We start from the raw sequence: 144,179 nt of genomic DNA, 5'->3' as shown, positions 1-144,179 counted from the left end.
GACTGTACAGGGCTCACTCCTTCCTGCACCACTGCTTTCTGTGCCCCTTAGCCTGGGAAGCCTCCATTAGACATGCCATCATCTGGACTCTGACATGGAGGCTTGACCAGGTAGTATATAGGAGGCCCTGATTGTTCTCAGTCAAAGGAAGGCCTTGGCAGAGCCCAGTTGAAGGTGGATCTGGGCGAGATGGTTGAGCAACTTCATACTGTTTTGTGATTTGCCAAGAGCCATGGCTGGGAGGTGACTAGCAGTGCTCTTGAGGTCCAAGGGGTTGGAGGGGAACTCAGTAGGAGGTGGCTAAGAGCCCCAGATGTTGGCAGGATGAGGTCTGGGTGGGGGAAGGGGACTGAGGGAAAGAGACTTCAGGGTGGGGGCCTTGGGTGGGTTCCAGCGGGCTTGGGCACTCCATCCCACACCTGATGCTACTGTTTTCCCCCAGCCCACCGTTCCCCACCTGTGGATGCTCCTGTCACAGCTGGCCTCCCTTCAGTTAGCTCCCATGGACTCTTGGGAAGTGAGTAGGACTTGGGGCCAAGAACAGGGTGTCAAGTCCCATCAGCATAGGGGAGAGAGCCCCTCCCTGAGCCCTGTGCTCTCAGCCCAGGGCCCAGCTCATCCATAGGAGCCCTGGGAGCCGAAGCATCATGTCCCCCTTCCAGCCGCGGAAGCAAAAAGTAGGCAGAAGCCATAGGCCTTGTCCCTCTCCCACATCCCCTCCTGGCTGAGCTGGGCACAGACTGTCCCTCAGGTGTGGGCATGGGGGAGAGTGGAGTCGGCCCCTTCATGGTGAGACCACTGCTGAGTCCCTTCCTGCCTGACCCGCAGTCTCCCCATCTGCATTCGGAGAGGGTTATGCTGGAAGATCCCTATGCCTCTGCCCACGGACATCTGTTCTGGTGCCCAGATTCCTGAATAGGTCTGAGCCCTGCCAGGGCTGACCTTACATTGGGGGCCCTCCCAATAGTGCACAGGAGAGGGTGAGGGAGCTGGTCAGGGCCTTTTTGGGCCTCTGCTGATGGACCTGACTTTGTGTCTTACAGAGGAGATTGATAAATTACCAAATAGGACTGAAAGTGAGGAGCTGGGGGCATCACTGCAGGGTTGAGGTGCAGGAAGGAGGGTCTGAGACTCACAGGGCATGACGTCCTATTGCTCCAACCACCTTCAGTTTCTCACCAGGAGAGTTTGTTTCACAGAGACGAGGTAGAACTTCCCCACAGGGGTTGGGGAGGTGCTGGGATCCAGGACATTTCCCTGCAGGAGGGTCTGTGAGAATCTTGTGCTGAGACCAGGGGGGCCTTGGATGAGAGTCCAGGGAAGGAGGCGGCTCCTGTGACCAAATCCACAGACCCCAGCTGCAGTCCCTATCCCACCCAGCAAGGCTATCCTGGACTCTTCTCCATCTTCTTCTTCCCTCTGTCCCAGGGATGCAAGGTCATCTCCAGGATCGAGCGCCTCCAGGAGGGATGCACCTACATGGACTTTTGGCACATGGGGGAATTTAAGGCCTGGTTTGGGGCTGTGGATCAGCTCAGGGAGTCTGAGTGGCAAGACCAGGGCAGAAGGTAGCAGCAGCAGGGCCCCGCCATGAGCTGTGGCTTTCTGTAGTCTCACAGCAGCCCTCTGCCCTGTAGCTACCATCTGTCTCATGAGTGGGAACCCCTGGCCCTTTTGGCCAGCAACACACTCGATACCCCAAACCTCCCAGATGTTGTCAAGCCTCGGAGTGCAGGGTGAGTTCCCTTTCCAGGCCGGCAGTTGCAGCTGCCTCAGGGCTTAGTGTCTTTTCGGACTCTGCATTGCCTCAGGGTGTCTACACTTTAGTATTGGGGACACTTCTCCTCTCCTGACCAGTCCTAGTGACAGCATCATGCCCCCATCGTCCTGGACCTGGGTGTCCCACGATGGAAATAGGAGATGCTGAGTGATCTCTCTGGTGCCTGGGGTTCAGGTCTCCCGTGGCCTGCAGGAGCCCTTGGCAGGGTGGCCCAAGCGCTGAGGGCAGTACGCACAGGAGGGAATGGATGGGTCTCTGGCACTGGCCCCAGCTAAGGCGTCCTTCTCTCCAGCCCCCAGGAGCTCAGCGCTGATCCCAGCTGCAGCGGGGCCTCCCTGCCCAGTGTCTGGCTCCAACTTAGGCGTGACATCAGCAGTGGAGTGGCAGCTGTCTCACTCCCCAGACGTGAGGCCGATGCTTCCCAGGCTCACTTGGAAATGAGTGTAGGCCTCATCTCCACATGCCCTGATGGTCAGGAGAATCAGGTGTCTGCCGATTTTTTTCAAATTTATGTTTATTTGTTTTATTTTATTTTTGTTTTATTGTTTTTTTCAATTTGTTTGTTAATTAAAAACATTTTAACACATGAAATAAAATGTTAGCATGATCAGTAATTCACAAAATCGTCATTTAGTTGCATATTCATCATTTCTTAGAACATTTGCCTCCATCCAGAAAAAGAAATAAAAAGACAACAGAAAAAGGAATAAAATGAAAACAGAAAAAAAAAACCCACGATTATACCTACCATACCCCTTACCCCTGGCTTTCACTGATCACTAGCATTTCAAACTAAATTTATTTTAACATTTCTTCCCCCTATTATTTATTTTTATTCCATATGTTCTACTCTTCTGTTGATATAGTAGATAAAAGGAGCATCAGACACAAGGTTTTCACAATCACATAGTCACATTGTGAAAGCCATATCATTATTCAATCATCTTCAAGAAACATGGCTACTGGAACACAGCTCTACACTTTCAGGCAGTTCCCTCCAGCCTCTCCACTACATCTTGAGCAACAAGGTGATATCTACTTAATGCGTAAGAATAACCTCCAGGATAACCTCTCGACTCTGTTTGGAATCACTCAGCCATTGACACTTTGTCTCATTTCACTCTTCCCCCTTTTGGCCAAGAAGGTTTTCTCAGTCCCTTGATGCTGAGTCTCAGCTCATTCAAGGATTTCTGTCCCATGTTGCCAGGAAGGTCCACACCCCTGGGAGTCATGTCCCACGTAGACAGGGGGAGGGTGGTGAGATGGCTTGCTGTGTTGGCTGGAGAGAGACCTGCCCATGTTTAGGGGAAGAAAATGAAGAAGAGAGCCCACCCCACCCTTTTCACAGGAAGAAGAACAGGTTCAAATGGTCAAGGGGCTGCTTCTATATGGCCCTGATGCCTGTCAGCCTTAGGGTCACCCTGCCTGTCTCCAGCTGGTCAGGTGGCCTAGCCATCCCCAGGGAGACTAGGCCAGTCCTGGCAGCCACTTCTCTCCCACCAGTGACCCAGAGCATCCCAGCCCCAGGCAAGTTCCAGCCCTGAGCCTTTCCTTCTGCCTGGCATGTCCCTGCCCTTTGACAGGCTCACCTGCACTCCAGATCTTATGCTGCCCCCTTGTCCCCCGAAATAAAAGATGTAATTTGAGATGAATTTTGAAGTGCATGATGATATTTTGTTTTCACACTTTTGTCAAAACTTTCCTGGGCATGTTAGCCTGCCGTGTAGGGGCATCTTCCCACTAGTATAGGGCACTGAGCTAGAGTCAAGCCAGAACTAGCTCACAATTTTGCATCCTAGTTATCAAAGTAGAGAAGTTGATAGGGATTTCTAATGCCTTTGCCCTCCTTTATGCTCATTCTTTTAATGTAATCATAAGGGAATTTCCTTAGCAGGTGTGGAAACTTTAGGCACATACAGGCCAAAATGTCTAATTCTTGGCTATTAGAGGAAATTGTTCCCAATTGAATGAATTCCCCAGCAGAATATTCCTTTGCAATGATAGTTTCACTTGCTGCCTAAGTAGGGCTCTTAGAGAGGTTTTGCATGGGTTTGACTGTTTGATCTTTTGCTAATACTTTAATTGCATTGGTTATTTCTCAATGATCTTCCAGGGATTTCAGGATTTTGGATCCTAATCTTTTATTTATTTATTCATTTTTTAGCAAACATAGCTGTCACATTTGGTTTGGCCTCTGTCTCGCCCCACCTCTCATATTTCCTTGGTTCATAACTTTCAGAACTGACAGCCTACCACCTCTATTTTATTATCTGTCTTATTTAGTGTTCCTACAAGTTTGTTATTTAATGGGAGGTGGAAATCTGCACACTCCTATTTCACCGTACCTTCAATTCTTATGTTTTTGTAACATGTGCTCCATTTCCACCACCATTTCCAGTAGTTCCATTACATACACACTTAAAGGGAGGTTTGCACAGTTAATCAATCCAGTGTCCTCTCCTTACAGCAAAGAAGCAGGCTTCCCCAGGATTACTCCTGCTGGACCCTTCTCTCTCTAATGCTGTGGACCCAAGAAAGAAAGGAGTAGTGAGCATCTGTGATTCTGTGCTGTTCTTAGTTTCTCTTCCCTTAGATTTGATTTTGAGGTCAGGGAGGATATTGGGGCAGGGTCTGATGGGCTAATATTTAAAGGATAGAGGGGCGGGGCTGGAGGTTGAGCTTGAGGAGGGGAGGAGTGAAGGCAGAAAGGGTTTTTAGCAGCACTGCCAGAAACAGAGAAAAGCAGCCAGCAAGGTCGAGGGGAGAAAACTAAAGCAGCCAGTGAAAACACAAGCTTTTTTTTTTTCATTTTGCTGAACTAGGAACTATTTGTCAAAATATCTCATTTAGCAAATAATTTTAATTTGGGGGCTGTTAATGTTTCTCCTAGAGATAATTCAATTTAACTTGACCAAAACATCCCCACAGGGGCTAAGTAATTTTGGGTTATTAGAGTGCACCCCTTTCTTTTAGAAAGAAAGGAGAACTAGGACCCAAATCAGAAAACGTCAAGTGAGAAACCATCCTTCACACATGTGTTTCCCCAGACTTAACTGCCTGATTATTTTTCATAATAGCACCAGAAGAACCGGAGAGAAATAGTAGTGAATTCTATTACCTGGTGGCCAGAAAACTCCATGCCAGTGGGCCCGGAAAGATTTTAGCTTCACAAACAGATTTGACATGACCCACAACTCGGCAGGAGTTCAAAGATCCTAGTGGGGCTTGCCAAGGCGGTCAGACATTAAACAGGAGAAGATGGAACACAAAGAATCCCTGCTGGCTCCAAGCCCTTCCGCGAGCTGCCATCCTGGCATCATCCCGGTGTTCAACTTTGAGACCCACTCTTCACATGCCCACTGAGTCCTTAGTGTTGGAGTTAGTTTTTGATCGCTGTGTAGGAAATTACCACCACATTTCAAACAGCACAAACTGATTACCTCAGGTTTCCTGCAGGTCAGAAGTCTGAACAGAGTGGTCACGTACTGTCATGAAACAGATCAAAGTGTTGGCTGGCTGAGAGCTAACTGGAGTTTTTAGGAGGGAAGCTCCCACACCTTCTCAGACTGTTGGTAAACTTATTTCTTGTTGGTTAGACAACTGCCATCTTCCTTGTGTTGTTACTTGTTGACCAAATTCTGCTCTCAGCCCCTAGAGGTCATTCTCAGAGCCTTGCCATATGGTCCTCTCTATATGACCTCTCATATCTCCAAGCTGTGACTTCACGAGGGATCCAGTCCCCTTTCCAGGCTCACCTGATCAGGTCAAGCCTACCCCAGACATTCTCCATATTGATGAACTCCATGTCAACTGAGTAGACACCTACTCATGGTAGTGACATCCCATCCAGTCATAAGTGTCTCATGCAGTAAAGGATATGAGACCATACAAGGATCAATCACCAAACAATGGAAATAATGATGCCATATTAGATTTCTGTCTCTGGTAGTATTTATAAGGAGTACGTTCTGGTGTGCCAAAAAGTGGATGTCAGGAGACTGGGGCAAAGCATTGCTGGGATTATTTAAGGAAAATGGGACAAATGTATTTTGCTGAACACAAAAGTTGTTAGAAGAACAACAAAAAAGCAGTAATAAGATCGTTAAGCTAGACTTAATCTGATGAGAGGCACTCTGAGGACTGTTTCATAAGAGCTCAGTGAAGAAGCCTTGAGGATTGGCTTCAGACACAAAGTGAAAGGGCAGGTGAAACCTCCAATTACCAACCCCCCTTAGCACTGAGGTGACCCTCCCTTACAGGTTGGAAAAGTTTTCATTTCTTTTGTGTGAACTCTCTCCTCCTCATGTTTATTCAGAAAAAGGTAGCTTCATGGCAAGAAAAGTGGATTTCCTATGACTCTGCAGTTCCTGCCTTGGCCAGTCCTGGTGGGTTCTAGCCACACTGAGCATTCTAGGACTCTATTTAAGACCAAGCATTTTTGGCCAAACAGATGCTCTGCTTAACCCTCCCCCTTAGGCCTGCCTTCCCCCAGACTGATTAGGCCACAGCCCCTCCCCCAAGCTGTCACCACCTTTTTTGCCGGCCTTCTCTAGGCAGTAGAAAAGCCCAGACTCTATTTTGTTTATGGAGTTGATCTAAGGTTTCCTCCAGTCTCCTTATTAGTCAACGAAGCAATAAACCCTTTCTCTTCTCAAAATACATAGTGACTAAAAGTGGCTTCAGTGCACATCAGGCTGATGAGCTCACTTTTGGCAACAGCACAGGTCCAGAAAGTGCAACCATGGCTGGCTGAGACCATTAGGGAGTATTTACCTACGTGAAAGGTGCAAAGGGTCAAGAGGAGCCATATATTTGGGATAACTTCACCACCCCTTCTGCCCCAAGGTAAATTACTCAAGGGAAAATCAGTGTTCCCACTCTCTCCCTAGGACCCACCACAGCACAGTTCCTACTCTGCACAAAGTCAAGTCTCAACAGATGACTGTTTAATGAATAATAATGTGTGCACCTGAAATAGCACCTTGAGACATTATTTCAGCTTCAATTGCATTATGATTTGGACAAAACACCAAACCTAGGTGCTTTCTGAGGAGTGGCGTGTTCAGGAACCTGTTCCTTCAATTTTCTCATTGTGCTTATATTGCCAAAGAAAAGATTTGTCATGCATTTCAAAGGTTAAAGGCCTCCCATTTCAAAGGATGGTTTCTACCTGATCATGCTCTCCTCCTTTCTCTCTCCGATTTCTCTTATTGTCCTAGCCCTCTAAGACTGTCTATGCATGAGAATTCCCAAGTGCAGAGCACCTGGAGGCCTGAGTTAGAGATTCTGGGTCAGCAGTGTTCATGGTCCAACTACCAGGACCAGGGACAGGGCTGCAGGCACGGGGCCCTCCTGTAGTGCCTGACTGAGCCGCATCTGATAACTGCCACCTCACCAGCCCCGGACACTCTCAGGCCCACGAACGCAGCCCGCTCCCCCTCACGCCCGCCCCCTCCCCAGCGGCCCCAGAGTCCCCCGCGTCTCCCCTGCCCGCAGGCGCCATTGTCAAGATGGCCACAGCCCGGAGGCTCCGCAGAGGCGCCGCCGTGGCAGCCGGGGGGACCGCTGAGGCTGCACCCCTGGCGGTTGTCCAGGGGGCCTCTCACTGGGGCCTGACGAAGCCCAGACCAGGCACCTGAGCAGGAGGAGGGAAGCGCCAGAGAGGCCGGGGACCCCGCGCCATGGCTGGAGCCTGAGGACAGCACCTGGTGAGACCACAGCGGGCCAGGGGCGGTTTGGGGGTCAGAGCTGGTCTCCCAGGGCTCAGGGGCTGGGGGTGGCTGTGGTCGGCTTGGGGCAGCTCTTTGGAAGTCGGTGGGGTCCCTGCTGTGGGCTCTTTTGGGTTTAGAAAGTGTTTTCTAATTGGGGTGTTTTTGTGGGCCCCATTGTTTTAAAAAATGAAGGTTACACATTCTTCATTTCAACAGTCTCTTACAAATTCATCAGAAAAGGATGAACATATCAATGAAAAAAAGAAACTTGGCAGAAGGAAACCTATCAGTAAAGAGGAATTTTCCTTAACCAGTAAATCCTAAAGTATGCATGAATGATCCAAGGACAAGTGAAAGCCAAAATGGGGTAACATGATTTTACTTACTGATTGAAGTAAAGAAAAATCAATGATCATTGGAGCTGTTGTGAATATGGTGAAAAAGATGCTCCCAGGTACATAGGTCTGTGATATATGCTTTTGGTAACCCCTTGAGGGAAAGCAGCTGAGTGCATGAATCAAGTAGGTTTACTAGCTCTTCTAATGAAAAATGTCCTCCCAAATACATCCCTAAATATTCCATGTTGCCGTTCATTTCAGTATTGCTTTAGATTAACACAAAAGGATTGGAAACCTAAATACAGACTAGGGAGGAAATTTATATATAAGTTTTCTTAAGATGGAATATTATGGAAGTATATTCAAAAGAGATGTCTTTCTCAAACTATTTTTACGTGTAAGAACATACACATAGTTTTAATATTCAGGTAAATTTCATGCCATATAGAGACTGATCCAAATTATAAATCTTTAATGTTTTCAATGTCGTATATAGGAAATACTATGTCTACATACAAATATATCTTATTTATTAATCAAAATTTGTTGAAAATAGGAAACTAAATATTCATAGTAGACGTATTCAATGATGGGATTGTGGGTTGCTTTCAGTTTCTGCTTTTTGTTTCATAGATATCTTAAAGTATCTGTAGTGCTCATAGGATGCATTTGCAGAGTGAAAAAGATCTATCCTTAGAAACATAATTCTGTAAAATTGGCATTAGTTTTAACCCCAAAGTACCACATTACCCTGGCTTGAATTTATTTTTCTTTGCATATGAAATGTCCAAAACCCATTGTACTTTTATTCTTGTACCAAATAAACATTTTGTTTAGTCTCACACATAAGGTAAAATTTTAAAATATGAATTACCATTTATTTTCAGCACCCTGCAGTAATAACATTCCTTTGTTCTTCCTCATAAAAAAAATCTTTTAAAGTTGTACATGTAGTCACTATCATTATACACTCTCGGCATTCCTAGATTATGCCATCTCAGTCTTTATCGTCTATCTTTCTTTCTGATTTCATTTGTGCCCCCAGCCCTCCTCCCTCTATCATCCTCACATTCAGCTTTATTCAGTGTTCAACATAATCGTATTACACTTAGGTAGTGTTGTGCTCTCCATTTCTGAGTTTTTACATTCAGTCCTGTTGCACAATCTGTATCCCTTCAGCTCCAATTACCCAATATCTTACCCTATTTCTACCTCTTGATGGTCTCTGTTACCAGTGAAATTCTCCAAGTTTATTCACTAATGTCAGTTCATTTCAGTGAGACCATACAGTATTTGCCCTTTTGTTTCTGGCTAATCTCACTCAGCATAATGTCCTCGATGTATTATGTTTTAAAGCTGTATAATATTCCATCATATGTATATACCACAGTTTGTTTAGCCACTCATCTGTTGATTGACATTTTGGCTTTTTCCATCTCTTTGCAATTGCAAATAATGCTGCTGTAAACGTCGGTGTCCAAATGTCTGTTTGTGCCCTTGCTCTCATGTCCTCTCAGTAGATACTTAGCACTGGTATTGCCAGGTCATATGGCAATTCTCTATTTAGCTTTTGAGGAAACGCCAAACTGCCTTCCACAGCACTTGTACCATTGGACATTCCCACCAACAGTTGATAAGTATGCCTCTTTCTCCACATCCTCTCCAGCATTTGTCATTTTCTGTTTTATTGATAATGACCATTCTGGTGGGCGTGAGATGATATCTCATTTTGATTTTGATTTGCATTTCCCTAATAGCCGGGGAAGTTGAGCATCTCTTCATGTGCCTTTTGGCCATTTGTATTTCCTCCTCAGAGAAGTATCTGTTCAAGTCTTTTGCCCATTTTGTAGTTGGGTTGGCTGTCTTTGTGTTGTTGAGTTGAACAATCTCTTTATAAATTCTGGATACTAGACCTTTATCTGATATGTCATTTCCAAATATTGTTTCCCCTTGTGCAGGCTGTCTTTTTACTTTCTTGACACAATTCTTTGATTTGCAAAAGTGTTTAATTTTGAAGAGTTCCCATTTATTCATTTCTTTCTTCAATGCTGTTGCTTTGGGTGTAAGTCTAGGAAACCGCCTCCTAGTATAAGATTTATAAGATATTACCTCATATTTACTTCTAACAGTTTTATCATCTTAGATCTAATGTTTAGGTCTTTGATGTATTTTGAGTTAATTTTCGTATACGGTGTGAGATATGGGTCCTCTTTCTTGTGCATATGGATATCCAGTTCTCTAGGCACCATTTATTTATTTATTTTCTAAAAATGTTTTTTATTGTAAAATGTTACATATATACAAAGCAAAGGAAAAAGAAAAGAAAGAATTTTTAAAGCACACTTCAACAAGCAGTTATAGAACAGATCTCAGAGTAGGCACCATTTATTGAAGAGACTGTTCTGTCCCAGCTGAGTTGTCTTGACTGCCGTATCAAAGATCAATTGGCCGTAGATGAGAGGGTCTATATCTGAACACTCTATTCTATTCCATTGGTCGGTATATCTCTCTTTATGCCAGTACCATGCTGTTTTGACCACTGTAGCTTCATAATATACCTTGAAGTCAGGTAGCGTGAAACCTCCGAGTACTTTTTTTTTTTTCAGGATACTTTTAGCTATTTGGGGCACCCACCCAGCCCTTCCAGATCAATTTGGTTGTTGGTTTTTCTATTTCTGAAAAGTAAGTTGTTGGGATTTTAATTGGTATTGCATTGAATCTGTAAATCAATTTCAGTAGCATTGACATCTTAACTATATTTAGTCTACCAATCCATGAACACGGTATGCCCTTCCATCTCTTGAGTTCTTCTGTGATTTCTTTTAACCATTTCTTGTAATTTTCTTCGTATAGGTCTTTTGTCCCTTAAGTTCAATTTATTCCTAAATATTTTCTTCTTTTGGTTGCAGTTGTAAATAGAATTATTTTCTTGATTTCCCCCTCAGATTGTTCATTACTAATGTGTAGAAACACTGCAGATTTTTGAGTGTTGATCTTGGAACCTGCCACTTTGCTGTATTCATGTATTTGCTCTAGTAGTTTTGCTGTGGATTTTTCAGGGTTTTCGACATATGGTATCATACCATCTGCAAACAATGAGAGTTTTACTTCTTCCTTTCCAATTTTGATGCCTTGTATTTCATTTTCTGCTCTAATTGCTCTGGCTGGGACTTCCAATGCAGTGTTGAATAGCAGCGGTGATAGTGGTCATCCTTGTCTTGTTCCTGATCTTAGGGGGAAAGTTTTCAGTTTTTCCCCATTGAGGATGATGTTAGCTGTGGGCTTTTCATCTATTCCCTTTATCATTTTGAGGACGTTCCCTTCTATTCCTATCCTTTGAAGTTTTTTCAACAGGAGATGATGTTGAATTTTGTCAAATGCCTTTTCTGCATCAATCAAGATGATCATGTGGTTTTTTTGCTTTGATTTATTGATATATGGTGTATTACATGAATTGATTTTCTTTTGTTGAACCATCCTTGCATACCTGGAATGAGTCCCACTTGACTCATGATGTATAATTCTTTGAACGTGTTGGTGGATTCGATTTGCTGGAATTTTGCTGAGGATTTTTGCATCTGTATTCATAGAGAGATTGGTCTGTAGTTTTCTTTTTTTGTAATATCTTTACCTGGCTTTGGTATGAGGGTGATGTTGGCTTCGTAGAATGAGTTAGGTAGCTTTCCCCCCACTTCATTTTTTTGAAGCATTTGAGCAGGATTGGTACTAATTCTTTCTGGAATGTGTGGTAGAATTCACCTGTGAAGCCATCTGGTCATGGACTTCTCTTTTGGGGGAGCTTCTTAATGACTGATTTAATTTCTTTACTTGTGATTGGTTTGTTGAGGTCATCTATTTCTTCTCGAGTCAAAGTTGGTTGTTCATGCCTTTCTAGAAAGTTGTCCATTTCCTCTACATTGTCGGGTTTATTAGCATGAAGTTGTTCATAGTATCCTGTCATGACTTCCTTTATTTATGTGGGGTCAGTGGTGATGTCTCCTCTTCCATTTCTGACCTTCTTTATTTGCAGCCTCTCCCTTCTTCTTTTTGTCAATCTTGCTAAGGGTCCATCATTCTTACTGATTTTCTCATAGAACCCGCATCTGATTTTACTGATTTTCTCAACTGTTTTCATAGTCTAAATTTCATTTATTTCTGCTCTAATCTTCATTAGTTCTTTCCTTTTGCTTGCTTTGAGGTTAGTTTGCTGTTCTTTCTCTACGTCTTCCAAGTGGACAGGTAATTCCTCGATTTTTGCCCTTTCTTGTTATTTGATATAGGCATTTAGGGCAATAAATTTCCCTCTTAGCATGGCCTTTGCTGCATCCCATAAGTTTTGATATGTTGTGTTTTCACTTTCATTTGCCTCACAATATGTACCGATTTCTCTTGTAATTTCTTCCTTGACCCACTGGTTGTTTAAGAGTGTGTTGTTGAGCCTCCACATATTTGTGAATTTTCTGGCACTCTAACTATTATTGATTTTCAGCTTCATTTCTTTCTGATCTGAGAATGTGTTTTGTATGATTTCAATCTTTTTAAATTCATGGAGACTTGCTTTGTGACCCAGCATATGGTCTATCCTTGTGAGTGATCCATGAGCACTAGTGAAAAAGGTGTATCCTGCTATTGTGGGGTGTAATGTTCCACAAATGTCTGTTAAGTCTAGCCCATTTATTGTATTATTCAAATTCTCTGCTTCTCTCTAGATCCTCTGTCTAGATGTTCTGTCCATTGATGAGAATGTGGAATTGAAGTCTCCAACTATTATGGTAGATGTGTGTATTTCTCTTTTCAGTGTTTCCAGTGTTTGCCTCATGTATTTTGGAGCATTCTGGCTTGGTACACAAATATTTATGATTGTTATGTCTTCTTGTTGAATTGTTCCTTTTACTAACTCATAGTGTCTGAAACCCATTGTACCTTGAAGACAAAAACAGACGTACCACCTGAATATTTTTGCCCAAACTCTATATTTTAGTCCAATATTGCATTATGAGCCAGGCTATGTAAGTGAATTAAGTCAATATGTCTGTAGAAGCTGAGAGAAAGGAACAAATGATGCAATCTGACAGAGTCAGAATAAACACTGTTTCTTAATTCAACATACCTTGCATTGAAAAAAATGAAATCACTTCAGGAGCATAGTCTCAGGAAGTTCGAACAGAGAAGCTGCATTCTCTGATGCACTTGCTTTCTCCAGTCACACCAACAAGTTATCACTGACACACACTTCCTATAAGAGATGTTTTGTTCTTCCTCTTCATTAGAAATGAAATGATTCTCCTCTGGTTCTTGCATCCTGTATTGTGTTCTATTATAATAACCTGTGATTTTTTTCCTTTGTAAAGCTTTTCATTGGAAATTGTTGAATTCTTATCATTTTTATTTGCTCATTTATTTATTGCTATTTCTGTCTTCTAGGACCCATGAGACCTATAATAGCAGAAATTTGATTTTTCTTGTTGACCATCAATGCCAAGATCACAGCATAATGCTTGGCCTATAGAAGACATTGAATAAATAAGAAGAAACTTGCTATTGAATGGAGATACTACCAAGTAATGTTCTTCCTATTTTTCCTAGTTTTAGTGCTTTCAAATTTAATTTTCACAATCTATGAATCCAATTTCTTTTACCTACAGCATAATTTGTGCCTATCCTTTTGTTTATTTTCTCTAAACTTTTTGGCAATCCCTGAAGATAGAAAATTACTACTGTATGAAAATCTGCTCCTGTTCTCAAGGAGGTTCTGCTCCTGGTCTCAGGGAGCCAATGGAGGGGCACCTAGAAGTGGGTAGGGATCAGGAGCCAATGCTTCAGCTTCAGGGTAAGGCTCAGATGTCTGAGCCTGGGCTGGTGTCTGCATCTGTCCTCTTGACCTTGGGCAAGGAGCTTCAAACATTTGCCTGCTCAAACATTTTGTGACTATTGAGTGCTTACTATAGACAGGCTTGGTGCTGAGCGGTGAATAGTCTATGGGGCAGATAGCCAGACAGACAATGATTGAATGGAAAATGGAAGAATTAATGATTAAATGACTGTCAGGTGGTGCTGGATGCTAACAGAAAGAGAATCGGTTGTGGAGACAGTGCGTGCTTAGGGTGCGGGTTGCTGGGGGTTGATCTGGGAAGTCCTGATTGACAAGTTCACTCTTCGTGGGGTGCCTGAATGAGGTGAGGAAACGAGCCCTATGGCTGCTGGGGAACGAGCCGAACAGGCTGAAAGAACAGCAGGCACAAAGGTCCTGGGACAGGAACATGCTTGGAAACCCTCTGGGGATAATAGTTTTCAGCTCAAAGGGTCAATGTGCTTGCCACTTAGTAAGTACTCAATAAATTGCAGGAGTCATTGTTCCTCTTTGCAGTTCCTGGCTGGGTGAGGCTCTCTGTACTCTGTGACTTTGGGCCAATGGCTTTATCTCTCTGGGCCTGGTTTCCCAAAGTTTAAGTTGCAGAGTGGGTGGTGGCTAACTGAAATTATCTCTGAGGGCCCACTATTTAGAACTGAATGATCTGATGGTTATGAATCACTAACCACACTGGAAAATGCAGCCACTGCAGTAGAGGTCCTGGGAGTTCAGTTCTGGGTTCTCCCCTCCTCTTTCTCCCTATGCACTTCCTTCAGGATCTCATCCAATCCCATGGATTTAAATACAACTCCAGATTTATATATTCAATTGCCTATTTGGCACCTCACCTGGATGTCTAATAAGCATCGCAAGCTGAACAGGTTTAAACTGACCTCTTCATTTCTTCTGAAGTGTCTCCCATCTCAGTTAATGGCAACTCCATCCTCCATTGCCCAGGCCAAAAACCTTGAAGTCATCCTTGATGCCTCTCTTTCTCTCCTACTCCACATTTCATCTGTCGGCTGCACCATCAAAAGATGTCTGCAATCCACCCACTTCTTACCACTTCCACCACTACCACATTGGTTATAACCACCATCTCTCACTGGGCCCTTTGCTTCAGTCTAGACCAGCCAGAAGGACTCGGTTTACATTTTAATTCCTTTATTCCATTCCCTAAAATAGTTTCCCATTTCACTCCGAATAAAAGCCAAAGTCTTTAAAAATGCACTGAGGGACGGAGGGGCCAAGATGGCAGCTTAGCCATGCGCGCATTTTAGTGCATCCTCCAAAACAACTACTAAATAACCAGAAACAGTACCGAACAGCTCCCAGAGCCACGTCAGTAACCAGACACACAGGTACCCCAGTAGGGACCAGCTGGACTGGCTGTAAGCCTCCCCAAAACCATGAGTTCCCCAAGCTGTGGCAGCTGGCAGCTGGCTCCCGGCACCCCTCCCCCACAGGCGGCTTCCCAGAGGGAAAGGAAAGAGACTCTAAACCTGGTCAAGGCAGAGGTCACTCATTGGGCTCACAGAAAAAGAGGAAAGGGGAGGAAACGGAGGCTTTAGTGGCTGTGTCTCTACGGAGACTTGGCAGCCTCTGGATTCAGTGGCGGGACTTCTCAGGCTGCAACTGCCTCAGGAAAGGACAGAAACGGGCTGCTTTCAGGGCTGTCTCCCACCTGTGCCTTCCCCAGGATAGGAGTGAAGCCCAACTCAGGTGGAATCCCTCCATCAAGGAACTCAGACCCCAGGGCTTGGCAATTTGAAGCCATTAAAACCAGCCTACAACCTCTCCTCTGTCTCCACCATGCCCCCAGCAGGGAGAGTCTTCCAAAGTTAAAAGTGCCACAGCATCTTTTGCTGGTGCAACCCGCAGGCAGACGCGCCACATACTGGGCAGGATAAGAAAAACAGAGCCCAGAGACTTCACAGGAAAGTCTTTTAACCTGCTGGGTCTCACCCTCAGAGAAAGCTGATGCAGGTGACTACTTGCCCCTGATAGGAGGCCAGTTTAGTCTGGGAAAACCTGGCTTAAGTCTATAATACCTACATAGACCCTCCTAAGAGTGGGGAGGGAAAAGGCACCATACAAGCAAGGCAAGAAACCAGAAAACAAGAACTGAAAAATTATCCTCTGTTAAACAAAACCTAAGCTAAAGGTCCAGAAAAAGCTGAACTGAAGGTCAAAGAACAGATAGACAACAAATTCATCTAGCAAGAAAACCCTAGGTAAGAGAAGTTTTACCAATCACCAGAATAAACAAATTAAGGTAATTAAATGTCTAGATGCCAGCTAAAAATAACAAATCACAACACGAAAATTAAAGATATGTCCCAGTCAAAGGAACAAACCAATAGTTCAAATGAGATACAAGAGCTGAAACAACTAATTCAGAATATATGAACAGACATGGAAAACCTCATCAAAAACCAAATCAATGAATTGAGGGAGGATATGAAGAAGGCAAGGAACAAACAAAAAGAAGAAATGGAAAGTTTGAAAAAATAAATCACTGAACTTATGGGGATGAAAGATACAGTAGAAGACATGAAAAAAACAATGGAAACCTACAATGGTAGATTTCAAGAGACAGAGGTTAGGATTAGTGATCTGTAGGATGGAACATCTGAAATCCAACAAGATACAGAAACTATAGGGAAAAAAATGGAAAAATATGAGCAGGGACTCAGGGAACTGAATGATAATATGAAGTGCACAAATATACATGTTGTGGGGGTCCCGGAAGCAGAAGAGAAGGGAAAAGGAGGAGAAAAACTAATGGAAGAAATTATCACTGAAAATTTCCCAACCCTTATGAAAGACCTAAAATTACAGATCCAAGGAGTACAGCATACCCCAAAGAGAACAGATCCAAATAGACGTTCTCCAAGGCAGTTACTAGTCAGAATGTCAAAGGTCAAAGAGAAAGAGAGGATCCTGAAAGCAGCAAGAGAAAAGCAATCCATCACATACAAGGGAAACCCAATAAGACTATGTGTAGATTTCTCAGCAGAAACCATGGAAGCGAGAAGACAGTGAGATGATATATTTAAATTACTAAAAGAGAAAAACTGCCAACCAAGAATCCTATACCCAGCAAAATTGTCTTTCAAAAATGAGGGAGAAATTAAAACATTTTCAGACAAAAAATCACTGAGAGTACTAATTGCATATGTAGAATGGAATGATTTCTAAATGTTGGGTTAATTTCTTTTTTTTCTTTAATTAATAAAAAAAAAATCACTGAGAGAATTTGTGACCAAGAGACCAGCTCTGCAAGAAATACTAAAGGAAGTACTAGAGACAGATATGAAAATACAGAAGACAGAGGTGTGGAGAAGAGTGTAGAAAGAAAGAAAATTAGATATGACATACAAAATACAAAAGGCAAAATGGTAGAGGAAAGTTCTACCCAAACAGTAATAACACTAAATGGTAATGGATTGAACACCCCAATCAAAAGACATAGACTGGCAGAATGGATTAAGAAACAGGATCCTTCTATATACTGTCCTCAGGAAACACATCTTAGACCCAAAGATAAACATAGGTTGAAAGTGAAAGGTTGGGAAAAGATATTTCATGCAAATAACAACCAGAAAAGAGCAGGAGTGGCTATACTAATATCCAACAAATTAGACTTCAAATGTAAAACAGTTAAAAGAGACAAAGAAGGACACTATATACTAATAAAAGGAACAATTAAACAAGAAGACATAACAATCATAAATATTTACGCACCGAATCAGAATGCCCCAAAATACGTGAGGAATATACTGCAAACACTGAAAAGGGAAATAGATTCATATACCATAATAGTTGGAGACTTCAACTCACCACTCTCATCAAGGGACAGAACATCTAGACACAGGATCAACAAAGAAATAGAGAATCTGAATATTACTATAAATGAAGTAGACTTAATAGACATTTATAGGACATTACATCCCACAACAGCAGGATACACCTTTTTCTCAAGTGCCCATGGATCATTCTCAAAGATAGACCATATGCTGGGTCACAAAGCAAGTCTTAACAAATTTAAAAAGATTGAAATCTTACACAACACTTTCTCGGACCATAAAGGAATGATGTTGGAAATCAATAATAGGCAGAGTGCCAGAAAATTCACAAATACGTGGAGGCTCAACAACACACTCCTAAAGAACGACTGGGTCAAAGAAGAAATTGCAAGAGAAATTAGCAAATACCTCGAGGCGAATGAAAATGAAAACACAACATATCAAAACTTATGGGACGCAGCAAAGGCAGTGCTAAGAGAGAAATTTATTGCTCTAAATGCCTATATCAGAAAAGAAGAAAAGGCAAAAATTCAGGAATTAACTATCCATTTGGAAGAACTGGAGAAAGAACAGCAAGCTAACCCCAAAGCAAGCAAAAGGAAAGAAATAACAAAGATTAGAGCACAAATAAATGAAATTGAAAACATGAAAACAATAGAGAAAATCAATAAGGCCAGAAGTTGGTTCTATGAGAAAATCAATAAGATTGATGGGCCCTTAGCAAGATTAACAAAAAGAAGAAGAGAGAGGATGCAAATAAATAAGATCAGAAATGGAAGAGGAGACATAACTACTGACCTCACAGAAATAAAGGAGGTAATAACAGGATACTATGAACAACTTTACGCTAATAAATACAACAATTTAGAGGAAATGGACGGGTTCCTGGAAAGACATGAACAACCAACTTTGACTCAAGAAGAAATAGATGACCTCAACAAACCAATCACAAGTAAAGAAATTGAAGCAGTCATTCAAAAGCTTCCTAAAAAGAAAAGTCCAGGACCAGATGGCTTCACATGTGAATTCTACCAAACGTTCCAGAAAGAATTAGTACCAATTCTCTTCAAACTCTTCAAAAAAATCGAAGTGGAGGGAAAACTACCTAATTCATTCTATGAAGCCAACATTACCCTCATACCAAAACCAGGCAAAGATATTACAAAAAAAGAAAACTACAGACCAATCTCTCTAATGAATACAGATGCAAAAATCCTCAATAAAATTCTAGCAAATCGTATCCAACAACACATTAAAAGAATTATACATCATGACCAAGTAGGATTCATCCCAGGTATGCAAGGATGGTTCAACATAAGAAAATCAATTAATGTAATACACCATATCAACAAATCAAAGCAGAAAAATCACATGATCATCTCAATTGATGCAGAGAAGGCATTCGACAAGATTCAACATCCTTTCCTGTTGAAAACACTTCAAAAGATAGGAATACAAGGGAACTTCCTTAAAATGATAGAGGGAATATATGAAAAACCCACAGCTAATATCATCCTCAATGGGGAAAAATTGAAAACTTTCCCCCTAAGATCAGGAACAAGACAAGGATGTCCACTATCACCACTATTATTCAACATTGTGTTGGAGGTTCTAGCCAGAGCAATTAGACAAGAAAAAGAAATACAAGGCATCAAAATTGGAAAGGAAGAAGTAAAACTATCACTGTTTGCAGACGATATGATACTATACGTCGAAAACCCGGAAAAATCCACAACAAAACTACTAGAGCTAATAAATGAGTACAGCAAAGTAGCAGGTTACAAGATCAACATTCAAAAATCTGTAGCATTTCTATACACTAGTAATGAACAAGCTGAGGGGGAAATCAAGAAACGAATCCCATTTACAATTGCAACTAAAAGAATAAAATACCTAGGAATAAATTTAACTAAAGAGACAAAAAACCTATATAAAGAAAACTACAAAAAACTGCTAAAAGAAATCACAGAAGACCTAAATAGATGGAAGACATACCGTGTTCATGGATTGGAAGACTAAATATAGTTAAGATGTCAATCCTACCTAAATTGATTTACAGATTCAATGCAATACCAATCAAAATCCCAACAACTTATTTTTCAGAAATAGAAAAACCAATAAGCAAATTTATCTGGAAGGGCAGGGTGCCCCGAATTGCTAAAAACATCTTGAGGAAAAAAAACGAAGCTGGAGGTCTCGCGCTGCCTGACTTTAAGGCATATTATGAAGCCACAGTGGTCAAAACAGCATGGTATTGGCATAAAGATAGATATATCGACCAATGGAATCGAATAGAGTGCTCAGATATAGACCCTCTCATCTATGGACATTTGATCTTTGATAAGGCAGTCAAGCCAACTCACCTGGGACAGAGCAGTCTCTTCAATAAATGGTGCCTAGAGAACTGGATATCCATATGCAAAAGAATGAAAGAAGACCCATCTCTCACACCCTATACAAAAGTTAACTCAAAATGGATCAAAGATCTAAACATTAGGTCTAAGACCATAAAACAGTTAGAGGAAAATGTTGGGAGATATCTTATGGATCTTACAACTGGAGGCGGTTTTATGGACCTTAAACCTAAAGCAAGAGCACTGAAGAAGGAAATAAATAAATGGGAACTCCTCAAAATTAAACACTTTTGTGCATCAAAGAACTTCATCAAGAAAGTAGAAAGACAGCCTTCACAATGGGAGACAATATTTGGAAATGATATATCAGATAAAGATCTAGTATCCAGAATTTATAAAGAGATTGTTCATCTCAACAACAAAAAGACAGCCAACCCAATTACAAAATGGGAAAAAGACTTGAACAGACACCTCTCAGAAGAGGAAATACGGATGGCCAAGAGGCACATGAAGAGATGCTCAATGTCCCTGGCCATTAGAGAAATGCAAATCAAAACCACAATGAGATATCATCTCACACCCACCAGAATGGCCATTATCAACAAAACAGAAAATGACAAGTGCTGGAGAGGATGCGGAGAAAGAGGCACACTTATCCACTGTTGGTGGGAATGTCAAAGGGTGCAAGCACTGTGGAAGGCAGTTTGGCGGTTCCTCAAAAAGCTGAATATAGAATTGCCATACGACCCAGCAATACCATTGCTAGGTATCTACTCAAAGGACTTAAGGGCAAAGACACAAACGGACATTTGCACACCAATGTTTATAGCAGCGTTATTTACAATTGCAAAGAGATGGAAACAGCCAAAATCTCCATCAACAGAAGAGTGGCTAAACAAACTGTGGTATATACATACGATGGAATATTATGCAGCTTTAAGACAAGATAAACTTATGAACCATGTAATAACATGGATGGACCTAGAGAATATTATGCTGAGTGAATCCAGCCGAAAACTAAAGGACAAATACTGTATGGTCCCACTGATGTGAACGGTCATTCGAGAATAAACTTGAAATATGTCATTGGTAACAGAGTTCAGCAGGAGTTAGAAACAGGGTAAGACAATGGGTAATTGAAGCTGAAGGGATACAGACTGTGCAACAGGACTAGATACAAAAACTCAAAAATGGACAGCACAATAATACCTAATTGTAAAGTAATCATGTTAAAACACTGAATGAAGCTGCATCTGAGCTATAGGTTTTTGTTTTGTTTTGTTTTCTTTTCTTTTGATTTTTCTATTATTACTTTTATTTTTTTCTCTATATTAACATTCTATATCTTTTTCGGTTATGTTGCTAGTTCTTCTAAACCAATGCAAATGTACTAAGAAATGATGATCATGCATCTATGTGATGATGTTAAGAATTAATGATTGCATGTGTAGAATGGTATGATCTCTAAATGTTGGGTTAATTTCTTTTTTTCCGTTAATTAAAAAAAAAAAAAAAAAGAGAAGGGATAATTGGAGATGAAGGGATACAGACTGTACAACGGGACTGGATATAAAAACTCAGAAATGGACAGCACAATACTACCCAATTGTAATGCAATTATGTTAAAACACTGAATGAAGCTGCATGTGAGGTATAGGTTTTTTGTTTTTGTTTTTTTTTCTTTCTATTATTGTTTTAATTCTTATTCTGTTGTCTTTTTATTTCTTTTTCTAAATCGATGCAAATGTACTAAGAAATGATGAATATGCAACTATGTGATGTTATTAAGAATTACTGATTGTACATGTAGATTGGAATGATTTCTAATTGTTTTGTTAATTCTTTTTTTAATTAATAAAAAAAAAAGAAGATTAGACAATAAAAACATTTTAAAAAGTCAAAAAAAAAAAAAAAGAGCAGGAGTAGCTATGCTAATATCCAACAAATTAGACTTCAAATGTAAAACAGTTAAAAGAGACAATGAAGGATACTATGTAGTAATAAAAGGAACGATTCAACATGAAGACATAACAATCATAAATATTTATGCACCAAACGAGAATGCCCCAAAATACATGAGGCAAACACTGAAAAGGGAAATAGACACATCTACCATAATAGTTGGAGACTTCAATTCCCCACTCTCATCAATGGACAGAATATCTAGACAGAGGATCAATAAAGAAACAGAGATTTGAATATTACAATAAATGAGCTAGACTTGACAGACATTTATAGGACATTACATCCCACAACAGCAGGATACACCTTTTTCTCAAATGCTCATGGATCATTCTCAAAGATAGACCATATACTGGGTCACAAAGCAAGTCTCAACAAATTTAAAAAGATTGAAATCATACAAAACACTTTCTCAGATCATAAGGGAATGAAGTTGGAAATCAATAATAGGCAAAGCACCAGAAAATTCACAAATATGTGCAGGCTCAACAACGCACTCTTAAACAACCAGTGGGTCAAGGAAGAAATTACAAGAGAAATCAGTAAATATCTCTATGCAAATGAAAATGAAAACACAACATACCAAAACTTATTGGATGCAGCAAAGGTAATCCTAAGAGGGAAATTTATTGCCCTAAATGCCTATATCAAAAAAGAAGTAAGGGCAAAAATTCAGGAATTAACTGTCCACTTGGAAGAACTGGAGAAAGAACAGCAAACTAACCCCAAAGCAAGCAAAAGGAAAGAAATAACAAAGATTAGAGCAGAAATAAATGAAATTGAGAACATGAAAACAATTGAGAAAATCAATAAAACCAGGAGTTGGTTCTATGAGAAAGTCAATAAGATTGATGGGCCCTTAGCAAGATTGACAAAAAGAAGAAGAGAGAGGATGCAAATAAATAAGATCAGAAATGGAAGAGAAGACATAACTACTGACCCCACAGAAATAAAGGAGGTAATAACAGGATACTATGAACAACTTTATGCAAATAAATACAACAATGTAAATGAAATGGACAACTTCCAAGAAAGGCATGAAACCAACTTTGACTCAAGAAGAAATAGATGACCTCAACAAACCAATCACAAGTAAAGAAATTGAATCAGTCATTAAAAAGCTTCCCAAAAAGAAAAGTCCAGGACCAGAGGACTTCACATGTGAATTCTGCCAAACATTCCAGAAAGAATTAGTACCAATCCTGCTCAAACTCTTCAAAAAAATTAAAGTGGAGGGAAAACTACCTAATTCGTACTATGAAGCCAACATCACCTCATACCAAAACCAGGCAAAGATATTACAAAAAAAAGAAAACTATAGACCAATCTCTCTAATGAATTTAGATGCAAAAATCCTCAACAAAATTCCAGCAAATTGAATCCAGCAACACATTAAAAGAATTATACATCATGACCAAGTAGGATTCATCCCAGGTATGCAAGAATGGTTCAACATAAGAAAATCAATTAAGGTAATACACCGTATCAACAAATCAAAGCAGAAAAATCACGTGATCATCTCAATTGATGCAGAGAAGGCATTTGACAAAATTCAACATCCTTTCCTGTTGAAAACACTTCAAAGGATAGGAATACAGGGGAATTTCCTTAAAATGATAAAGGGAATATATGAAAAACCCACAGCTATATTGTTCTCAATGGGGAAAAACTGAAAAATTTCTCCCTAAGATCAGGAACAAGACAAGGATGTCCACTATCACCACTGTTATTCAGCATTGTGTTGGAAGTTCTAGCCAGAGCAATTAGATAAGAAAGAGAAATACAAGGCATCAAAATTGGAAAGGAAGAATTAAAACTATCACTGTTTGCAGATGATATGATACTATATGTCAAAAACCCTGAAAAATCCACAACAAAACTACTAGAGCTAATAAACGAGTACAGCAAAGTGGCAGGGTACAAGATCAACATTCAAAAATCTGTAGTGTGTCTATACACTAGTAATGAACAATCTGAGGGGGAAATCAAGGAACGAATTCCATTTACAATTGCAACTAAAAGAATAAAACACTTAGGAACAAATTTAACTAAAGAGACAAAAGACCTATACAAAGAAAACTACAAGAAACTGTTAAAAGAAATCACAGAAGACCTAAATAGATGGAAGGGCATACCATGTTCATGGATTGGAAGACTAAATATAGTTAAGATGTCAATCCTACCCAAATTGATTTACAGATTCAATGCAATATCAATCAAAACCCCAATAACTTACTTTTCAGAAATAGAAAAACCAATAAGCAAATTTATCTGGAAGGGCAAGGTGCCCCGAATTGCTAAAAGTATCTTGAGGGGGAAAAAATGAAGCTGGAGGTCTCACGCTGCCTGACTTTAAGGCATATTATGAAGCCACAGTGGTCAAAACAGCATGATACTTGCATAAAGATAGATATATTGACCAATGGAATCAAATAGAGTGTTCAGATATAGACCCTCTCATCTATGGACATTTGATCTTTGATAAGGCAGTCAAGCCAACTCACCTGGGACAGAACAGTCTCTTCAATAAATGGTGCCTAGAGAACTGGATATCCATATGCAAAAGAATGAAAGAGGACCCGTATCTCACACCCTATACAAAAGTTAACTCAAAATGGATCAAAGATCTAAACATCAGGTCTAAGACCATAAAACAGTTAGAGGAAAATGTAGGGAAATATCTTATAAATCTTATAATTGGAGGTGGTTTTACAGACCTTACACCTAAAGCAAGGGCACTGAAGAAAGAAAGAAATAAATGGGAACTCCTCAAAATTAAACACTTTTGTGCATCAAAGAACTTCATCAAGAAAGTAGAAAGACAGCCTTCACAATGGGAGACAATATTTGGAAATGATATATCAGATAAAGGTCTAGTATCCAGAATTTATAAAGAGATTGTTCATCTCAACAACAAAAAGACAGCCAACCCAATTACAAAATGGGAAAAAGACTTGAACAGACACCTCTCAGAAGAGGAAATACTAATGGCCAAAAGGCACATGAAGAGATGTTCAATGTCTCTGGTCATTAGAGAAATGGAAATCAAAACCACAATGAGATATCATCTCAGACCCACCAGAATGGCCATTATCAACAAAACAGAAAATGACAAGTGCTGGAGAGGATGTGGAGAAAGAGGCACACTTATCCACTGTTGGTGGGAATATCTAATGGTGCAGCCACTGTGGAAGGCAGTTTGGCCGTTCCTCAAAAAGCTGAATATAGAATTTCCATATGACCCAGCAATACCATTGCTAGGTATCTACTCAGAGGACATAAGGGCAAAGACACAAACGGACATTTTCACACCAATGTTTATAGCAGCATTATTTACAATTGCAAGGAGATGGAAACAGCCAAAATGTCCATCAACAGACGAGTGGCTAAACAAACTGTGGTATATACATACGATGGAATATTATGCAGCTTTACGACAGAATAAACTTATGAAGTATGTAACAACATGGATGGACCTTGAGAACATTATGCTGAGTGAGACTAGCCAGAAACTAAAGGACAAATACTGTATGGTCTCATTGATGTGAACTGACATTAGTGAATAAACTTGGAATATTTTGTTCATAGCAGAGACCATCAGGAGATAGAAATAGGGCAAGATATTGGGTAATTGGAGCTGAAGGGATACAGACTGTGCAACAGGACTGGATGCAAAAACTCAGAAACAGGCAGCACAATACTACCTAACTGTAATATAATTATGTTAAAACACTGAATGAAGCTGCATGTGAGAATGATAGAGGGAGGAGGGCTGGGGGCATATTGAAATCAGAAAGATAGATGTTAAAGATCTAGATGGTGTAATCTAGGAATGCCTAGAGTGTATAATAACAGTGAAATGTACCAGGTACAATTTTAAAAATGTTTTTAAACATATAATCTTTTTTTTCTCCCTTATCGTTTTATTTCTTTTTCTGTTGTCTTTTTATTTCTTTTTCTAAATCGATGCAAATGTTCTAAGAAATGATGAATATGCAACTATGTGATGATATTAAGAATTACTGATTGTATATGTAGAATGGAATGATATCTTAATATTTTGTTTGTTAATTTTTTTAATTAATAAAAAAGTTAAAAAATGTTTTTGCATGAGGAAGAACAAAGGAATGTCATTATTGCAGGGTATTGAAAATAGATGGTAATTAATATTTTAAAATGTCACCTTCTGTGTGAGACTAAAGCAAAAAATGTTTCTCTGTTACAAAATTAATATTTTGACTTGTGCATTTCCTAATATAACTTATGTAGATAGTTTCACTGAACGCCATAAGTACTTGGAATCTCAGGTAGGACATGAGATTTTGTTGGTTTGTCCAGAGTGATTCGATCAGTGAGTGGAAAAGTATCTGCAAAGCCCCCTTCGGGGAGTGGTGAGAATGGGAAGAAATTCAACTTCCCCAAGTTGAATTCTTGATATTCTCACAAGCAGTGTGGACAACCACAGCTATAGGCAGAGCCCCCAGTCTTGGGGGTTGTTCATATGAAACTTAACCCCGCAAAGGATAGGTCAAGTCTACTTAAAGTTTAGGCCTAAGAGTCACCCCCAAGAGAGTCTCTTTTGTTGCTCAGATGTGGACTCTCTCTCCAGCCAACACAACGAGCAGTCTCACCACCCTACCCCTCTCTGCATGGGACATGACTCTCAGGGGTGTGGACCTTCCTGGCAACATGGGACAGAGATCTTGGAATGAATGGAGACGTAGCATCAAGGGATTGAGAAAAACCCTAGAATGAGCTGAGACTTAGCAGCAAGGGATTGAGAAAACCTTCTCGACCAAAGGGGGGAAGAGGGAAATGAGACAAAGTGTCAATGGCTGAGAGATTCCAAACAGAGTCGAGAGGTTATCCTGGAAGTTATTCTTATGTATCAAGTAGATATCATCTTATTATTCAAGTATTCTCCATTATTCTCCATGTAATGGAGAGGCTGGAGGGAACTGCCTGAAAATGTAGAGCTGCGTTCCAGTAGCCATGTTTCTTGATGATGATTGTATAATGATATAGCTTTCACAATATGACTGTGTGATTGTGAAAACCTTGTGTCTGATGCTCCTTTTATCTACCTTGTCAACAGATGAGTAGTATATATGGAATAAAAAATAATAGGGGGAACAAATGTTAAAATAAATTTAGTTTGAAATGCTAGTGATCAGTGAAAGCGAGGGGTAAGAGGTATGGAAAAAAAATTTTTTTTTCCTGTTTTTGTTTTATTTTTCTGTTGTCTTTTTATGTCTTTTCCTGAATTGATGCAAATGTGTGGGAAATGATCATGATGATGAATATGCAACTATGTGATGAGATTGTGAATTGCTGAGTGTATGTGTTGGGAATGTTTGTGCTTCTTGTAATTTAAAAAAAAGAAAAAGATTTCAAATAGAGTTGAGAGCTATTCTGGAGGCTACTTTTTTGCAAGCTTCAGCTGATATTACTAATTACCATTGTTTCCCAAACCCCAGCCAATGTTATTCCTGTTAACCCTAAAGAAATCCCAGGACAGATAAGTCCTGAAACCCAGAGGTGCCAGTCTCTCCAAGAACATAAACTAGTTCCATCCCCCGAGCCCATATTTTCAACACCTCTTTCCAACATGAAAAAAGTTAGAATGGGCATAACCCAAATATCTCTAAAGACTGGGAGAAGGATCAAAGGAGAGGGAGGAGTTATAGGATTTAACAAATGAATATGACTACTGAATCATTATATTGGTATTTCTTTTTAGTCTCAAGTGTCTTGGAGCAGCTAGAAGGAAAAACCTGAAATTGTGGAATTGTAAGCCATACAAAACTTTGAAATCTATTCTACAACTGCTGAGTCCAGCTCAGCAAAGGGTGAGATTGAATGGAAGGTGACACAGAACTTAAGAAAAAAACAACACAAGACAAGATTTAAAGATGGGAATGGGGACTCACAGTCTCAAGGACTGAGAGCTTCGACCCTGAGTTCCTCAGCCTATTTATTGAGAAGCTTCAAAACAGAAAGTATCTTTCAAAATTGTTAGTAAGTTGTTTTTCACCCAAACTGCCACATCAACATTATTCTCAGGCATACCGTACAAAGCTCAAATGTTTCCTTCTGCAAATAATCATGTGCTCGCCAGGACAGTGTTCCACCCTGGCAGGACCTGGTGTTCCAAGGTTCGCACCCTTAACTGCAATTATGGAAATATTTTGACTTTCGGGCATTTTCCCACATATAACTACTTGTTAAAATGTACTTTGAAATGTATCGCTTTTTTGTATATATGTTTTATTCCACAATAAAAAATGTTTTTAAAACACTGCAAAAAAAAAATGCACTGAGGTCTCACATGATCTACCCTCCCACCTGGCTTCCTACCTAGCCCTACAGCCCTCTTCAGTCTTACTCAGTACAGCTGTCAGCCTCCTTACTGTTCCTCCAAAAATGCCTGGCATTCTCCTTCCTCAGCATTTACGCAGTTGTCCCCTCTGCCTGGGTCGCTTTTCACTTAAGGCTCCCTCCCTCATAGCCTGTGAATTTTCCTACAAATACTACCATCTCAGTGGGGCCTTAGTTGGTCAGCCCATTTAAAATTGCAACCCCCAACGCTCCCTATCCTTTTCCCTGCTTTACTTTTCTCCCTGGCATTTAACATACCATTTTATAGATCTTTATTTGTTGTCCCTCCCAACCATAGAATGTAAAGCTCCACGTGGATGTGGATATTTGTCTCTGTCTTGTTTAGGAACGTGTCCTCAGCGACCTGGTACAGGAAGGCACCAACTTATTTAGTAAAGTAGTGAAGAAAACCTTATGTAAATGTTAGCTATTATTATTTAGGAGCATATATGAAAGTTGTGCCCTAACTTTCGCAAAACCCAAAATTCAAACACATTTGGAAAGGAAAGAAAAGTCAACTAAAAGTGAATTAGTTAAGTTGGGGCCCTATTACATAAACACACCCTCATAGGTGCTGGAATGTTGGGGTGTGTCATCTATGTGGCTAATCCTGGAAATACCGCCACATAGTGTTGTTCTGTTGATCCACTTTTTTCAGTCTGTATCTGCGGTTGTGATCTTAGTTCCGAAGTTTCCTTTTGCGTGGCAGAGACTGAGCCAGCTCCCCTGCCCCACCGCGCCGCGGGGCTGGCTCTCGCTCCGGGCACTGAGCGGCGGCGCGCGGGGCGGGGCTCCGGGGCCGCGGAGCTGGAGCGCGCCGGCTCTACAGTCCTGGCCGCCGCTCGCCCTGCCGGCTCACCATGGAAGGCCCCGCGCCCCGGCGGCGGCTGCGGCCGCTCGTAGCGATGGCCCTAGACCTAGTGCTGGCCCCGGGGACGCACCCAGTCCGGGCCGGGCAGACTCCGCGCCTTGCCCAGCGGGGCCCCCCGGCGCGGCTCTTCACGGAGGAGGAGCTGGCTCGCTACTGCCGGGAGGATGTACGCTGGGCGGCTCCGGGCCGGTCGTCGGGGCCCAGTGGCCCCGCCATGAGTGCGCGTGGGGGTGGCATGGGCGGAGCGACCCCCTGAAGGCCTCTCCCGGCAACCCGAGGCCTCGCGGGAGGCGCGGCCCCCTCCCAGAACCCAGGCTCTGCGCTGGGGCCTGAGGACTGCTGGGCTTCCTCCCTCCCAGGCCCAGGTGGCCTGAGGTTAAGGGCGAACCCTCACGAATCAGGCTCCCTCCTTTAACCTCACCACCGAGGAGGACATCTGCCCTGGAGCCCCCTTGAAACGTCTTTTCTCCAGTGCTCTGTGTATGAAGAACTTTTTTGTTTTCAGCCTTAACATCAATTGGGGTCATCACTTCTCCCTTTACGTGGGGGGTATGGAGATGGAAGGAGGGAAAGAAGCAATTAAAATGCCTGTTGTCTGGGTTAGGCGGGAATTGTGGCAGATCCAGGGTTTGTAATTGAGAAGTTGGGATCTAAGGGATGATCATGATTATTGAATCATTATATAGAAATTCCTTTTTACTTCCTGGTATATTAGAGAGACAGAAGGAAATAACTGAAATCTGAATTGTAATCCAGCTGCCTTGATCTCAGATAATTGTTGTACAGCCTTCATTTTGTACCCTTGTGATTGTAAAAACCTTGTGACTAACCTTCACTTGTACCCATTTATCCTGTTTTTCAACTTTAGATCTTGTAATCACTAAAGACAGCCTCTAATGTTTATTAATGAAGGGTCTTGGGTCAACCCAGAGCTAACCCGCTCCAAGTCCAAAGTTATGTTGATAACTGAGCAAAATGGGTCTGCCTAACATGGGCAGGAGCTTAGACTTTAAGTGACCTATATCTCGTTATAATACTAAAAATCACACCCATCATATTAAGGTCACTATGTCTGTAACTAAGCGTGTAATCAGTCTGCACGTACTCAATAATTAGATCCCTCTAATTACATCATCTGGAACCATTGTGCTCATTATCCTAAAACATGCCAGTCTTTTGATCCTGTGAAACTGTTACCAGACAAAGGCTGTGGATTCTTTTGTCCATGCTCTCAATAACCAATTCCCGAGACACTGAGTTTTTAAAGAGAGTAAAAGTTTATTAGTAAGACAGCAGATGGCCTAGTGGTCCAAAAACTGTCTTCCTGAACCACAGTAATTCTGTTAGTTTTATTAGAGAAAGAGATGGACAGTGTTTAGGATAATGGGCACAGTGGCCCCAGATGATGTAATTAGAGGGGAATCCAATTATTGAGCATGTGCAGATTGATTACATGCTTAGTCACAGAAACATATGTAAGAAAATAGCGGCCTTAATATGATGATGGGTGTGATTTTAGTATTATAATGAGGTGTAGTTCACTTATAGAGAATGTATGTAAGAAAATGGTGGAATGAGGTCTAAGTTAAGTGACTTGTGGGTTAAAGTCTAAGCTACTACACATGTCAGGTGGGCCCACTTTGGTTAGATCCAGTCTCAGTTATCAAGATAACTTTAGATTTGGGGTGGGTTAGTCCTGGGCTGACCCAAGACCTTTCATTAATAAACATTAGGGACTGTCTTTAGTGATTACAAAACTCTAAAACCGAAAGACACTGGATAACTGGATATGAATGAGGGTTACTCAGAAGGAGTTTTACAATCATTATCAGAGATCAGGGCAGCTGGATTACAATTTAGAGATATCTGGAATTTCCCTCTGTTTACTCCAATATACCAGAAAGTAAAAAGGAATAGCTAAATAATGATTCAGTAATCTAAATCATCTCTTAAATCATGATTTCTATGTTTCAAAACTATCCGACTGACTGCAATTCCGGGAGGCAGATTTTTGGGCTGGTAGGCCATCTGATCAGCTTTGTGCCATGTAATAAACTCTTTCTCTCTTTGAAACCTCAGCGTCTCAGGAATTGGTCATTTGAGCACATTGGGCAAAAGAATCTACCACTTTTGTCCAGTAGCGTGATGACACAAGCTTTCCCTATAGATTGGTTTCCTGCCCCTATATCCCAGGACTCCTCTGCAGTTGACTCTCCAAACTCAGTTTTCATGCCTCTGCCTTTGAGGTAAGTCCAGCTGAGTCAGTCTGGGTCAGGGCAGGGAGAGATGGGGAGATTGAAGGTTAGAGACAAAGACCTCTTCACACATCCGCTCTGTCAGTTGTCTGGAGGCACCCAGGAAACCTCTCAGAACCATTGTCCATTAAGTTGGTGGAACCCTGTCTAATGGCAGGTAGATGCTGCAGGAGACGGGCCTTAGAATGGGGTGGGGGCTGTTATATTGACGAGGTGGAGGGGACAGTTTGGTGGGGAAATCACAATACTGTAACATTTTGGAGTTGGCAGAAACCAACCTACTTTTACAGATGAAAAAAACAAGGCCTGCCACACTGTAATGGTAAGTCAGGGAAGGAGCCCTATGTTCTTTTTGTTAAAACCATTTAGCTTGGGCTCCCTAGCCCCTGAGTTAAGAGGACTTGAATGGATCAGGATGACAAGGGATACTCAGAAACCTAGTCCATAGGCAGTGATACCAGTTTGGGCATCATTTGCAAAGAGAGGTTGGCTAGAACCCTGAGTGGATGAGAACACAGAGGGAGAGAGATGTGACAGGATCATGCCTTTGTCATGGAATTTCAGTATCCTAGGTTCTTGGGCATGCCGCAATAAAGAATTCAGGAGCACAGCAACAGCATAGAGTGAGCAGGTAGAAACTTACTAGATATACACATAAGAGGACATACAGGCACTCTCGCAAGTAAAGAAAGATGGAAGGCAAGAGGCCCCAACATTGGGACTATCTGCCTTTGCTCACTCCTCTACTCTCCCCTCTTCCCAGGGCAGTGTCTGGTGGCAGATAGTGCATTCGGGTGGCTTGGCTGGTTTCACCCTTCTCTGTAGATGACTCACTCGAGTGGGGGTCCTTGGGGTTCAGGTGGGTCGGCTGCTACAGGTGTTACCCGTATATGGGCAGGCCCCAGGTAGGGTGTCTGTGGCTGACTGGGGCTCTCCTGGTCTTGATTAACCATCCTTATTCAAGGACTTCTTCGTGGTTTTCTCTCTTCCACCTCTCCCTGTTCTAGCCTTCCTCAACTTGATGTTAAAGTTACCTTCCTTTAGGGGTAGAGGAAAGAACAAGATGGTGCCGAGTCAGGGAACCTATGCAGAAAACCTATGCCTGACATAGGCCCAAGACTGCTTTCCTTAGAAAGGCCTGCTTGCAAGATCTGATAACAGACAAAGGTGGTGAGTTCTCTGCCCGATGGCTCACATGACCAATTCCTGGGACACCCGGGTTTTAAAGAGAGAAAGAGTTTATTGCTAGGCACAAAGCAGGACATCAGTGGGCCGATGGGCCCAAAACTGCATCCCTGAGTCTAGAGAGTTCAAGGTTTTTATGGCTTCAAACAGGAGGAAATGAATTTGTTACCATTCAAGAAACAGGCTGGAATAGCCATTACAACTGTGAGTGTCAGCAAGAACAATTTACACACATCAAGGAGTGAGACTGGGGCTGGAACCAGTTAATGGCTGACTCAGGTTCTTCCCTGAGCATTAATTAGGGCCTCTACCCTTATAAGTTACTTTGAGAAGAAATCAGGATAAAGGGAATAACAGCTCTTATAATCACAAAGGCATGAGATAAGGGCTTTCACAATCATTATCCATATCAGGGCAGCTGAATTATATTCAGAAATTTCTGGTATTTTTCTCTCTCTAACATAACAGAAAGAAAAAAGGAATATTTATATAATGATTCCATAGTCATTATCATCCCTTAAATCCTAGTTCTTGGTTACAGGGTTACAGGTTGGCCACGGCTAGCATTGGGATTTCTAAATGATAAGTGTGGCTTGCTTGGCCTAGGCCATTTATACAAACAATGTAGTTTTTGTCGAACACAGACTATACTAGGCAGAGAGTGACCTGACCAGCCCTTAGTAAAAGGCTTGGGTGCTGAATCTCTAATGTGCTTCCCTGGACAGAAGCACCAAACATATGCTGCTGCATTTTCAAGCGGCTCTGTGTAGCTCCACGTGAGGAGAGAGCAGAAGGAAGACTCACGTGGATCCATCCTGATTTCTAGGGAATCTCCAAATGTTGGGGTGGTGTTGGGGACCCTGGGCACAGAATCCAAGGGAAGAGAGAGCCCGTAATGGGGGGTGGAGCAGCCGGGTCACAGGCTGTTGGGTGAGGGCTAAGAAAAGATTCTTGTTTTTTTTGAAGTTGATTTATTGATACTTAACTAAGTTTGTATAATACTTTATACTTTGAGAGAAGTTTCCTCCAATAACAGGGACTGACACTGTAAGAGGTTGAGGGAAAGCAAAGAAAGTGAATGCATACTGCTCTTTTTAAGAAGTTTGGTCACTGAGCATTTCCTAATGCAACTTATATGGACAGGGTCATTGAACACCATAAGTACATGGAACCTTGAATAAGGCATGAGATTAGTAGGTTTGTCCAGGTTAGTGTGATGCCCTGAAAAAACCCAGAGTGACTTGAATAGTGAATAAAGAAGTATTTGCAAAGTCCTCTTGGGGGAATGGTGAGAAAGGGGGAAAATTCACCTTCCCCATTTGGAGAATTCCTGATATTCTCACAAGCAGCAGGCACAACCAAATCAATAGGCTGAGCCCTCAATCTTGGGGTTTGTTCATATGAAATTTATCCCTGCAAAGTATAGGCTAAGCCTATTTAAAATTAGGCCTAAGAGTCACCTCCAGAGAACCTCTTCTGTTGCTCAGAAGTGGCCTCTCTCTCTCAGCCAACACAGCAAGCAAACTCACTGTCCTCCCCCTCTCTACATGGGACCTGACTCCCAGGGGTGTGGACCTTCCTGGCAATGTGGGACAGAAATCCTACAATGAACTGGGACTCAGCATCAAAGGATTGAGAAAGCCTTCTCAACCAAACGGGGGAAGAGAGAAATGAGACAAAATAAAGTGTCAGTGGCTGAGAGATTTCAAACAGAGTTGAGAGGTTATCCTGGAAGTTATTCTTATGCATTATATAAATATCCCCTTTTAGTTTAAGGTGTATTAGAGAGGCTAGAGGAAAGTGCCTGAAACTGTAGAGATGTGTTCCAGTAGCCATGTTTCCTGAAGATGATTGTATAATGATAGAGCTTTCACAATGTGACTTTGTGATTGTGAAAACCTTGTGTCTGGTGCTTCTTTTACCTACCTTATGGACAGATGAGAAAAATAAAATAAGCATTAAAAATAATTAAGTAATAGGGGAACAAATGTTAAAATAAATTTAGTAGATTAAAATGCTAGTGATCAATGAAAGGGAGGGCTAAGGGGTGTGGTATGTACAAATTTATTTTGTTTTCTTTTTATTTCTTCTTCTGATTGATGCAAATGTTCTAAGAAATGATCATGATGATGAATATACAACTATGTGATTAAAAAAAGAATGTTCACATTGTATGTTGATTGGTTTTATTAATACAAATTTTTTAAAAAAAGAAGGTGTTCTAGTTTGGTAGCTGCCAGAATGCAACATACCAGAAACAGAATGGCTTTTAGAAAAGGGAATTTAATGAGTTGCTAGTTTACAGTTCTAAGGCTGAGAAAATGTCCTATTAAAACAAGTCCACAGACATGTCCAATCAAATGTATGCAGGGAAAGATACCTTGGTTTAAGAAGGCCAATGAAGTTCAGGGTCTCTCTCTCATCCGAGAAGGCACATGGCGAACACAGTCATGGTTTCTCCCTCAGCTGGAAGGGCACACGGTGAGCACAGCATCATCTGCTAGCTTTCTCTCCTGGCTTTCTGTTTCATGAAGCTTCCTGGGAAGTGTTTTCCTTCTTCATCTCCAAAGCGGTGGCTGATGGACTCTCTGCTTTGTGGTGCTGCAGCATTCTCTGCTCTCTCTGAATTTTCCACTCTCCAAAGTGCTTCCTCTTTTATAGGACTTCAGAAACTAATCAAGACCCACCCAAATGCATGGAGACATACCTCTACCTAATCCAGCTTAACAACCACACTTGATTAAATCACATCTCCAGGGAGATGATCTAATTACAGTTTCAAACACACAATACTGAATAGGGATTAGAAGAAACAGCTGCCTTTACAAATGGAATTAGGATTAAAACATGGCTTTTCTAGGGTAAATACATAATTTCAAACCAGCACAGAAGGTGACAAAAAAATTCTACCACCACCCCCTCCCACCTTCAATCCCCCCATCCCCATGCTTCCTTGAGAGCTATTTGGCAAAAAGTTTGAAGAGCTTTAATGACAGCTAGTCTCTGACATTGGACCTTTCTAGGAATTTGTCCAAAGAGAATGATCAGATTCACTGAAGAAAGATTAATATTTTTGCTGAGAAATAATCTAAATGCCCAATAATGGAGAAGTGATAAATAAACTGCTTTCAGCCATGCAGTATAATACATGCAGCCATGATAAAGCAGGTCATACAATATTTGATAGGCTGGGAAATGTTCAAAATAAAATTTTTTAAAGATAAAAAGCATTTTGTGATCCTAATTATCTAAAGAAAAATAATGCATGGAAAAAAGCAGCTGAGGATATGGGAGGTAGAGCTAACTGATCTACATTTATGTCTTTAAAATAGGAATGGAGGGAAGGGGGTGGGCATCTATTACATTATCTCCTGTACATTTTGGTATGTTTGAAATATTTCTTAAATACTGTAAGGAAATAATGCCAAAATGTTAACAGTTGCAGGTTCTTCTGGATGGTGAGGTAAATTGCTGGGGCTTTTTTCTGCTTTTTTAATCCTTTCATGTCCTATCAGTTTTCCTTTACCAAGCTCATTCTTTGTCAGGCACTTGCTATGCAGTTTTCATTCCATGAGATTGACAGTGAACAGTGCAGGCCTTGCAGTCGGCCAGCCTGTGTTCCTGTTTACTTCCGTCACTTTCTTAGAGGCTGTTTGACCTTGCAGTGATGACTTATCTTCCCCCAGCCACAATTACCTGATCTGTAAATTAGAGGTCTGTTGAGTCATCCTTATAAAGTACCTGGCACATAGTAAGTCCTCAGCAAATATTAACTACTGTTGTGGTACAGCCATGACAATGTATAGGTAGAGTTCATTGTTATTCACAGCTGAGGAAAATGAGGCACAGGCAAGGAGAGATTATGACATATCCAAGGTCTCTTACCTAGGAACTTGTCCAGCAGAGATCCAAACCCAGACAATTCAAACAAAGTACAGGAGGTGTATTAAATTGTTAATAGTGACTAATGGATGGAAAAATAAAATGTGGTATTCCATACAATGGAATATTATTTGACAATCAAAAGAAATGAAGTACAGATACATACTACAACATAGATGACCCTCAAAAACATGCTAAGTGAAAGAAGCCAGCCCAAAATACCACAGATTGTATGATTCCATTTATGTGAAGTCTGTAATAGGCAATTTCATAGAGACAGAAAGTAGAATTAGTATTTATCACGGGCTGGGGAGGGTGCGGGGAGTGGGAAAGCAACAGTTAATAGGTATGGGGTTTCTTTTGGGGGGATGAAAATATTCTAAAAGTGATCATGGTGATGGTTGTACCTGGTGAATATACCAAAAAACATTGTTGGGCAGGCCACAGTGGCTCAGCAGGCAGAGACCCAACCCTGTGCTGGCCCATGTTAAAAATATTAAAAAAAGGAAAAATAAAAACATTGTAGGGTACTTTTTTTAAAGGATGAATTTTATGATATGTGAATTATGTCTCATTTTTTCAAAAAAAAATTTTTTTAAGGAAGAGGAAAGAACACTAGAAAAAAAATCTGAGTTGGTGGAATGGCCCCATGACAAACTCTGAGATCTGTTCTGAACTACTTGTTGAAGTGTGCTTTAAAAATTATTGCTTTTTTCTTTCTTTGGTTTGCAGGTAAGTTTCTGTTATAATAAAAAGAAACATTTTTTAAAAATGTAAACCTGACTTTGTCACACTGCAGATTTATCCCTGGTGGTCCTAGACTGAGGGGGCCAAGATACCCGTAAGACTTTTAAAAATCCCCAGTCCTAGTCCTCATGACCAACTAGGAGGAAGGGTTGGATATTAGTTTCCTAGGGATGTGTAACAAAGTACCCACCAACTGGGTAGCTTAAAACAGCCGAAATTTATTCTTTCACAATTCTGAAGATCTGAAGTCTGAAATAAGGTGTCAGCAGCCCCACGTTCTCTCTGAAGACTCTAGGAAAAAATCCCTTCCTGCCTCTTCCTAGCTTTTAATGGCTTGCCAGCGATGTTAGCATTCCTTGGCCTAGAGACACAGGGTTTCAATCTCTGCCTCCACCATCACATGGCCTTCTTATGAGAAGATCAGTCATTGGATTTAAAGTCTATGCTAATTCAGCATGAGCTCATTTAACGTTACTAATTACATCTGTAAAGATTCTGATTTCCAAATAATGTCACATTCTGGGGCTCCTGGTGGATCTGAGTTTTGGGGTGGTGATGGGGTGTCATTGCTCAATGTAGCACAGGTTGTGTGCCCTGGCTGTCTCGTCCCTAAATGAGAAGGTAACTAAGGCACAGAATGAATGTTAACTCCTGGAGCTCGGCAGGTAGGGAGTAGATTTCTCTCTGAATTCTCCTGGACTGTAATGTGAGCAGAGGAACAGATCTGATGTGGGAGGGGCCAGGTTCCTTTCTAGCTCCTTCCAGCTTCTGTCTTTGAAGAAGTGGTAGGAGTCATAGCTAGCTGGACATGGGTATTTCTAGTCCAGCGACTCCTCTTCTCCCCCCCAGACCTGTCCACAGGGTACTCTGCCATTTGATGAAGGAACACAAATAAGAAAGTGGTGGCCCTGGGGCTCCCAACTGCTGGACCCCAGGTGGGATGAAAGTCTTCCCTTTCTTAAATCAGCTCTGCTATTCTCAGAAGGCAGACATGTGCCCTACCCTCACCCTGAGTCACTAACCCAGGATGGTCCTGGTGTTTTCCACCTTCTTAGACAAAAGAACTTCCCTTAATGCTCAAGCCCTTTCTTTCCAGCCACACCACTGCTGTCCCTGAACACTCTTGGGCTTTCGTGCTGCCAGGCTTGTACCTTTCCAGAAATCTCTGAACTCATCAATGAAGTTCCTTTTCTTTATAAGGCCATCCCAACTCACTTGAGCCCAGTGATCACCCTTCTTTAACTTTATGTAACAATTACTACCCACCTGCTGGACTTTGGAAAGGCTTTTCGGAAGAGGGTGTATAATCCCCAACCCTTCTTCTCACTCTCAGAATAAGAGGTTTTGTAAGTAGGGTCAGGTAATCTTGTTCTTGCAGGAGCTACTCCATAGGAGTTCCTTCCAGCTGGCAACAGTCACACAGCACAGGCACAGCTTAGCCTTCTTAGTCCCAGATCTGGGTGTCAGCATTGATGCTCCCTCCTGGAATATTTCAGGAAAGTCTACCCCAAAGGGATTCAGCATACCCATTTGTTCTGGTGATCTACTACTTTATAACAAACCATCCCCAATCTTAGTGGCTTAAAATAACAAATCATTGAGCTTGTTTAGGAATATGCAAATTGGGTAGGACTGAGCCTGGAGATGGACCACTCACTGCTGTTCCACCTGGCACCAGCAGGGAGAGCTTGACTAGGGGCTGGATACCTCAGTCTCAAAGCTGAGAAGCTGGTGCTGGTTACTGGCTGGAACTCAAATAGAGGCTGCGTGCCAGGAGCCTGGCTACCCTCCTGTGGGAGCCTCTCCACAGGAACTTGGGCTTCGTCCCAGCAGAGTTCTAAGAGAATCTGACCTCGACAGTTACATAGCATCACTATCACACTCTTTTGGTCCAGCCAAAAGACCCAAAGTCCAGGTTCAAGGAGAGGAAATAAAGACCCCACCACTTGAGGGGTGGAGTGTCAAGATCATATTCTAAGAAGAACACGTGGATTGGAGATATGGAAACTATAACCAGCCCTAGAACCAAGCTAAGAATGCCTGGTGCTTGGTAAAACCAACTTTTTTCTTTCTTCTGCTTATGACTTCCCCACAGCGGCAAGCCCGTGCTAAGAAAACTTTCCTTGGGCTGTGCTGTTTATCTCTTCTTGAGTAGGGATAAGCCTAAATATAGCTCACATTTTCCTCTTCTTGTATCAGAGTTCTCCAGAGAAACAGAACCAACAGGAGGAGTATATAAATATACATAAAAATATATTTTAAGGAATTAGCTAATGTAATTATGAGGGTTGGAAAATCAGAAAATTGTTAGGCAGATTGATAGGTTAGAAACTCAGGCAGGAGTTGATGCTGCAGTCTTGAAGCAGAGTTTCTTCTTTGGGAAACCTCAGCACTGGCCCTTAAGGACTTCAGCTGATTGGATGAGGCCCACCTGCATTATCAAAGGTATTTGGCTTTCATGCACTAGAGTAACTTTCCAGAAACCTACAACCTCCAGATGGGGCCCTGGTCCAGGTAAGCCTGAAACCTAGAGGGCCCAGTCACTCCAGAACATAAGATAGTTCCATCTCCCTATCCCATATTAGTGACAGACCCTTCCAATATGAAACATTTAGAATAGTCATAGCCCAAACACCCAAAAAAGGGAGTGATAGAAAGATCAAAGGTGATGTGGAGTTATACAGTGAAGATGGACTTAACAAATGAATATGAATGCTGAGTCATTAAATTGATATCTCTTTTAGTCTCCAGTATTTTAGAGCAGGTAGAAGTGAAAACCTAAAATTTTGCAATTGTAACCCATGTCAAACTCTGAAATATGTTCTACAACTAATTGTGGTGCTGTGCTTTGAAATTTATTGCTTTTTTGTATATATGTTATTTTTCACAAAAAAAGGAAGGAAAAAGAGTCAATTGTGATGATAAAAAAAAATTTAAGCCTTCTAGCCTCCTATATTCTGGAGCAGCTAGAAGAAAAAAAAATCTGAGAGGATCATACTGTAGCCCATGACAAACTCTGGTGTCTGTCCTGAAGTTTCTTTTTGAAAGTGCCTTGAAAACTATTGCTTTTTTATTTCTTTGCTTTGCATATATGCTATACTATACAATAAGAAAGTTTAAAAAAAAAAAAAAAAGGTAATCAGCTTTACTTAAAGTCAACCGAGGGCGGGGTGATGGTGGCTCAGTGGCAGGATCCTCACCTGCCATGCTGGAGACCCGAACTGCCATGCCAGAGACCCGGGTTCATTTCACCAGTGCCTGCCCATGCAAAAATAAATAAATAAATAAAGTCAACTGATTGTAGATGTTAACCACATTTATGAAATATCATTCACAGCAAACCTACATTAGAGTTTGATCAAGTCACTGGGTATTTCAGCCTAGCCAAGTGGTCACACAAAAGTAACCACACACCTGTGAACTCTGAAATCTCAATATAAATACAAACATCCCATATTTCAAAATCTCTGCTCGTTTACCAACCATCCAAACCATCCTCTAGTGTGTGTTGGCTGTTTCAATTGGCCAAATCATAAATATTGCTTTTTTTCCCACATATCTATCCATTATAGTCATTTTTCTCCTAAATACAATTATTTGGGATTAATGTATTCTGCCATTCTCTTATTTCCTAATTATTTGATTTCTGCTTTCAACTTGATTCCCTTTCTACTGTTTTTTTCTTAAGATCACCTTTTGGTTCTTTTTTTCCAAGGACGTTTGAAATTGGCTCCTTAGGTTCAATGTGTTATTGTGAACCCAAAGTTCTCAGATTTCAACATCTGGGTTCTTTATAATATAACAGACTGCCTTAACTCTATTCAACACTGCAGTTCAACAATCCATCCTCCACATGGGACAGTTTGCTGTTTATGGAAAAACTTGTTATACGAACCCATTCACTCATGCCCACTGTTTATTTTGTTATCTGTCTGTGCAAAGCACTGGAATAGATGCTGTTTGGAAACCAAAATGAAAGATTCTGGGTCCTTCTCCATCCAGAGAGTGTACAGTGTAGTTGATGAGGCAAATGTCTGTTTAAACTATGGGCAAAACAGGCAGGTTGGGTTGTAAGCTGTAACAATTGCAAGCAATGTACTTGTGGAGCACCAAGGAATTGTGAATTCTTACTAGAAGCACTGAGGTTTTCTGGAGGAGGTGTAATCTCAACCAGGTTCTTAAGGATAAGTGTGTAGCATTTTGACATGCAATAGATAAAGAGCAGTTCAAGCAAGATAAGGTTACTTCCCTACTGCTGCTGTAACAAATCACCACAAACTCAAGAGGCTTAAAACAACATGAACGTATTATCATAACAATTCTGTAAAGCAGATGGCCAAAATGAGTTTCATAGGGCTGAAATCAAGATGTCATCAGATCAAATAGCGGCTAGTGGTCATTCTGGAGGTTACTCTTATGGAAACTTTAGCCAGATATTGCAAACACCCACAATATGCCAAGCCTCAATCAATGGTATTCCTGAAAACCCTATCAAGTGCTCTGAGCTCTATCTAAGTCCCTATAAAGGTTTATCTTAGTAAGTCTATGTTTTTCAGAAACTTAAGGCTTCCAGATTAATCCTATGCCAGATAAACCCTGAAACCCAGAGGTACCAGTCTCTCCAATAACATCAGCCACTTTCATTCCACTACCCCATAAGGTCAACACCCCTCTCCAGCATGAAGTTAAAATGGTCATTGTTCAGATATCGCTTAAGACTGAGGGAATGATCAAATGAGAGGGAGGAGGTGTCACTGAGAAATTAGGATTTAATAAATGACTGTGACTACTGACTTATATAGATACTTCTTTTTAGTGTCTAGGATTTTAGAAGAGCCAGAAGAAAATACCAGAAGTTACTGAACTATAATCCACTAGGCCTGGTCTTTGATAATGATTGTATAAATATTCAGAGAAAAATAATAATCAGTTGCCTATGTTTGTATGGATCTACTTCTGTATGTCTGTCTGAAACACTACACTGTCTTAGTTTATGTACCGCTACTGTAAGTCTTAAAATTGGGTAGAGCACAACACTAGTGGTCAATAAAAGGGGGGTAGGGGTATGAGATGTTTTGGGTTTTCTTGATTCTTTTTATTTTTTTTCTGGAGTGATACAAATGTTCTAAAAATGATCATGGTGATAAATGCACAACTATGTGATGATACTGTGAACCACTGATTGTATAGTTTGGCTGGACGGTAATGGTGTGTGAATATATCTCAATAAAATTACAATAAAAGTTAAAATAAATTTTAAAAAATATGTGGGGCTTACCTCGGCCCCTGCTAACTTGGTGGTCGCTCTTCCCCTCAGGCTGGCTCACACCCTACTTGAGACAGCGGCGGCAGGAGACTCCGACTCCTGGGACGTGGACACGTTCCCAGTGGACAACCAGCTGCGGAATATGCCAGGTGGCGGCAGCTCCGCAGGCGGGACCGCTGGGATAGGCGAGGACTAAGACCGGAGGTCAAGGATAACTGGGATGACGATGATGAAAAAAAAAGAGGAAGCAGAAGTAAAACCAGAAGTAAAAGTTTCAGAGAAGAAAAAAATAGTAGAGATCAAAGAGAAAGAAGGGCAACAGAAAAAAAAGACAAGAAGAGATTAAAAAAAAAGAAAAAAGAGGTCAGAAGAACCCGAAGCACCTGAAGTGCTAACACCAGAAGAACAACGAGCAGATAAGCTGCAGCTAAAGAACTTGCAGGAAGAGTGAGACCTCACATTAGCGAAAGAAACTTCTGGTGTTAATAATATAGTTTATGGAACAGATGCTATGAGCCCATCTTCAGGGGATGATTTCACAAAGTTTGGAAAGTTACTAAAAGATAAAATTACACAATACGAAAAATCACTATATCATGCCAGTTTTTTTTGGAAGCCTTAGTTAAAGATGTCTATATTTCATTGGAAATTGATGATTTGAAAAAGATTACAAATGCATTGACTGTGCTTTGCAGTGAAAAACAGAAGCAAGAAAAGCCAAGCCAAGCCAAAAAGAAGAAAGTTGTGGTTCCTGGGGGGAGGGGGAGGTTAAAGGCCACCATGAAAGATGATCTGGCAGACTATGGTACTTATGATGGAGAATATGTACAAGACTATGAAGACTTCATGTGACATTTCATCTTCTCCTGGTGTCTTCTTTCTGTTGCCCACAATCCCTTCAACATGTAGCACAACTTCCTTTCCTTTCAGTTCTGCCAAATGCTGCAATCAGAAGTGCAGTATCTTTGTGCTGGTTATTGAACCCCTTGATACTTAGGTGCTAGTGTGCACATGAAGGAACTTGGATCTTGCCAAGGGGTTAAAAGCAGGAACTTCAGTTGCTACTAAATCATAGTAAAAAAAAAATTTTTTTTTCTTAATAATGTTGTCATTGTTGCTATCTGATTCCATAGCGGCAGTCACTAACTTGGAAACAAAGGTTGCAACATGACAAAAAAATTGTGTAGTATTTACCAGCACCATTCAGTAACACAGCCTTAACCATACCTCCTTGAACTACTTCATAACTTGTCAAGAAAAGCAGTTTGCAGCAAGGGCATGTGGTGTACACCTAGCATTAAAATTGCTTTGTCTTAAAGTTGAGCATGAGGATATTAAAAATATATTGTGAAGAAGACTGCTTATCTCAGAGTAAAGATCCTGAAAAGCCACTACCAGTTCGATATTTAAAAATTAAATGACCAAAACCTTCTAGACTGAAGCTAAAGAAGGTGAACCTCTCCCTTATGGCATTACAAGTTGTGGAATCTCTATCTAGTTTATATTTATCAGAATCTTTCTACTGATGGAGGGCTTCAGATGGAGGAGGAAAACTCCACCTGTTTCAATTGCCTGATTTAAGTATCTGAGAAACAAATCTCCTTTGTTCTCCTAGGCTGCGGTGAAACAACTTTAACAGGGTTTTGGCATTTCTTTTCCTTTATAAAACATGCTCAGCAAACCGGACCAGTTAACTAAAGTTTGGTAAATTGTTATGTTAACAATTATGACATCTGCAGTGTTTTATGAAGCAACTAATTTAATAAAATCACTATTGTGAGGACTTAAAAAAAGAAAATATGTCATCAGAGCTGCATTCCTTCTGGAAGCTCCAGGGGAGAATTCATTTCCTTGCTGTTTCCAGCTTATAGAGGCTACCTGCATTTCTTGATTCATGACCCCTTCCTCCATCTTCAAAGGGCATCACTTTAACATCTGCTTTCCTCTTTTCTCTGATTTTGACCCTCTTGCCTCTCTCTCATAAGGATAATCCCAGATATGTAAGCATAGTCTTGATAATCTCCCCATCTCAAGATTCTTGACTTAATCACATCTACAAAATCCCTTTTGCAATATTCACAGATTCTGATGCCTGCAGCTTTGGATGGGCCACTGTTCTGTCTACTCCATCAGGTTTGTTCAGAGCATGGTAAGTAGATTCTGGGGGTAGCAGCGTGATGTGGTGCCACACAAGAGGCAGATGCTGATGTCCTCTGGGGCCAGTTATGGAGGGGAACACCTGGGGGAAATCTTGGGCACTCCCAAGGATGGAGTGAGTGTGTGTGTGTGTGTGTGTGTGTGTGTGTGTGTGTGTGTGTGTATGTTTGTGCCCCTTGGAGCTTATCTTTTTTTTTTTTTTTTTTTTTGTGCTGACCATTTTTTTTTTTAGACATCATACCATTCTACATATGCAATCAGTAATTCTTAACATCGTCACATAGATGCATGATCATCGTTTCTTAGTACACTTGCATCGGTTTAGAAGAACTAGCAATATAACAGAAAAAGATATAGAATGTTAATATAGAGAAAAAAAATAAAAGTAATAAGAATAAGAATAAAACTAACAAAACAAAACAAAACAAAAACCTATAGCTCGGATGCAGCTTCATTCAGTATTTTAACATGATTACTTTACAATTAGGTATTATTGTGCTGTCCATTTTTGAGTTTTTGTATCTAGTCCTGTTGCACAGTCTGTATCCCTTCAACTTCAATTACCCATTGTCTTACCCTGTTTCTAACTCCTGCTGAACTCTGTTACCAATGACATATTTCAAGTTTATTCTCGAATGTCCGTTCACATCAGTGGGACCATACAGTATTTGTCCTTTAGTTTTTGGCTGGATTCACTCAGCATAATATTCTCTAGGTCCATCCATGTTATTACATGGTTCATAAGTTTATCTTGTCTTAAAGCTGCATAATATTCCATCGTATGTATATACCACAGTTTGTTTAGCCACTCTTCTGTTGATGGAGATTTTGGCTGTTTCCATCTCTTTGCAATTGTAAATAACGCTGCTATAAACATTGGTGTGCAAATGTCCGTTTGTGTCTTTGCCCTTAAGTCCTTTGAGTAGATACCTAGCAATGGTATTGCTGGGTCGTATGGCAATTCTATATTCAGCTTTTTGAGGAACCGCCAAACTGCCTTCCACAGTGCTTGCACCCTTTGACATTCCCACCAACAGTGGATAAGTGTGCCTCTTTCTCCGCATCCTCTCCAGCACTTGTCATTTTCTGTTTTGTTGATAATGGCCATTCTGGTGGGTGTGAGATGATATCTCATTGTGGTTTTGATTTGCATTTCTCTAATGGCCAGGGACATTGAGCATCTCTTCATGTGCCTCTTGGCCATCCGTATTTCTTCTTCTGGTAGGTGTCTGTTTAAGTCTTTTTCCCATTTTGTAATTGGGTTGGCTGTCTTTTTGTTGGTGAGTTGAACAATCTCTTTATAAATTCTGGATATTAGACCTTTATCTGATATGTCGTTTCCAAATATTGTCTCCCATTGTGTAGGCTGTCTTTCTACTTTCTTGATGAAGTTCTTTGATGCACAAAAGTGTTTAATTTTGAGGAGCTCCCATTTATTTATTTCCTTCTTCAGTGTTCTTGCTTTAGGTTTAAGGTCCATAAAACCACCTCCAGTTGTAAGATCCATAAGATATCTCCCAACATTTTCCTCTAACTGTTTTATGGTCTTAGACCTAATGTTTAGATCTTTGATCCATTTTGAGTTAACTTTTGTATAGGGTGTGAGAAATGGGTCTTCTTTCATTCTTTTGCATATGAATATCCAGTTCTCTAGGCACCATTTATTGAAGAGACTGTTCTGTCCCAGGTGAGTTGGCTTGACTGCCTTATCAAAGATCAAATGTCCATAGATGAGAGGGTCTATATCTGAGCACTCTATTCGATTCCATTGGTCGATATATCTATCTTTATGCCAATACCATGCTGTTTTGACCACTGTGGCTTCATAATATGCCTTAAAGTCAGGCAGCGCGAGACCTCCAGCTTCGTTTTTTTTCCTCAAGATGTTTTTAGCAATTCGGGGCACCCTGCCCTTCCAGATAAATTTGCTTATTGGTTTTTCTATTTCTGAAAAATAAGTTGTTGGGATTTTGATTGGTATTGCATTGAATCTGTAAATCAATTTAGGTAGGATTGACATCTTAACTATATTTAGTCTTCCAATCCATGAACACGGTATGCCCTTCCATCTATTTAGGTCTTCTGTGATTTCTTTTAACAGTTTTTTGTAGTTTTCTTTATATAGGTTTTTTGTCTCTTTGGTTAAATTTATTCCTAGGTATTTTATTCTTTTAGTTGCGATTGTAAATGGGATTCGTTTCTTGATTTCCACCTCAGCTTGTTCATTACTAGTGTATAGAAATGCTACAGATTTTTGAATGTTGATCTTGTAGCCTGCTACTTTGCTGTACTCATTTATTAGCTCTAGTAATTTTGTTGTGGATTTTTCTGGGTTTTCTACATATAGTATCATATCGTCTGCAAACAGTGATAGTTTTACTTCTTCCTTTCCAATTTTGATGCCTTGTATTTCTTTTTCTTGCCTAATTGCTCTGGCTAGAACCTCCAACACAATGTTGAATAATAGTGGTGATAGTGGACATCCTTGTCTTGTTCCTGATCTTAGGGGGAAAGTTTTCAATTTTTCCCCATTGAGGATGATATTAGCTGTGGGTTTTTCATATATTCCCTCTATCATTTTAAGGAAGTTCCCTTGTATTCCTATCTTTTGAAGTGTTTTCAGCAGGAAAGGATGTTGAATCTTGTCAAATGCCTTCTCTGCATCGAGATGATCATGTGATTTTTCTGCTTTGATTTGTTGATATGGTGTATTACATTAATTGATTTTCTTATGTTGAACCATCCTTGCATACCTGGGATGAATCCTACTTGGTCATGATGTATAAGGAGCTTAACCTTTAAAGAGGTAGGAAGAATCAGGTTTGATAAGGAAAGGGTGGAGAGGACAGACTTGGGATTGTTGCTTTTGAAGACAAGATTGGGGATTCATGGAGGTCAAGTCTGTTTCTGTATCATTTCCCTTTGGATAAGAGCCTGTGGCCCTGGCCGTAAGTTTTTATAAAATGTGTTTTACTCATTTTTGTGCCACATCTCCCACCCCAGAGCAGTCTTCAGTAATTGTTATATGAATGAATAAAAGTTATCTAATCCAGGTTCCGCTAGTCCACACCACCTTGTAGTTTCTTGCAGAAACTTGTAATTTCTTGCTGAGGGTCACTGTGCCTCTCCAAGGTGCTACTGACTTTGATGAATTACATATTTAAAATAAGAGTCTCTGGATCTTATCATTTCTTCTGTAGCCTGAACAGATTCTGCAGCCTGCACCATCTCAGCTCCATAAGAAGCCACAATAACTGGAAATTTGTATTTCTAGCCTGCTATACCATACACTGGGGAGTGTCTCTTACATGAACAAGCTAAATTTTAGGAATAATTTCTAAATAAAGCTGGAGACTTGTTTTCTGGCATATTATTCAGAAAGCTGATTGGAGTCCCTTACATATACTAGATGAGCATTAAAAAAAAAAAACCTACAAGTTCTGTAGACTTACTTGTATTTCCAATATGGTTATTGACCAGCTGAACAGACTCTTAAAAATACCTTAGTTCCCAAAGGATTAAGAGAAGAGATTTTTTTTCTAGTTTGTTATATAGTAAGTTGAATGAAATTTTTTACATTGCACAATCTGATTTTCAGATGAAACTTTTACTCTCTCTCCTCATTTTCCACCGAAACAAGCCAGTACAGTGGCTTGGATTAAGGGCCTTGGATGTCATTGAAAAAGTGGACAGCTAAAGGTCTAATGAGACATCTCACCACCAACATCAGTAGTTCCACATTGTCCTATCAGAACCATAAAGAATCATGCTGGCCACACCCCTGTCTCTTTCGAAGGATCCAAGGATCTTTCTCTCATCTGTGGTCAGAACCTTCTTTACTGGTCAACCAGGAGCTATAAGACAGGGCTGTTCACTCAGGGCGCTTTTCTTCTTCCCTAGCTGGATCTCCTCCAGACTCTGTAATACTACAAGACATGCAGGGAATGACCTAGTTCCCAATGAGGATTAGTTCCCTAGTTTTCCTGTTAGGAATGCCATGTCACATGTCGGACGATGAAAGTCCTTTTCTCCCTTCCTCTGGGCTTTCTGTGCCCCAGGAGACAGTCTTCCACAACTTCTAACTTTCCCACATTTCTTCATACCCACAGGCAATATTTTCACTATTTAAAATAAAATCATATGCAGAAGACAGTACTACGGCTGTTTAAAGTTAAGTTTCAAAGCCATAGCTTTGAAGACTGCCCCGTTCTGAGAGGGGCGCCAGAAAACTCGACCTTTCCTCCTGAGTGAAGAAAGGACTCCACTTGCCTAGCCTCTTCCTCTGTCTCAATATCCCCAGATCCTCCCTTATTTATTAACTTAGCTATCAAGGGGCTGTTAACATGCTCTTAGGTAGTACTGGCCGCTCTGGACTCAAAACCAAGAACAACAACAACAAAAACCCTTTAAGACATATGGTTACCATTATGTAGTTTACAGTCTCTTTGGGCATTAGTCTGTAGAAACAAATAAAAATTGCAATTGTTATTTTACACTCAAAAATATTTAAATAACATAAACACATGCTAAGCAAAAAATGAGTGATGGTGTAAAGTCAAAGAATGCTTCCTGAGACTGGTGAGGTGTGAGCTGGACCTTAAAGACAAGTAGGATTTGAACAATTAGAAGAGCAAGGGAAAGGCATTCTCAGGGAAGAGGACACCAGAAGCAAAGATGGGGTAGGAGAGAACATGGTATCTAGGTACCATGAGGAGGCCATTCCAGCTGGAGTGGGGAATTCCAGATAGGGTACAGAGAAAGGCAAGATTGAATATATGAGGCAGGGATCTTAAATGTCCAAAGCATTTGGTTAAAACTTATCCTAGTGATACATGAGAGCCCTAAAGTGTTTTTGAAAATGAGTTGAATATAATGGAAGTAGTGTTTGGGAAGAAGTGGTGACTGGCTGAAAATAGAAAGAAACATAGGTGGATCCAGGACATATTATATACCCCTACTAGACTGTGGGCTCTTTGAGGGTGGGGCCCCTCATTTTATCCATTTTTTTTTTAACCCTCCAGTGCCTAGCACAAAGTAAGCGCTTCATAAATGTTTGCTAAAAAAAAAAAAAAAAGTGTCGGACAGAGTGATATATGGATGAGTTCTTATGTTCCCAGTCTTTCCTCACTAGTTGCAAAGATGTTTCAGTGATCAGGGTAGATTGACCCCAACCGTATTTGGTCTGTTCCAGTAGCCTATTGTTTGCTGTTCCTCTTAGCAATTTCCAAACAAGAGTCTAATGTATCCCTGGCATCAGTCTCCTCATCCCCAACAAACTCATTCATAACTGGCAAACACCTGTATATGTACCCACACCCAACTTCCTTACTTCTCACTGATATTGAGAAATAACATGTAAAATCATACGGAACAAAAAGTCTACAATTTTTGCTCTTAAAAGCGCCTGTAGGGCACAAAGTTTCTGTTCGGGGTGATGAAAAAGTTTTGGTATAGATGGTGGTGTTGGTAGCACATCGTAAGTGTAATTAATGCCATTGAATTATATACTTAAAAGTGATTAAAGGTCAAACTTTGTATTATGTATATGTTACCACAGTACTTTTTTTTTTAAAAAGAAAATAGCGGCTTTTCTTTTTTTAAAGAAAATCAGCTTCAGTATTAAGCAGTATTGATGTTAGAAAACTTGTTGAATGAATGAAATTCCTATAATTTGCAAGGCCTTCTCCAGTGCCTGGAAGACAACGGAAGAGGAAACCGAATGGAATAGGAGAGACAGGAGACCCACCCGCCCACTCCCTACTGCCGACCTCTGGTCGCCGGGCGCCGGGACAAGAAGTTAGGGTCACCCTGAATGCCAAGGTCAGGGCTCTCCAGAGGGGGCGTGGTTGGAGCCCTTTAACCCCTCCCACGCCCAATGAGAGGGGCGGTCTGACGCACAGCGGTCTGTGCGGCGTGACGCCATCACGCTCCAGCCGGCGCTTCCCCGGCCGCGCGACAGGATAGACTCCGTTCCTAAGGTGAGCGCTTTTTGGAGGTCGCTGCTCCGAGAGGGGATTTCGGGAGCTCGTGAGTCCCGGGAGAGGCTGAGGCGTCGAGTTCCGCGTGACCTCGAGGTTGTCCGAGGAAGGGGAGATGGAGGGATCGCTCCCAGCCGTCCCCAGGCCGGGCGGGGTGGGCTCAGCGTTGACTGATCCTCAAAGCCGCATATCTAGCGGGGATGGGGGCGTTCGAGGGAGACAGGCTGTGAGCCTTCTGGCAGCGTCAACCCGGCGAGATGTGAAAAGGTGAAACACCAGTAAAGGCCAACGTTTATTCGCATTAACGACCGCTTTACCGGTTAAATCCCCAAAGCATTCCTTCGTTTAGGCTCCCTTATCCCCATTTTCCAGAGGAGAGAACTGAGGCTGAGAGATTAAACTTACTGATTTGCCAAGAGTAGAAAAATGGGAGGTTGGATGATTAAGGAAATAGTGGAATGTGTAGGAAAGTAGTGATTTCAAAAGACGAACAAAAGCTGTTTCTGAATTTGGGCAGTTCTAATGACAAAAGTCATTTGGCGAGTCATAAGCACCCTATTCTTAGTTTTGGAACTTGTTTTTCAGGTGACCAAAACCTCATAATGTCAATAGCTCGCTCTTCTGTCCATGCCAAATGGATCGTGGGGAAGGTGATTGGGACAGCAATGCAAAAAACTGCTAAAGTGAGAGTGACCAGGCTTGTTCTGGATAACTATTTATTAAAGGTGAGGAGCATCCCTGCTTTCAGCACCCACATGTTCCTAGAACCTGGGTAGAAAAACACTTCTCTACCACTAAAGATGTGTCAGCTGTTGCCAAACACTGAGTAGCCTATGTGTATGCCAGGTGAATTGGTCGTGGGCCTTACTTACATTCTGGGGAGACCTAGAGTTAATTTCAAATCAGTCCAATGCCTGCTGTGGTCATTCTATATGCAAATACTGTGAGATAGGGAATAGGAAATGTCATTCTTTCCTCCCAGGTTGCTGGAGAAGAGCATCCTTGATTAAGAGACATTTGAGCTGAATCTCAAATAGGATTTTATCCAGAGAACCAAGTCAGGGAAGTCGTTCTGGCCATGATTAGTATGTGGACTTTCATTTGGCCATGAAAGGGCCTGATCCAGCAGGGTGGACCCAGAGAGTGGACTGTTGGTAGGCAGACTGGTTGAATGAATGGCAAGGATAGTCGAAGCTGGACCATGAAGTTTTTTTGTGTGTTGTGTTTACAAGTTCAGATTTCATTCTAAAAGCAAAGGAAAGATAGGCTTGGAGACAATTAGAGATGGAGGATGGGGGTAAGGAAATCAGTAAAGAGGTTATTGCGAAAGTCTAGGATGGAAATGATGAGGATCTGAACAAAATTTGAGTCAACAGGGCTGGTGTGACAAGAGTAGATTTTAGGAAGAAGGGATAAGAGTCATTGGTTTCTTAGATGTACAAGGAAGAGGGACACACCAAAGATGGTTCAGCATTCCAGCTTGGGTGAACAAAAATGCTGTTCTTAACTTAGACTCTAAAACCCAGGAGCAAGCAGAAGAGTGACAGCTTGATTTTAGCCTTAGAAGCAGAAGACCTGAGTTTACTTAATGTGCACAAATACCTGCTATGGCAGGATGGTTGTGAGTCTGGCGATTCTAATTATCATTTATGGCTTATTTAAACACTTTGAGACAAGCATAGGATTAAGTTCTTTACATACAACGTTTAATCCTCATGATAACTTTATAGATGCAGCTATTAGAGCTCTTTTTATTGGGGTGGGGGGGGACAGATTGGGGTGATTAAGTGATTATGTCCCAATCATACAGCTTGTGATAAGAATAGCATCTTTATAGGCTGGAGAGAAGGCTCCCAATGGGAAGGGAAAGTTTAAATAATTTCGAGAGAGATGATAACTGATAGAGCAAGGGTCCTAGCAAGTTCAGTGATAGGATCAGCTCTGGAATAGTCATTGGTGTTTTCCAAAGAATAAGCAGCTAAGTATCTTCTTTTCCCAAGTCCCAGTTTGCTCTCTGTGCATTACCTTTTATTCCATATTGCATTGCCAGATCACAGATGTGTGCTACTAATTTGTTCATCTCCTTCTCTCAACAGTATTTTAATAAGCGGAAAACCTACTTTGCTCACGATGCCCTCCAGCAGTGCACTGTTGGGGATATCGTGCTTCTCAAAGCATTACCTGTTCCACGAACAAAGCACGTAAAGCATGAACTAGCTGAGATCATTTTCAAAGTGGGAAAAGTCATAGATCCAGTGACAGGAAAACCCTGTGCAGGAACCACGTACCTGGAGAGTCCAGTCACTCTGGAAACCACCCACCTAAGCAAAAATCTCAAAGAACTTAGTGTCTCTTCAACACAATAAAAGAGAATTGGAGAAAAGCTGCCAAAGGGAAAGACAAGTTTGTTTTATGGAAAAAGAAACTTTGCTAACTCTCATCTTAAACTGTGTCCAGTTGTTCTTCTGATATTTATGAAGTCAATAAAAGTAAATTTGGTAAAGGGCTTGTTATAAATTTTCATAAAGATTATGGTCAGAGTTCCAATTTCTTTTTTCAGTGAACATTAAGTTCCTGTTAAACTGTGTGCCTAGCAGTTTGCTGCATCATTTTGCAAGCTCATTGCTTTAGAGGGTGTATTATTTTTTTCATTCTAAGGAATCTCGAATTTATCTCAGTACTTTTATTTTGGGAGAAGAAAAACTATTGCTATTATAAAAAGATTAGATCACACTAAGTGTTTTGTTTTTGTCTTTTTTTTATGGTCTATATTCAGAATTCTTTTTTTTTTTTTCTGAGTTCACCAATTCCAAAGAGAAATAACCAACATGCTCGTGGTCAGACTTTGTCAGATTAAGCTGTATTAATAAAGATGTTAGCAAGTAGAAAATAAAATGTAAGAATTCTGTGTCAGTTTTTTTATGTCCTAGATCCTAGATCCTAGGCTAGATTAAATAGGCATGAGTTCTTAAAATCTGACACATTAATGAAGTTGTAGGATTTCTCCCATGCATCTGAGTTGGAAAGTATCTGCATTTTTGCTATTCTTTAATGAACTGTGATGACTTAGATTTTGACCTGAGGAAAAATTTAACTATATATTTCAGTTTTCAGGTTCCTACAAAGAGACTTAGAGCATAAATTTCAACTTCAGCAAATAGGCCTATTGTCCTCACAGTGTTTCAACAGTAACCACGGGCACCCTCAGGGCTTACAGTCTAAAGCAGGAGGTGGGCACGGGTGCCTTCACAACAAACATGGGTAGGGGAATGGTGGGGAAAATGTGTAAGTAAGCCACAGGCTCTTGGACACCTCTAGCTTGAGGCCCCATCTCCTGCTCTGGAGAATTGGGGGCAGCTTGGGTCAGCCTTCCTTTGGGGCCTATCCAGCCTTTGTAGCCCCTCTAACCAAGACCCGGTGAAGGCAAGAAGTCCCTCAGCACCAGCCTCTGGCTTCCAGGAGACAGATGCTTCCCCAGCCACTCCTCCAACCACAACTTTTTCCTGCCTGGTGGCTCCTTGTCCTTTTAATGTGTTCAAATTCTGCCTAGTCCAAAAGCCTCCACCCTCCCTTCATCCCCAAGATTCCCAGCTTCAGGGCAGCCCTCAATCCACAAATCCAGTTCCCCTCCCCACTGCCCAGATACAGAAACCTAGTGGCCAACTCAGGAGGGAACTCACCTCTTGTTCTCTCCCCAGCCCACTGCTTCCTTGAAATGCATTTTCCCTGTCACGCCCCCTCTGAGGATCTAACGTTTTCTGCCCAACTTATCTTTGCCGCAGTTTTTCATGGCTACATCGGTGACTCTTATTTTCCCACGGGATACGGTTTCCTTAAACAGTGTCTCCCGGGCACACGCTTCTTCACGTTGTGCCCTCTGACAGGGATGTCTTCCCTTCTTCCGCAGGGGAGCAGCCCTGGGAATTTTCCCGTGGTCTATCCGCCACCCAGCCACCCTCGGTCACTTGCGCTTTCTTGCTTCCTTCGCGTCTTGTGAACCTTTCCATCTCAGCACTTGACACACTCGTCAGGTCACATCCTGTCCCCATTAGAGTGGCCGCGTGAGGACAGGGACGGGGGTCTTTCGGTGGCCAGAGCCCATGGGTGCTGAAGTGAACAGGAACAATGTAGTCACAAGACTGCGAGAGTATTTTAGTAAGTTCCCATCTAAAATGCCTTTTACTAAAGTGTTGATTATGTTTTGGAAAGGTAATTTTCACATGGCACCAAATTCGAAAGATATTCGGGGAGAAACCACCCACCCACACATGTCGCTCGGCCTCCCGCTTCCGCCAGGCAACGGTGTACTCTGCTTGTGAATCCTTCCATTCATATTCAAGCCATGCTCGTGTTCCCTTTGCACACCCCCTTCTGGGCACCGAGAGCTTTCGCAAGATCTTGTTCGGCAGGCGGTGCTTTTCAGGCTTCCGACTACTTTCGACCCACCGCCCAGCGTCCCGCCTCGGGCTCGGCCGCGCGCCCTGCGCCCCCTGGCGGCCGCGCCCCGCATTGCCGCGGTCGCGCGCCCCGCCCCGCCCCAGCCTTGTCGGCCGCCCGGCCGGGGGAGGGGTCGCAGTGGCGGCGGCTTCGGCGGCGTCACGGCGGCGCCCGGGCGGTGGGAGCCGAGGCGCCGGAGCAAGATGGCGGCGCGAGTGCTACGGGCCGCCGGAGTGGCCTTGGCCGGCGGCCTCCTGCAGCGGGCCGCTCCCCGCAGCCTTCTGCCCGAGCTCCGGTGAGCAGCGCCGCCTTTTCCGGGAGCGACCAGGGAGGGGCCGTCCGTGGGGCGCAGGGCGCGGGGGTCCCTGGCGGGGGCCTCCATTTCGGCTCGGCCGCGTGCCTCACCCGACAGGGCGGTCCAGGCTGCGCGGCGGCGGCGGCGGCGGCGGCGAGGCTGCGGCTGGCGGGATCGGCGGGCCGGAGCCTCGGCAGGATCTGAGTGCCTTCCCTGCCGTCCGGGCTCAAGGTCACGACGGGGACGGACCGCGCGCAGCCCCGCCTCCGCCCGGGACGGCCCCTGCTGCCCGGCGCGGAGGCCACGTCCGCCCGCCCGCCCGCCATGGCCGGGCCTGCGGGATCTTGACCCGGAGCGCCCGGCCACGGCTGAGGCCGCAGGCCCTGGACTCGCCCTGCGGGTTCCGCCTGCAGCCTGAGAAAGCTGCTCGCTGCCCAGAGCCTCGCTGCGTGCTCCTGCAAAGCGGCCGCAGGGATGACACCTCTTAGGTTGTGGCGAGCATGAAATAAAATAATGCATCGCCCCCGGTGAGCCCTCAGTGGGGGCGGGGGGGGCGTATCTTAGGGCGTGATAGCGTTATGAACAGTCTTTTTGCCTCGGATTTTAAAGGAGATAGTGAGTGGATCAAAAAGTATTATACACTTGTCAGCACCAGGCATTGAGGTCATGTTTAAAGTTTTTTTCCCAAACCTCGTTGGAGTAATTGTTCGTTTTTCTGAATCTACCGTCTATATCCATATCCACCTCCCATTTTCCAAATTCAAAAACTAAATCCTAGAGTAAGTTACCATAGATTTGCTTTGTTTTCTCGTTTTCTTTACCTGGGTGATTTAAATGTTACTTTTTAAATTACCATCCTCTACAAAGTATAGTTGGCACTTGGGGAAAAACGAAAGAACTACCTGTGAAACTCTTAATATAGGCCAGGAAGCTTTAGATAAAATGGCAAATTTAATCCTAATCATATTCTTAAAACATAAATTGTAGAATCTACATTTTACAAATGGGGAGAGGGAACCTCAGAGAGGGGGAGAAATAGCCAGAAAATTCATTTGAATCCAAATTTCTCAGGCCTCAGACCCAGCACCCTTCCTAACATAAGGTTCGCCTTGAATTTCTAAATTCTTTAAATTTGATATTTATGGTTTCAAACTGATTAACAACAGCTTCCTTTTTTTTTTCCTGTTATTGAGCATTCATGGTGTGCCTTATCACACAGATAATACAAACCCAGGAACTTGGTATTGTCCACTTTTCAAAAGACAGCCTAGAATGTGTTCACCTAAGGTGTTCAAGGTCACAGAGCTAGTAAACTGGAGATTTGGACCTGGGTCTGATACCCCCACTTCCTGCAGAGGCCACATGCTGTTGACACTGGAGTCCTTGTGTATTTCTGACCTGTTGGTTCTCTAATTATTCTAAGAACACTCTGAGATCTCCTGGGCATTTTGCCACTCTATTCTGGCCTCTAGTCTGCCTTGACAGGCAGTATTCTCTGAGCCTCAGCCTAGACCCAGTTAATTCACTCATCCCCTCACATAGTGAGCTCACACAATGTACTTGGAGCCATATGGAACTACAACAGTGAGCAAAATGGCCACAGTCACTGTCCCAAGGGATCCATGGTAGGTGGTAAAAATCCACATAGACTTAGAAATTGAGGTACATGCTAAGAGAGAATTGGGGAATCTGCCACGTGAGATCATGGAAGGATGTTAAGCTGAGACCTGAGTCAGACAGATCTGAGTAGGAAGGAAACCCAAGAAGAGTGTAGAGGACTAGAGTTCAAGAACAAATGGAAGGCGACAGGCCAGAGGAGAGGTGGCAGGGAGCAGTGGCCAGAGGACTCCAGGTCTTGCCTGGAAGCTTGGACTTTTTCCAAGAGCTATGGAAGACATGTAAAGGTATAAAATTTAGTGTCGCTTGGTCTGATCTGTGTTTTTAAAAGATCAGCCTCTCACAGTAAGAAACCAGAAAATATTTGTTAAATGAATGAGAGAGTGACTGAATCAATGAAGAGCTGGAGTTTTCCTAGAAAAAATACAAATTATAAAAATGGACTTAAGTAGAAGAAAACAAAAAATTTAAGACCAATCCTATTTGTATATTATATGTATATATAAATGTATATGTATATTTTCTAACTTTTAAAAAAATCATAAATATTAACTAAGTTTGAATTCAGCTTTATTTTAAAAGTCATACACTGTGATCAATAATTTAATAGTACCAAAATCGCTAGTAGAATATTTAGCCAAATGTCCACTGAATTGTTATACTAGATATCAAAAGGTATTAAGTGCTTAGTCATAAAAATTTTGAACATTAAATTTTCAGATAATATGGACTCTTCAGTCAAGACATGGGTTTTTCATTTTTAAACATTTCCAGGGAACTGATAATGTTAAAATTAGACCAGGAATTATAATAACCACATAGTCTCCAAAAGCAATTCCAAATGGTATGTTTGATTTCACATATGCAGCCTTCAAAGTAACTTTCGTGAGTCAGGTATATTGTTTATCCTGTTTAATTGAGATCACTATGGCTGCCACATTCATTCACTTTGTATGTGCAAATCTGTTACATCTTCACATCAGTCATGAATTCTTCTTACTACTGTTAAAACTTGGTACACAGTCTTGCAGTCTATGGATGGTGAATTCGTTCATTTAGAGAAACAAACAACAAAAACCAATTATTCAGGCTGCCATAAATATCCCTAAAGAACATGTATGACCCATCTGGATATGACCGGCTTTATTTCTTCATTCATGTTCTAATAGACCCCTACAACTTCCTTAGAGTACTAAGCAAGTGCAAAAAATCAGTTTTTCATATCACAGCTAAAGTGACATCCCATGTGAAAAATGACTGATTTTTTTCTAACTACCTTATTGTATAGGTAAATCTTTTTCCTGCTTCTCAGACTATTTCTGAAGTACACCTTCAATCTTAAACTTACAAAATAACTCTTTTGAATCAAAAAAGTGATCAGCCTGACTTCGGAGAGGCTACAGAATCAAAGGTAATGGGCACCTGCTAAGATGTTGGTGCTGTTTACTGAGAGGTGTTTGTTTCACAGATGTCTGGGTGCCCACCAAGTGCTGGCACTGTTGGGGAACATCAGTGTGTAAGGCATACATGGTCTTTGCCATCAGGTTGATTGCTAGGAAATCACAGAACAGGGATCAGGGCAGAGCAAGGGGGCAGGGCAGGTGGTATGGAAAGACGGATCTGGGGCAGTTTTGATTCCGGTAGAATTTGAGATGGCTGCAAGCTATTCACATGGACACACCTAGTAGGCAGTTAGCTTTATGACCCAGAGCTTAGAGATGTCTAGGCTACAGGTGACACTTGGGAGCTTTCAGCACATAGGAAATGCCAAAAGTGTTGATAAGTAGTGATGGGTACATGGGTTTTGTTATTTTGTTCTCTCTCCTGTTTTTGTTCAAAACTTTTCATCATAAGATTTTTTTTTTTAAGCCAGAGGAATGGATGCAGTTGCTTGAGGAGAGAAGGCAGAAAGAGAAGGGACTGAGAAAGGAGTCCTGGGAGGAGCCAAGAGTGACAAGCTGGATGGAGGAAGAGGAGCTAGCAGAGAAGTCTGGGGAAGAGCAGCGAGATGGGTCATTGTTAGGGGATGGTGCCCAAGGAGAAGATATTTCAAGGAGCCAGATGCTGCTGTGAAGTCAAGGAAGGTGACAGAAGGAAACTGGATTTGCCTTCATGGGTGCTGTGGGTGGCATTGCAATAGCAGCCTGAAGGGAGGCAGGAGGACTTCTGGAGACTCGGCCTGACTGTGCAATGGCCAGCAAATCTCCCTTAGCTTGCTCAGTGCAGGCCCAGAGTTTCGTACAGGTGCTCAAAATACTTTATGTGTGCAGAATTTAACTCCTCTTCCTCTTACAAAGCCTCCTCCTAGGTTCTCTGTCCCCAGCAACAAAACAGCTTCCATTTAGTGGCCCAGGCCAGACACCCAGAGGTGTCTGAACCTTGACTGTCTCCTGCTCCTTTTCCCTTCCTTTTCTCCCTACCAAGGAAAGCTATAAATGACATTTTGGAGATAACTGGGGGCATTGATATGGAATGGATGTTGTATGTTATGGAGTTTGTATCTTTCTTAAGTGTGGTCATGGTATTGTGGTTTTGTCTTTCTTAAACGATGCATGTCAGAGTGTTGAGGGGTGAACTACTGTGATGCATGCAGTCTGCTTTCAGAATAAAGCAGATCTGTATAAAGAAAAATTCAAAATGTGCTAAAATGTTAATACTTTTTGAATCTAGATGAAGGGGTCTTCATTATTCTACTCTTTCTTTGTGTTAGAAGTTGTTCAATGTGGAAAGTTGGAACAGCTCTCTGGCAGTGGTGTAGAAGACATTTATTTGGGTCAGGAGGGGGATGTTGGTGGGGAGGGTGATTGGGTGGCTGCTGCTTTAATAATGCAAAGCTCCTTCCAACCTCTTCTCTCCTCCCCGCCTGCACTCCTCACTCCACCTATTTACACACTCCGGGATTTGGCAAGGACTTGCTCTGCTTCTTAGTGGATGTTTTCCTGACAAACTGCCCCTCCTCTTTCAAGTCCGCAACTCAGGACATACGATGCAAGTCAGTCTGGGTCTCCCCTGTTGCAGACTTGGCCTCTGTTTGCTCTGCCCTTCATTCCACAACTGTGGCCATACATCCCCATCAAAGAGCTTATCTCTTTGTGATATAATCGTGTTTTTGTGTATAATCCCCCCAGCAAACTGGGTTCCATGAGATCAGAGCCAGTTCTGTTTATCTTTGTATCCTCTAACTGGCTCAGTACCTGACTCATGTAGTACATTCAGTAGATATTTGATTATCAGATACATGAAGCCAGCTACACCGCTGTTGCCACATCCTGTGGTGTCCAGGTGAAACACTTCCCTTGTACCATTTTCTCAGACTAAACAGCAGTACCTACCATCTTCCGCATCTCATCAGGACTTGGGTCTTACGCATTTCATCTCAGGTGTGTCTCTTGAATGTTTTCCTCTTCCTTCAACCCCACAACCATCACCTTCATCAGGGACCATTCTTCGGTCTGTCCGGTGAGTATTATTGAATATGCCTCCTGTGCACCTGGCACTGCCGGCCATGGAAACCAGCTGAGAGCCCAGGAACCATACTCCCTACCTGCCTTGCTGCCGTCCATCCACCACTCCACTGCCAGGCTGCATTTTTGCTCTTATATCTTCCTTGGAAATTTGCTAGCCTTGTGCCAGGTGCAGGATAAAAGGTGGCTGATAGGCGGGGTGCATAGAGCCTAACCTCTCTTGCCCTCTAGCTTTCTCCCTCTTCATCTTCCCACTACGCGTTCTCCTGCCTCACTGAACTCTTTGCTGCCCCGGAAACATGCCATTCCATTTCCTGACCCCATGCCTCTGGGCATGTTGCGCCTTTGACTGGAATTATCTCCTGCCTTGTCCACCTGTCTTGCTTTTCTAAGACAGAACCAGAAGGTCCCCACTGGAGCCCCTCTCCCCCTTCCTATGCAGAGCTGACAGCTCCTTCCCCTGACCCCCTGCAGCGAGGGTCCAACTCCCTGTTAGTAACTGCTCTAGCTATCTGTTTACTGGTAGGTTTTTCACATGACACTGAACAGGATTGGCATCAGTTTCATCTTTCAGTCCTCAGAGCCTGAACCATAACGGGTTTTCTATTTAAAGTCTAACGTTTTGTAGAATGTATTGCTTCCTATCCCACCCTCTATAAGGTACTGCATAACATCTCTGTGACATCATAAAGTTGTTGGTGGAACACTGTAAGTAGAGAAGAACCCAGGCCCCTCCTGGACCAGATTCCTCTGACAGCTGTTGGCCTGGCTGCTTCTGCCCCCAGCCGTCACTTGGCATGGACAGCTGCATGGACTTGGGCACTTGAGATGGCTTTGATCACCTGACACTTAAAAGATTTCAAAGCATGACAGTCGCTTTGGGGTCATACTAGTCCAGACTGTTTTTTTATTTGTTGAGACATTTGGTAACCAAGTTCACAAGCTGTTGGCTCTAGGTCACTTACAACCACTGCTCAGGGGGGGTTGCCAGTCACCTGACCCTAACATTGACTATTTCTCAGTCTCATCCTCTGCTCTGAGTCTTTAGTTTACGAAGACTTCCAAGTCCCTTCTTTCATTTTACCCATCATATTGTGAATCCCTCTGAGGTTTTTAAAATCTGGAACGGATGCTTCGTTAGGGAAGTTTGTGTGTTTGGGAGGCATCCCTTATTGGTGAAGATATTTGGAACTTTTGTGGTTAGACCTAGATTCATATTTTTATTTTGCTGCTACTTAGTCATTCCCTCTCTCTGAGCCAATCTTTAAAATGTGATCATATCTACCTTGCTAGATTGTTTTAAAGATTAAATGAAATGACAGCAAAATACCTAGTCCAGTTCTTATCAGGGAATAACTTTTAATCCTCTTGTGTTTTGAAAAGGAGGAAAAATTACGTTGAAATTTTTTTTGTCCTGTACATTTAGTCTGCCAATAACTTTTTATCAGGCATTCTCATTTTATAATGTATTAAATGCTATAAGTATTAAATATCAATATATACATAATAGGTGCTTGTCTGCATTTCCAGAAGGATACATTACAACTGGTAATAGTAATTAACCTTTGGTAGGTGTTTCTTGTATGAAATCTTAACTCCCTAAAACTGATATTTTTAGGAACTTTCGTTGAACCTCTTTCTTACTTGTTTGTAATTGTTATTCCTGAGCCTTTATAATTTACTTGACCTAAAAGCACAGGAATGATACAAAGTCCTATGAACAAATTTTAAAACTCTCTATTTTATGTATCCCTAATTGTATATGCTTCTCATTTGCTTCATGATTTTATTAAGCAAACATCCCCAAATGTGTTGTGTTTATAGCACATTGTGTAAAATGGCAAAATCTGTTTTATTTTTATTGAAATAATTTTTCTCATGCTTCATTTGGAGAATCGCCTTCTTTGGGCAAATGTATTGTCACCCAAGAGTGAATTGAAAACAGAAATACATGCCATGTGATATTTTGCTAATTGACTAACCATTTTTCCATTTAATTTCTTACTAAGAATTTTAGATTTTTTTTATTGAAAAAGTAGTTTTAAAAACTTATTTTTTAACCACTTACCCTATATCATGTGCTGTTTTAAGTGATTATGTGTATTATCTCATTTAGCTGTAGGAGTGTGAGGGCTAAACATGCACTTAAAATATACAAAAGTGAAAAACACAGGCAGTACGGAATATTACCTGGGGAAAACTCCCTCTTCTACCTAAACCCTCAATCCCTTGGGACCTACCACCATTAACACTTTCTTAATTGTAAGGAATTTTAACATGTGGTAAAGGCAACATGGCAAAATCTCCAACTTCTTTTTACAAATACCGTTTAGAACTATCTGTTTTTGTTCTTTGCACTTGCAAGAAAAAATCACATGTACTGGTATTGACTTGCTATTTTGCTTGTTTAAATATGAGCCTGCTGCTTTTAATCTTTAAAGGAATTGGAAAATACTTTTATATTTCGTGAACATACTTCTAGAAACCTTTTATTGTTCATTTTATATGTATATCCTTTATGTTTGTATATTTGTAAGTTCATATCATTAAAAAATATTTTTATCCCGTTTCAAAGCTATTTGAAATAATATCCTATGAACTATATGACAGCTATTACTGTGAAAAGTAGCTTTGTTGTTTTCTTTAACTTTTTAAACTTTTTTATCATGTGTAAGGGATGCCTCCCAAACACACAAACTTCCCTAACGAAGCATCCGTTCCAGATTTTAAAAACCTCAGAGGGATTCACAATATGATGGGTAAAATGAAAGAAGGGACTTGGAAGTCTTCGTAAACTAAAGACTCAGAGCAGAGGATGAGACTGAGAAATAGTCAATGTTAGGGTCAGGTGACTGGCAACCCCCCCTGAGCAGTGGTTGTTCAAGTATATACAAAATAAGCTTTGTTTTTTAAATTAAACTGATTTGTTGGTCTTTAAAAGAGTATCATCTGCGCAGGTAGTTCAATGGTAGAATTCTCAGATGCCATGTGGGAGACCCAGGAACTTGGCCCATGCATCAAAAAAAGGAAAGGAAAAAAAGTATTATCTGAGGGAGAAAGTGACACTGTAAGACTTATTTGTTGAAGGAAAAACTCAATTTTTTACGGAAGAAAAAAAGACTGTACGTGTATCATATGAAATTTAGAGTACTTTTATTTAAAGAACACCATTATTGAATAAGAATAGGAATCTGTACCATGGTGTGTTAGATTCCTACACTGCTTAAAGCAAATACCATGAAATAGTTGTTTGAACAATGGGAGTTTATTAGCTTACTGTTTTGAGGCTGAGAAAATATCCAAATCAAGGCATCACCTAGGCAATGCTTTTAGACGGCAGTCAGCAATCCTTGCCTCCTTTGCCATGTGACAAAACACGTGTCCACGTCTACTGGTCTCTCCCTTCTCTTCTGGGTTTCATTGCTCTCAGCTTCTTGGTTCTGTGGCTTTCTCTCTCTCTTTCTTTGTCTGAATTTCATTCTTCTATAAAGGATTCCAGTAAAGGATTAAGACCCATCCTGAATGAGGTGGCTCACACCTTCACTGAAGTAACCTCATCAAAAGGTCTCATGATGGGTTCATGCTCATGGGAATGGATTAATTTTAAGAACATGTTTTTCTGGGGTACATATAGCTGCAAACCACCACACATGGTAACATGGCATCCATATGTTCATCTCTTGAAGCCAATAGGGAGTTTGCATCTCATTTAAATTCAGATGTCCTTTCCTTGATGCCAGAGAGTGTTCTATCTTTTCCTCCCATGTTTGCCTTGTGGTGTCAGTGCCTCAGGCAGATCTGTTAAACAAATTGAAGATAGTCTATAGATGAGTACCATGAGAGCCCTAAGAAAAAGTCCCTACTGGCCTGTCAGCATCCAGACCTTGTTCTGAAGCAATGGGTAAGATCCTGAAGGCTGCATGTTGGCCATTAGAAATCCCAGCATGTTCCCGCCCAAGCAGGATCTAACAAAGGGCAGAAGAGAACCTGTTGTCTTCAAATAACAAACTGTATATGTTGAATAATTGAAGAGCAGTTAAAACTATAAAGAGTATGTTGTAATAGCTTGGATATCTATTATAAAGATAGTGACCATCAAGTATTAAAGGGATCGTACAGAAAGAAGGGGCATGTACTTGAGACTTCACTTTACACGATTCCATTTATAAGACATTAGGTAAAGGCAAAATTATAGGGACAGAAAAACATATGGATGGTTGCTAGAGGTTGGCAGTGGGCAGAGTAGATGATTACAAAGAAACGACTTTGGGGGCATGAAGGAACTGTTCTGTATCTTATTGTGGTGGTTGCATGACTGTGCATTTCTCAAAACTTAAGAATCATATGCCAGTGAAGGAGTAAATTTTACTGTACATAGATTTGAACAAATAGGAAAAGATGAGGGCTATTGTCATTTAATCACAGTTGGGTAAGGTTAGAAAGAGGGGTAAGTGACCAGGTTCTAATTTTTTTATTCTTGTTTTCAAGTTATAGGAAGTCCCTTACCTATAAATGTGTTTCTAAACATGCACTTTTAGTTATTTTTGCTAATTTTTAATTGTAAAAATAGTGTATGTATGGAAAAAAATCAAACTTGAAAGGTGTACCTCAAAGAGGAAAAATGTCTCTTTCCACTGCATCGCCGGCATCCCAATCACATTTCGCAGAGGTAATCATTCTCAATAATTTATTATGTGTGTGTGTGTGTGTGTATATAGAAGGTGGATTTCTAATCTGACTTGCTTTTTTCACATACTTTATCTCAGAGATATCGAGACATCAGTGCATGTCAATCCATTTCATATTTTTTTATGATAGCATAATTTTATTGTTTGTATGTTCCCTAATTTATTTTATCAGTCCCTATTATATATATCCAAATTTCTGTACCACATAAAAACTGGAAATGAGACCATAATGAATGTTTTTGTGCTCCACCATTACGTACTTGTCTACATATAGCTGTTTGTGCAATTATTGGGCCTTGAAGTCATACACAGTTTTAATTTTGGTATAGATACTGACACACTGACCTCTAGAAAGTATTTGCAACAGTTTGTAACTCATTGGTAAGTATATGAGAGTTAAACATGCACTTAAAAATTCCTGGTTAAAAAAAAAAATTTCTGGTTAAAGTACTGTTCATTACTTCAGTTATGTTTATCTTCACTTTCTGGCAACACCGATAGTGAAGATCCAACTATCAGATAAAAATTAGCAAATTTGTTTTTTGTATTAATGGAGTTTGTGTTCTTAGGTTTTGGTGACAGTTAAAAATCTTGATTCTAAGGTTTGTGTTTTGGGGGTAAAATACCTTTTTTCAGCAGTTTCATTGAGATACATTCACATGTCATATGATCCATCCAAAGTGGACAGTCAATCGGGTCACAGTGTCATCACATAGTTGTGCATTCCTTACCACAATCAATTTTAAAGCATTATTGTTACTCAAAATAAAATAATCTTTTGGCTGGGCAACGGTGGCTCAGTGGCAGAATTCTCACCTGCCATGCCAGAGACCTGGGTTCGATTCCTGGAGCCTGCTCATGCCAAAAAAAAAAGTAAAATGAAATAATCTTTTTAAAGAAAGATTTGCTTCATTTTTCCCTATATATTCTTTCTATGTCAAAAATTGTTTTGGATACATTTTGGTGATTACATCCTCTAGGGTAGTTTAACATATTCCTTTGCTGTCTATATTTCCAGAAAATTGGTAGCTTGTATATATTTTAATATAAAAAATAAGAGTATACTGTACATACTATTTTCTAATTGTTTCACTTAAAAATTTATGTGATGAAAAAATTGCTTTGGAGGAGAGCAAAATACATAGCTGAAGTCGCAGATAAATATGGAAACTCCGTTAGGAGTGGCACTCCTTTTACTTTTTAATCTGATACTACTGTTTTAGAGTACATGCTTTCATGACGGAATAAAACAGATATTTTATGATGTTTATCCTAGGTTCTAGAACAGGTGCTCAATTCCTATTTGTTGAATGGGTCCATGACTTTCTAAAAGCAATATACAAAGTCTGCACCTCTGTTTAAACTCAAATTACTGTATTTGTTATTGTATAGAAAACTGACATCTTCCAGTATCAGACCTCGAGAAGACAGCTGGTTAAAATCCTTATTTGTTCGGAAAGTTGATCCAAGAAAAGATGCTCATTCCAATCTCCTAGCCAAAAGGGAAACGAGCAGTCTGTACAAAATACAGTGTGAGTGATGGGTTTATTATCTTCTTGTTGAATTTTTTCCTTTTGTTCATAAGTTTATCATTGAATTTTCTTTTGTTTCAGTTCACAGTGTTAAACCGGATTGCCTAGAAGCATACAACAAAATTTGGTATGTATCCTGAACTATTCTTTACTTGGGGGAGGGTGGGGATAATGATTTTAATATTTGTTGGTTCAGCTAACACTTGACAGCAGAGACTGAGCTCTTTCATCCATCTCCTTAAAGCTGAATGTGCAAAGACTTGTAGACTGAACTCTGTGTGGGATTGATTGCAAAGGGCATTTAGGCTAGAAGCATTCTAATGGCTCAGTCATCACATAGGCTATCAAATGTTAGAATATTAAGGAATTTTTAGACTCTTAAGGTTGAAAGAAGCCTTTCGAGGCCATTGAGTCCATCTCCTTCCTCGTCCAGGCTCAAATCCTTTCCATAAACCCTCTTGATAACCTATGCTGAAGTATATTCCATCTCTGGACAGCTTTCGAGTGTTGGGAATTAGAATACATGACTCTGTAATCGCCACTGTTTCCAACTTTACTCTTAGCAAGACTGCCACATGAAAGTCTGTATGTGTTTTGAATAGAGCTGCCATTTCTTCCCATCTCCCACTCTCCGGGATCAGGTCCCTTCAACTGATTCTTGTACAATGTATGATCCATACCATCCTAGGGAATGGAATGTAAAGACTAAAGGGAGAGTTTAGCTCATCAGTTCTTATATTAATAAATACCATTTTAATGATCTGTTGTGAGCAAATATGACAAAAGTATTTTTTTATCTTTAATTAATCTGCTACTTTCATGAGAAAGCAAATCATGTTGTCACTTCAAAAGCAAAATCTTTGGTTGTTTTATTGTTTTCTTAGTTTGAGAGATGATTTGTGAAATGAAATATGAGCATAGAATTTCTTGCTCACCGCAGCAGGTCTCACTGTTTAAAATACCTTCAAAGCAGTTGCTTATTTCCAAGTCTTTTCTCATAAAAATGAAGATTTTCCTCTATGCTGCTGTTTCCCCAGATTATTTTACCTATCCTTAGTTCTCTGTGATTAATCACTGAAGCTGTAACATTCTTCATCTGATATATATTTTTGTCCTCTGTGTTTGTTTCCTTCTCCATCTTCTTCTCTAAGGCTGTTGAGCCCCATTCCCAGGGATCCTTTTTTCTGACTGTGTTCCTGAACTCCACTCTGTGCCCATACCTCCACTGTAGCCCACAATCCACTACCCAAAAGTTTTTCAGATTGATCTTCTTGACTTCTGCTTTCTCCTTCATCATGTTTTTTTTTCCTTTTCTTTGAAATGTTCAGCAGTTCCCTGTCTGCAATAGATAAAGGCTTAACTCTTGCCTGATTTATAAGGGCTCCTATAAAGAGGTTCTGCCCAACCTTTGCAGTTCAGGGTACAACTCCTGCCTACCTTCTGTCCTCCATTCGAATAAGGCTAGGGCTTCCAAGCAGAGGGTTGGGGCCTCCAGAAAGGGTATTTATTGGCTGCAGATCTAGCCATAACTGTACTGTTGTACAACCTAACCCCATCAGGCCCCAGGCCCCTTTTTGGGCCCCTCCTGGGTCACCTGTACTGGTTTCTTTCCTCCACATTGGCTCCAAGTCAGAACTGTTTATTTCTTACTTGTGTCATGTGGCAAAAAAAAGGAAACCCATTTTGGAAAAGTAAATGCCACCCTTCAAAAAATATACACAGTGTGGTCATTGTACTGGATCATAAAGAAGTGCAGGTTTTCAGTTAACTACTTAGATATACCCAGTCCTCATGCTCCAGCATCTGATGGTGGTCACTAGCTTCATTTCACTCAAAGCAAATAATTTGAACAGGCTCCATTTCTGATCCTGGATATCTTTGTTGAATCTGTATTGTACTTTTCTATCATAAGTTCTTTTATTCTTGAAAAAAAATGCAAGCTTTACTTTTCTCTTAATGACCACATTATGTCTCATCCTTTTGCCCTCCCTGATCTGTACCAGAGGGAGATTTCCATTAACCGAAGCTCTGATTTGACACCTCTTAAATTAACAGACTGACAGGACCTGGCCTCACTCCTGCTCCTGTGCAAATAACCTTAATCACCTGGATGGTGTGTTTAATATGGGACTACATGGAACCTCTCAGATCCCCCCTCAGCTGCATGAATTGAGTAGAACCTAATCTACACTTCATTTTGTATCTTTGATTCTTCAGCCTCACTGATGTACTTCGGGACTTTTGGGAGCTGAGGTTGCTTTCAAGCTGGGCTGTTTCTAGCTTTATCTTCTTCCTCCTTATTTGTGGCCAGTTTGTTCCCTACTTCTGTTACCTCTGCCTGCTAGTGCCATTTCTGTTGTCTGTCCCTCTGCTAACCATTCCTTTTCTCCGTATCTTTATTTTTTAGTTCTTCAGTGTTCTTTTTCTACTTTTCCCATTTCTCCCATTCTTCCTAATTTGAAATAAGCAGAATTAAACTTTTTTTTCATACATCCCCATTCCTGACGATTTTTTGTCTAAAATGGAAAATAGTAGGTCCCCTGCCTTGGAATCTTGGGACCTTTGGCTCTTCTTAATCATCGTTATCACTGTTTATATTTAAGTTGCTTACAACTGATCTAGGTGGTTAAGAGTACCAGAAATCAAAGCTTCTAAGTGGGGAGTTATAGAACAGCTAAAAGGTTAATTCTGCATGTGATTTTATGATCAATACCTTTTTTTTTTCAAATGCATCTGAATTTTAATAAGTTCTTCTATATACAAAGTAGAACTAAAGTAAATTAATGTCAGCAAAGCATTCAAACTATATAGATTCTTTATAAACAATGTAGGGAGGAAAGATTCGAGATGGAAAAAAACTTATATGACTCACAGGTCATCAAAAGCTATAACCTGCCATAGCATATAGTAGTTTTCCTTGCCTGCTGCCAAGTGATCCTAAAGTTATTCGCAAGAAAGGACAGTATCAGAATGATTTTTATGGCTAAATTGGCTCTGTTTGTCTTAATTAATCTCCATTCTAGCATTTTCAGAAGAATCCCAGCCATAATGCAAGTAAAGAAAACAGGTATAGCGTAATATTGCTTCTCTCATTCTATCCAAAATTCTCTGATATGGAGGGCTTGTTAACTCTCTTTTGACCAGGTAAGACCGATTGGGGTAGGGATATTTCATTTTTGCCATTCTCTCAATCACTTCTTTGCGCTGAGATAACATTGTCCTCACTGTACGCCTGTGGTTGAGAAACTTATTTCTCTTTTCCCCTCTGATCTTTTCTCCGTCCTGCTGTTGGAGTGGATCTTCCAGTGGGGAGGAAAGGAATTGCTTATCAGGGTTGAGAGTCAAGTTGCTCAGGTTCTTTATAAACAATTCTGAGGAGAAAGGATGAGAGATCGCGGTCTCACCCAAGTCTTTCTGGGCACCGTCTTCAATAGACATCAGGGAAAATTCCTGGGTCGAGGCTGGATTAAGCTTCTGTGTTGGGTCCATGGAGATCTAGCACAGCTCTAGAGTCCTCCGAGATCTTTGGGTCCGAGTAGGAAGTTGATGCTAAAGGTCCTCAAACAGCTATGAGATAGTCTGGAAAGAAACCACAGCCCAGAAAGAGTACAAAAATCTGCACTCCAACCAGCAGTGGTGAAAGAGAGAACTGATCAAAGGTTTAGGCCTGCCTTCTCACTAAACTACTGATGATCAATACCTTTTGAGGTCAGTTACCAGAACACCAAGTAGGTAGCCTTTTTTCTTGTTATTGAGCATTTGTTGTCCACATGAAATTTTGTTGGCTCTTTAATTAGTGTTGCTATTTCTTCTCTTTAAGTCAAGAGGTATTGCCGAAGATTCATGAAGATAAACATTATCCTTGTACTTTGGTGGGGACTTGGAACACATGGTATGGTGAACAGGATCAAGCTGGTAGGAAGCAGAAGTCTTTGGAATAAACACTTGACCCTGAAACCTTTACTGTAACTGCTTAAGTAATTGTGTCATTTAATGCTTGTTTTTATGATGAAAGCTTTCTGTTTCAGCTTAGTCTTGTGTAAAGTGATTTTTCTAGTTCTTTAGTTAATTCATTGTGGAAACTACTTTTTTATTGTTTTTAATGTTTAAATCTTTTATTGAAACTTTATATAGTAACTCCTAGACCAATACATGGCACATTAGTTTTGTCCAGGTTTAACATTATGTATATCTAAAATATTTCCAGATAAGAGTATCGTGAAACTCTAAATGTATATTATCTTTCTGAACATGTTTCAGTTCACCTCTGGAGGTATGAAGGAGGCTATCCAGCCCTCACGGAGGTTATGAATAAACTCAGAGAAAATCAGGTAATGGTTTTGAGCAATGTTTATTCGTTTAGACTAATGAATTAAAAGATGTTAGTATAGAGTTAAATGACTATCATTACTTGTTAAACTCTTTTTAGTAAAAATTCTGTTCTTTGGACTTTAGACATTGCATTTAAACATAAAGTAACCAAATATAATATTACTGAAGTAATAGTTCTTATTGTAGAAGTCAGTTGTACTTTGAAACTGATAAGCTAGTGCTTTAAAACTGATAAGTTAGCATGGTAAGCACCTTCAGCTACTTCACGAATTCCCAACCACATGTTTTTTACCTTTAGCGGACTGTTCTCCTGTCCCTCACTCACTAATAGATGCATGTTCATGGAGAGAATATTAACAGCCATACATCATTAGAAAAGAAAATCTTTTATATAGATACCCAGTCCAAATATAGATGGCTTTTGGATTCTCTGCTGATTTAGTCTCCATGTCACCTCTATTAATGTACTGTCGAACACTGTTAGGAAAATGTAGGAAATTAAATTCATTTAAATCGTTAGGGTGACAGTGTAGTTTGTCAATCTAAACCACTTTTGAGATCAAAAGGGGATGCTAGGGCGGTGTGACAGTGCCTCAGTGGCAGAATTCTTGCCTGCCATGCCAGAGACCTGGGTTCAATTCCCGGTGCCTGCCCATGTTAAAAAACAAGTGTGGGGTGGGATGCTAATAGTCCTTATGCCAGTGCAACAGATATGAACTGTCTCTGTCCCAGACCAACTGGAACCTGTTGATTACCCTATTTATATTCTGTGGAAACAAATGTTACTTAAGTGGGTTTACATGTAAGTATTGGAAAGTTACATGAGCACATTTTGTCGTCCTAAGGAATTTACACATTTCCGTAAGGCAAGAGGCGACATGCTTCTCTCTAGGAAGAATCAGCTGCTGTTGGAGTTCAGCTTCTGGAACGAGCCTGTCCCCCGATCAGGACCTAACATATATGAACTCAGGTCTTACCAGCTTAGAGTAAGTACTGAATTAAGTACTTGTCCCTCTGGAAAGAAGTACAAGTACTCCCTAAGGCTGACAAAAAAACTTAGAATGAATATTCTGTGGTGTGTGTTTGGCATACATTTTGATTTGACTAGTTTTCTCCCGTCTGGTCCTCCTCTTCTTATTTCCCCTCCCTTCCCCACCCCCTACTGTATTCCTTCTCTTCTGCTAAGCATTTTTTTTTGCCTGATACGTAATGTTTCTTATTTGACATTTTTCCATATAGCGTTTCTATTTTTAAGAGGAAAGGCCTAAATGCAGAAATGGAGACAGCATCTATTGCAGTTGAATTAGAACAACTAGTAAATGGCATTAATGTTGTATAAATTGTGAACCACCATGCATATAAAAAGAAAATAATATTTTGTAACACTTTCTAGATGATTCCCTACTAAGTAAGTACTAGAAAGAACTCAGCCACAGATAGCAGCATTGTCAAAAAGAATACACACCAGTATATCTAAGTGGTCTAATATTCACCTTTATACTGGAAAAAAATGGAGTGATGTCCTCATTAAGTTTACTTAAATTGAATTTAAAAAAAAATTTTATAATAAAGTCTGAAAGGGTACCCAAAATTTTACCATGACTTGGGTACATCTGAGGGATGGTTTTTGATAACCATAAATTGATGGCTTACTCTTACATTGTCTACATCTTGTTTTCCTATACTGAGCTGTAGAGTAGTACTCCCAGTATGGGGTAGATATGAACACATTGAATAATATTTTGTTTCTTGAATTGTTGAAAGTCAATTTTTAAATTAGTTTTCTCAATTGATATTTTTTTACTGCTGCTTCCATATTTCTTCACAGAAAAGCTAACAGACCAAAATCCAAATCTCTTTTCAGCCAGGAACCATGATTGAATGGGGCAATTACTGGTGAGTATATTACAGAATGGTGAGCTTGTAATTCTTATTAATAGATTACATTTTAGGCCATCATGTTAATACTAGGAATGAAATCTGGGGATAATGTTATGGTTTGACACTAGACTATTATTTTCTTAACATTTTATTTTGAAAATTAAAAAAAAAGAAAAAAAAAGAACTAGGGAGAATAATACAGTGGCTCTTTCCTCCCAGACGCACTACCTAGGTTCAATAATTATTAACATATGGCCAATCTTATTTTAGCCCTAACTCCCCAACCCCAGCTTGTTTAGAAGCAAATACTAGAAAACATGATTTCATCTGTAAATATTTCAGTATATATCTCTAAGAGATAAGCACTCTTTTTCTTCTACTTCTTTTAACAAAACCGCCATACAGGTTGAGGTTATTTCATGTACTTCTTAGATGTTATCTTTTCTTAAATGTTGCTTTTGTCACGTAAACAGAGCACTCAATATCCAGTTGCTTCTTCTTTTTTTCCTTCTTAATTTGGATAACAGAATACTAGTTTTTCCTCAAATTGATCTACAGATTCAACAACAATCCCTATCAAAATCCCAACAAACTTTGGAAATGCAAAAGACCCAAAATAATCAAAAAAATCTTGAAAAAGAAGAAAAAGGTAGAGGACTTACATTTCCTAGTTTCAAAACTTACTACAAAGCTAGAGGAATCATGACACTGGAATTGGCATTAAGCAGCATACAGATGAATGGAATGCAACTGAAAGTCCAGAAATAATCCCTCATATTTATGGTCAATTTATTTTCAATAAAAATGCCAGGGTATTTTAATATTATTTTTAACAAAAGATGCTGGAACAACCAGATAGCCTTGCAAACAATTGAATTTAGACCCTTATATCATACAACAAATTAAGTTAAAATGGGTTGTAGACCTAAAGGAAAGAGCATAAAAACTGTAAAACACTTAAAAGAAAACAAAAGTAAATCTTCATGACCTTGTATTAGACAAAGCTTCCTTAGATAAGAAACCAGAAGCACAAGCAACAAAAGAAACGACAGACACATTGGACTTCATCAAAATTAAAAACTTGTTTGCTTCAAACCATACCATCAAGAAAATGAAGACAACCTACAGAATGGGAGAAAATATTTGTAAATCACATATCTGATAAAGGACTTATATACAGAATATATATAAGAGCTCTTACCACTCAATAATCAGAAGACAAATAACCTAATTAAAAATTGGGCGCAATCAGATGTGGCCTCTTTCTCTCAGCCAACATGACACACAAACTCACTGCCCTCTCTCTCTCTTTGTGGGACATGACTCCCAGGGGTGTGGGCCTTCCTGGCAACGTGGGACAGAAATCTTAGAATGAGCTGGGACTCAACATCAAGGGATTGAGAAAACCTTCTCAATCAAAAGAGGGAAGAGCAATATGACACATTGTCAATGGCTGAGAAATTCCAGACAGAGTCAAGAGGTTATCCTGGAGGTTATTCGTATGCATAACATAGATAACACCTTGTGTGTAATGGAGAGGCTGTTAAGGTGTAATGGAGAGGCTGGAGGGAACTGCCTGAAAATAGAGAGCTGTGTTCCAGTAGCCATGTTTCTTGAAGATTATTGTATGGATGATACAGCTTTCGCAGTGTGACTGTGTCTCTGTGAAAACCTTGTCTCTGATGCTCCTTCTGTCTACCTTATTGACAGATGAATAAAACATATGGATTAAAAATAAATAAATAATAGGGGGAACAAAGATTGGAATAAATTTAGTAGATTGAAATGCTAGTAATCAATGAAAGGGAGGGGTAAGGGGTATCGTACATGTGGTAGTTAGATTCACGTGTCAACTTGACCAGGGTGAAGGTTCCTAATTCTATTGCTCTGCACATGAACCAATGGCATGTGAACCTCATCTATTGCTGTTTGCACCTGCAGTCGGCTAGGAGGCATGCCCGCTGCAGTGAATGATGTTTGATTTAATTGGCTGGTGCTTAAATGAGAGAGTTCAACGTAGCACAGCCCAAGCAGCTCAGGATACCTCATCTCAGCAGTCACAGCTCAGCCCAGGCCTTTGGAGATGAAGAAAGAAATCACCCTAGGGAAAGTTGTTGGAACCCATAGGCCTAGAGAGAAGGCCAGCAGAGATCTCCCGGTGCCTTCCCATTAAGAAAGAATCTCAGTTGAAAGCTGCCTTTCCTCTGAAGAACTATACATTAACTAAATAAATCCCTTTTTATTGAAAGCCAGTCCATCTCTGGTGTGTTGCATTCTGGCAAATAGCAAACTAGAACAGATTTGGTACTGAAGAAGTGGAGTGCCGCTGTAGTTTGCGAACACCAGACATGTTGGACCAGTTTTTTGGATGGATAAGGGGAAGATTTTGGAGGAACTAAAAGAGAATGATGGAGAAGTCCTGGAGTGCTTGAAGAGACTGATGGTATAAATGGAATCACTGCCAGTCTGGACAAAGGGGGTCACAAAAGGGACAAATTGGAATTTGCAGAGTGAGAACTAGGGAAGTTTGGCTCTGAAGCCAAGAAATCTCAGGCAAGTAGAGTGGACCCACCCATATACATGGAGAGGGTAAGTTTGCCCTAAAGGGCAAGGATGAGTCTCCCACCTCATTGCAGTGGAAGAGTTGGGCCCTCTCAGGCTTTGGAAAAGGTATAACACACTCCTTGAGGACTGGGGAGAGCCTGACTGCCACCACATGGAGGGGTTGAGTGTGTGTCCCGGAAGCGGCAGAGAGCCTGGATGTGGCTCCAATGCTTGGAGAGGGTGGAGCCGAGAAAAAGGTGGTCTCCTCAGTGTTCCCTGAGGTTGATTCAGAAAGAGGCAGGCCACTGCATAGGCCCTTGGAAAGGGTGGGAGTGCCACTTTCTAAAGCTGAAGGATAAATGACTTTCAGACTTTGAAATCCAATGGTGTTTGCCCTGCAGATTTTTAGAACTGTTTGGGTCTTATGACTCCTGCGTTCCTTCCAGTTTCCCCCTGTGGAATTGAAAACCTGTATCCTGTGAATGTCCTTCTTTGCATATTGGCATCAGATAACTTGTTTTGAGATTCATAGGTCCGCAGCTAGAAGAGAATTTTTTGCACTTTAATATTGTTTAAAGCGATGCCTGTAGTTGCCAAGTTGATAAGGGGTGGACATATGGTAGTTAGATTTACATGTCCACTTGGCAAAGGTGAAGGTGCCTAATTCTCTTGCTGTGCACATGAACCAGTGGCATGTGAACCTCATCTGTTGCTGATTACATTTGCAGTCGGCTAGGAGGCATGCCCCTGCAATGAATGATGTTTGATTTAATTGACTGGTGCTTAAATGAGAGAACTCAACATAGCAAAGCCCAAGTAAGCTCAGCATACCTCATCTCAGCACTCACAGCTCAGCCCAGGCCTTTGTAGATGCAGGGAGGAATCACCCTGCGGAAAGTTGTTGGAACCCAGAGGCCTGGAGAGAATACCAGCAGAGATCTCCCTGTGCCTTACCATGTAAGAAAGAACCTCAGTTGAAAGTTAGCTGCCTTTCCTCTGAAGAACTATACGTTAACTAAATAAATCCCCTTTTATTGAAAGCCAGTCCGTCTCTGGTGTGTTGCATTCCGGCAGCTAGCAAACTAGAACAGTATGTATGAATTTTTTTTCTGTTTTCTTTTTATTTCTTTTTCTAAATTGATGCAAATGTTCTAAGAAACGATCATGGTGATGAATATACAAGTATGTGATGATATTGTGAGTTACTGATTATATATGTAGAATGTAATGATCATATGGTAAGAATGTTTGTGTTTGTATGTTATGTTTAATAAATAAAATAAAATTAAAAATTGGGCAAAAGATATGAATAGATATTTCACCAAAGAAGATAATAAGCACATGAAAAGATGCTCAGCATCCTTGGCTGTCACTCAGAAAATTGCAAAGTAAGACCACAGTGAGATACCATGTCACACCTGCTAGGATTGCTATAATCAAAAAGATATAATAAGTGTTGGCAAAATTATGGAGAAATTGGAGCTCTCAGATATTGCTGGTGGGAATGTAAAGCTGGTTCAGCTGCTTTGCAAAAGTCTGACAATTCCTGAAAATGTTAAATAGTTATCCTATGACCTGGTACTGTCATACCTGGGTATGTGCAAGCACATGTATGCAAATTTCCGAGAAGCATTATTCATAATATGCAAAAAATGGACACAACCCAAAGGCCCATCAACTGGTGAATGGATAAACCACCTGGTATATTCATATGACAGAATACTACTCAGCAATAAAAAGGAACAAACTTCTTATATATGCTACAACCTGAATGGACCTCAAAACGTGAAAAGAAGTGGATGCAAAAGACCAATTATTACATGATTCCATCTGTGTGAAATATCCATAAAAGGCAAATCTACAGAGACAGTATATCAGTGGTTGCCTGGGGCTGAAGGTGGGTTGGGAGTGATCACAGATAGGTACGTGGAATCTTTGGGACAGAATTGGATTGTGGTCATGGTTGCACAAGTCTGTAAATTTACTAAATCTGGAATTGTACACTTAAAACAAGTGAATTTTATGGTATATGACATATACCTTAATAAAGCTGCTAACAGGACAGCTCACTAAATAGAATTTATACCAAGGATCCAAGGAAATTAATTACTATAATGCATATAATTGGGGTTGGAATAGGTTTCCACACACATAATCTCTGAAGGTGACCAACCCCCCCCCCCATACACTTCATACCCCTCTCAGAGCACGTGCCTCACCTTCATCGCATCTTGTTTCCAGTTCTACACCTCTATTCGCAGAGCCTGCCACATCTTAGTAAATGTTGAATGGATGGCAGAAACTACTGGTCACATAAGGAAAAAAACTAGTAATTGCCACAGTTGTAAACAACAGATGGATGGATTGTAGTGTACTTGTGCAGTGGAATACTATACAGTGGTTAAAATGAATGAGCTAGATCCACACCTGTTAACACAGGGTACATGTTGAAAGCACCATGCTGGGGAGAACGCACCAAGGAACATGAACAATGTGATGTCTTACGTAAGTTTTTAAAAGCTATAATAATATGACTGGTGTTCATGGATGTACACTGGTGAAATAGAAATGGAGTGATAGATGATGGGGAAGCAGGGAAGTGGGGGCTGATGCGGGAGCAAAACTTTTCTGAATGTTTAAAGTGTATCGTGAGTAAAGAAAAATAAGGAAAAATCCTCTTAACCCATGTTCAGAAGGTGTGGTAGTTTGAAAATATTATGTACCCCAGAAAAGCCATGTTTTAATCCCCAGTCAGTCTTGTGAGGGCAGCTGTTTCTTTTAATCCTGATTGAACACTAATTTGGAAACTTCTGATTAGATTATCTTCATAGGGATGTGGTGCGCACAGTTGTGGGTGTGAGCACTGATTAGCTAGAGGTGTGATTCCACCCATTCCAGGTGGGTCTTGATTAGATTGCTAGAATCCTTTAAAAGAGAAAGCATTTGGGAGAGAGTCCGAAAGGACAGAGCCTAGAGAAACGACAGAAGCCTCAGAGCTGACACAGATGCGGACATGTGGAGAATAGAGACATGGAAGTTTGGAGATGCTTGGAGCCCAGCAGATGTTTCCAGGAGATGTTGAACAATCCAGAACCTAGAGAGAGCCAAGGAAACTCAAGAGATAAAAGCCAGTGAGGAACCCCCACAGGAACAGAAGCTAAAAGCAATGGAGCCCAGGCGCAAGGGACCATTGTACCTTCCCAGCTGACAGAGGTGTCGCACATGGATTGGCCTTCCTTGAAATAAGGCATCTTTCTGTGGATGTCTCAGTTTGGACACTTTGACTTCCTTAGAACTGTAAACTTATAACTTATTAAATTCCCCTTTATAAAAGCTGTTCCACTTCTGGTGTACAGCCTTTCGGCAGCTAGCAAACTAACACCAAAGGCATACAATTTAACACCAGTTTTATTAGGACTTTAAAAATTAGGAATAGAGAACATTTTATTTAAATCAGCCATCGGCAAATTCTTTCTCTAAAGGGCCAGACATTAAATAATTAAGGCTTTGTGGGCCCGTACTGTGTCCCAGTTACTTACTTCTGCTATTTTAGCATGAAAGCAACCATAGGCAGTTCATAAATGAATATAATTCTTAGGATTTTTTTCATCCATAAAAAAACATTCTTAGTGCCTTGACTGTACAAAAATAGGCAGCAGGTGGATTTTGGCCTAAGGGCCATAGTTTGCTGGCCCCTAATTTAAATTATAAAACTATCCACTTCCTTCCAATAGCTATATTAAACTTCATGGTGAAACACAAGAAGCATGCTCATTAGTGTTAGAAACAAAAGTACCAGCTTTCACCATTCTGATTTAATTTTTTTTTAATTGTGACTATTATAATAAGATAAAAAGCAGGAATAGATGTCATAATTATATACAGCCTCACTGCTTATGAGGAATCTAAGAAGAGATTATTGGCCGATGGTCAATTGAAGTCAGTGCCTGGGACAGGACTGCTCAGTGAAGATTAGTTACCAGCATCTTCACTGGGACAGATTATTCACTAAATGAAATTAGAGTGCAGAGAACATAAAGAAAAAAAACAAAATCAAATTTAGGGTTTTGGGTGGTCAGATTGTTCTCCAAACTTTCTGTAATGTGGTATTTCTTTGGCAGTTAAAAATATTTTTAATCTTGAAAGATGAGCATAAATATACATATTTGAAGTAAGCATAAAAAGATATCGACAGATTTTGAGCAAAAGTGTACTCCTTTGCAAATTTTAAGCATATCTATACCTTAGATTGGGGGTAGGGTGGGTTGTCTACATGTGTATCTTTGAATATGTTAACTCTTAATTTTCATTGGAAATTTGCTATTTCCATCTCCTAACCTGGTATTTCACAGATATTTTCTCACAAAGCAGGAGGCAGTATGGTGCTAGGGAAAAAGCCTTGGGTGAGAATTACTTCACAGCTCTTGACTCTTGTTTTTTTAATTTTTAAGTGAAAACTTACGACTTTAACTTACTTTTCAGCCCATGTATATTTTCCTTTTTCAATTATGCAATTTCTTGCTGTGGGCTAAATAATTTCTAGATCTCTTCCATCTCTAAAAATGCTTCTGTGATCTTTACTTCTAATGATTCTTTTATTCTTGGATCCTCAGGGGCTAAATAATGCAAGTTGGAATTTCTTTTCATTTAACATTAGGAAATGCATATTTGAATGTATACTGCTATTTTGGGCACCATCTTATGAAGGAATTTTTTATTTATTATGGGTGTTTGTTTGTTTGTTTGTGGCCCATAACTGTATGAACTCAACTGTCCACAGAATAGGGTCACTCATTAGTTGGGTTTTACGTGCTGCTAATTTAGACTTACTCACTGTGGAATCCAGAAGGAAGTACCAAGGTTATTCTTCAGTTATTGTAAAATTATTTGTAAAGCCAGTTCAGCATTCAATTTGTATTTTGGCACATAGGTAACTATTTAAGATGGTGACCTCCTCTTCAGTACATGCTTCTGATTATACCAGGCTAAGGCAGGTATGTTTTCTTTGCCTACCTTAACTGAATTAGAAAAATTCAAAATGAAATGAATAATCCTGACTATTTATCACTATCAATGAAAGATAGTTTTTTCCCCTCTGAGTAAAGTTTAGCGAGTGCACGTTAATTTGCTTAATTTCAGTAATTTGCCAATCAAATTTGTAATTTTTGTGAAGATATTGTTCACTTAATTCTAAATGTCAAGGTTAAAAAAGTAAGTATTATTTGGAAACCTATGGAGAACCCAAAAGCAAGAGATCCCTCCTTCCCTGCAGAGGCACCTGAGAGTTTGGGTCACCCTCTTGGTGTTGAGTTTGTGGTAGATGAGAGCAGAGGTGGACCATGATCCTAGGGAGACTGGCCCATTGTTCACACAGCAGATTGCTCTTGCTCTGATTCTACACTCCCTTGAGATGTTCTACTTTAGTTACCGGGAAGTTGACCTCCAGGAAGAGAATACACTGATCAAGCCAACTCAGGTACCTTGTCCATCTAGTACTCTGTCTCCCACTGTAAATCTTGGGAGATTGGCATTCATGTGTCCCCATCTCTTTTAGATAGATCAGAGTGACTTTGCCTTCCCAAGTCCTGGGACCTCTGAGACCCTGAGCCCTTGCAGACCAGAGCCTGCATGGTGATGGTATAAATTTACTGGATAATTCATGGTGTGGAATCTCTTAACAGCCATGCTTATCCTGGTGACCTCTCAACATCACTTGAAGCCCCCTCCTTCATTTTCACCTTTGATTCCAGAAAACTGCTTTTCGGGAAATACATTTCCCAAACATTTTTAGGAATTCAGATCCATTACTAAATATAGAAATAATGTACCTGGTGCAAGTATGAAAGAAGATTGTTAACAGTTGATAACTTTTGCAATAAGAAATTCTAGAAAAGAGAGGTTAAGACTTTCCAAAAAGTGCCAATTTTAATACAATTTATCCACAATTCTGTCTTATAAATGTAGACACACATACATACACACCCTTTCACACACAGCCCCACAATGCCATTTGATACCCATTTTCCAAATCGTCTGCTCTAGCAAAAAAAGAGGCAAGCCAGCAGTTGTGGTATTGATTGTATGCTGCCGAGAAGTACTGTCTTCGTGGTGCTTCCATGCAAGAAGTTCAGGGAGCACACGGGTATCCTCCGAAGTTGGCTGTTATGGCTGCTTTGCAATTGTGCTCCCTACATCCCTGTTCTAACTCATCTCCAGGAAGGTCCCTGCCTCCTCAGCTTCTTAGATGTTCTAGTATCCAGGTCCTCCATCACTTTCAGTGAGTGTTGTTCTTGGAGAAACAGTTCTTTTAAAGTTGACCAAGCCTATCCTCTGCCAGTTCCTTTTTTTTACATTTCACATTATAATAGGAATCAGCAGTAGAACCATTGCATACGTATCCTTGCGTTGTTTTCATTCGTAATAGTCACTAATTACCATTCACCTCTCACAAAAATGATTAGTGTAGAAAGGTTGCCTTCAAACATTGAAGTGACTTTTAAATGCATTGATTGATAATTAAAATGCAATACATTAGTCTCCATTCTGAACAGCTTGAGTGTAGAGGGACTTCAGTCTACCGATTAGTTTCAACATATCAAACTCAGGACCTGGGCATTGCTTTTCCCTCCTAGGGCTCGTGCAATTCGCTTCAGGCAGGATGGTGACGAAGCAGTTGGAGGATTCTTCTCTCAGATTGGGCAGCTATATATGGTGCATCATCTTTGGGGTATGTATTTTTTCCCTTCATTTTTGAGTTAATGAGACTTAGTTTACTACTAGATGAGTTATAGATTAGGCAGTGGGATAAGTGACAAGTCGATAATCTTGAACACTGTAGCAGATCACACTGTCACAGATAGACGCTCATTGCTCAGCTACCTAGAGCCAAAGAATTCAACTGTGAAAGTTCCCTAGATTCGTGGCACATTTCAGAGGTAAGAGGGAAAAAGAAGGTGGGAGAATGAAAGCTGATAAAGCCACCCAGTCCCTTCACAGAGGGATCCCAAACTCCCTCTCTGGACCAACTTCCCACTGTCCCAAGAGGCAGCCCTGCGTTTTAGCCCCCCACCCTCCACCCCCACAGACTCCCTCTGCCTACCTTTGCATCTAGGGTCCCATCTTCCTGGAGGGCCTTTCTCTCACCTTTCCCAGCCTTACCCCCTCCTCTTTGGTACCATCCTGGTTTCTTTCAAGGCCTGACTCAGATGTCACCCCCTTCCCATGAGTGAACATCATCCTCCAGAGCCCTGTGTTGCATGGCTATATGTGTCTGTCTGCTCGCTGGAATAGGAAATGGATCTTAGTAACAGCTTAGTATAAATACTGCCAGTACATCCCAAGCACACAGCGGTAAAGGGTTGTTGAAATTAAGCGAATGAAAAACAACTCATTTCCAGACCGCAGCAACTAGCTGAGATGTTGGTTTAGCCTGTTTGGTTCTACCACAAGGGTGTTGGACACCATTGGCCCTCCTGTGCCAGCATAGCAGGGTTTACAGAGGTGAGTATGATGGGTGTAGTGAGGAAGAGAGCAAATCTTTGAGTGACCACAGCCCAAAACAGAGCATGTTAAATAACATGGAGAGGTTTATTCAGTGTACTTTGGAGACTTAAAGGGAGAGGGAAGGGGATGCACAGGTGGTTCAGAGGTAGAATGCTCATCTTCCATGCAGGAGACCCAGTTTCACTTCCAGACCGTGCACCTAAAAAAAAGAACTAAATTAGGGCTTTGGGTTGCACGGTGGCTCAGTGGCAGAATTCTTGCCTGTCATGCCAGAGACCCGAGTTCAATTCCCAGAGCCTACCCATGCAAAAAAAAAAAAAAAACACAGAGAGGGAGTTCCATATATTCAGAGGAAATCAGTACAAGAAAGATAGAATATGAGCTCGACTTGAGGATGTGGATGGAATTGACAGGTGAAGTTGGGAAGGGAAGGCTGGAACAGGGCTGGAGACTCAGGAAATTGTATGGAATATTCAGAAAACAGCACAGACTGACAAAATGTTAGAGTGTCTGCAGGTTCCTAAATCTGAGCCGGTAAGTTGAGCCAAAATAAAAGTGGTTTTTACATTGTGCTCCTGGAACCTTCCCCCCCACGCCAAGACCCCGCCCCCACTGCTTCCACCAGGGCTTCTGTGCTCTCTCGGTGTCACACACTGGGCTTCCTGGTGTTTAAGAGATTGAAGAACCTGCACTAAGTGACAGATGCTGTAAATAACCCTTCAGTTCCACAGAACATCGGCAGGCAGGCTGTTCTGGAGCCCTTCCGTTTTCTAGCCAGCTGAGATTTGAACCTTCATAAGCATCAAAGTTTTCAAATGTAGTAGGTTTGGAGGCAAATCTTTACAAAATATATTCTGTATTTCCCTGCCTTTTGGATTGTACAAAATAATTTAACCTATAGAGGTTAAGGGTAGTAAAGTTGTTTTTATTATTTCTTTTAAAACAGTGTATATTCTTATCTAGAGGATATAACTGGAAAAGTCAGACCCCTCCACCCTCACCCCCATCCTCGGCCAGCCTGGAGGGACCTCTGAGGGGGCACCTGATGCCTCCCAATGGCCTCTGATCATGAATGAGCCCGGGGAGTCCCCCGTGCTGGTCCAGAGCAGCCCAGGGGGGAGGGTGAGCTCTCACCTGTGCTTTGCTCACAGGAGGGCAGGCAGTGCCCACACTCCATGTCAGCATCTGCCATGTGTCTGGATGGGACTCTGACAGGCTGGGGAGGGGCTTACAGAGCAGGGCCCTCACCTAACCTGGTTGCGGGGGCTCAGGCATCCCAGAACAGCAGCCAGGCAAGGAGGGTTGACCAAGAGGCTCTCGCCCCCAGAGGCCCAGGAACTAGAGGAACCTGGTGCTTTGGGCATCGGAGGGGGGCCAGATTGTAGTGTGTCTCTTCTTAGGCAGGGACCTTCCCCACCATCCTTTCTCACCACGGTTTCCGCTGTTGTCCCCAGTCAGTGACCCACATGTCCACTGTCCACTTCCAGAGCATGAGGGCCATTTATCAAGCCCCTCTGGTCTTCTGGTCCTTTTACCTTCATCCACTTTAATCCTCACAACAGCCCACTGCAGACGCGACAGCCGACCCTCATATTTGGCAACCCAGCCATCCAGGAGCTGGCCAGGCTCAGACCTCGGCCTGTCTGGTTTCAAGCTGGGTCTTTCCACAGCACAGCACCCCTTTCCTTTACCCCTGCACTTAATACTGTTCTCCCCCCCTCCAGACCTTGCTCCAGCCATTTGCTCCATCATCACCTTGTCTGTGAGCTCCTTCCCCCAGGATATGAACATGCTCACAGGTCTCCCGTCTTGAAAGCCTCTTAACCTGTGTTGCTGGCAGGAATGAGCTCCCACACTGTGCTCATTGGGTGCCTAAGCACTGTGAGAAATCTGCACTTGTCACATGAATCTAACAGTGTTTTCCTCTGGGGAAAGTTTAAAAGATTTCTTTTCCTTCTATTTTTTCAGCACATTCAAAGTTTTATGTGATACATTTATTCTTTTTTATATAGTAAGGGGAAATTTTGGTTTTAGATGGTTAGCTTGATAGGCCTACAAGGGTAGGTCACAGACAGAACTGAGGGAGGGAGCTCTGGCTCATCCTTTAGTCATGAAATGTATCAGGGTGCCTAGGAGGTATCTTCCTCGTGAGTGGTTGGAAGGATCTTACCCAGGTGGGGATGATTCTAATAAAACCCAGGCACCCAGGTGAGGTGTCTGTGAACTGGGGCTACACTGAACCAAGGAGCTCCTTCTCCTCCATTCTTGTATATTGGCAACGTCCTTTCCAACTTTCCAGACTCACCTGGTTGAATCACACTTTCCCAGCGGTTGTCCCCAGTCTCATCCCTATTCTCCCCATGGACTCGATCCTCGCATTTACCACAGCATTCAGGAGGTCCTTGCCTTTACTCTCTCCTTGTCCTCCATTGCACTGCACAGTCATTTTTGCATCTCCCTAGGGCCTATACCACATCTCACACATAATTTTGCTCAGAATAACCAGCTCACAGTCTTGTCAGCTCATACTTAATGTCCAAAGTACTGCTTTTGAGGAAACCAGATGGCAACTGAATCATCCTCAGCATGTGTGCTAGTGTAACAGAGGGCATAAGGTTTGGTTTTAAGTCATGCCTCTTCTGTGTGGTGGTTTTTAAGCTTACAAGGATCTTCAGACAAGGGAAGACATACGGAATGCAGTGTGGCATAAACATGGCTGGGAAGAGCTCGTCTACTATACAGGTAATATTTTTGTTTGCTTTTTATTTTGTTTTGTTTTTATATATTTTTTTGTTAATTAGTTAATATTTTAAGAGGCATACGTTTGATTCATTATCTTGTTTCCAATATGTTCTTTCACCCAGAAATTAATATGGTTTTTGTTTTTTGTTTGTAATAATATGCTGTTAGATGGTGAATTATGAGGTTTCTTGGAGGGGGTCAAAATTTCCTCTAATTACCTGATTTTTTTTTTTCAATAAAGAAAAATATTCTTTCAAGATGTTTTCAGACCTTCGTATATTGTAAATTTTACATCAGTGCCTTTTTTGGAGATTTCTGTATTCTCTGAAATGTTATTACACAAATTTTTTTCTGTACTTCCTTTTCTCATCAAAATATCAGTTCTCAGAACATAATTTAATACATCAATTAAAGAGTAATTTTGAAAATTATTGGATGTGCTTACATATATGTTTATATGTGTGTATAATGCATACATACATACTCTGAAACCTTGTTCTCACTTGATCTTTAAAAGAAAACAGTTGCACAGAATACAGTCCAGTTACCAGATACAGGCAATGAATTCCAGCCCTGTTGTAAGTCAAATGCATTACTGAAGCCTGGCACCAAGAAAATGAAAAAGTAATTTCTTTAAAAAGTCTCATCCTGCTCAGAAAATCATAAAATTCTATATGATTTTGATGATCATTCTTACATTTTTCATTAGTTCTCATGGGCATGTTTTACTCATCAGTGGCAGTTTTACAAGTACAACATCTCTGTTCCTTTGAACAGGATACATTCAACTGTGCTATTATACAAATTTCTTTCAGTTCAGAGAATTTTTGAGACAATACCCTTTTCTCACTATGTGTGACTTTCTTATTTCCCAGAAGTGAAACAGATCTCTAGGCACCCTCCTTTTTCTTTTGAAGAACCCCTTCTAGGGTGCTAGCAGATCTGTCCTGAGCACCTCTCTCTGCCTTGAGGTCCACGCAGTGTTTCCTTAGACTCCAGTCTGTTTTCAAGCACACATCTTCTGAACGTCCTCAGCCACGTCTTTGTTAGTAGTTACCGACCACAATCTGTGTCCTAAAGAACAAGGACAGTAACCTCGATCCCGTGTTCAGTTCCCCTCATTCAGGAAATGGAGTCCAGGATCATGATCCCGATGAAGACCTCGCCCCTGCAGTGACGCCAGAGCGTTGACTGGGACGTGCCTACGCAGATTGACGATAAGGGTTTGTCTTTGGTTTAGTTTATGGTATACATTGTACATCAGGTGTAAAGGAAACACTGAAGTGTAACCTGCTGTATATAGCTTGTGAGAGACCGCTTTTCTTTACAAGTCATAATCACAAGAAAGGAAACAACTACAACTTGACTGATTGTGACAGTACTCTAGTCCTCTGAAACAAAGCTGTGTTGGTGGAGTATACTTTATAAATCCCTAGGCACCCCCACCCTCTAAGAAAAGAAGGCCCCCATTAAAATTTGAGTCATCTCCAAATAAGAACCTAACTATGAAAATTTAGCCATTTCTTTATAAAAAAGCAAATCTGTTTTATAATTACAGATTTTTAGGCAAAATTTCTTATATCAGGAAGAAATGCAAATTTTGTCTACTTTCTCTGGCATTTTTTTCTGAGTCTCAAACTAGGAACAAATTATAAGTATCCCCAATATCTGCAAATATTTTAATTCACTCTCACTGGTAATCAGTCAGCATATTAAAAATGTGTCATTACCCAGCTGATAGTGGTTGGCAGATACATTTAATAAGTAGTTCAGTTTTCATAGAGTGTATTGTGATGTCTTCATGTGAGGGGAAAAATCAGCTTGAACTTGTGTCATCCGTGATTTTGAAATGAACACCTTGAATAGCACTAATTTTTATTTGTAATATTTTTCTATAATGAAATAAGTAGCACTAGAAAAAGAGGTTTTTATTTTGTAAGCAATCATTTGTGACCTCAAACATCCTCTGGTTAAAATTTTAATACACTTACAGCAGGTGCTTCCAAGATCATGTATGAAGGGTGGTGCATGTTGAGATTTTAATTGGCATAAAGCTGCATACCTTGTCTAGCTGTTTGATTTAGTTTTTTAATATAGCGTGCCAATTTTTTGTCTGTAATCATGTGAAAGTCCTGTTGAAATGAAAAATTCTGTCAGCCCCCAAATTAAAGAATTTATGTATAAAATATAGTGTGAATAAATGTCCAACTTTTACATGTGAATGGTTTTCTGCAAGAACATTTAAAAATTAATAAAATCCTCTTAATTTTCACATATTACATGTATGCAATCTTTTCTTATGAATCTATGCTGAGAATGACCTTGTCACTCATGGGAAATAGCATGTCCAATTCAGTGGTAAAATATTAAGTAAGCCCACCAGCTTCTTCCTTTGGCTTTGGGGCAGGGTCGGGGGAATGGCCATTTGGGTTCAGGGCTGCCACTCATTCACATCCAGACTCTGCTCCTTGACAAGGTCCTTTCCCCCCTCTTTGGTGCTGACTTCCTGAATCTGTAAAATGGGGTGGTTGAAGCCAATGACCTTGAAGTCCTGTTCAGGTCTGTGTGCCTATGACTAGCTCTCTCTGGCACCATGGGGAGCAGTAAGAGAGAAAGGATCTAGTGCAGTGGGCATTGTGGGTGCCACTCGCAGGCCCCCCCCACAGGCAACACCTCATTCCATACCCAGCTCACCCCTTCTACTGACTTACCAAGAGACCTAAAGTGACTCTTCAATTTTCTGAGCCTCTGTTTCCTAATCTTCAGAATGAGTAAAAGGACACCTGCTCGGGTTTCCTTGCTGAGTTTTTCTAAACATTGCAATTAATTCTTTACCTGATGGCCTTCCTAGACTCTGAGCTCCCTGAACAGAAGGACTGTGTCCCATCTGCCCTCCTCACCCAGCCTATGACATGGTGCCCAGCCCAGATTAGGTGCTCGGCCGGGTTTGTAGAATGTAAGAAATGAAAGAACTATTTACATGAAACTGCTTTCTAAGCCACGTAAAGAAATTATTATTACCAGTTAAGGTCTATCTGGCCCTTAAGAACTGAAAACAATTACTGGGAAGAGAGGAGTTTTATTTATTTAAATTGTGTGGACTTTCAAATGAACCGAAATGTGTAGAAGTCAGAAACCTTCAATCATTCACTTGGCTCAAGGGCCTCCCCAAATTGCCTCATCCACCCACATGCAGTTAGTATCTGTTGGACACCACAATAGGCCCAAATGATGTTTTCACTTAGAAATAATTTGCTTCTCTTTTTATCTTGATTTCTTAAAGAATCTTTCTATTTAGAAACTCATTGGACATCAAACTGACCTAAAGTGGAGTAGGAATTGCTGTTTTAATTAAGTCATTGGATTTTACAAGGTAGCCTGATAGTCTAGGCTTTAGTCATATATATATATTTTTGTGTGTGTGGGCAGGCACTGGGAATTGAAACCAGGTCTCTGGCATGGCAGGCGAGAACTCTGCCTGTTAAGCCACCATGGCCTGCCCTAAGCTTTAGTCTTAAATATTGAACTTCCATGATGTGACAAGCACTGAGCACTTGGAATACATCATGAACAAAACAGATCCCCTGTGAAACTTACAGTCCACCCACTGAGAGTAGACGGCAATTAACATACAAAACATTTTAAGTAAGTTACATGGTTATGTTTGGAGTTGACAAATGCTATGGGGAGAAAAGGTAAAACGGTAATGAGAATCAGGAGTCCAAGGGCAGTCTGGGAGGAGGAGGGTATAGTATTAAGTATGGTTGGAAAGCGCTGCCCTCATTGAGAAGCTGAGATTTAAGAATTGAAGGAGATGAGTGTGTTAGCCAATGCCTGGGGGAAAATCTCTCCATATTTGGGCTACAGCATAGGCCCTAAGGCAGGATCACGCCTTGTGGGTGCCTGGAACAGCAGAGACCACTATCTCTGGAACAGATAAGAGGGAGCATTCAATAGAGTTGACGTCAGGAGTCACGAGGTTGGCTTGGCAAGACCTTGGAGGCCATTGGAAGGATCTAGGCTTTTACTCTTTAGTAATGGTGAGAGATGACTTTCTTTTTCAAAGTTTTACCCTGGCTGCTATTTGAAAACAGTTCAATGGGGTCCAGCATGGAGACTTTCTGCAGTAATTCTGTGCAAGAGAATGGTGGCTTTGGACCAGGAGCTAGCACTGGAAGTGTAATCAAGAAGTTAAGATTTAAAGAATGATTATTATTACTGAATCATATAGAGCTTCCTTTTTTGCTTTCTGGTACATTAGAGTACAAAGGTACAAAGGGAAATACCTGAAATCTCTGAACTGTAAATCCAGCTGACTTGATTTGATAATGATTATATACTCTTCATCTTGTGCACCAGTGATTGTAAAAACCTTGTGACCCATTTTATCTGTTTTCGAATTTAGAGTCTTATGATCAACAAAGAGTCTAATGTTTATTAATGAAGGGACTTAGGTCAGCTCAGAACTAACCCACCCCAGTTCCAAAGTTATCTTGATAAAGGAGCTGTATCTAACCAAAATGGGCCTGCCTGATGTGCAGTAGCTTAAATATTAACCTATAAGTGACCTACACCTCATCATCTATGACTAAGCATGTAATCACACTGCACAATTACATCATCTGGAGCTACCATGCTCATTATCCTTATACCTGCCCATCTTTTGATTCTATAAAACTATCAGAATTACTGGAGTTCTGGGAGACAGATTTAGGCCAATAGACCATTGGATCTTCTGCTTTTTGCTGAGCAATAAACTCTTTGAAATCCCAGTGTCTTGGGAAGTGGTCATTTAAGTGTATCAGGCAGAGAATTCACTACTTTTGTAGGGTATCAGAAGTAGGGAGAATGGTTGGATTCTAAATATAGTTTGATTTCCCAAATGAATGATTATGGAATATGCATGAAAAAGGAAAATCAATTGACTCTTTACCAGAATTTGTTAAAAAGCAAAACACATAGGACTGGTACTACACAAAGAGTGAGCCATATAATAATACCTTGTTTGGGTGGGGTATGTAGGAACTTCTGTAATTTCTGCATGATTTTCTCATAAACCTACAAAACTGCTTTTACTTTTTTTTTTATATATTTTTACTCAGAGGAGTCAGCTGGAAGGAGTTCCACTGGCCAAATTTGGAACTATTCAACATTTAGTATCCATAAGAATAATGAACTATACTTGACTAAAACTTATCAAAAAACAAACAAAACAACTCTTGAATTTTGGGCCTGAACAACTGGAAGGATGGTGAAGGCCGTGGCTGGAACAAATGTGGGGAGGATCAGGGTTTCCGTTTGGCTCATGTTGCATTTGAGATATCTCTGCAGATACCCAGGTTGAGATGTCAGATGGGCAGTTTGATTTCCAAGCCTGGGATGTGGGGGAGCCATCTGGCCTGGAGAGAGAAATCTGTAAATTGTCAACATGTAGAATGGAAAACCATGAGGCTGGACGAACTCAGCAAAGGATGAGTGCAGATAGAGAGAAGGATCAAGGAAGGCAGGAACCAGGAAGAGACCAAGAAACCACCTTGGAATAGGAGGAAACTCAAGGAGGTGTTATGATGGCCAAGAGAAGAAAGAGCTCACCCGTGTCAAATTCTGCCAAGAGGTTGGGTGACAACACTTACTTTGCAACATGGCTGTCAGTAATGACCTGGACCCAATCCGTCTATTATTAAGTTGACTTATCAAATCATCACCTTATTTTAGCAATGCCAGCTCAATTCACCAAATCCTTTCACTGAACCATTGTAATTAAAAGAAGGAATCGCATTATTTTGTCTTAATTTTCATCAGCAATATTCAAAACTTCCAAACTCATTTTCCACTTATTGGGTATGTCAGGTGAATATTGCTTACAGAAGCAGATTCTTTTTTTTTTTTCTTTATTGCCATCTACCCAGTTTTTTGTTTTGTTTTGTTTTACCCCTTATCCCCAGCCCATTATTTTTTTTCCTTATTTTTTTATTCATCTGTCCATACCCTGGATAAAGGGAGTGTCAGCCACAAGGTTTTCATAATCACACAGTCACATTGTAAAAGTTATATAGTTACACAATTGTCTTCAAGAATCAAGGCTGCTGGAATACAGTTCAGCAATTTCAGGTACTTCCCTCTAGCCACTCCAATATGTCACAAACTATTATCTTCCAAAATAACCTCTACTGTTTGAAATCTCTCAGCCACGGAAACTTTATTTTGCCTTATTTTTCTCTTCCCCCTTTTGGTCAAGAAGTCTTTCTTGAGAAAGACTTATCCTTTCCAGGAATAAGTTTTATAGGGGCAAACACCAAGATTGAGGGCTCAGTGTACTGATTTGGTTGTCCCCAATGCTTGTGAAAATATTAGGAATTCTCCAAATAGGGAGGATGAATATTTCTTCCTTTCTCCCCATTCCCCTTGGGAGTCCCCCTTGGGGACTTTTTAAATACTTTTTTATTCTCTGCCCAAATTACTCTGGGATGTATCGGGGCATCACACAAACCAACAAAATCTCCCTCTTCAAGTTCCCATATAATTTTTTTAAATTTTATTTTGTTTTAAGTTTTTTCAATTTTTTATTAATTAAAAAAAATTACAAGAAACACAAACATTCCCAACACATACACTCAGCAATTCACAATATCATCACATAGTTGCATATTCATCATCATGATCATTTCCCAGAACATTAGCATCAATTCAGAAAAAGAAATAAAAAGACAACAGAAAACTGTAACAGAAAAAAAAAATTTACAGGTCATACCCCTTACTAATCCCTTTCATTGATCACTAGCATTTCAAACTAAATCTATTTTAACATTTGTTCCCCCTATTATTTATTTTTATTCCATATGTTCCTCTCATCTGTTGACAAGGTAGATAAAAGGAGCATCAGACACAAGGATTTCACAATCACACAGTCACATTGTGAAAGCTATATCATTATACAATCATCATCAAGAAAACATGGCTACTGGAACACAGCTCTACATTTTCAGGCAGTTCCCTCCAGCCTCTCCATTACATCTTGGATAGCAAGGTGATATCTACTTAATGCACAAGAATAACCTCCAGGATAACCTCTCGACTCTGTTTGGAATCTCTCAGCCATTGACACTTTGTCTCATTTCACTCTTCCCCCTTTTGGTCGAGAAGGTTTTCTCAATCCCTTGATGCTGGGTCTCAGCTCATTCTAGGGTTTTTCTCAATCCCTTGATGCTGAATCTCAGCTCATTCTGGGATTTCTGTCCCATGCTGCCAGGAAGATCCACACCCCTGGTAGTCATGTCCCACGTAGACAGGGGGAGAGTGGTGAGTCTGCTTGCTGTGTTGGCTGGAGAGAGAGGCCACATCTGAGCAACAAAAGAGGTTCTCTTGGGGGTGACTCTTCGGCTTAATTTTAAGTACGCTTGACCTATCCCCTGTGGGGTTGTTTCATATGAACAAACCCCAAGACTGGGGGCTCAGCCTATAGCTTTGGTTGTCCACACTGCTTGTGAGAATATCAAGAATTCAACTTGGGGAAGTTCAGTTTTCCCCCGTTCTCACCATTCCCCGAAGGGGACTTTGCAAATATTTTTCCACTCACTGATCAAATCACTCTGTGATTCATCAGGGCATCACCTGGACAAACCAACAAAATCTCATATCCTATACAAAGTTCAGTGTACTTAAGGTGTTCAATCAACTATCTACATAAGTTATATTAGGAGAGGCACTAGTCAAAAGTATAGATTTGTACCAAATAAACATTTTTTACTTTAGTCTCACACATTAGTTGAAATTTTAAAATATTAAGTACCATCTATTTTCAGCACACTGCAGTAATGACATTCTTTTGTTCTTCCTCACGCAAAAACATTTTTTAAATTTGTACATTTAGTCACTATCATTACACACTCTAGGCGTTCCTAGATTACACCATCTCAATCTTTATCGTCTATCTTTGTGATTTCATTTATGCCCCAGCCCTCCTCCCTCTATCATTCTCGTATGCAGCTTCATTCAATGTTTTTACATAATTGTATTACAGTTAGGTAATATTGTGCTATCCATTTCTGAGTTTTTATATTCAGTCCTGTTGCACAATCTGTATCCCTTCAGCTCCAATTACCCAGTACTTACCCTATTTCTATCTCCTTATGGTCTCTGTTACCAAGGAAATATTCCAAGTTTATTCACTAATGTCACTTCGTATCAGTGAGAACATACAGTATTTGTCCTTTTGTTTCTGGCTAATCACACTCAGCATAATGTCCTTGAGGTCCATTCATGTTGTTACATACTTCATAACTTTATTCTGTCTTATAGCTGCATAATATTCCATTTTATGTAAATGTCACAGTTTGTTTAGCCAACTGTCTGTTGATGGACATTTTGGCTGTTTCCATCTCTTGGTAACTGTTAATAATGCTGCTATAAACATTGGTGTGTAAATGTCCATTTGTGTCCTTGGCCTCATATCCTTTGAGTGGAGACAGCATATAGATGGGTACTGTTTTTTAATCTGTTCTGCCAGACTATGTCTTTTGATTGGAGAGTTTAATCCATTAACATTCAGTGTTATTACAGCATGGGTAGTACTTTCTTCTACTGTTTTGCCTTCTGGATTTTGTATGTCATATCTAATTTTCCTTCTTTTTACATTTACTCATAGTCTTCCTTTCTACAGTCTTCTCCACACCTTTCTCTTCTGTCTTCATATCTGTCTCTAGTGTTCCCTTTAGTATTTCTTGCAGAGCTGGTGTCTTGGTCACAAATTCTCTCAGTGATTTTTTGTCTGAAAATGTTTTAATTTCTCCCTCATTTTTGAAGGACAATTTTGCTGGATATAGAATTCTTGGTTGGCAGTTTTTCTCTTTTAATAATTTAAATATATTATCCCACTGTCTTCTCGCCTCCATGGTTTCTGCTGAGAGATCTTCGCGTAGTCTTAATGGGCTTCCTTTAAATGTGATGGATTGCTTTTCTCTTGCTGCTTTCAAGATTCTCTCTTTCTCTTTGACCTCTGACGTTCTGATTATTTAATGTCTTAGAGTATGTCTATTTGGATCTATTCTCTTTGGAGTACGCTGCACTTCTTGGATCTGTAATTTTAAGTCTTTCTTAAGGGTTGGGAAGTTTTCAGTGATAATTTCCTCCATTAGTTTTTCTCCTCCTTTTCCCTTCTCTTCTCCTTCTGGGACACCCACAACACGTATATTCATGCGCTTCATGTCTTTCAATTCGCTGAGTCCCTGCTCATATTTTTCCATTTTTTTCCCTATAGTTTCCGTTTCTTGTCGGATTTCAGATGTTCCATCCTCCAGTTCAGAAATCCTATCTTCTGTCTCTCGAAATCTACCATTGTAGGTTTCCATTGTTTTTTTTCCATTTCTTCTACTGTGTCTTTCATTCCCATAAGTTCTGTGATTTGTTTTTTCAGACTTTCAGTTTCTTCTTTTTGTCCTTTCCTTGCCTTCTTTATATCCTCCCAGTTCATTGATTTGGTTTTTGAATAGGTTTTCCATGTCTGTTCGTACATTCTGAATTAATTGTTTCAGCTCCTGTATGTCATTTGAATTGTTGGTTTGTCCTTTGACTGGGCCATATCTTCAATTTTCCTAGTGTGATTTGTTATTTTTTTGTTGGCCTCTAGGCATATAATTACATTAATTAGTTTATTCTGGAGATTGCTTTCATTTCTTTTATCTAGGGTTTTCTTGCTGGATGAATTTGTTATCTATCTGTTCTTTGACATTCTGTTCAGCTTTATCTGGACCTTTAGCTTAAGTTTTGTTTAACAGAGGAGAATTTTTCAGTTCTTGTCCTGCTTATTTGGTGCCTTCCCCCCCACACACACTTAGGAGGGTCTACTTAGATATTATTGACCCCAGCCCGATTTTCCCAGACCAAACTGGCCTCCTATCAGGAAGAAAGAGTCACCTGTGTCGGTTTTCCCTGAGGGTGAGACCCAGCAGGTTGAAAGACTCCTGTGATGTCTCTGGAGTCTGTTTTTCTTATCCTGCCCAGTAAGTGGCGCTTGTCTGCCTGCAGGTCCCACCAGCATAAGATGATGCAGTCCCTTTAACTTTGGCAGACTCTCCCTGCTGGGGGCTTGGCGGAGATGGAGGACAGGTTGCAGGCCGGTTCCAGTGGCTTCAAATTACCAAGCCCTGGTGTCTGAATTCCTTGATGGAGGATTCCACCTGGGTGGGACTTCACCCCTCCCCTGGGGAAGGCACAAGCTCCAGATAAGCCCCCAAAAGAGCTCACTTCTGCCTATGCCTGGGGCAGTTGCAGCCTGAAAAGTTCTGCTGCTGTATCCAGAGGCAGTCAAGCCCCTGTAGATACACAGCCACAAAAACCTCTGTTTCCCTCTTTTTCCCCCTTTTTCTGTCAGTCCTGCCCCCTTGGCACCAGGGCAAAAATGTGCAACCTCCACTTTGATCAGGTTCACCTAAGCTGGGGGCCTATTTTTAGTAGTCAGAATTTGTTAATTAGTTCCACAATTGGCATTTGATTGTGCCTAGTCCCTGCTGCTGTAAAGTCCTTTCCTTTCCCCTGTGGGAAGTGGCCGGTGGGGGAGGGGCGCCGGCTGCCGCAACTTTGGGAACTCACGGTTCTGGGGGTGTGCTTGTAGCCGGTCCAGCTGGTCCAGACTGGAGTACGCTGTGTGGCCACTGACTTGGCCCTAGGAGCTGTTCTGTACTGTTTCTGGTTATTTAGTAGTTGTTCTGGAGGATGAACTAAAATGCGCACGTTATTAAGCCCCCATCTTGACCTGGAAGTCCCCATATAATTGTGGCGCTTAAATAAACTGACCATACAAGTTAAATTAGAGAGCATGCTACCAAAAATAAAAATTTTGCACCAAATGAACATCTAGAATCAGATTTATGTTTAACTATAATTATGATGTATATGAGGTTTGTAAAGCTGTCTCATAAAGAATGAGAAAGTGCTCTATTCAATGGGCATTCTTGCCACTTTTAAAAAACCCTTTTGGAACCACATTTTGCACTTCAAATTAATACTTGCTAGAACTTGCTTCTTTTCCCTTAGTTTCACAACTGCCTATGAAACGTCCTTCTTCAGTTCTAAAGTCATAACTTTTTTATCATTAAATTTGACTTTCAGTTTCTGGCTGGGACATAGTAAATGCTCCGTAATATGCTTGATGAATGAATGGAGGGAGGGAGGAAGTAAAGGAAGAGGATGAAGAAAGAGGGAAAGATGAGAAGGAAGAAAAGAGAAAATACAGTGACTTCAGTTATCATCAGGAAATCCATGGGACTCAAAAAGGAAGGTATGGTCTTTATTCATTGCATTTTTTGATACAGGTATCTAAAAATCCTTATAAATGAATATGATATGCTTATATAACCTCAGTAAAAACAATTCCAAAGGACAATAACTACAATATAGAAATATGTTCAAAGTTAGAAACTGATCAGCAAAGTACTGAACAGTCCTTAAATGACTTCCAAGTAGTACCTTTCCCAGCTTTTAGAGATCCCTAAAAATGAAAACCATTTGAATGTTTTGCAAAACAGGCCTCTAGTCCTAAGGAAGAAAATCTGTCACCTCCTGTATTGGTATGTTAGTACCTGTGACCACAGTGTTAAAAACCTTCTTTTAAGTACTAACTTGGGGGTGGAGACTCCTGGCCCCAAACAATTGTTAATTCTCTTCTAATGCATAAAATAAAGAAAACTGGAAATCTTTGCCCTGGGCTCCAGCTCTGATGTGACCCCTAGCAGTCATTAACTATCTGAGCTTGTTTCTTGTCACTGAGGAAAGATGTGAAAGCACCTTGGAAAACAGGGAAATACACAGTGGAACTTGGAGCCTGGTTGCACCCCGAGTTTTCTGAACCCAGTTTTAAAGAGTGTGAGGGCCACAAAGACAAAAGTCATCACGCCCGGGACATCACTGACGGAGGCGTATGACCCCTGAATGTCTTTCTCTTGCTCCGCTCCTGTGCATGTCTGGAATGCTGCCCCCTGCCCTTGGGAGTGGGGGCTCAGTGGGTCTCCCAAGCTGTCCCAGAGAAACACTTGTCTCTGATAGAAGAGACAGACACAGAATTAACATAGCAGCCATCACACCAGAGAAGGGGGCCTGGGCGTGGAGGTGGGAGTGAGTGCATTAGAGTCTTCTTTTTTTTTTTTTGTATTCTTAACATATAAAACTTTGAGAGACTTCTATTGCTTCAATTTAATATCATGATAAATTTCTATTAATTTTGTTAGGACCTCAATTCTCAACTCTCTCTATATATATAAGCAGTGTTCAGGATCAGAATGGAAAGAATGTAGCAAGGACAAGAAGCCATAGGACACTGCCACCCTTTCCCAAATCCTGTGCTGGTGCATCTGTGTACCTAACTCCTGGGAGACCCCTTCCGTTGCTGCTCCCAGTGAGCCCAGCATAAGAAAAGCATGGAAGGTTTCTAACCCTGCGTCCTTTAAAACTTAGCCCACCACCACCATCACAAAGAAGGGATTGTGCGGCTGGCTGAGAGCTGGCAGAGGAGTGGCTGGAGAATTGGCAGAAAAGGTTCAATGTGGGCATCACAATTTCTCAGTAGATCAGACTCCCCTGAGCCAAATCCAGCGCCACTTCCCGTTCGGGCCGCGGCGCTGCGGAAGGCGGCTCCTCGGGCTTCCTGCCACCCCACCCACCCACCACCCACCCCCCGCCAGCCTGCTCCAGCCATGGCCACTGCCTGGGTGGCAGAAAGGCCCAGGCAAGCTGCAGCGCTTTCCACAGACCCAGCATGCCTATTCCTGCCTGCAGCTGAAAGTGCAAATGCCTCAGAAGAGCTTCCAGGAACGTTGCCAGTAAACACAATCCCCAAACAAGTGCCTCCTTGTTCCCCATCTCATTTCAATGTTGCCAAACCTTTTTCAGTCTCCTACAGGGACTCCGATTTTGCAGGAATTTGATTCATTTGATTTGATTATTTGACTAACTTATAAGTCTTCCAATATTCAAATCCTGTAGCATTCTCTACTTAATTACCCAACAGCAGGCACAGCATGCCTCTTCCTACATCTGCTTTTCCCCTTCCTTCGTTTTCCACCAGGGACGGTATATAATCTTATACTTCCAAACGCATCCTGACTTTTCCCTTTTGTGGCACAGCTCTAACGAACTATCTTTCAGGTCTTTCCAAGTCATCTATGAAAAAGAAATGGTTCCTGTAGTCTGTTAGGAGCGATTTTTAAAATTTACTTAGGGAAAAAATGCTGTACTTCATTAGTAAATGAATTATGGATTAGTAAAAATGGATTAGTAAAATGTGTACGTCTTTTTACTTCATGTGATTTTCAATATCCTTTTTTTTTTAAGGTCAGTACTTTTGTTTAAGTTTCCACTGTTATTTTACAAAAGACATTCCACAGGGTAAAAGAGAACTCTCCCTTTGGCCCAGTGCTCCCCTCAGAGTTCAGAGTGAGAAGGGGTCTCAAATCTGCTCCTTGCCTGGAGGTTATTTCTACTTTAAGACAAACGACCTGAAATACTGCATATAGGTACATGAAAGGCAGAACTGAAGATGCCGCAAATCTGTTCTGACACATGGATACATTTTTATTTATATACCAAAAGAAAAACTAACAGTCACTTTGGCTGACTTAATCTGTAGTTCCAAGGATGAAGGTGTTAATTTACTACCCATTTTTAAAAACCTTCAAATGTAACTAGGAAAATATATTAAACCATTCAGATTATAAAACTCGCCAGGTAATTAGTGGTCATAATAACACTGGAACTATAATTAAAAAAAAGGAATTTTCTTGACACCCTCACTGCAGTGTACCTGAAAGTACAGATAATCAGTGCCACATTTATACATCATGCTGTAATAGGTAGCTGCAGGTGAACGGTATCCATTGGTTTAACTTCTACAAATCAATCTGAATTGTTAGTGAGCTATATGAAAATTGATATTATTCTTCCAGTTCTCGCAAAAGCTCTACAAAATCAGTGATGTACCATTTGGCATGGTCCTTTACTTGTTGCCTGATCACATTTCCTCCAAATCCAATGAAAACATCCTAAGGAAAAAAGAAAAAGGAAATGGTCTTAAGAAGCAAAAACAAAAAAAATGCAACCTCAGCATAGTCAGGGTTTGGTCTGAAAGAACAAGGTGTTCCTGCAGAGGTGAGCCCAGGCACTGGTGGGGCCCTCCCCCGGGCTCACAGTGGCAGGAAGACCCCCCTTCCCCCACACACACACACTGGTCAAGGGCAGCAGTTTAGATCACTCAACTGGATCCTCAGGGCGGTCTTTGGGAGAAGGGTTAGGAAGGCATCATCCCTACCCTCTTAAAATCAAGACAGATCCTTAGGAGATGATAAAATCACATGGTGGGTAAAGGACGGGGTCCTAAACTGTAACATGCAGTTTCAAAAAAAGGGGAGATCAACCGACCGCGTCCAACCTCTGTGCCCCCCATGCCACACCCGGCTCCTCCCCTCCAAGGCCTGCAGCCTGAGCTGCACCCCGGCCCCCGGCCCCTGAAATGCACCTCCACAACCCTGCGCCCCACACCTCATGCTCACAGGAACCACATAGTGTCCCCAACCTGTGCATATACCTGTACCCATCACCATACTGTTATGCCCCGCCCATACCTCCCATCCTACTCCACAGCCATCCTGCAACACAAAGCTTTAGTCTACTGAAGGAAATCAACTTCCAAAGCAACCCATCAAAATATTTACATGCCTCAAAGGCAAGAGAAGATCACTAAGCATATCAAGATGCAGACAGATATAGCCCACCCTAATGACCAAATTAGGCTCTGGAGGAGTCACAGACTTCGGAACAATAAATCAAAGATGTTCATATAACTCTTCTAAATAAAATCAGTAGGATGGCTAATGACATAAAGGAAATCAAGAAGACACTAGAGGAGCATAAAGAGGAATTTGACAGAATAAATAGAAAAATAGCAAGATATCATCGAGATCAAAGATGCTGTAGAGCAAATCAAAAATATACTAGAGCTCCAGAACAACTACTAAATAACCAGAAACAGTACAGAACAGCTCCCGGAGCCACGATAGTGACCGGACACACAGCGTAACCCAGTCTGGACCAGCTGGACCGGCTATGAGCACCCCCCCAGAACCGTGAGTTCCCAAAGCTGTGGCGGCCAGCGCCCCTCCCCTACAGGCCGCTTCCCAGAGGGGAAAGGAAAGGACTTTACCAGCAGCAGGGACTGGGCACAATCAAACGCCAATTGTGGAACTAATTAACAAATTCTGACTACTAAAAATAGGCCCCCAGCTTAGGTGAACCTGTTCAAAGCAGAGGTTGCTCATTTTTGCCCTGACACCAAGGGGGCAGGACTGACAGAAAAAGGGGGAAAAAGAGGGAAACAGGTTTTTGTGGCTGTGTATCTACAGGGGCTTGACTGCCTCTGGATACAGTGGCAGAACTTTTCAGGCTGCAACTGCCCCAGGCATAGGCAGAAGTGAGCTCTTTTGGGGGCTTATCTGGAGCTTGTGCCTTTCCCAGGGGAGGGGTGAAGTCCCACCCAGGTGGAATCCCTCCATCAAGGAATTCAGACACCAGGGCTTAGTAATTTGAAGCCACTAAAACCAGCCCACCACCTCTCCTCTGTCTCCACCAAGCCCCCAGCAGGGAGAGTCTGCCAAAGTTAAAGGGACCGCATCATCTTATGCTGGTGGGACCTGCAGTCAGACAAGCGCCACTTACTGGGCAGGATAAGAAAAACAGAGTCCAAAGACTTCACAGGAATGTCTTTCAACCTGCTGGGTCTCACCCTCAGGGAAAACCGACGCAGGTGACTCTTTCCTCCTGATAGGAGGCCAGTTTGGCCTGGAAAAATCTGGCTGGGGTCTATAATATCTAAGTAGACCCTCCTAAGTGTGTGTGTGGGAAAGGCACTACACAAGCAGGGCAAGAAACAAGAAAACAAGAACTGAAAAATTCTCCTCTGTTAAACAAAACTTAAGCTAAAGGTCCAGATAAAGCTGAATGGAATGTCAAAGAACAGATAGATAACAAATTCATCCAGCAAGAAAACCCTAGATAAAAGAAGTGAAAGCAATCTCCAGAATAAACTAATTAACGTAATTAAATGCCTAGAGGCCAGCAAAAAATAACAAATCACACTAGGAAAATTGAAGATATGGCCCAGTCAAAGGAACAAACCTACAATTCAAATGACATACGGGAGCTGAAACAATTAATTCAGAATGTACGAACAGACATGGAAAACCTCATCAAAAACAAAATCAATGAACTGAGGGAGGATATAAAGAAGGCAAGGAAAGAACAAAAAGAAGAAACTGAAAGTCTGAAAAAACAAATCACAGAACTTATGGGAATGAAAGACACAGTAGAAGAGATGAAAAAACAATGGAAACCTACAATGGTAGATTTCGAGAGACAGAAGATAGGATTTCTGAACTGGAGGACAGAACATCTGGAATCCAACAAGAAACAGAAACTATAGGGAAAAAAATGGAAAAATATGAGCAGGGACTCAGGGAATTGAAAGACAATATGAAGCGCATGAATATACGTGTTGTGGGTGTCCCAGAAGGAGAAGAGAAGGGAAAAGGAGGAGAATAACTAATGGAGGAAATTATCACTGAAAACTTCCCAACCCTTAAGAAAGACTTAAAATTACAGATCCAAGAAGTGCAGCATACCCCAAGGAGAATAGATCCAAATAGACATACTCCAAGACAATTATAATCAGAATGTCAGAGGTCAAAGAGAAAGAGAGGATCTTGAAAGCAGCAAGAGAAAAGCAATTCATCACATACAAGGGAAGCCCAATACGACTATGTGCAGATCTCTCAGCAGAAACCATGGAGGCGAGAAGACAGTGGGATAATATATTTAAATTATTAAAAGAGAAAAACTGCCAACCAAGAATTCTATATCCAGCAAAATTGTCCTTCAAAAATGAGGGAGAAATTAAAACATTTTCAGACAAAAAATCACTGAGAGAATTTGTGACCAAGACACCAGCTCTGCAAGAAATACTAAAGGGAACACTAGAGACAGATATGAAGACAGAAGAGAAAGGTGTGGAGAAGAGTGTAGAAAGGAAGACTATGAGTAAATGTAAAAAGAAGGAAAATTAGATATGACATACAAAATCCAGAAGGCAAAACAGTAGAAGAAAGTACTACCCATGCAGTAATAACACTGAATGTTAATGGATTAAACTCTCCAATCAAAAGACATAATCTGGCAGAATGGATTAAAAAACAGGACCCATCTATATTGTCTCTACTCAAAGGATATGAGGCCAAGGACACAAATGGACATTTACACACCAATATTTATAGCAGCATTATTAACAATTACCAAGAGATGAAAACAGCCAAAATGTCCATCAACAAACAGTTGGCTAAACAAACTGTGACATTTACATAAAATGGAATATTATGCAGCTGTAAGACAGAATAAAGTTATGAAGTATGTAACAACATGAATGGACCTTAAGGACATTATGCTGAGTGTGATTAGCCAGAAACAAAAGGACAAATACTGTATGTTCTCACTGATACGAAGTGACATTAGTGAATAAACTTGGAATATTTCCTTGGTAACAGAGACCATCAGGAGATAGAAATAGGGTGAGATATTGGGTAATTGGAGCTGAAGGGATACAGATTGTGCAACAGGACTGAATATAAAAACTCAGAAATGGACAGCACAATATTACCTAACTGTAATAGAGTTATGTTAAAACACTGAATGAAGCTGCATATGAGAATGATAAAGGGAGGAGGGCTGGGGCATAAATGAAATCACAAAGAAAGATAGATGATAAAGATTGAGATGGTGTAATCTAGGAATAACTAGAGTGTATAATGATGGTGACTAAATGTACAAATTTAAAAAATGTTTTTGCATGAGGAAGAACAAAAGAATGTCATTACTGCAGTGTGCTGAAAATAGATGGTATTTAATATTTAAAACAAAAAAACAAAAAAATATATACTAGAAACGTTTACAATGGGATAGTATGATTGTGAAAACCTTGTGTCTGATGCCCCTTTTATCCAGGGTATAGAGAGATGAGTGAAAAATATATAGATAAAATAAATAAATAATGTGGGGACAAAGGATAAAACAAACTGGGTAAATGGAAATAGTAGTGGCCAATGCGAGGGAGGGGTGGGGTGTATGGTATGTATTTTTTTTTTTTAATTTCTTTTTCTGGAGTGATACAAATGTTCTAAAAATGATCAATGTGATGATTACACAACTATGTGATGATATTGTGAGCCACTGATTGTATACATTTATAGAATGCATGTGTGTGAAGATTTCTCAATAAAAATATTAAAATATATATATACTAGAGACACACAATAGCAAATCTGAAAAGGTAGAAGAAAGAATAAACAAACTAGAGGACATGACAACTGATTTTGAACACATAAAAGAGCAAATGGCAAAAAAGCTGGAAAATTTTTAATTGGATCTCAGGGAAATGATGGACAAAACAAAGCGTACAAATATAAGAATCACTGGTGTTACAGAAGGAGAAGAGAACAGTAAAGGGCTAGGAAGATTAGTTGAGGATATAATGGAAAGCTTGTCAACCCTCATAAAAGACATAAATATGCAAATCAAAGAACCCCAATGAACTCCAAATAGAATAAATCCAAATAGGCCTACCCCAAGGCACATACTAATCAGTCTGTCAAATGTTGAAGAGAAGCAGAAACTCCTGAAAGCAGCTAGAGAAAAACAATCTACTATAGACAAGGGAAACCACATAAGACTGAGTTCAAACTACTCAGTTGACACTACAGAGAAGAGAAGGCAGTGGTATGATATATTTAAGATCCTGAAAGGGACAGACTTCCAGCCAAGAATTCTATATCCAGCCAAATTGTCCTTAAAACATGAGGGAGAGGGCAGGCCATGGTGGCTCAGCAGGCAGAGTTCTCACCTGCCATGTGAGAGACCTGGGTTAGATTCCCGGTGCCTTCCCATGCCAAAAAAAAGTGAGGGAGAGATTAAAATTTTCACAAATGCTGAGAGAATCTGTCAGCATCTGACTGGCCCTACAAAAAATACTAAAAGGAGTTCTGCCGGTTGAAAAAAGAAAGGATAGGAGTGGGTGGTCTGGATGAAGGCACAGAATTGAAGAGTACCAGTAAGGGTAACTTAAAGGATAAAAAGAGAAAGAGTGAAAAGCATATCTATATCTGACAAATAAAATCCAAAGGATTAGATGCTGAATTCAAGAAATACCTTTACAGTCATAACTTTGAATGTTAACAAACTAAACTTAACATTTAAAAGATTCAGACTGGCAGAATGGCTTAAGAAATATAATCCAGCTATATGCTTCTTACAAGAGACTCATCTTAGACACAAGGAAACAAACAGATTGAAAGTGAAAGGATGGACAAAAGATCACAATGAAATGAAGGTGGAAATGAATAGCCACCAAAGAACAAGAACTTTCACAAATATATGAAGATTTAAATAATCAGAGGGTCAAAGAAGAAATTGCTAGAGAAATTGGTAGCTATCTGGAGATGAATGAAAATGAGAATACAACACATCAGAACTTGCATGATGCGGCAAAGGCAGTGCTGAGAGGGAAATTTATTGCCCTGAATGCCTATATTAAAAAAGAAGAGTGAGCAAAAATTGAGGACTTAACTGCTCACCTGGAGGAACCTCAGAAAGAACAGCAAAATAACCCCAAAGCAAACAGAAGAGATTAAAGCAGCATTGTAAAGTGGCTCCAACACCCAAATGTAAGAACTAGCCCCATAAAGCTTCTAGAAGAAAATGTAGAGAAACATCTTCAAGATCTAGTAAAAGGAGGTAGCTTCCTAAACTTTACACCCAAAACACTAGCAACAAAAGAAAAAATAGATAAATGGGAACTCCTCAAAATCAAATGCTTCTGTACCTCAAAAGACTTCAAAAAGGAGAAGAAACAGCCAACTCAATGGGAGAAAATATTTAGAACTCACACATTGGACAAAGGTTTGATCTCCTGTATACATAAAGAAACCACACAACTCAACAACAAATGAACAACCCAATTATAAAATTGGCTAAAGATATGAATAGGCACTTTTCTGAAGAGCAAATAAAAGATGGCTCAAATAAAAAATGGCTCAAAAGTACATGAAGAGATGCTCATTTTAATTAGCTATAAGGGAAATGCAGATCAAGACTACAATAAGATAACCACTTCACACTTATAAGAATTGTTATTATTAAAAAAACAGGAAACTACAAATCTTGGGGAGGATGTGGAGAAAATTCCCACTGCTGGTGGGAATAAATGATGTACAGCCACTATGGAAGACAGTTTGGTAGTTCCTTAGTGTGGTAGTTAGATTCAGTTGTCAACTTGGCCAGTTGAAGGTACCTAGTTCTGCTCCTGTGGACATAAGCCAATGGTAAGTGAACCTCATCTGTTGCTCATCACATCTGCAATCAGCTAAGAGGCACGCCTGCTGTAATGAATGATGTTTGATTTAATTGGCTGGTGCTTAAATGAGAGAGCTCAACATAGCACAGCCCAAGCAGCTCAGCATACCTCATTTCAGCACTTGCAGCTCAGCCCAGGCCTTTGGAGATGCAGAAAGAAATCACCCTGGGGAAAGCTGTTGGAACCCAGAGGCTTGGAGAGAAGGCCAGCACAGATCACCCTGTGCCTTCCCATATAAGAAAGAACCTCAGTTGAAAGTTAGCTGCCTTTCCTCTGTAGAACTAACAAAATAAATCCCCTTTTATTAAAGGCCAATCCATCTCTGATGTGTTGCATTCCAGCATATAGCAAACTAGAACACTTAGCAAACTAAATATTGAGTTGCCCTATGACTTGGCAATACCACTACTCAGTATATACCCAGAAGAGCTGAAAGCAGTAACACACAGACATTTGCACAACCAATGTTCATAACAGCATTATTCACAATCACTAAAAGATGGAAACAATCCAAATGCCCATCAACAGATGAGTGGATTAACAAAATGTGGTATATGTATATATACACACAATGGAATATTATGCAGCAGCAAGATGAAAATGACATCCTGAAAGACATGACAAGATGGATGAGCCTTGAGGACATAATGCTGAGGGAAATAAGCCAGACACAAATGGATAGATATTGTATGACTCCACTTTTATAACCATGGTAAAGGTAAAATCAGAGGCTTATAATATAGAATATAGGGGACTTATAGATAGATAGAAGCTAGAGATAGGTGAATGGTTAGCTAATAAGGTTGAACTCAAATGTAAGGGAATAGATAAAAGTGAAGGCAGTTCTCTAGTGGGTCTATAAGTAATATTGCCATATTGAAGGTGAACATGATTGAAAGGGGTTGTATAGACCTATGTGTCCCACTGATTAACACTACAAATATAAATAAGTTCTTGCATGAACTACGTCAAAGGTATGATCCTTGTACACAGAATGTAATAAATTCAGGGTACAGGGGGACTACTGCTATTGCATGCTATGGGCTAGGTTTAACAGGAAAACAGCAGTACCACAGCAACACCAGGGGTAAATAATGGGGGGAGGGACAAGAGTTAAGGGGAGGTTTAGATTTCTTATTTGGTGAGGGTGTTTATCGATTATCTTTCTCTTGGGAGCAATGAAATTATCTAAAATTGAGAGTGCTGACTGTGGACTTCGGGCATTATACATGATGCCTAATGAATGTAAGTGGCTGAAGAATGCACTGACTGAGTAGACCAGCGAACAACGGTATATGCATATGATTGAATATTGTGCTACTACGAAAAGGAACGAAGTTGTGAGTCATACAACAATGTGAATGAACCTGTTAGACATTTGGTGAGGCAAAATAAGCCAGAAACAAAAGAGCAATTATTGTATCGTCTCCTTTAGAAAATGCTTATAAGAAAACAGGAGCCTAGATTATAAGCAAAATAGCAGTCACATTTAGTCTGGAGTGGTAATTATTATTTCTGGATTTTGAGAGGCTGTTTTATATTTGTTTAATCTGGTATTTAGGAATAAGAATGAAGCCTATCAGGTTGGGATTAAGGTCATTCAGAATACAGGGGTAAAGAAGACATTGCCTATATTTTAGAACCTCATCTACTCTTTGAGACCAAAGAAGAAAGTTTTATTTTGTCCAGAACCTAAATGTTCTGTTGCACATAATCTAACTCAACCTGTCTAGATAGCTCATTTAAACAATCCAAACATAGGGAGCCCAGAATAAGAATGAGGGCCTTTAATCCTGTATAGCTTCATGTAACACCTGGATACATCCCAGAGTATATTAAGCAGATATCAAAAAAGTATTGGCAAAGTCCCTTGAGGAATGGGAGAAAAAATATGGAACTATTAAATTTTACCACAAGGGAATCCCCTGATACTGTGTCAAACATTAGGGACACCCAAATCAAAAGGCCAAGCCTTTGATCTTGAGGCTTGCTCTTGTGAAGCTTTTGAATGAAGTGGAGAAGCTTAGCCTACCTATAGGTATGCCTAAGAGTACTTCTGGAGGACCTCTTTTGTTGCTTAGTTGTGGCCTCTCTCTCTCTAAGCCCATCATTGCCCTCTCCCCTATGTGGGACATGACATCCAGGGGTGAGAGTCTCCCTGGCAGTATTGGAGGTAACTTCCAGGGATGAGCCTAGCTGTGGCACTGTGGGATCGACAATGCCCTCCTAACCAAAAGAGGAAAAGAAGTATAAAAAGTAAGGTATCAGTGGCTGAGAGAGTTCAAACAGAGTCAAGAGGCTATTCTGGAGGTCACTTTCACGCAAGCTTCAGTTAGACATTGTTATCTATCATAACTTGCCAACCCCCAACCAAAACCATTCCTGCCAATCCTAAAGAAAATACCTAAGGCAACTTTCCAGAAACCTACAACCTCCAGATGGGTCCCTGGACCAGATAAGTCCTGAAATGCAGAAGGCCCAGCCTCTCCAGAACATCAACTAGTTCCATCCCCCTATCCCATATTATTGACAACCCTTTTTGACAAGAAAAAGCTAGAATGGCCATAGCCCAAATACCCTTAAAGAGTGAGAGAAAGATTGAAGTTGATGGTGGAGTTATACAGAGAAGGTAGCGTTTAACATTAATTTTGATTACTGAATCATTAAATTGCTATTTCTTTTAGTCTCCAGTATTTTAGAGCAGCTAGAAGTATAACCAAAAATTGTGAAATTGTAACCCATCCCAAACTCTGAAATCTGTTCTACAACAAATTGTTGCAATTTGCATTGAAATTTATTGCTTTTTTGTATATATACTATTTTTCACAAAAAAAGAAAAAATGTTTATTGTGATGAAAAATGCACAGCTATATGATATTGTGAACTACTGATTGTACACTTTGGATGATTACATGACATGTGAATATATAACAATAAAAATTCTTTTTAAATGGAAAAAATGAAGGGGGGCCAGATGAAAAAAAGAAGGCTGTGGTGCGGTGGAATCCCCACCACCCAACCCCCTAAAACCTGAAATCAGGACCGGACCCGGCAATGAGCTCTTCAAAGAGCTCTGAATTCGATCTCTGTGTACTCCCCCTCAGCCTGGCCTGGCATTCATTACTTAGGCAACCCCAAGCATCTGCTAAATCATCTAATGACATGTATCTTGAACTGACTCAATTTAATATGTAATGCATCAGGATTCTTTGACCATTTTTGATTATCCATATCCAGAGACATTATCTCTTTTTAGATCGCAGGTGGTGGAAAATTCAGTACTATATTTTTGTTTCTTTTTCGTGAGCTTGAATGAGATGACATCAGCACAGTCCTACGTGTCGTGGATATATCTGATATTTAGGAAACTCATTAGTATATAGCATTCACTTCCTACACTATTTTCCCCCCTTAGATTTACAGAAAAATCAGGCAGAAAGTACAGCATACCCATGTACCACCCCTCCCCTAGAAAATACACAACAGTTTTCCCTATTAACATTTTGCATTAGTGTGGTACATTTGTTAGCCAATATCTTTAAGGTTACATTAGTAACTAAAGTCTCTTTTGTGTTGTGTAAGTCTACATGTTCATTGGTTTTCAAATTTCTTTTTGCAGTAACCTAAAATTTCCCACTTTACCCACTTGCAATTCATTCTTGTTAATTACATTTATGATGTTGTGCTGCATTTGGATTTAATGCTTAGCAGTAAACTCCCCCGCCCCCCAAGTCTCAGAAAGATCATTACTTCAGAAGAAAGTGCGCTGATACAGGCACATTTTCTAACCTTCACAAGCCTCAGTTTCTCCATCAGTATAAATGGGGCCAATGACACTTTGCCCTTAGGACTGCTGTGAGAATTAAATGGAGTGATGTACGAGGAAATCACTGATACGGTATAAAGCGATATTAGAATCTTGGTTACAGCTATAAGAGTTGGTGAAGGTTTTGTTGGGGGAAATAAAGCTGAACCTTGTTGAGCTAAGAGCAGGTAGGTCCGACTGCAAGAACAGGGAGTCATTAAAAGTTTAAAAAGGTTTTCCTTATTTGTAACCTTTCTTGGGTTAGCAATAAGTCAGCTGACATCACGAGAATGAGTTTGGTTTTGCTGTTTTGTTTGTTTTCACAATGATATGTAGACTTTTTGAGTAGCTCTTATTATAAACCTTATTCCATTCCACATCAGCTATCTTAAAAAAAAGTATAACCTGAAAAAACGCAATGCCCTTAATACGTACAGCAGGAGGACAAGCTTCCATGTCTGTGGCTCCATCTCCAATCATGACAATTTTCTTAAAATGAAATTTTTCCTTTAAATGCTTAATAACTTTTCCTTTCCCACCAGATTCTGCTGTTGGCTGCGTCTCATCAAAGCCTGCATATTCACCTTCAAAGAGCAGTTAAAAGAGTGTTAAAAGAGCCATAAGATGATTCTCCTGAGGCAAGCTTTGTGCATGGATGATATTCTCATCTAGATGTGCCTGAGAAGGCTACAAGTGTCCTGTGCTAAAGTCATACAGCCTGGAATTACACACCTATTGCTCTGAATATAAAAGCTTTGCTTTTAAGTTACAAATATCTCTTATAGCGGTTATTCTACATTAGGTCAGGAGAACTCTGGGGGCAAATTAGTTTTATCCTCCAAGCTTCCAGTGTAGTAATCTGCAAACCTTCTTGAGGTGGCAGACGATCATGACATATTAATATTTTAAATGTGAAATACATTAATATATACTTTCATCTATGAGGAGACACCATCTTATTTTAGATCAGTTATTTCCATTTTTACAGTAATTTCAACACTCGTTCCCCCTTCTTTTTCCAACGTTCTCTACCTCCAGACCCTTCAAAAGTGTTCTATTAAATTTAAATTAATGAATTAAATTCAATTGGTCTTGAAGATGGATTTAAAATAATTAAATAATAGGGGGAACAAATGTTAAAATAAATTGAATAGATTGAAACGCTAGTGATCGAAGGGAGAGGTGAGGGGTACGGTATGTATGAATTTGTTTTCTGTTTTCTTTTTATTTCTTTTTCAGAATTGATGCAAATGTTCTAAGAAATGATATGATGATAAATATACAGCTATGTGATAAAAAAAGAATGTTCATATTGTATCGTGATTGGTTTTATTAATAAAAATTTTTAAAAAAAGAAAAAATCATTTGATTTTGAGAATGTAAGCCACAGCACCACACACCCCCGCCCATGCCCCAAAGTAACTGGAGACATTCTTGAAATGGTTTAAAGCTACAGCTACAATGCAGCGATCATCAGCAAATCTCAACTCCCCTTCATGAGTCAGATGAGCTCTCTCATAAAAGTAACAAAATAAGCAATTTGGCCAAAGAGGAATTAAGAGTTTTGCCAAATGCAGACATTTATGGACAGATAGGTGATGATATGGCTATGGAAGCTAGGACAGATGACAACTCAGCTCTGTCTTGCAGAGTGAAAGATACCAGCAAGCTAAAAACATCAATCAGGAGAAACGTTCTTCTCAATATTGCCCTCCGATGCCCCATGGTTTAAATTACATTCCAACAGACATTTCCTAGTATACTGAATACTGAAACTGATAAAATTTTTAAAAAGGGAAAATTTTACAAGTCAAATCTTACCGTTAAAGTAGAATTTCAGCCTGTTGGCAAATACATTGCTTGCTGGGATATTGAGCTTTGAAGCAACATGCTCTACTATGCTCCTGAAGCCACCAGATATTAGGAAAACCTGGACATTTCGCTCTTGTAGGCAACTTACCAGCTCCCTGCAAGAATAAAACACAAAATACTAAACACTGATAAATAGAAAGAGCAAAAAGGAAATGTAGGGTGGGCAACAGTGGCTCAGTGGCAGAGTTCTCACTTGCCATGTAAAAAAAAAAGAGGAAATGTGAAAAAGAAACTAAAGTATTTATTTTCCTCCCAAAATACATGTGCCTGAGAGACATCTGACCAAATGGCCTGGTGAATTCAGGTTTCATGTATGTTTTTCTAAATGCGCTTAGATATTAATGGACAGTCTTGACCGCTTCAGCTGATTCTACAAGCTCACTTCTGCCCATGAAACACAAGATGAAGTAAGGGCTTAGACTCTCCCTGGGGGGAGTGGATAGACATGGGCAGGAGGACAGACACAGACAAGATCGTATATAATTGCTGGAAAAACCAGAGGGCGCTCTAAAGTTATGGTGAGATACTCTCAGGAGGGAGTGTCCCAAAACACGGTGCTGAGGACATGAGAGGCCGCTGGCATGTGGCAGAGGAGCCCAGAACCAAAGATTACCAGTAGTCAGCCCCAGAACACCAGTCTTCTGGAAGAAAGCTTTGTCCAAAGATTTGGACTTTCCCTGGGCCTCAAAACTTTGTAATAGGATATTGAAAACTGAAAAGTGAGGGGCACACAGAGCTCTGAGAAGAAAGCAAAGAATTAGAGAAGTCTAAAAAAGATCTGGGGTATCTGTGACTCAAAAAGATGTTAATATTAAAGGAATGTCATTATTGCAGGGTGCTGAAAATAGATGGTAATTAATATTTTAAAATGTCACCTTATGTGTGAGACTAAAGCAAAAAATGTTTATTTGCTACAAAATTTATATTTTGACTAGTGCATTTCCTAAAATAACTTATGTAGATAGTTTGATTGAACGCCATAAGCACTTGGAATTTCAGGTAGGAATGAGATTTTGCTGGTTTGTCCAGAGTGATGCCCTGATGAATCCCAGAGTGATTCGATCAGTGAGTGGAAAAGTATTTGCAAAGCCCCATTCGGGGAATGGTGAGAACGGGGAGAAATTCAACCTTCCCAAGTTGAATTCTTGATATTCTCATGAGCAGTGTGGACAACCAAAGCTATAGGCTGAGCCACCAGTCTTGGGGTTTGTTCATACGAAACTTAACCCCACAAAGGATAGGTCAAGTCTACTTAAAATTTAGGCCTAAGAGTCACCCCCAAGAGAGCCTCTTTTGTTGCTCAGATGTGGCCTCTCTCTCCAGCCAACATGATGAGCAGTCTCACCACCCTCCCCCTCTCTGCGTGGGACATGACTCCCAGGGGTGTGGACCTTCCTGGCAACGCGGGACAGAGATCTTGGAATGAATGGAGACGCAGCATCAAGGGATTGAGAAAAACCCTAGAATGAGCTGAGAATTAGCATCAAGGGATTGAGAAAACCTTCTCCACCAAAAGGGGGAAGAGGGAAATGAGACAAAGTGTCAATGCCTGAGAGATTCCAAACGGAGTCAAGAGGTTATCCTGGAGGTTATTCTTATGTATCAAGTAGATATCATCTTGTTATTCAAGATGTAATGGAGAGGCTGGAGGGAACTGCCTGAAAATGTGTTCCAGTAGCCATGTTTCTTGAAGATGATTGAATAATGATATAGCTTTCACAATGTGACTGTGTAACTGTGAAAACTTTGTGTCTGATGCTCCTTTTATCTACCTTGTCAACAAAGGAGTAGAACATATGGAATAAAAATAAATAATAGAGGGAACAAATGCTAAAATAAATTTAGTTTGAAATGCTAGTGATCAATGAAAGGGAGGGGTAAGGGGTATGGTAGGTTTAATCTTTTTTTTTTCTTTTCTGTGTTTGTTATATCTTTTTCTATTGTCTTTTTATTTCTTTTTCTGAATTCATGCAAATGTTCTAAGAAATGATGAATATGCACTAAGTAATGATATTGTGAATTACTGATTATGTATGTTGATGTTTTATTTGGTTTCTTAATTTTTTAATTAAAAATAAATTTAAAAAAAGATGTTAATATTGATACTCTGACTAACACATTTCACAGATGGATCCACTCTGTTGTGATTATGTGGTTGAGGGCAAAGTGGAGGAGGACCTGGATTAGCAAGGGAGAACTAGCATACAAATACTACAGTGTGAGGCATTGAAAGTGATCTGAAACAATTACTATAAAGGCTGAGAGGCTCATCGTCCAGTAATTGCAAGCTGGAAGAATTTATTAAAATTGGAAGATGAGCATGCTTCCTTGTGGTCTGTGAAAGGTATAACAGAAGCAGAAAACACAACGTTGATACCAAAAGGAGAGAAAATTCAGGAAATGCACAAGGAGAGAAAGATGATCATTCTAGAATAAGAGGTTCATATATGTTCATTGCTTCAAGTAAATGTTGTATGAATGAATGGGCGGGGGAAAAAAACAAAACAAAACCCCGCAGGTGCTGAGGGGGACAGTGTGATCAGAACATGGGCTCCTCTTACCTTATCCCGGGGGTCAGGTGGGGAGGATGCTGAGCTAAGAGCATTTGCACCTGCTCCCTGGAGGGCTGAATCAGCGCCAAGCGCTCTGTGAGGGCAACCTTGAAGGGTACTGCCCCACCCATGGCTTGCCGGGTCCTAGGAGCAAGACCCAACAATTAGACCACCAGAGTCAGCTGTCCTCAAGTACCTCCCAACACCCATCCGAGGAAGGTGTACCAGAGACCCACCATCCGTGCTACACTGCCATGGGAGTGAGGTCTGGAAACAAACTATTCCTATCTCTAGGTGCCTTCCTCCTGTAACCCAAGTAAATAAACCGACACCAGGACCTCTTGCACCAAATGCAGCTGGACATAGCCTGGTGAGTGCGGGTAGCACTGGGGCAGTTGCAGAGGGAGGGGCCACTGCTGTAGAGCAGGGAAGGGAGGGTGGGGCTCTGCCCCAGGCATCCCCTAGAGACTACAAATCATAACTAGCTTTCCAGGAGTCCACCAGGGCCACACTTTCAACCATGGCACAAAGCACCGGACACTTCGAGGTCCCTATGCTGTGGTCTTTGGTTAGTTATAGTCATTGTTACTCTAACCAAGCTAGGGGTATGTCTCATCCATATTTGTTTGCCAGAGGCAAATGCCCCATAAATAAAGTAATAAGTGCATGAATGGAAAATGTACATTACCAAAATTATCTCTCAATGACAGAAGGAAAAAGAAAAAACCAGTGTCCGTGTTTCAGAGACAGGGACTAAAAGCCAAGAATTAGGGCTCTGGCCTGGCTTCACATCCCAAACACTGTTTTACAATTGCTCATCAGTTCATAAACTGAATAAATACTGTTCCTACATTTCTGACACAGCATCTTCAACGCCACAGAATTTGGCCAGTTCGTCAATGCCTTCTTCTCTGATGACCGTGCTATCCACATCAAAACATACTGCATCAGCTGAACAGAAAACTTCCCTCAACTCTGAATGGGAGACCATCCTTGGAAGGATTTTCTTCCTACAAGAGAAGACAAAGGTATTTAAGGAAATAACATAAAACCCATAAGAAGGTCCAGTTTCGCTTACTAACCCTAATCTGTTAACTCTAGGTTTGAATCAAAGTTGGTACAGCCCACATAAGCATGGAATGGGGGAACATTCATTCTTCAACACATATTAAGTACCTTCTTTAAGTGTCAGGTTCTGGGGTTACAAAGATGAACCCCAACTCTGCCCCCAAGGGCTTGATCTAGTGAAGGCACCAATTTATATTTGATGTTAAACCAATACTCAACTACTTGTGACCAAATAATGAAAGCAGTGTGGCAAGTGCTGAAACTTCTGCATATGAAGACACCGTGGCCCCCAGAATGAACGTCTTATCTTGTCTATGAAATGGGGCTTTCAAGAAGGCATAGACACTGAGCTGAATCTTGAGGGGTAGGCTACCCTCTTGATGGGTTCTTAAAGGCACAGTACCAATTGGCATGTGCTGGGAGTAGGACAAGAAGGAGTTTTGATGGGTAGGAAAGAGGCTAGTGATGGCAAGGGGGAGGAGAAGAATCAATGGCTCAGCCTAACCATCAGGCTAAGCACAGAAAAGACAAGAGCTGCCTTCCGGCTGAGCTAAGGAATTTGGAATTTAACTCCTAGGTAATAGGAAACCTTGAAAGCCTTTAAGCCTCAGAAAAAAGGTCACATTTATTAGTCACCCATCATAGAGGTGGTAGTTGAAGACATGGCTTGGTGAAAGTCACCAGGGAGAGGGGAGAGAGAGAGAAAGAGAGTGCTGAAGGCAGAGCCCAAAGGACTGCCACCTCTGAAGCCTGTGAAGGAGGCAAGAAGAGGCGAAGGAAGAAACTCTGGGAGGTCATGGTGGCACTGAAGCCAAGGACAGTTTCAAGAAAGAGTTTTTGTTTATTTTTTGTTTTTAAAGAAAATCATTAGTTTAGAATCGTGGGGGTGAAAGAGATCCTAAAAGTGACCCAGACCAGCCTCCCATTTGGGAGAGGAATAGGTCATGTAGAGCCCTCACAGCTGATGCAAATGATCTATATTTAGAACAAACAGCAGCTGAAAGCAAAGCTGAAGCTAGTCAACCCACTACAAAACTGATTTCTAACTAATGCCTTTCACAAAGGTCAAAGTTGGCCTGGAAAAAAACAATCTTTTAAGCCAGGGGTCAACAAACTGTGGTTTATAGGCCAAATCCAAGCTGCTTCCTGTTTTTGCACAGCCCACAAGGTAAGAATGATTTTTTTTTAATTTTTTTTAAATTTTCTTTAAGAAAACAAACAACACACTTCGAACCACCAAAAATGGATATCTTAGTTAGCTTAACCATAGGCATAATTAAATAATCATTGTAAAACCTGTGTTTGCACAGTAAGCTTCATAAACCAATTTAAGATTCAGGCAAAAACAGCAAAGATTAAGGCAACAAGGAAAAAAGTCTACAAATTCAGGTAGCACAGTTTCTTAAATTCTAAATATTAAACACTAACTTAAATTCCATTTGATCAGCTGTTAAAACTGTGAATGTTCCCAAAATATCAAGTAGAAAGTTATTATAAATATCTACATTGCTATAGTAAGATTTTTACATCTCATGTGGTTGAAAAAAAACAAAAGAAGAATAAATATCTTGTGACACATGAGAAACATTTGAAAAGTCAAATTTCGGTGTCCATAAATAAAGTTTAAATGGAACACTGCCATGCTTCTTTTTTCACATGCTTATAGCTGCTTTTGTGCTATAACAACTGAGTTGGGTAGTTGTGACAGAACCTGTATGCTTAATGAAGCCTAAAATATGTCCCCTCTGGTCTTTACAGAAAACAAAATTGCTGACACCTGCTTCAAGCCCTTATGACCGAGTACTCCAAATAAGAAACCTGAGTTTCATTCACTCATATTCAATTCTCTAATATTCTCCAAGTCCCAAAGCAGGTAAGGACTGATGGAAGAATGCCACCGCAGTTTCTCTCTGTGCCTATTTACAAATGACTGCCCTAACCCTACAGATAAATGGAAATGGCACCTCAACACTTCTCTCTCACTCACTGCCAGGTCAGGGCCAATGATGGGTCTCACTTTACACAATAAGTTTTCTTAAAATGCCCACCATAATGGGGACAGGCCTTGCATACAATTGAAAAATGAAGACCTCCACTTTTTCAGGGATGGCGGTGCTAATTTCAACACAAAATGTGCATTATTACTGCTTATTTAAGCTTTTGGCTTCAGTTTTTTATGTGCAGAGAATTCTCAAGGACTGAATAGAAGCTCAACAAGATGACAGGGATAGCACTAAGAAGGGGATGGAGAGGGTAAAAGAATGGAGCCAATTAGATGATGGCATTTTAAACAATGCACTAGCAGGAGCAACTTAAATGTGAATGAAGTCTCCATGTAAAAGAAAGCCATATATAAAATACGAGAATACTAAACACATACGCTAACAGCTTGCCAGCATTTGGTTCTGTTTCCTTACAGTTGTGCTCTTGTTCAAGCTGAGCCCTCAACTTAGAGGACCAACTTCCAAGGTTCACATATTATGCCTTCTTTGAGCTCCTCTGCTGGCTCATGTCTTCTGCTTTCTTAACATGGAAATGTTTCTTAACATGGAAATATTCCATGGACCATCCTTGGTCTCCTTTGTGAACCTAACTTCCTTGATGAATTCCTCCAGACTCAGGGCTTTAAATGCCATCTCTGACAGTAACTCCCAAATTTATATCTGCAGCCCCATTCTCTCTCCCAAACTCCAACTGCTTGGACCTCCACTTAGATGTTTAATAAACATCCCAAATGCAGCATGTCCAAAACGGAACCTCTAATCTTCTACCACCCTCCCTGCACCCCCAAAAAACTGCCTTTCTGTCAACCTTCCCTCACTATTTGACAGCAACCCCTTTCTATAGCAACTCTTGATTTTTCTTTCTCATTCCACACATTCAGTCTTCCAGGAAATTCTGTTGGTGTTATCCCAAATCTAACCCAAATCTGACCACTCCTTACCATATCCACTGCTGACCTTTAGCCCAAGCCACTGATGTTTCTTGCCAAGACTGAAGCAATAGCCTCCTAACAGGTCTTTTTGCTTCATTCTTTGCCCACGCTACCCCACCACCCATCCAAGTGTCTATTTGCAACATGACAGCCAGAGTAATCATTTTAAGCCATAAATGAGATCATGCCATACCTCTGCTTAAAATCCTTCAATGACCCTAAAAGCCAAAGTTGTTACAATTGCCTAAGAGATCTACCCGCCAGCCTGACACATCACCAGCACCAACCCATTCCATCTTTGGTTTCATTTCCTACCCCTTTCCCCCTCACTCATCTTCACCGGGATATCCACTCATTCAGCTCCTCATCTCCAAGAGTTTGTAACCTGTCCCCTCCCTACCCCCTTTCACCCAAATCACTATTCTCCCTCATCCTGCCTAACTTTTTCTTTTTACTGCAACTTCTATCATCTTTTAACAGTCAATAAAACTGATTTATTATGTGTATTACTTCTCTATCTGTTTCCACTATTCTGGGTCTAGCCACAGACCTTTTGGCAGGAACAATATTGAAAATGTTGTGGTGGTCTGGAGCTATGCTATTATACCCCAGAAAAACGTGTTCATGAAGTAAATCCATTCATGTGGCTGTGAACCCATTGTAGGTAGGATCTTTAGCTGAGGTGACTTCAGTTAAGGTGTGGTCCAACTCAGTCGGGATAGCTCTTAATCCTATCACTGAAGTCCTTTGTAAGCAGAATGAAAAGAAAGAAAATCACAGAAAGCAAGAAGTTGAAGGTCAAGGGAACTTGGAAAAGAAGGGAGAGCCCAAGAGAAGCCCACACATTTATTGTCATGTAATAGAGGCGCTGAAGACCAAGAATCACTGGCAGTCAGCCCCAGAATGCCAGTCTTAGGGAAAAAGGCTTTGCCATGATGATATCTTGATTTGGATTTCTCCTAGCCTCAAAACCGTGAGCCAATAAGAATTTAAACAATGGAAATCCATTTTTTAAGCCTACTCATTGCATGGTATTTGCTCTAACAACGAGGAACTAAAACAGATGTACACTGTACAGATGAACAAATAGAGGTAGAAGAAAGTTAAACACTTTACCTAAGGTCATTGAGCTCCTAAGTAATGGTTAAAGAACTAAAAAACTTGGATCTCAAGTGCACAGAAACCACATAAAGACTTGCAGAAATATGTGTCTTCTGGTGTTTATGGCAGCAGTATACACAATTTGCAATGGATGGAGGTAGCAAATACATTGTTTTGCTCTTATCATATGACCTAAGTTGTACTGTTCATGTTATAGTATTTAAATCATAGGATATGAGTTTAAGATGAATGTTACTGAAGGAATTATACCCTATTCCAGCTGTACTGCATTTCCAGTTGACATAGGACAGTTGAGTATTGTTAGGTGAAACATATGTCTGTTACTATGTTCTATTTAGAAATTAAGCATGTTTCAAGGTGATGTGTATAGCTGCCAAGTTGGCAAGGGGTGGACTATTATGGTTAGGTTCTGGAGTCAAATTGGACGAGTGATTATGGCCAAGTTGTCTGATCAAGTGAGCACTGGCCTGACTGTTGCTTAAGGATGATGGCTTATTGATAAACTGGAAGGCAGGTGTATTAAATCACCAGTCAGCTGACTGCATCTGTGGCTGATCACATCTGCAATCAACTAAGGCATGCCTCCCACAATGAGATAATCCAATCAGCTGAAGGCTTTTAAGGAAGAGCAGAGACTCTTTCACTGCTTCTTCAACCAGCAAGCCTCTCCTGTGGAGTTCATAAAGACCCTTCATTAGAGCTGCCAGCTTCACAGCCTGCCCTACAAATTTTGGACTCTTCCATTCCCATGGTTGCATGAGACACTTTTATAAATCTCATATTTACAGATTTCTCCTGTAGGGTTCTGTTTCTCTAGAAAACCCTGACTACCACAACATACAACAGACTACTAAGCAGCTGCAAGAAGGAACGAAGTTGTGAGGCATGCAACTAGCTGAATAAACCTTGAGGACAGTATATTGAATGAAATGTCAGAAACAAAAAGGCAACTATTATCATGTCTCACTCACACGGACTAATTATAATATACAAATGGAGAATTCAAATCAAGAACATAGGTTATCCAGTAAAGACCTATTGTAAAGATTCCTAAATCATAAGCTATTACAACAGTCACATCTATTCCAGAATTGTAACTGTTATTTCTAAATTCTGAGATGCTGAGATGTGTTTATATAACCTGGTGGTTCCCTGGAACTTCAGATATTTGTTTGACACCTGAGACTCAGTGTTAGAGCTCTGAAGCTATGAAAGTAGCATTACCCCAAACAGTAACTGTTAAAAAAGTTTAAAAAGTGGTCAGACTTCAAGTAGAGATATAAATGAAGATGATCTGGATAGGACTAAGGTGAATCAGAATACAGGGCAAAAGGATGATATGGTCTATGTTTTAAAACTTCAAGTTCTCTATGAGACCAAAGGAAGAGATAATATTTGGTGAAAAAATTTATATTTTATGTAGCACACTATCTAATTTAACTTGCATGGGCAGTTTATTCGAATACCAGAAATACATGGAATCTTGAAAAGGGAGTGAGATCTTGTTGGTTTGTACAGGTTAGTGTGATGCCTGATACATCCCTGAGTAATTTGGACAGAGAAAAAGAAAGTATTTGCAAAGTCCCCTTGGGGGAATGGAGAAAAAGGAGGAAACATTCAACTTTCCTACCTGGGGAATTCCTGGTATTCTCACAAGCACTGGGGACAACCAATTTAATAGGTTGAGTCCTCGATCTTGGGCCTGCCTCTATGAAATTTATCCCTACAAAGGAGAATCTAAGCCTACTTATAAATATGCCCAAGAATCACTCCAATTGAACCTCTTTTGTTGCTCAGATGTGGCCTCTCTCTCTAAGCCAACTTGGCAGATGAACTCACTGCCAACCCTCTTTGGAGACATAATTCCCAGAGGTGTAAATCTCCCTGGCAAAGTGGGACATGACTCCTGGGAATGAGCCGGAACCCAGCATCGTGGGATTGAGAAAGGCTTCTTGACCAAAAGGAAGAAGAAAGAAACAAGACAAAATAAAGTTTCAGTGGCTGAGATTTCAAACAGAGCCAAGAGGTTATCCTGGATGTTATTCTTATGCAGTACATAGATATCCTTTTTAGTTTTCAGTGTATTAGAATAGCTAGAAGGAAATACCTAGAACTCCTGAACTGTATTCCAGTAGCCTTGACTCTTGAAGATGACAGTATAATTATATAGCTTTTACAACGTGACCATGTGATTGTGAAAAACTCATGGCTGATGCTCCCTTTATCCAGGTAATGGACTGATGAGTAAAAGAAAAAAAGGAAAAATAAATAAATAAATAATGGAGGAGATAAGGGGTAAAAAAAAAAAAAAGGGTAGATCACAATAAAAAAAATTCAGATGGGGGAAATAAAAAAACAGCGACTTAGTATAAAAAAAAAAAAGAAATGTGTGTGTCTTAGTAAGGTTAAGTATTGATAAGAACCTGAAATGGACCCAGAAAATATCTAAGATTTTATCAGAAACTCAGAGTAAAGTTCTCCATGGACAACGCAATGGGTGATGAGTCACTAACAGTGAAACAAGAAGGGCTGCACATTCTTTGGGAGGTTAGTGGATAGAAACAGGCTCTAAATCATCAAGTTCCCATAGAGCCAGAGAACTCCAGGCACCTCCATACCCCATGCTCTCTGGTTGAACAAACCACTGATTTAGCTCTGGTCCAGGAAAATCAACCTACTTCATATTACAAGGCAAGGCAGTCTCCGTCTAAAGAGAAGCAATGCTTAAGGCAGCATAATTCCACAGAGCATGGAGGATGCACCATCTGTGAGTGCTGAGAAAAGACAAGCAAATGAGGCGAAAGGAGATCAATAGGACCAGCTAAAGAACCTTTTAAGAACGTTCATGAGGCAAGAAAGTATAATTAAGAAAGAATGGGCCATGCTCCTAAGAATGACTGACAAGCGCCTACAACTTCAAAGCCAGTAAGAAGACAAAGCCAGTCCCTGGGGCCACTCTGTACCAGGCACCAGGCCTGTGAGAGCACAGAATGGGCACCATTCTCAAGAGGCTTTCCGTCTTAAGATGACTGTGTTAGTTAGATTCAGTTGTCAACTTGGCCAGGTGAGCATACCTAATCTTGTTGCTGCGGACATAAGCCAACGGTACGTGAACCTCATCTGTTGCCAATTACATCTGCAGTCGGCTAGGAGGTGTGTCTGCTACAATGAGTGACGTCTGACTTAATTGGCTGGTGCTTAAATGAGAGAATGCAATGTAGCACAGCCTAAGCAGCTCAGCATGCCTCATCTCAGCACTCGCAGTTCAGCCCAGGCCTTTGGAGATGCAGAAAGAAGTCACCCTGGGGAAAGTTGTTGGAACCCAGGGACCTGGAGAGAAGGCCAGCAGAGACCATCCTGTGCCTTCCACGTAAGAAAGAACCTCAGTGGAAAGTTAGCTGCCTTTCCTCTGAAGAACCAACAAAATAAATCCCCTTTTATTAAAAGCCAATCCATCTCTGGTGTGTTGCATTCCATCAGCTAGCAAACTAGAACAATGACCAAACAAATTACTATTTTCTCATGTATGAAAAGCCAACTGCTTAAACTTCTTTCCAACCACTGACACCACCAGTACCTTCAACAAGACCATCTGCCTTAAACATGAAAGGACATGTACATTTTCTCAGATAAAGCAATGACTGATTCCCACATCCCCAAATGAACACTAGTCCCGACCTATTGTTGACACCTGCTTCCTGGGTTCCACTGTAGTCCCAAAGACAGAGACAATAGGATGTCTGAGACAAATTGCACCACACTTATTTGGAAGGCAGATTCTTTTTCTATACCCTCCCCAGAGATGGTCTGGTACAGGCCTTTAACTCTGACTAAGAAGTACTCACCTAGGGCATTTGCCCTCCACCCCCAAGTTACAGTCTGCTACCTTGCACTCTTCCAGGTTCTCTGGGGTTTTTGTTTTCATTGTCTCCACTAGGGGTGACTCACAACTCATGCATATTCAAAATTCGGATGGCTACAGAAAAAACTGGAATCTACTGAGTGAGTTCAGTTGCTTCAAAGTAAATTGTGTACATGAGAATTCCACACAAAGAAAAATCATTGCTGAAAAACAGACTGGATTCTTAATATGTGGCTGTTGGGGGAGGGAGGAAAAGGGGTGGAAAAGAGTCCAGTAGAAGGATTCAAGCTCAGACAGGGCAGGGTCCCGCCCCAGGCCCAGGCCCCACCTCCTGGCCAGACCCCAAGGGGTCTTTGGTGGGGAAGCAAAGGCTGGTCTGATAAAGAAATCATGACCTTCTCATCCCAAGCTCCAAAAGTTCAAAGGTACATTTTCCTTCATGGCCAGCCTTAAGACTTAGATTTGATTTTGGATGACAGGAAAATCACCTGTACAAATCACCTTCTCCCAAAGAATCCCCCAACAAACTTTCTCTCAACTTTACACCTAAAAATCACCTAAGATCACCTTCGCTTCCTTCACCTTAGTGTTAGGCTTGAGCCTTTACCTTCTCCTGTGTAAGAATAGATAAAAGCTGGTACAGAGGTTGTGGAAGTCAAGCACAATGGAGAGAACAAGGCTCTCTCGTCTTAGAAGTTGGTCACAGGGGCAACAGGCCTCTGAGCATTGAGGTTGCAAATTGGATTCTAAGAAGCTTCTGGATTCAGAGAAGAGTGAAAGAATCCAAAGTCATGGCAGGACTTTCCTGTACACAGGGCTTGGGTCCTTGGCCAACACATTTATAGTACATTTTATGATAAAAAGAACAACTATTTTTCAGGGAACCTGAGTTGTTTTTGTTTGTTTCTTATTTTTTATTTTTGAAGACTGACCCCTAATTACATTTTTAAAAACTCCCTTACAGCCAGTCGACAAATGGGCAAAAGAATTGAACAGCACCTTACAGAATCACGTGAGAGATGTTCAACCTCATTATTCATTAGGGAAGAGCAAATTAAAACCACGGTGAGGAATTATCACATGACATCATACTTGTAAAAAGGTCTTATAAAATGGTGATTCTTTATACACTGCTGGTGGCAGTGTAAAATGGTGCAGCCACTTTGGAAAACCATTCGGAATTACTGAGGAAAGTTTAAAGATATGTGTCCTCTGTGACTCAGAAATTCCCCTTACCTAATACAAACTAAGAGAACAGATAAATAACTTGTGGAATGTATACACACTAGAATACCACACAAGGATGAAAACGAACAGATTACAGCTACATACAACATAAATATAATCTTGAGGGAAAGCAAGACACAAAATAACACCTGATACATGATTTGAGGAAGATGAGATCTTACCCGTGCAAATACAGAAGACATTTTATTTTATTCAGATGACGAGTAAACTACTAATTAATAGACATATTAACACTCAAATACATGGAAAACATTAACAACAAAAGATAAATTGCATCCATTGATTGCACCCATGACAAAAATGTTCGTATGTCAAGAATGTCTGTATGCTTGTTTGTTGTTTAGAATAAAAATATTACAAACAAACAAAAAAAAGGACAAAATGCACTCACCTTTCTCCAATGCCAGATTTCAAGGAGATGATGTGCTTGTCTTCTTGCTCCTTTCCTGAAAGAAAATGAAGCAGAAAGTTCTGGCTACAAAATTCTTTCAGAAAGACTCTGTGGGTTCTGTACGAGCAAGAAGAGCCTAGAGAGAATGAGGAAATGAACATCAAGGTCCGGGCCCCCTGACAAGAAATACAGAGATTAGCTAGCTGGCTTCACCCTCTTTCCCAGTAGGATCAGTTTCAAAAAGGATCAGGGGTCAGATGCACAGTTTCACAAAACAGCTTCGTCTGGGAAACATTTTCCTTCTGCCTCCTTTAAGTGCCGCAGAGAAGTAAACAGGCTCTGGTCTGTGCCTTGGATTCTGCAAAAGCTTTAGGTGTGATCAGAAATCACAGAAATCACCTACCTATACCTTCTTAAGGGTACAAAGGGAGAGGGGACCTGTTGAGACAACAAAATGCCAATAATAAGCAGGAGACTCCAGTACGTTACAGATGCCATGAAACGGTCCCTGCTCCCTTCCTAATGGCGAAACAAGGTCAACAGCATTCCAAGAAGAGTCAGAGAAGAGTCCTGTTGCAATCAAGAAAAAGGAAACAGAGCTAACAACTCTGAATTATAATCCTTGTTATTAAAACTGGAAATCTGAGATGTCAGTAAGAGTGTTAAAGCTCAGAAAGAAGGAGAAAAAGACAAAAAAGAAATGGTTAAGAACATGAGACCAGGGCAGGCAATGGTGGCTCAGTGGCAGAGTTCTTACCTTCTGTGCAGGACACCCAGGTTTGATTCCTAGCACCTGCCCCTGCAAAAAAAAAAAACGTGAGACAAGATAAAGCAAAGGAGACACTGAGACGGCAGGGAGCCAGAATGGGTCCTTACAGTAAGGGAAATATTTAATTTAGAGGATTCAAACATGGTCCTTGCTGAATTCAGAAAGAACTGTTACTGGAACAGTGGGTGAGGATTCTCCCATGAGGGCAGAAAGGGACAAGGTGTACCCAAAGCCCTGTACCCCGTAATGCAAGTCTAGCATTTTTTTCCCCCCACTTTGCTGAGCATGACTGGGTTTTCCAGGCTATCCAAATCCCATTCCACTGGTAGGCCCAGGAGAGCTGCAGCCCCGCGGTGCTTCCATCCAACAGTGGACACTACCCAGAATGTCAGAATAATTAAAGGAATATTTCCAGTGTGTTCTCTCATATAGATTACTTCTTCTTCTTTGACACCATCTACACCTAAATGAGAATTATTCTTATTATAAAAACACACCATGTTCCTCTTCTAACCTAGAATTCATACATTGCTACTTGACTACTTTTTTTTTTCTTTTTAATTTTAGAAAAGTATTGGGTGGTGCAACGGTTGGCTCAGCAGGCAGAATTCTTGCCTGCCATACCAGAGACCTAGGTTTGATTCCCGGTGCCTGCCTGTGCAAAAAAAAAATGTATTGAGCATGTATCAAATTGCCTGAAAATTTAAGAAGTCCAACCTGAAAGTAACAGGACTAGTGAGCATCAGTATATCGGAATCCCAGCTAGCAGTTATAATAAAATATAGAAATCTTGGTAATTATTTTCTTCCCTGACCTGCAGTTCAGTACCCAAAATTAACTCAAAATGAATCACAGACCTAAACTTAAAAGCTACAACTATAAAACTTCTAAAACATAGGCAAAAAATTTCACAACTGTGGGAGGTGGCCTCTAAAATGGGCCACCCAATGAGTCGTCTCCTGGAATTGCTGTCCTTTTGTGATTCCCTCCCCTTGATCCTAGGCTGGATTTAGTGACTCTTCTGGTGAACAGAATGAAGCAGAGGTGACAGGATGTCACTGGTGAGATTAGGTATGTGTATTAGTTAGGGTTCTCTAGAGAAACAGAATCAACAGGGAACACTTGCAAATATAAAATTTATGAAAGTGTCTCACGTGACCGTAGGAATGCACAGTCCAAAATCCACAGGGCAGGCTGCGAAGCCGATGACTCCGATGGATGGCCTGGATGAACTCCACAGGAGACGCTCACCAGCCAAAGCAGGAATGGCACCTGTCTCCTCTGAGTCCTCCTTAAAAGGCTTCCCATGATTGCATTTAGCATCACTAATTGCAGAAGACACTCCCCTTTGGCTGATTACAAATGGAATCAGCTGTGGGTGTAGCTGACGTGATCATGACCTAATCCTATGAAATGTCCTCATTGCAACAGACAGGCCAGCGCTTGCTCAATCAGATGAACAGGTACCACAACTTGGCCAAGTTGACACCTGTCCCCAACCATGACAGTATGCATCCGAATAAACTCTACTTATTCTACCCATGTCAACTCCTTGGATTTGATACTATTCCATGGTTCTAGGAGTTATTGCTGTGGGGAATGGGGGAAGAGTGTATGGGATTCCCCTGCACACTTCTTTGCACCTCCTGGGTATCTATAATTATTTCAAAGTAAAAAAAGAAAAAGGAGCAAATGAAACACAAAAAGAAATAATGCGGCTTCCATCTTGGCGGTGCCCTCTCTTCCTCGCTTGTTCTAAAGGAAGCTGGCTGCCATGTTGTAAGCTGCCCTGTGGAGAGGCCCAGGAGGCAAGAACAGATAGAGGCCTCTGGCCAACAACCAGTTTGGAACTGAGGCCATCAGTCCATTAACCCTCAAGGAACTGAATCCAGTTTGAGTTTGGAAGCAGACCCTTGGCCCAATCAAACATTCAAGTGAGAATGGAGCCTGGACAATGGCGACCTAAGAGACCCTGAGTCTGTGAGATGGTATGATCTAGGAATGCCTAAAGTGGATAATGATAGTGACTAAATGTACAAATTAAAAAAAAAAAAGTTTTTGCATGAGGAAGAACAAAGAAATGTCATTATTGCAGGGTACTGAAAATAGATGATAATTAATATTTTAAAATTTCAATTTATGTGTGAGACTAAAGCAAAAAATGTTTATTTGGTACAAAATGTATATTTTGACTAGTGCATTTCCTAATATAACTTATGAAGACAGCTTAATTGAACATCATAAGTACATGGAATTTATGAGTAGGACATGAGGTTTTGTTTGTCCAGAGTGATGCCCCGATAAATCCCAGAGTGATTTGAACAGTGAATAAAAAAAGTATTTGCAAAGTCACCTTCAGGGAATGGTGAGAAAGGGGGAAAATTCAACTACCCCAAGTTGAATTCTTGATATTCTCACAAGCAGTGAGGACAACCAAAGCTATAGGCTGAGTCCTGAATCTTGGGGTTTGTTCATATGAAACCTAACCCCACAAAGGACAGGCCAAACCTACTTAAAATTAGGCCTATGACTTCTGGAGAAGATGGCGGCTTAGTAAGGCGCGCGGGTCTTAGTTCCTCCTCCAGAACAACTACTAAAGAACTAGAAACTGTACAGAACAGCTCCCGGAGCCACGACAGACACCAGACACACAGCGTACCCCATTCCGGAATGGCTGGACCGGCTAAGAAACTCCGCTGCGGTGAGGTCCCCGTGAGGTGTGCGCTTCCCTGGGCCGAAGCACCTGGTCACCGGAGCCCCTCCCTCCCTCCTTCCCGGGCCGGCTGGGAGCTTTGGATCGGGTTCCCCAAGCCACGGCGACCTGAGCCCCTTCCACACACGCGGCTTCCCGGGCCGGCTGGGAGCATCGGAACACTGGTTTCCCAAGCCGTGGTGGCCGGCGACCCTCCCCCACGCACGGCTTCCCGGGCCGGATGGTAGCCTCGGAACAGCGGTCCCCCAAGCTGCGGTGGCCAGCAACTGCAGCCCCTTCCACACACGCGGCTTCCCGGGCAGGCTGGGAGCATCGGAACAGCGGTTCCCCAAGCCGCGGGGGCTGGCGACCCTCCCCCACAGGCGACTTCCCGGAGGGAAAGGAAAGAGTCTCCAACAGTAGTAGAGACTAAACCCAACCTAACACCAATAGTGGCATTAAGGAACAACTTCTGACTACTAAAAATAGGCCCTCAGCTCAGGCGAAACTGATCAAGGCGGAAGTCGCCTATTGGGCTAACTGAAAAAGAGGAAAGGGGGCAAAACAGAGCCTTCTGCAGCTGTTTCTACGGAAGCTTCGTTGCCTCTGGGCTCAGCGCTGGGATTACATAGGTTACAACTGCCCCAAACGCAGAAACAGGCTGCTTTTAGGGCTCTCTACCACCTGAACCTTCCCCTCGGGAGTGGTGAAACGCAACTCAGGTGGAATCCCTCTCTCAAGGAATTCAGATCCCAGGACTTTACAATTTGAAGCCATTAAAACCAACCTACAGAAGCAATTTCTTCCTGTTGGACCCACGGAGGAGGCGCCCATAGCTCGTAGAGTACTTGGGCCACGTGCAATACTGATCACACTGTCAACTTCATTAAAGGAGAGTCCTCCAAGAAAATGTTACCTTTTCTAGACTGATAAAGAACATCGGAGTGTGGAGTTTGATGAAAGCATCATCATGCTTATGTTGTTGTGAGTGTAAACCCAGAGGAAGACAATTCTCAGCTGAGCTGTTGACCATGCAGCCACTGGGTATCAAGTCTGTAAATCAGATGTAGCTTCAAAGTTGGTTCAAGGGGCAGAACTGTGTGAAGAAGGAATTGGATTTTTTCAGAACCAAAATTCAGGCACTTGGAATTGAATCTGGGCCTCTGGCATGGCAGGCAAGAATTCTGCCACTGAGCCACCATCACACCACCCTGAGTTAACTTTTATAAAGGGTGTAAAGTAAGGTTGTTCTTCGTTCTTTTGACTATTGACATCCAGTTATTCTACACTAATTTATTGAAAATAATATTCTGTCCCAGTTAAGTGTATTTGGGTACGTTGTTCAAGAGTAGCTAACCAGGTGGGGCCAAGATGGCGGCTTAGTAAGGTACATGCGTCTTAGTTCCTCCTCCAGAGAAACTACTAGGTGAACATAAACAGTGCAGAACAGCTCCCGGGGCCACAGTAGGGAATGGACACACAGCGTACCCCAGTCTGGACTGGCTAGTCTGACTGCGAGACTCGGCTGCGGTGAGATCCCCGAGCGGCGCGCGACCCCCCGAGCAGTGGCAGCTGTGGCGGCCGGAGCTCCTCCCTCCCTCCTTCCCGGGCCGGCTGAGAGTCTCGGAGAGGCAAGTTTCCCAAGCCGCGGCAGCCGGCGCCCCTCTTTTGCAGGTGGCTTCCTGGTCCGGCTACGAGTCTCGGATCAGAGGGCTAGCCAAGCCGCGGTGGCCCTCCCCCGCGGGCGGCTTTCTGGTCCGGTGACGAATTCCCCAGGCCGCGGCGGCCTGCGACCGACGCCCCTCCCCCGCGGGTGGCTTCCTGGTCCGGTAGCGAATTCCCCGGGCCCGCTGCGGCCGGCACCAATAGGGAAATTAATAAAGGAGCCACAGGGTCCCCTCAAGCCAAGGCGGCTGACGCCCCCACCACACGCGGCCCCCCGAACCAACTGAGAGAATTGGATCGGAAATCCCCAGGCCACGGAGAACGGTGACCAGGGGGATCCCTTCCAAACATGTGAGACAAACGTGTGCCACGAGCACCACCTACTGGGCAGTATAAGAAAAACAGAACCCAGAGATTTCACAGAAATATCTTACAACCTTGTTGGGTCCGACACACAGGGAAATCTGACTAAATGCCCAGATGCCAGCAGCAGAAGATAACGGTCCATGCTCAGAAGATTGAGAATATGGCCCAGTCAAAGGAACAAACCAATAGTTCAAATGAGATACAAGAGCTGAGACAACTAATGCTGAATATATGAACAGAAATGGAAAACCTCTTCAAAAAGGAAATCGAGAAATTGAGGGAGGACATGAAGAAGACATGGGCTGAACAAAAAGAAGAAATAGAAAAACTGAAAAAACAAATCACAGAACTTAAGGAAGTGAAGGATAAAGTAGAAAAGATGGAAAAAACAATGGATACCTACAATGATAGATTTAAAGAGACAGAAGATAGAATTAGTGATTTGGAGGATGGAACATCTGAATTCCAAAAACAAACAGAAACTAGCGGGAAAAGAATGGAAAAATTTGAACAGGGTATCAGGGAACTCAAGGACAATATGAACCGCACAAATATATGTGTTATGGGTGTCCCAGAAGGAGAAGAGAAGGGAAAAGGAGGAGAAAACTAATGAAAGAAATTATCACTGAAAATTTCCCAACTCTTATGAAAGACCTAAAATTACAGATCCAAGAAGTGCAGCGCACCCCAAAGAGATTAGACCCAAATAGGCGTTCTCCAAGACACTTACTAGTTAGAATGTCAGAGGTCAAAGAGAAAGAGAGGATCTTGAAAGCAGCAAGAGAAAAACAATCCATCACATACAAGGGAAACCCAATAAGACTATGTGTAGATTTCTCAGCAGAAACCATGGAAGCTAGAAGACAGTGGGATGATATATTTAAATTACTAAAAGAGAAAAACTGCCAACCAAGACTCCTATATCCAGCAAAATTATCCTTCAAAAATGAGGGAGAAATTAAAACATTCTCAGACAAAAAATCACTGAGAGAATTTGTGACCAAGAGACCAGCTCTGCAAGAAATACTAAAGGGAGCACTAGAGTCAGATACGAAAAGACAGAAGAGAGAGGTATGGAGAAGAGTGTAGAAAGAAGGAAAATCAGATATGATATATATAGTACAAAAGGCAAAATGTTAGAGGAAAATATTATCCAAACAGTAATAACACTAAATGTTAATGGACTGAATTCCCCAATCAAAAGACATAGATTGGCAGAATGGATTAAAAAACAGGATCCTTCTATATGCTGTCTACAGGAAACACATCTTAGACCCAAAGATAAACATAGGTTGAAAGTGAAAGGTTGGGAAAAGATATTTCATGCAAATAACAACCAGAAAAGAGCAGGAGTGGCTATACTAATATCCAACAAGTTAGACTTCAAATGTAAAACAGTTAAAAGAGACAAAGAAGGACACTATATACTAATAAAAGGAACAATTAAACAAGAAGACATAACAATCATAAATATTTACGCACCGAACCAGAATGCCCCAAAATACGTGAGGAATACACTGCAAACACTGAAAAGGGAAATAGACTCATATACCATAACAGTTGGAGACTTCAATTCACCACTCTCATCAATGGACAGAACATCTAGACAGAGGATCAATAAAGAAATAGAGAATCTGAATATTACTATAAATGAGCTAGACTTAACAGACATTTATAGGACATTACATCCCACATCAGCAGGATACACCTTTTTCTCAAGTGCGCATGGATCATTCTCAAAGATAGACCATATGCTGGGTCACAAAGCAAGTCTCAACAAATTTTAAAAGATTGAAATCATACACAACACTTTCTTGGATCATAAAGGAATGAAGTTGGAAATCAATAATAGGCGGAGTGCCAGAAAATTCACAAATACATGGAGGCTCAAGAACACACTCTTAAACAACAACTGGGTCAAAGAAGAAATTGCAAGAGAAATTAGCAAATACCTCGAGGCGAATGAAAATGAAAACACAATATTTCAAAACTTATGGGACGCAGCAAAGGCAGCGCTAAGAGGGAAATTTATTGCCTTAAATGCCTATATCAGAAAAGCAGAAAAGGCAAAAATGCAGGAATTAACTGTCCACTTGGAAGAACTGGAGAAAGAACAGCAAACTAATCCCAAAGCAAGCAAAAGGAAAGAAATAACAAAGATTAGAGCAGAAATAAATGAAATTGAAAACATGAAAACAATAGAGAAAATCAATAAGACCAGAAGTTGGTTCTATGAGAAAATCAATAAGATTGATGGGCCCTTAGCAAGATTGACAAAAAGAAGAAGAGAGAGGATGCAAATAAATAAGATCAGAAATGGAAGAGGAGACATAACTACTGACCTCACAGAAATAAAGGAGGTAATAACAGGATACTATGAACAACTTTACGCTAATAAATACAACAATGTAGATGAAATGGACGGGTTCCTGGAAAGACATGAACAACCAACTTTGACTCAAGAAGAAATAGATGACCTCAACAAACCAATCACAAGTAAAGAAATTGAATTAGTCATTCAAAAGCTTCCTAAAAAGAAAAGTCCAGGACCAGACGGCTTCACATGTGAATTCTATCAAACATTCCAGAAAGAATTAGTACCAACTCTCCTCAAACTCTTCAAAAAAATCGAAGCGGAAGGAAAACTACCTAATTCATTCTATGAAGCCAACATCACCCTCATACCAAAACCAGGCAAAGATATTACAAAAAAAGAAAACTACAGACCAATCTCTCTAATGAATATAGATGCAAAAATCCTCAATAAAATTCTAGCAAATCGTATCCAACAACACATTAAAAGAATTATACATCATGACCAAGTAGGATTCATCCCAGGTATGCAAGGATGGTTCAACATAAGAAAATCAATTAATGTAATACACCATATCAACAAATCAAAGCAGAAAAATCACATGATCATCTCAATTGATGCAGAGAAGGCATTTGACAAGATTCAACATCCTTTCCTGTTGAAAACACTTCAAAAGATAGGAATACAAGGGAACTTCCTTAAAATGATAGAGGGAATATATGAAAAACCCACAGCTAATATCATCCTCAATGGGGAAAAATTGAAAACTTCCCCCTAAGATCAGGAACAAGACAAGGATATCCATTATCACCACTATTATTCAACATCGTGTGGGAGGTTCTAGCCAGAGCAATCAGACAAGAAAAAGAAATACAAGGCATCAAAATTGGAAAGGAAGAAGTAAAACTATCACTGTTTGCAGACGATATGAAACTATACGTCGATAACCCGGAAAAATCCACAACAAAACTACTAGAGCTAATAAATGTATACAGTAAAGTAGCAGGTTACAAGATCAACATTCAAAAAACTGTAGCGTTTCTATACACTAGTAATGAACAAGCTGAGGGGGAAATCAAGAAACGAATTCCATTTACAATTGCAACTAGAAGAATAAAACACTTAGGAATAAATTTAACTAAAGAGACAAAAGACCTATACAAAGAAAACTACAGGAAACTGTTAAAAGAAATCACAGAAGACCTAAACAGATGGAAGGGCACACTGTGTTCATGGATTGGAAGACTAAATATAGTTAAGATGTCAATTCTACCTAAATTGATTTACAGATTCAACGCAATACCAATCAAATCCCAACAACTTACTTTTCAGAAATAGAAAAACCAATAAGCAAATTTATCTGAAAGGGCAAGGTGCCCCGAATTGCTAAAAGTATCTTGAGGAAAAAAAAACGAAGATGGAGGTCTTGTGCTGCCTGACTTTAAGGCATATTATGAAGCCACAGTGGTCAAAACAGCATGGTATTGGCATAAAGATAGATATATCGACCAATGGAATCGAATAGAGTGCTCAGATATAGACCCTCTCATCTATGGACATATGATCTTTGATAAGGCAGTCAAGCCAATTCACCTGGGACAGAACAGTCTCCTCAATAAATGGTGCTCGAGAACTGGATATCCATATGCAAAAGAATGAAAGAGGACCCGTATCTCACACCTTATACAAAAGTTAACTCAAAATGGATCAAAGATCTAAACATTAGGTCTAAGATCATAAAACAGTTAGAGGGAAATATCTTATAAATCTTATAATTGGAGGCGGTTTTATAGACCTTACACCTAAAGCAAGAGCACTGAAGAAATAAATAAATAAATGGGAACTCCTCAAAATTAAACACCATTGTGCATCAAAGAACTTCATCAAAAAAGTAAAAAAACAACCTACACAATGGGAGACAATATTTGGAAACGACATATCAGATAAAGGTCTAGTATCCAGAATTTATAAAGAGATTGTTCAACTCAACAACAAAAAGACAACCAATCCAATTACAAAATGGGAAAAAGACTTGAACAGACACCTCTCAGAAGAGGAAATACAAATGGCCAAAAGGCACATGAAGAGATGTTCAACATCCCTGGCCATTAGAATAATGCAAATCAAAACCACAATGAGATATCATCTCACACCCACCAGAATGGCCATTATCAACAAAACAGAAAATGACAAGTGCTGGAGAGGATGTGGAGAAAGAGGCACACATCCACTGTTGGTGGGAATGTCAAATGGTGCAACCACTGTGGAAGGCAGTTAGGCGGTTCCTCAAAAAGCTGAATATAGAATTGCCATATGACCCAGCAATACCATTGCTAGGTATCTACTCAGAGGACATAAGGGCAAAGACACAAACGGACATTTGCACACCAATGTTTATAGCAGCATTATTTACAATTGCAAGGAGATAGAAACCGCCAAAATGTCCATCAACAGAGGAGTGGCTAAACAAACTGTGGTATATACATACGATGGAATATTATGCAGCTTCAAGACAGAATAAACTTAAGAAGTATGTAACAACATGGATGGACCTTGAGACATTATGCTGAGTGAGACTAGCCACAAACTAAAGGACAAATACTGTATGGTCTCATTGATATGAACTGACATTGATGAATAAACTTGGAATATTTTGTTTGTAACAGAGACCATCAAGAGATAGAAATAGGGTAAGATATTGTGTAATTGGAGCTGAAGGGATACAGATTGTGCAACAGGACTGGATACAAAAACTCAGAAATGGACAGCACAAAACTACCTAACTGTAATATAGTTGTGTTAAAACACTGAATGAAGCTGCATGGGAGAATCATAGAGGGAGGAGGGCTGGGGACATAAGTGAAATCAGAAAGAAAGATAGATGTTAAAGACTGAGTTGGTATAATCTAGGAATGCCTAGAGTGTATAATAATAGTGAAATGTACAAGGTACAATTTTAAAAATGTTTTTGCATGAGGAAGAACAAAGGAATGTCATTATTGCAGGGTACTGAAAACAGATGGTAATTAATATTTTAAAATGTCACCTTCTGTGTGAGACTAAAGCAAAAAATGTTTATTTGCTACAAAATTTATATTTTGACTAGTGTATTTGCTAATATAACTTATGTAGATAGTTTGATTGAATGCCCTAAGTACTTGGAATCTCAGGTAGGACATGAGATTTTGCTGGTTTGTCCAGCGTGATGCCCTGATGAATCCCAGCGTGATTCGATCAGTGAGTGGAAAAGTATCTGGAAAGCCCACTTCGGGAAGTGGTGAGAACAGGGAGAAATGCAACTTCCCCAAGTTGAATTCTTGATATTCTCACAAGCAGTGTGGACAACCAAAGCTATAGGCAGAGCCCCCAGTCTTGGAGTTTGTTCATATGAAACTTAACCCCACAAAGGATACGTCAAGCCTACTTAAAATTTAGGCCTTAAAGTCACCCCCAAGAGAGTCTCTTTTGTTGCTCAGATGTGGCCCCTCTCTCCAGCCAACACAACGAGCAGTCTCACCACCCTACCCCTCTCTACGTGGGACATGATTCCCAGGGGTGTGGACCTTCCTGGCAACGTGGCGCAGAGATCTTGGAATGAATGGAGACTCAGCATCAAGGGATTGAGAAAAACCCTAGAATGAGCTGAACATCAAGGGACTGAGAAAACCTTCTCAACCAAAGGGGGAAGAGTGAAATGAGACTAAGTGTCAATGGCTGAGAGATTCCAAACAGAGTTGAGAGGTATTCCTGGAGGTTATTCTTATGCATCAAGTAGATATCATCTTGTTATTCAAGATGTAATGGAGAGGCTGGAGGGAACTGCCTGAAAATGTAGAGCTGTGTTCCAGTAGCCATGTTTCTTGATGATGATTGTACAATGATATAGCTTTCACAATGTGACTGTGTGATTGTGAAAACCTTGTGTCTGATGCTCCTTTTATCTACCTTGTCAACAGATGAGTAGAATATATAGAATAAAAGCAAATAATAGGGGGAACAAATGTTAAAATAAATTTAGTTTGAAATGCTAGTGATCAATGAAAGCGAGGGGTAAAGGGTATGGTATGTAAAATTTTTTTTTCCTGTTTTTGTTTTATTTTTCTGTTGTCTTTTTATGTCTTTTTCTGAATTGATGCAAATGTGTGGGAAATGACCATGATGATGAATATGCAACTATGTGATGATATTGTGAATTTCTGAGTGTATGTGTTGGGAATGGTTGTGCTTCTTGTAATTTTTTTTCATTAATAAAAAATTTTTTAAATAATAATAATAAAAAAAAGCAAAACCCTCAAAAAAAAAAAAGAAAAAATAAGCAAAAGATTTGGGTAGACATTTCAAAAGATATGCAAATGAGCTCATAAAAAGAATGATTAAAGTTTGAAAGACTGAAAATATCATGGACAACTGGAATTCTCTTACTTTACTAGGGGGAATATAAAATGGTGCAACTACTTTGGAAACAGGTGTGGTAATCTCTTAGTTAGACACATACTTACAATTAGGCCCACAAGCCCACTCCTGGAGATTTATCCAGGAGAAATGAAAACATTTTGTCCTACAAGAAGCCTGCAGCATGAACGGTTTATAGCAGCTTTATATTTGCAATAGTCCAAAACTAGAAGTAAGCCAAATGCACATCAATAGATGAACGAATAAACAAATTGGGGCATAGTCCTACAATGGAGTGGTATTCAGCAATAAAAAGGAATGAAATACTGCAATAACATGGAAATTTAAAAAAAACTTACTGACCAAAACCCAGACACGAAAGAGTATATACTGTATGATTCCATTTATATGAAAACCCTAGAAAAAAACAAATAAATGCTATAATGACAAAGAACATTATAGTGGGGTTAGGGGTGGGAAGCACTGATTGGCAAGAAGACCTAGGAAACTTCTAGGGATGATGGAAACATGGAAGCGATAACAAGGGCGTATAAATTTGAAAAAGCTCCCTAATATGTACGCTTAAAACTCATACCTTTTATTGCATGTAAACTACATATCAATAAAGCAGCTTGTAAAAAGGTATTGGGCATGTATCAAATTATTTGAAAACTTACAAAGCCCCGCCTACTTTGCTTCACCAACACGAAAGTGATGGGCATTGCATGTAATTATATTGAAATCCTGCCTGGCACTGAAACAAAGTATAGAAACCTTGGCTATTATTATTTTCTTTTCTGATCCTCATTCTACTACCAGTCAACCAAATATTTAAAGAGTAACTAGAATGTGCAAGTCACATATAAGGAAAACATAATAAATGTAATGAATGAGCATTATTTATTTAATTCCCAACCTGAAGCTCTCTATAACAATGTATTTGGTGAGAACTCACATAAAACTATGCCTAATGAGAAAGATGACAAATTCAGACACGGCAACTCTAAATTTTGAACATTTTCCTAATCTTGCACTGCTGAGTCTTCTATGCAGGATTGCATCATTCATTCATGCTGTTTGCTAACAGGCAGCAGTGGGATAAAGCAAGTGAAAACCTCCCCCAAATAAATTAATGAAAAGCCTTAGAATCCCATGAAATATCTTAGTCAGCCAAATGAAGGAAAATAACTGTGCAATCAGAGAGGCCCTGGATGTAGAAAAGGCAGCCTGGTGAATCCGAAAGTTGGGCACCGGGAGAGAGAAGCCGGTGCCGGGACTTACCACGGCGCTGCAGCTCAGGCCTGGGCCGCCGGCGCCGCCTCCAGGGCTCCCGCGGCTGAAACCTTCCGGCTGCAGGAGGCCTCAGGCTGGCTCGCGCGCTCAGTGGTGCACTTCCGAGCAGGTTAAGTGGCTTCTGCTCAGTTTTGCACGTGCTTTTCTCACCAGGAGACACCGAACCTCCTGCTCAAAGCCGGGTTCAGAGGAAGCCCTGGGTCCCGCCCCTCAGGGGCGGGGCTCCCTGGTCCCGCCGGAGCCCCGCCCCTTCCCCGCGGCTCTCGGGCTCCGCATCAGCGGAGAAAGTGCTCTCTCCAAGTCTTGCTGGGGGCTACGCGTGCGGGCCAAGCCGGGCTGTGCGTGGTCTCCGCTCCGTAGAGGAGGAACAAAAGAGCTTCGCAACCTGCAGAAGCCACTTCCTATCGCCACCACCTCTTGGCGCAGGACATATGAGAGAAGCCAGGGATCTCTGCTTAAGTTGCAATTAACGAAAGTTAAAGGGGCCTTTTCTGAAATCTACGTTTGGTATTACGCTCTTATAGGAATTTAGGATCCAAGGGAACATCGAAAACTACTTATATTCGCAAGCTGCAGAAAGCCATGAGTGCCAATATGAATCTTTGCACCTACCTGTTTTGTTTTTGTCGTCTAATTTTCTTGCTGCCTAGCTATATTTTTGTTGACTACAATTGAGGGCTGATTGCCTCTAAGCATTTACCCGCGGCTTAGCTGGCTGGAGCTGACCAGTGAGGTCCATCTTAAAACGCAAGATTAACCTCCGCTGCTCACAGTCTGAGGTCCAAGCTGTGGTTAAGCTGGTCACCCTGGCAGAGGGGATGCAGTGACTGGGGCAGGACACGGGGTCACAGCATCCCTACCCCATGCTAGGAACCCTTCAGAAAATACAATTCTGTCCAGTAATAGAAGTCTTGATGTGCTTTTTTTAAATTAATTTTTTATTTTTTAAAAAAATATAACAACAAACGCAAACATTCTTAACTTTTGATCATTCCGTTCTACATACATAATCAGTAATTCACAATATCATCACATAGTTGCATATTCATCATCATGATCATTTCTTGGAACATTTGCATTTATTCAGAAAAAGAAATAAAAAGAAAACAGAAAAAGAAAGTCATGCATACCATACCCCTTACCACACCCTTTCATTAATCACTAGCATTTCAAACTGAATTTATTTTAACATTTGTTCCCCCTATTATTTATTTTTATTCCATATGTTTTACTCATCTGTTGATAAGGTAGATAAAAGGAGCATCAGACACAAGGTTTTCACAATCACACAGTCACATTGTGAAAGTTATATCATTATACAATCATCTTCAAGAAACATGGCTACTGGAACACAGCTCCACATTTTCAGGCAGTTCCCTCTCCGTTACATCTTGACTAACAAGGTGTTATCTATTTAATGCGTAAGAATAACCTCCAGGATAACCTCTCGACTCTGTTTGGAATCTCTCAGCCATTGACACTTTATTTTGTCTCATTTCCCTCTTCCCCCTTTTGGTTGAGAAGGTTTTCTCAATCCCTTGATGCTGAGTCTCAGCTCATTCTAGGATTTTTCTCAATCCCTTGATGCTGAGTCTCAGCTCATTCTAGGATTTCTGTCCCACATTGCCAGGAAGGTCCACACCCCTGGGAGTCATGTTCACCTAGACAGGGGGAGGGTGGTGTGTTTGCTTGTTGTGTTGGCTGGAGAGAGAGGCCACATCTGAGCAACAAAAGAGGTTCTCTTGGGCGTGACTCTTAGGCCTAATTTTAAGTAGGCTTGACCTATCCTTTGTGGGGTTAAGTTTCATATGAACAAACCCCAAGATTCAGGGCTCAGCCTATAGCTTTGGTTGTCCACACTGCTTGTGAGAATATCAAGAATTCAACTTGGGGTAGTTGAATTTTCCCCTTTCTCACTATTCCCTGAAGGGGACTTTGAAAAAATCCTTTTTTATTCACTGTTCAAATTACTCTGGGATTTATCAGGGCATCACTCTGGACAAACCAACAAAATCTCATGTGCTGCTCAAGCTTCCATGTACTTATGGTGTTCAATTAAGCTGTCTACATAAGTTATATTAGGAAATGCACTAGTCAAAATATAAATTTTAACAATGATATCTTAATATTCTTTCATCAACAGTAACAAATGTTCCACACCAATACCAGGGGTCAATGAAAGAGGGGGTGATATGAAGCATGGGATGTTTGGATTTTTTCTTTTTTGGAGTAATGAAAATTTTCTGAAACTGATCATAGGAATGAATGCACAACTATATGGTGATACTTGTAAGCCATTGATTGTATACTTTGGATGGATTATATGGTATGTATCTCAATAAAACTGCAGTAAAAAGAATAATATAAGAAAATTCATAAAGTTGGAAAGTACTGGCCTTTCTGGTCAACCTTTAAATATTTTTGTATCCAGGGTTTGTTGATCAGACAATTTGTAAGTGAATTACCTGTTCAACCCTGTTGAGGAGGCTCTCATTTCACTGAAAAAAGGAACAAACTAACTCTAATGTAGAGCCAGGAGTGCAGCAGTAATGGTCTAGTCTTACTTTCATTTCTGGACCTGAGATGAGTGGCCTACAAAAGACTATGGGAAGGAGGCACTGGAAACAGAGGTGTTCCACCCAAAAGGACAAAGGACTTTGATCATATTTGGTCTTAGATCAATGTTTTTATTCTTGGTCCAACCAGTTAGCAACTAAAATCTGGAGTTTGCCATCATGAATTGCATATGAGAGTCTCAGAATTCTTGCCCATTTAGTGGCTTACAGCCTGACAGAACAAGGATGAGGCTGGGATTCAGTGTGAACAAAACTGTTTAATGATTTAAAGGGCAAAATTTTGGAGTACAAAAGCCAAAGTTGTAAAAATATGAACTTAATAAACTGCAAAATTTTAAAAAGAGAGAGAGAGAGAGAAAGAATAAATCACTTAATACTGTAACTGAGAAGTTAGGATTTAAGGGATGATTATGATCACTGAATCATTATATAGATAGTCATTTTTTACTTTCTGGTACATTAGCGTAGACTGAGGGAAATACTTGAAACCTCTGAACTGTAATATAGCTGCCTTGATCTCTGATAATGATTGTATAGCCTTTCTCTTGCGCCACTGTGATTGTAAAAACCTTGTGACTGACCCTCACTTGTATACCTTTTATCTGGTTTTACAATTAGAATCGTATGATCACTAAAGACAGCCCCTAATGTTTATTAATGAAGGGCCTTGGGTCAGCCCAGAACTACCCCACCCGAAGTCCAAAGTTATCTTTATAGGGGAAGCTAGAACTTACAGATAGGGGCTCACCTGACATGCCCATTAGCTTAAACTGTAACCTATAAAAGTGGCTTTATACCTCATTATAATACTAAAAATCATATATAACATATTAAGGACACAATTTTCTTACATACTTTTTGTGACTAAGCATGTAATCAATCTATGCATGCTCAATAATTAGATCATCTCTAATTGCATCATCTGGAGCCCTTGTACTCATACTGAAATCTGCCCATCTTTTGATCAGAATTTTTGCAGTTTGGCGAGACAGATTTTTAGGCCAATGGGCCATCTGATTTCCTGCTTCATGCCTATGGTAAACTCTTTCTATCTTTGAAAACCTGATGTCATGGATTGGCTGTTATGCACATTGGGCAGAGTACCCACTGCTTTTCTCTGGTATCAATATCATAAATGATAAATCACAATATAAAATTCAGAATAGTAGTTAGCTGTGGGGAGAGAAAAGGAAAGAGACTGGAAAGAGATATATACAGTTCTTCAAAGGTATTGATAACTTCCTTTCAGTAGGGTAGTGGGTATGCAGATGCTAATGTTTTCTTATATCTGTGTGTGTAAAATATTTTATAATAAAGTTTAAATAATCAATATATTAAAATATCATGAATTTTTAAAAAGAATATGTTTAAAGAAAAAATGCAATTTATTGTAAACAATGACATTCAAAATAAGTCAGACCAAAGAAATATACCCACTATATGGCACATGAATAAAGCAAGTTGCAGAACAATATGTATAGTTTGATCCCCTTTTGGAATAAAGAAATACTGTGTGTTTCTATGTATATGTGTTATATACTTATATATCTATATAAAAGGATACACACTAGACTCTTTTTTTTCCTTTTTTAATTTTTTACCAGAATTTTACTAGTAGTTATTTCTGGGGTGTAAAAAGAGTACAGAATTTATCTTTCTACTTCATTTGGTTTCATATTGGCTAAAATTAGTTTAAAAACATTTTATTACTTTGTCATTATTTATAATCCAATTTAAAAGAAATGCCTCAGACTGCCAAGCTAAATGATAAAGTATCCAAAAAAAAAAGTAATATAATCTGTTTTAACTGGTCTCAGTCAGTGTTAAAATCCTGTGCCCCTTCTTCCCAGCCTCACTTCAACCTCATACGACCATGCATTTCTGCTATGGCCAGCAAGATGCAGGCAGAACTATGCTGAAGAAGTTGCTGGGGAGACTTTTGCTTTGCCAGTATGAGAAGACAAACATTATTGGCACATAGTTCCTTCTTACTTCTTCCTACCTTGGATATTGACAAGATGGCGGAAGCTATAGCAGTCATCTTGCAATCATAAGAGAAAAGTCAGAAAAATGACAGCAGCCCAGCTATAAAATGGTGAGTCACTGTTCTAGTTTGCTAGCTGCTGGAATGCAATATATCAGAAACAGAATGGCTTTTAAAGAGGGAAATTTAGTAAGTTGCTAGTTTACAGTTCTAAGGCTGAAAAAAAGGTCTCAATTAAAACAAGTCTATAGGAATGTCCAATTTAAGGCATCCAGGGAAAGATACGTTGGTTCAAGAAGGCCAATGACATTCAACATTTCTCTCTCAGATGTAAGGGCACAAGGTGAACATGGCAGCATTTGCTGGCTTTCTTGTGGCTCTACAAAAGGGACTTTCTCCAAAATGTTTCCTCTTTTAAAGGATTCCAGTAAGCAACTCCACCTTCAATGGGTGGAGACACACCTCCATGGAAATCATCTAATCAAAAGTTACCACCCACAGTTGGGTGGATCACATCTCCATGGAAACAGTCAAAATGCTCCCACCCAGCAATACTGAATGAGGATCAAAGGACATGGCTTTTCTGGGGTTCATCATAGATTCAAACCAGCACAAGTACCAAACAGAAAGCACAGTCACTGATGGCAATACCAGCAGCCACCCATCCCTAGAATTCTTGGCTTTTAAGAAAAACAATGGCAGAGCTTCCACCTGCCATGCCAGAGACCCAGGTTCAATTCCTGGTGCCTGACCATGTAAAAAAGTTAAAAAAATAAAATAAAAATAAAAAAGTATCACAAAAGGACACTGTTTTTTGGTTTGCTATAGCTGCTGGAATGCAATATAAAAGAAATGGATTGGCTTTTAACAATGGGGACTTATTAACTTACCAATTTACAGTTCTAAGGTCATGAAATTGTCCAAATTAAGGCATCAATAGGATAATACCTTCTCTGAAGACAGGTTACTGGCAAGCTAGGCTCCTCTTGCTCAGCTAGCAAGGCACATGGCAACATCTGCTGGTCATCCTCTCCTGGGTTTCATTGCTTTCAACTTTTGGCTCCAGTGGCTTCCTCTGAGCTGCTCTGGGGCTTTTTCTTTAAACTTCTCTGAGTGCTTCTCTCTATTTCATTTCATAATATCATCTCTCCATATTCCATATATGTTTTATCTTCTTATAAAGGAGTCCGGTAAAAGGATTAGGACCCACCTTGAATGAGATGAGTGGCATCTCAATTGAAATTATCTAATCAAAAGATCCCACCTATAATAGGTTT

The 144,179-nt window shown here is 40.7% G+C and overlaps 4 protein-coding genes, 1 long non-coding RNA gene and 1 pseudogene across 8 annotated transcripts in view; 5 read left to right on the top strand and 1 right to left on the bottom strand.

Annotated features, from left to right (window-relative positions):
* Window positions 1-562, top strand: part of LOC143666519 (uncharacterized) — a 3,107-nt gene extending 2,545 nt beyond the window's left edge. Inside the window, exon 2 of the mRNA XM_077140211.1 lies at window positions 1-562. This exon is cut by the window's left edge and continues 1,840 nt beyond it. The gene's annotated coding sequence lies outside the window, so the exon portion shown is untranslated.
* Window positions 563-7,299: 6,737 nt separating this feature from the next.
* Window positions 7,300-13,437, top strand: LOC143666518 (uncharacterized). Its single transcript, XR_013167671.1, has 3 exons — window positions 7,300-7,488; window positions 7,708-7,858; window positions 13,254-13,437. It is a non-coding gene; the product is annotated as an uncharacterized LOC143666518 (long non-coding RNA).
* A 15,651-nt stretch (window positions 13,438-29,088) lies between these two features.
* On the top strand, window positions 29,089-44,257 carry LOC143666678 (eukaryotic translation initiation factor 3 subunit J pseudogene; annotated as a pseudogene).
* Window positions 44,258-50,423: 6,166 nt separating this feature from the next.
* Window positions 50,424-53,027, top strand: MRPS17 (mitochondrial ribosomal protein S17). Of its 3 annotated transcripts, none has more exons than XM_077141068.1 (3): window positions 50,424-50,524; window positions 51,110-51,249; window positions 52,621-53,027. In XM_077141068.1, the coding sequence occupies exons 2-3, from the start codon at window positions 51,127-51,129 to the stop codon at window positions 52,888-52,890; spliced, it is 393 nt and encodes a 130-aa protein (XP_076997183.1). In that variant the 5' UTR covers window positions 50,424-50,524; window positions 51,110-51,126; the 3' UTR covers window positions 52,891-53,027. The 3 variants fall into 3 exon arrangements, with proteins under 3 accessions (XP_076997183.1, XP_076997184.1, XP_076997185.1); XM_077141069.1 differs by having other exon boundaries at window positions 50,512-50,620; XM_077141070.1 differs by lacking the exon at window positions 50,424-50,524 and adding an exon at window positions 50,667-50,791.
* Window positions 53,028-55,112: 2,085 nt separating this feature from the next.
* NIPSNAP2 (nipsnap homolog 2) lies at window positions 55,113-87,835 on the top strand. 2 transcript variants are annotated; one of them, XM_077141059.1, is made up of 10 exons: window positions 55,113-55,256; window positions 66,418-66,557; window positions 66,639-66,684; window positions 70,378-70,472; window positions 70,818-70,888; window positions 71,735-71,875; window positions 72,754-72,785; window positions 81,947-82,041; window positions 85,476-85,559; window positions 86,672-87,835. In XM_077141059.1, exons 1-10 carry the CDS (start codon window positions 55,165-55,167, stop codon window positions 86,734-86,736), a joined length of 861 nt encoding a protein of 286 aa, XP_076997174.1. In that variant the 5' UTR covers window positions 55,113-55,164; the 3' UTR covers window positions 86,737-87,835. The 2 variants fall into 2 exon arrangements, with proteins under 2 accessions (XP_076997174.1, XP_076997175.1); XM_077141060.1 differs by lacking the exon at window positions 55,113-55,256 and adding an exon at window positions 55,573-55,783.
* Window positions 87,836-98,231: 10,396 nt separating this feature from the next.
* Window positions 98,232-138,497, bottom strand: PSPH (phosphoserine phosphatase). Its single transcript, XM_077141061.1, has 8 exons — window positions 138,331-138,497; window positions 125,609-125,650; window positions 124,852-124,906; window positions 115,077-115,235; window positions 114,235-114,369; window positions 111,623-111,768; window positions 110,237-110,385; window positions 98,232-99,589 (listed from the first exon to the last, which is right to left on the bottom strand). Exons 4-8 carry the CDS (start codon window positions 115,214-115,216, stop codon window positions 99,482-99,484), a joined length of 678 nt encoding a protein of 225 aa, XP_076997176.1. The 5' UTR covers window positions 115,217-115,235; window positions 124,852-124,906; window positions 125,609-125,650; window positions 138,331-138,497; the 3' UTR covers window positions 98,232-99,481.
* Window positions 138,498-144,179: the final 5,682 nt, after the last annotated feature.

This window comes from Tamandua tetradactyla, chromosome 23 (genome assembly GCF_023851605.1).
Source record: "Tamandua tetradactyla isolate mTamTet1 chromosome 23, mTamTet1.pri, whole genome shotgun sequence".
Lineage (NCBI taxonomy): Eukaryota > Metazoa > Chordata > Mammalia > Pilosa > Myrmecophagidae > Tamandua > Tamandua tetradactyla.
This window is presented reverse-complemented; position numbering and strand designations above follow the sequence as displayed.

Bases quoted from the DNA above. Each gene is read 5' to 3' on its own strand.
- MRPS17 (XM_077141068.1), top strand. From the start codon at position 51,127: ATGTCAATAGCTCGCTCTTCTGTCCATGCCAAATGGATCGTGGGGAAG. The intron at 51,250-52,620 runs GTGAGGAGCATC...TTCTCTCAACAG, and splicing joins TGGATAACTATTTATTAAAG to TATTTTAATAAGCGGAAAAC.
- NIPSNAP2 (XM_077141059.1), top strand. From the start codon at position 55,165: ATGGCGGCGCGAGTGCTACGGGCCGCCGGAGTGGCCTTGGCCGGCGGC. The intron at 55,257-66,417 runs GTGAGCAGCGCC...GTTATTGTATAG, and splicing joins AGCCTTCTGCCCGAGCTCCG to AAAACTGACATCTTCCAGTA. The intron at 72,786-81,946 runs GTGAGTATATTA...TTTCCCTCCTAG, and splicing joins ATTGAATGGGGCAATTACTG to GGCTCGTGCAATTCGCTTCA.
- PSPH (XM_077141061.1), bottom strand. From the start codon at position 115,216: ATGGTCTCCCATTCAGAGTTGAGGGAAGTTTTCTGTTCAGCTGATGCA. The intron at 114,370-115,076 runs GTAGGAACAGTA...TCTTGCTCCTAG, and splicing joins GAAGATGCTGTGTCAGAAAT to GACCCGGCAAGCCATGGGTG. The intron at 110,386-111,622 runs GTAAGATTTGAC...TGCTCTTTGAAG, and splicing joins GCTGAAATTCTACTTTAACG to GTGAATATGCAGGCTTTGAT.